This window comes from Anas acuta, chromosome 20, assembly GCF_963932015.1.
Source record: "Anas acuta chromosome 20, bAnaAcu1.1, whole genome shotgun sequence".
NCBI classification, from domain to species: domain Eukaryota; kingdom Metazoa; phylum Chordata; class Aves; order Anseriformes; family Anatidae; genus Anas; species Anas acuta.
The window spans coordinates 3,112,266-3,256,444 of NC_088998.1; the positions used below are offsets into that span (position 1 = coordinate 3,112,266).

At 41.5% G+C, this 144,179-nt stretch overlaps 1 protein-coding gene across 8 annotated transcripts; it reads right to left on the bottom strand.

Annotated features, from left to right (window-relative positions):
• Nucleotides 1-1,238: 1,238 nt before the first annotated feature.
• Nucleotides 1,239-88,804, bottom strand: TNC (tenascin C). Of its 8 annotated transcripts, none has more exons than XM_068656963.1 (27): nucleotides 88,626-88,804; nucleotides 49,113-49,705; nucleotides 46,856-48,169; nucleotides 44,853-45,116; nucleotides 43,780-43,895; nucleotides 43,521-43,677; nucleotides 42,630-42,899; nucleotides 41,296-41,481; nucleotides 40,492-40,581; nucleotides 39,528-39,791; nucleotides 29,332-29,604; nucleotides 27,041-27,313; nucleotides 25,653-25,925; nucleotides 23,042-23,317; nucleotides 20,721-20,993; nucleotides 18,944-19,216; nucleotides 13,372-13,494; nucleotides 12,107-12,250; nucleotides 10,816-10,935; nucleotides 10,203-10,346; nucleotides 9,229-9,359; nucleotides 8,150-8,282; nucleotides 6,242-6,393; nucleotides 5,192-5,288; nucleotides 4,394-4,555; nucleotides 3,007-3,170; nucleotides 1,239-2,528 (listed from the first exon to the last, which is right to left on the bottom strand). In XM_068656963.1, exons 2-27 carry the CDS (start codon nucleotides 49,573-49,575, stop codon nucleotides 2,418-2,420), a joined length of 6,246 nt encoding a protein of 2,081 aa, XP_068513064.1. In that variant the 5' UTR covers nucleotides 49,576-49,705; nucleotides 88,626-88,804; the 3' UTR covers nucleotides 1,239-2,417. The 8 variants fall into 8 exon arrangements, with proteins under 8 accessions (XP_068513064.1, XP_068513063.1, XP_068513065.1 ...); XM_068656962.1 differs by lacking the exon at nucleotides 88,626-88,804 and adding an exon at nucleotides 74,617-74,862; XM_068656964.1 differs by lacking the exons at nucleotides 23,042-23,317; nucleotides 88,626-88,804 and adding an exon at nucleotides 74,617-74,859.
• Between the last annotated feature and the right edge of the window lie 55,375 nt (nucleotides 88,805-144,179).

Consider the following 144,179-nt stretch of genomic DNA (forward strand, 5'->3'; position numbering starts at 1 on the left):
GCTCCTGCTCCTGCTCGCCCCCCAAAAAACAACAAAGAAAAAAAGAACACCTTTTCTCATGGGTTTCCTTGCAAAGTTCCTGCTGCGTGGCCACAGGGCAATGCTTTACTACATGTAATTATTTTTTCTAACAAAGACCTCGGCTGCAGAGACAACACAAGCAGCTGGGAGGCTCCGCGTAGTGCATGCCACCGTACAAGAAGGCAACAGCCAAAGATGGCAATGTCTGGACCTGGGTATCTGCAGGATTTATTTCTAAGAGCTGCCAAACAGACCGGGCACAGACCAAGACAGGCTCCGTGTGCCACCTGCCGGTGGCCAGGCCACAGCAGTACGCTTCAGGTGGATGAGGTGAGGAAGCCAGACTGACAATAAAGACACGGAATGGAAACCATGTCAACAGAAGACCTTAAAAGTTTCACTAATTAGGTCCTTTTCCTGCATCCCTAGCTAGGCATTATCCTTTCTCAGACAAAAAATCCTCTGTCCCATGCAGCATCTTAGCCTGTGGCCCTAATGTGTGCTCAGCAATGAATAGCTGTGCGCTACCGTCCCTAGGAGGTGCACTGTAAATACCTACAAACATTACACCTACACTAAACATTGCTGAAATACAGTTGCTGAGACTGATTATTAATAACACACAGCACACGTGCTTTGATGCTTCTGTCTGCAGCACCATGTGTCTCCGCACAGCAGTTCCTGCTGTCCTTTGGTTCCCTCACAGTGACCTTGGTCTCTGCACACCCGAGCACGGGAGGTCCCCACCAGGCTCTCCCCTCTGGGGTGATGCCAAAGTTAGAGTCAAGACTGTGAAGAAGATGGCCCAGGCACATAATCATTCCCAAGGGCTAACACTCAGCTAAAGCTCTGAAATGTGACAATTGAAGGACTGCAATAATATATACATATAGTAAGAAGAGACATCAGAAATTAGGAAGGAGAGACCCAATGGCGAAGGGAAGTGATTCCCTCCTTCCTTCCCTCCCTCCCTCCTGATTTTGGAGCTCTGTAGTGCTGTTTTTCATGTGCGCACACTTTTTATACCCTGTGTCAAATCAGCAATATGTGACCTTACTTTGTAGCACGTACCATTAAGTCTTATTCTCAGAGCTGATCAGATCAGGAGACTGAGAGCATCTTCCTTCGCGGCCGCCTCCCAGTGTCGGCTGAGGAAGGGGCTGAAACACTTGTTCTGTTTGAAAAGTGCAACCTTGAAGCAGGGCAGAGAGACTGGGTTAAAACAAAAGATCTTTTATTGTCTCCAACTGAAGAGCATGATACAGAGGAACTACACAGAGGTTTCATTCATACAAAAAGAGAGCCCTTTATTTACACAAGTGTTCAAAGTCACCGGTGGTACCTAACAACTCTGTACTTTCCTTGCTTTCTTTTGTTAGTTCTTCCCACCTAGATGGAGCGAGCGTTGGTCAGTAACACTGAGAAAAAACATGTAAAAGCTTTTGGGCAGGAAAAAAAAGAAGCATGTTCTAAAAGAAATCAAATCCTTAGAGGCCTTTCACTGTAACAAACCCAGCAGAATACTTACAGCCAACCACTAACAAAAGGAACAGTTTTCAGTATGGACTCAGCAGCCTGATCATTTTCAGCCTTCCTTTTACTTCCCCATGTAAGCAAATATACCCTGGACATGCACAAACTCAACATGTATGAAAAAAGGTAGAAATTTATTTAAAAGTAATTGTGCTTTTATTTTTTTTAAAAAAATTTACAATCAGACACTGTCCTGCTGTGTTTCTGAAAGCATGGTTCTCATAAAAATGACAAAAACTTAGCTTATTATTATCATTATTATTATTACTTTGTCATTATATTAATAATATTAATTTTATGCTTAAGTTTAAAAATGCACTGCTTTCCCTTCCCCACCCCTTCCTTATCTGTGGTACTTGATATATATATAAAAAAGGCTTTCCAACAACCAAAGGATTTCAATTATATCTAATAATAATAATAATGATAATTAATCGTACACATTTCTGTGTGTAAAAATATGGCTGGTTCTAAAACAAACTACCAATATACAAAGCTGTTCTCCCTCCCCTACCCTGGGCCACCCAAGAGATAGTCAGACCGTGGAAGAACTTCATCCCAGAGGCTGAGAAAAGAAAAATTAACAAAACAACATACAACCCTTGAGATCGCTGTCTTTGGCGTGAAGGACATTACTGGTGGGCAGCAGGAGCTGCTCTGCTGGAAACGCTGGGGCATGTAAGGCTTGTTGGTTGGACTGCTGCAGAAGCCTCTGTTGCGCCAAGGGTCACCAATGCTTTGGTACAACTACCAGCTCCTCACACCCCTCCACCCCAGTGATGCCAGAGGATTCCCCCACACCCCCTGTTCTCTGTCCCTCCCCCCCATTGCCCTGCCTGTAGCCCTTTCACCACCCCAAGGCTTTACGCTCGCTTTCGTCTTCCTTCCAGATTTCGGAAGCTTGAGGGTCTCAGCTTCATCTCTGCGAACTGGATGGAGTACTCGTGGCCCTTCCAGTGGAACCAGTTAACACCCTGCAAAGACAAAGATGACGCGTGAGAATCACACATCCATTTCTTACCCTGGTGTCAGCCTTTACTTCTTGCACTTCAGATCTCTCTTTCTAACTTGGGAACAGGGACACAACAAAGTAAAGGGACTTTGGGAAGTACAGGGGCCACTAGCACACATGGCCTGTACAAGCCAAGTCACAAGCTGTCCCCCAGAGCTGTCACTCTTTGCCTGGCCTTCATGGCGCGAAGAACATTTTGTTTCACATATTGTAAACTATGATTATTAGACTGAAGACTTTAGAGATGCCCATGGAAAATGATACAAAACCATCAGTATTTCCCCAGCTGACAAGAAATTCGTGTTTTGTGAGCAACTGTCTGTTGTCTGGGGTGTGGGCTTGGTTGGTGGGCTTCTGGCTAGCTGAACCACTGGACAGATCCATAATTGCAATTCCCCTTCTTCTCATGCAGTAGGGAAGCCTTCAGACACCAAACTCACCTGACTGTGGTTGTTGTCACCGTATCTGCCCATCAGATTGACTCGGTGACAGTTCTTGTACCAGAATGCACCCTTGTATGACAAAGCACAGTTGGTGATAGCAGAATCATTGTCCTTGTCAAAGGTGGAGAAGGACCTGCCGTTATGGTAGGTCATGGAGTCACCTAGGTGGGGATGACAAAAGAAAGAACCAGGTCAGTGGCTTGTGTGGTTTAGATTACATGGGAGTGATCATTCTGCACAAAATTTGGACTGTGTGTCTAAGTCATTTCAAAATTGACTTGTTTTGCTTCAGAAGGAAGTACACAGTTTTTGTTGTTGAAGGCAACTCAAACATTTTTCCAGGTGGTCTGTAACCCCCAAGTCATTCAGTGGTTATTCACACAGCTGTTCCTGCACATCTGGTTGGAAGCTGGACTGCAGCCCTGAGCAGAAGGCAGTGTGAACAGACTGATCCCAAATGGACCCCCATAAAGCATGGGCAAAAACCAAAGGAGTCACCACACTTAGCTGGTCCCTGCAATTAAGACACCCATCTTCATTAGCCTGAAACACAGAAGGAGAAATGTCTGCCTGCGGCTGACTTCCCATTCCCAAGGCCTGGGTACTGGTTTATAGATGGGTGCAGTGGGAGCAGCCTTCAGTGCATATGTGCCATAGGATCTGTGTTACTGTAACATTAACCTTAGCCCTGAACACTGAAAAATGGGAAGCAGTAGGACTGAATCCTAATCGCTGTAGCAGCTACTACTGCTCTGCATCAGTGTGTTTGCCCTAAGCAGACATTAATTCTACTGCTGCTTATCAATGTTTGTCTGCTTCCTTATTAGCTGTGCAGAAAGTTCATGTCAAGGTCACAGAGCAGAGTCCGCACGCATCTTTGTGGTCTGGTTTTTGCACCTTACAGTAGTATTTCCCTTTAAGACACTCTCTGGAGCTGGATTTCTCTCAGTCCTCTGAAGCACTGAAGAGGATACAGTAAGGGCTGCAAGCATTGCCCCAGTATGACAAAAGGCAGATAATTTGTTCAGCAAATTAGAAACCATGTTATAGCAGTACTTGGCTGCATATTCCACTGGCAAGATGAGACTTTGCCAAGTTATTATTAGCTGTACAAATGACAGTCAAGCACTGACCAAACGAGATATGTGGCTGTTTAATATACTTGTTTATATTCTGTCATAAGTATGCCATAAAAAGTGGCACCTAAATGACTGGAGGATTTAGAATGGAAATATAAAAGATATTGTTATTTTCATATTTTCAAATGCCTGACATACAAGAAAGAGGTACCTGCTGTGCTGCTCATCTGCAACATTGACACAATGGGAGCTTGAGCCAACTGGGAGGAAATTGAAGAACAGAAGCAAAAAATATTTCAGCTTACCTGCTGTGCCGCTGTACCCATCCACTCTTAGCCGGTACCGGGTCTTCGAGTCCCCAACGCTGAACTTGTCGTACACAGCGTAAGCTGTCTCGCCTCTGTCTCGCAGATCCACACGCAGCTCATACTGGCCCTGAGAAGTGATTTTGTGGAGGTTCTCAAGACCTGTGGGAATACATGAACAATACGTTTGTCTTATAAAGGGCGCTTAACTGGCCTGTGTAGATACACCAGGACATCAATACTGGTTGGGAGGGTGAGCTATTTCAGTTTTATGGTTATGTTGGTGCAAAACCAAAGAGAAACAGGCAGATTTAGAGACCTTCTGTGCCCTTCAAACCACAGCAGCATGAAGCCCTTAGGGAGGTGTAATCAAAGCTGGTGCTGTGTGATTATCTTTCATTTGTGAGCAAATAAAACGTAGTGCAATCTTTGAACATTCGCTTTTTACTTCTATTTACCCCACTTTACTTTGTCAGGTCATGTGCTCTTGTTGGGAACACCCTGGGAGTAAAGCAAGTTTGCAGTTGCTTCTCAGGTCACTTTCTGACTTCTTACAGAGTACCACTGGGCATTGGTTTGGTACATTCAGTGACCCAAGTGTGACATTCATGAACTGCAACTGAAGGGCTGGACCTGGCAATCTGTCTGCCCTGCAGCATGCTGTGCCGAGTCTCCTTTGCCTGGACTATGTTCTCCTTTACAAATACTCTTGCCAACTGAATGGAGGCTTCCAAGTGTCTCTTAGACTTTTGGGCTCTGTGTTTTATTTTTAGAATAAGATAAATTCTTGCCACTTACCTATCCAGAATTCATCGTTAGGATCGCCAAAGCCAGCCGCATAACTCTTCCAGTTCCTGTAGAAATCTTCCTTTCCATTTTGGCGCCTCAGGAATACCTACCACCACAGCATACAAACGTTATTGCCAAACTGCCTTTGATGGAAGGGACACCAGCAACGTAGCTTCTACAAATGCAGAGCTTGGCATCGCTGCTCCCCTGCCCCTATCACTCAAAGCAGCAGTCTCACTGCAATTGTTCCAAGTCAGGTTAACATTCTTTGTACTTTTTAGGTAAGTCTTCTCTACCGTGTTCCCAGGATCCCCCATGTGATGTGGTCTTTTAGTTTCTATTCTCTGCTTTTTTAATGGCCCCACACAGCTCTGTATTATTCAGCCAAGACTTTCTACATCCCCGTCTTCTACCCATGCATTTCTCCAGCTCTTCTTCCTTTCCCTGTCCTGGGTCCCTATGTCACGTTCATATTTGAGGATGCCAGCACAGACAGCTGGCATTTTTGTTGCCATTCATTTGTTGTCTGGGTGGGACACAGCCTCTGTAACAGCCTGGGTATCCTGGCCAGTCACCATGTTGTGTGGCTGCTGAACAAATGCTTTCTCTGACCTGGTTCCCCCTGTTGTAAAGAGAGCGCCTCTGCTTTAATGTCATTTACTCTCCCATCTAAATTGAGTGAGTCCACCCTTGTCTCACCTATTATCTATTTAAAAGGTATTAAAGATGGTCATTTCAGCTCCCTGTCCATCCAGTGAAGAGAGATCAGGGTTTTGGGGCAGCAATTCATGCCTTTCTAAGTGCTGAGAACACTGAGATGACCCATCCCCTGGAGACATCTGTCCCTCCTCCAGCTACAGAGAGCTAACAACCTCATTTCTAGGCACCTAGGTGTCCTATCTGTGATAAAATTTGCCAAATTTATAGACAAGTCAGCTCTATTCTGATAACAGAGCTCTGTGAGTGACACTGTAGGAACACGGATGGGATCTGCTACCCCTGCTCTTGGCACAGGCAGACGAATGCAAAGGTGACATGTGCTCCCTCCCCCTTACTCACAATCCAACCGCCCCCATCTTCGGCCATGTCACAGAAGACTTGCAGAGGCTGGGTTCTGTCCCCATTCAGATAAATTGTGTAGAGCCCAGAGGCGACTTCTCCATTCAGGAGAGCCTGGGAGCAGTCTTTAGGGTAAGGATAGAGAAGACCAGCTGCATGAAAAAGAAAAGACAAAACAGTCCTTAAGAAATCAGCAATTACAACAAACCTGCTGAACTTAAATGACTCATGAAAATCTGTGGTGGGTCAATGGCATGGCCAGGTACAGAGCTCAGGAACTGGCTTGTAATTACTAGCCCACACACAAAAAACTTTCAGTTAAACACCAGATGATGTATATTTTTCTTTTGAGTAAGCTTTTACACATCTGTCTATGCTTTTGAAGAATTGTGAAAGCCAAATAAGTACTCCCTGCTATGATGGGAGTATATCTGCCAGCTAAATATTTGAATGGCATGCCCTATGTTTATAGCACCTTTTGGGTAAAATCAAATCTACCAATCTTTGCTTATGTGACAGAGAAGGAAGGTGGAAATGGAAAAGCTGAACTACTAAAAATAAATAAATTGGGCTTGGTTTTGCTAGCAAATACAATATTAAATACTATAAGACCAACCTTTTAAAAAACAAAAGCAACAATAAAGCTTGAAACTACAAGGAAATGTCATCAAGCACTTTTTCCTGATAATTAATAGTATTGTCACAGCCAGGGCAATTTCTAACTCCAAAAAACTTCTTTTCTTTTTAAATCCACTTTGTCCATTAACTTTTGAAGCCAATGGTCTAATTAATTAAGTGATGTTCTTGGTATGTCCATCAGAGAGGTTTTAGCAGTTGCTGCTCAGAGAGTGGCTGCTCCCCGTCCAGTGCGCAGCACTTCACTGTCTGTGCCTTGGCTACCAAGAATTAGCAACAGCTTTGGGATGTGGGGAGAAGCAGCTCTCTGCAGGGAGTGTTTCCCTCCCTCCTTCAGTGTTTCCCTCTCACTTAAACTAACCATACATTTAATGTAAAGCCCAGACTCGAGCATCTGTCTGGACAAGGCTGATGCTGCATTTGCTTGGGGCAAGGAACCTCATTCAGTCCCTGTTTATGGTCAATTTGCCAAATGCCACTTAAATACATGCAGATTTAATTCTATTTTTGGTTGCAGATCCCAGCCTGTTGGTGGTATTCACCCTGTTCTACACAAGGGCTGACTGTGAGCAGACTCGGGGCAATGTGACTTTTATGAACACTTTTGTGAGTCCTTGGGCTAAAGTTTGTGTAAGGGTGGAAGGAGCAATGGAACCAGCCTAAGGGCCTGCTAGGTCTGAAAGGCTAAAAGCCGTGAAAAGAGAGACAAATGACAGGCAAGGCTTTCACAGTTAATACTGAGCAACATTTTATTTTCCTTGCCATCAAAAGATGTGTCCATGAGACCAGTGACTGACAGATATGTCAACTATGAAGTGACCTTCAGAGAACCCAATCTATTCTGGCACTCTGCTTGCTGGAGAGCTGTCCCTTTAGAGCTGGAACAGACATGCCAGCATCACCATGTGAAAACTGATCTCAGAGCGAGGAGAAAAAAACCTGTCCAGAAATTCTGCTCTGAGGACTGCTAGACTGATTTTTATGTCTGTGCATGTGTTTTGCCTCATTTCAACCTAAAATGTGGATTTGTTTTAACAGATTGCTGCGCATCAATACAGAGATAAATCAGGGTGTCTGTCTGGATTTTAAAAAGTAATGTCCCTTTTAGCATTTTACATGGGAAAAGCAGGATGTTTCATCAGAAAGAGGACTGTAGAGATGATATGGATGTAAATTTCAACCTGCCAGTTTGGGGGAAGCAGATGGCACTAAGACTTAGGGAGAACAGGGACTTTTGCACTTTCGGCTGCTTACACACTCTAACGTACTTACTTGTGGTGAAAATAGTCTGGATTGTTCTGCTCTTCAGGGATCTGTTCAGTGCCTGGAGTTTTACCGTGTACTGGGTAGATGGACTCAGCTCTGCCAGGGTGTAGGAAGTTGTCTCGGGGTCTAGGATGACTTCCTATGGGATAAATAATACAGGGAAACCTTAGTAAGAAAATTTTAAGTGGACTTGCAACATATTTTAGTTTGTCAGATTATTTGTGGTAATTATGATATTTTAACCATTTAAATTATTTAATACAAAATGTGTATTTCTCAAAGATTTTTGTCATGATAACATTATTTAGAAAAGCAGTCTGGAAATGAATGTTAAATGTCATAGTGCGTAAGTTGTGTGGTTTAAAAACAGGTCAACATAAATGTTTACATGCCTTGAATGTTCATATTGTATACAGGTCTCTGTGAAACTCATTAAAAATTAGGTAGGAACACCCTTTAGGACAAGCCTGGAAATATCAGCCTCTAGTCCTCAAAAGTTTTTTCTTTGCAACCATAAAGGACTGATTTTCAGTGTGCTCAAGTAATCTGCTTTCCTGAAAATCCCTTTCTAACATCACAGGGTGGCCATTCAAAGTCATCTGTCATTTTTGCTAGGAATTACTTCATACAAGTTTAAGCATCTAGTTTAAACTAGTCATATAGGAACTAAATAAAATTATTAGAGAGCAAGAGGCATTTCCAAAGGCTTTAGGCACCTCACGCACACAAGGCTGGGTTCTCTTGTGTTAGGAAAAGGCAATCCCATTCTATGGGGTTGTGAGTTTGCTCCATGACACAGGTTTGGAATAAGAGAAAGCAGCTGCATGTGCCTTTATCCTTATTGCTGAGAGATGACCATCAAAATTCAGGCTGCAAATAAGCTTCTGTTTCAGGATATAATTTAAGAAAGTACTTTAACACGTTTTAAATCCATTCATGTTCAAGCTATCACTGTAAAATGTACATAGTATTTTACCACGTTTCTCTTAAGGCATGTGCTTAGGTCCCAATGCTGGGCACTTTTGAGCATCTCTACTGCCTAGTACTGAGGCACAGACCTTCTGGTGTGGATGTAAGTGCTATACCTTGACTTTGCCATCAATGGACTCGTAGATCAGGAGATAACCAGTGACAGGAGCACGTGGAGGCCTCCAAGTTATCACAGCTGTTTCTGACTGAACCTCGGTAGCACTTAAATCTCTTGGAGCATCCATTCCTGAAGGAGACAGTAGACCAATTACAATCACATTGATTCAGAGCTTAGTAGAGAGTAGTAGAGAGGCTGTCTTATGAGCAGGGTATTAAAACAGGCCAGGAAAACAAAGTTTCCCTCTGCAGAAATTTGACATAAAAAAAAAAAACAACTTTAAATTTTGTGATTTAAAAATACTTTCCCCTCTGGAAGTTTTAAAATACAGATATTTACTTTATTTAAGTTAAAGAATTGGCTTGTCTCAGGTATGTTGGTTTATAAGCAGCTGCATTGAAATGTCTTTTGAAACAAAACCACGCCTTTCAGTATTTCACACAAGAAGACAGATCAGTATTTCCATATTCCCAGGAAAAAAACTTTGGTTCCTATGACACCTCTTTTGAACAGGCAAACCTTTCACAGTTGGTCTTGCTACAGACTCCCTTCTCCACCATAATTATAACTGAATTTGCTCTCGGCTTTCTAGTAAACTCCCTGGGACAAGTCAAATAACTTTCTGTGCTCAGGAGAATGACAAAGTGCACGATTTCCTTGATGTTCATGAGTCATAAGGACGAAACCAACTGGATACATTCAGCACTGGTACCACAATATTACTCCTCAAAGATGCAGCTACTGCTATTGTGAGAATCTGTAGAACTGGTGACAGAAAACCACCTCCTGGGCCAGCCACACCAGCCTTGTAGTAGGAAAAATCTCCTGAAAATGCTATCAAAATTCAGGTTTCTAGTAAAAAAAATTATCGACGTGCTGGCTGACTTTATGGTAGTAGAGAAAAGTAGGCCTGGTAGAACTGGGGGAGATACAGCCCTCCCCCTCTCCCTGCAGTGAGGTGGGAGACAGCACCTGTAGTGAACTGGGTGGAGAGGGTCTCGCTTTTTTGTGTGTCCTTCACTGCATGGATGCTCAGTGTATACTCAGTTGCAGGTCGAAGGCCATTCAGGTCATACTCCACAGTGTTTCCTGATACCATCTGAGTAACTTCTGGCTCTAAGAAAAAAAAAAAAAAAAACACAGAAGAAAACCCAGTATTATTCAGACACGTCATTATGTGCTCAACTCCACGCTCCACTCAGTGATCATTTTGTTACCAGCTGGGAACCAAGTGCAAAACAGTGAAAACTCAGAGCTTGTCTCCCTGCTCACACCTCTGCTGAATCTGAATTAACAGAAGAAACCTTTCTCTAAAAGTATTAGCACTCTCTAGTGTTCATATGAATTATAACACCATGTTTTCTTTTCAAGAATATTGGTTACCTTTGTTCATGGCTGAATTAGGAATGCATAACTAAAATTACGTTATTTGAAATGCTTCAAGCAAGGCTTCTCCATCAAGTAACAGCCCTGCTCCCCTTCCCCATTGAGCCTATCTTCCTAGAACCACATTGCTGCACCCATTTCTGAGCATCTCTTGAGAGCTGTAACACTGTCAGCTCCCTGACCCATCATTAACTCTTACCATCCTCAGAAGCATAGGAGATAACGTAGTTATCCACAGCAGCAATTGCTGGCTGCCAGGTTGCCAGAGCCTCCGAGTCTGTAATGTTCACCACCACTAGTCCTGATGGGCTGTCCAGCGCTGAAAGAAAGAGGATAGCAAGCTGAAAGGATTTGACAAATACTCTCAGCTCCGTGCAATTCTGTGTTAGAACTATATGATGTAAAACGTGCAAACATTTCTGCTTGATGCAGAAGCTTTTATGATTCCCTTTGGAACAGTGCACCTCTGAAGCAGAGACGTCAGTGCCTATTAACAGACACCAAATGTGTCTACTGGAAAGGGAGGTCAATGCATGAAAAGATTAAATGCTGGGAACAGATATAACTAACTACATTCTCAGATCAGTCTTGATATCAATCTTACTAGCTTTGACAGAGCTGACATATTTCTCTAGGCACCCTCAGGTCTGGACTGCTTTTTGGAGCAAAATCATGAGACAGAGCTTGGGAAAAATAACCATCGTGACGGCAATTGATAGCCACCGTGACCTTCCACCAGTTTGCCCTCCATGTTTAAAAATAAACCAAACAGCCAGCTAACCACCCAAATTCCCCAAACATCCTGCCTTGCTTCATCATGGGACTTTGTTTTGTACCTAGTTTTATGCTCCTGCACTGGGAGAGATGCCTGCCCTCGGTACAGCTGGAATAGGCTATAAATTGGCTATAAATTGGCTATAAATTTCACTTTATTATCCAATATGCATCATCTTGTCCTTGCCACAGTTCTCTGAACACTTGTCAGACTCCAAAAAAGAATGAATGAACAAGACTTCAAGGTGGCAACAACAGGACCATAGTGGAACCTTATTTTCCATAGGGATATTTAAAGATAGATTGAAGAAGTGAGAGTTTTTGCATTTAGGACACAGTCTGGAACTTGAGAGATATGGAGAACACACAACAGAAGCTGGGCTGAACTACTCAGCTATTCTGTTTTCCCATATCTGCAAAATAGGATTAATTAAACTTCTGTTGTTTTCTGCTGTATTAGGACTGTGAACACATGAAGTGTCCCTGTCACAAGGAAAGTTAGTTCAGCTTTAGCAGAATGGAAGCCTGATGAAACTTACAAGGTCTCCACTCATTTTTAATACAGACACAAAGGGAGAGTGGATAAGAAAAAAGTCCTACAGTTTGTGTAGATGGCAAAAGTGGGATCTCAGTGGGTCTTCAGCTCCATTTCTTGAGTCTATCCTATGGCACAGAGAATGTATTTGAAAACCTGCTATTTCTTCTTAATATATTACCTGTTTTCAGAATTCCAGAGATGGGTTCACTTTCTTCAAAGCCTTTCACAGAGATGATAATAACATTATAGTCTACACCTGGGACTAACTTCACCAACTTGGTCCTTGTCTTACTTCCATCAACTGTAACAACATTGGGAGTACCTAGGATGAACACAAGTGCAAGGGATTAATTGCAGTTCTCCAGTAAATGTTTGAAGCATGTGTTTCAAGTTTAACACATTGTGACCAACATGGATGCACTTGTATGTACAGAACGAGATGAATTTTTCACCAGCAAACTGCAATCACTGATGTCAAGGAGCAGCCTTGGGAAAACATATTGTGGCCATGACATCTGAATCTAAGACACTGGTTTCTGTTTTTAACTAGTGGAATGTCAACAGTAAGAAAAAAACAAACAGTAATTCTGTTCAGAAAAGTAACAATTTATTTTGAAAACACAGTACTGTCTACATACCAGTTCATAAACCTGTGAGGACAGGACTTGCTAGTTTAGATCTTCTTTGTTTCTTGTAGGAGATGAACAGAGACAAACTTTTTCTTTCACCCATCTCCTTTCTAATAAAGATGTATCTTATATCATTTCAAGTTGTGAAGACTTAGGACAGATGCCTATTTCAAATTCTGGGTTTATTCCAGCAAAACACTTAGGCAAGTGCCTAATTTTATGACTGTAGATTTCTCTGAAGATTTTTTTTTGTGGTATCATTATGTATTTAATGTTGCACATGTGCTTACATACTACATTATCAAGAGGCCTATATCTTTACCTGTCTTATTCAACAGCATTTCTTTATGGTCCTGATGTCTGTAGTGTTTGCTTTTTAGTTGCTTCCTTTCAGAGATGTCCCTAAGTTATGCTAAAAATTTGCTTAAGTATAGGAAGTTTTTTAAACTGAACACTAAAACAGGGATATAATAGATGGAGTGAAATAACACTGGGGAGCACTAAGAAAAATCACTACCTTTGAAAAGTATTACAACCATGGATTATGATTATCATTTCTGAGGGCCAGCTTTTGCTCATAAAGTGCCTACAAAATAACAAGGCAGTTTTGGAATATATCCTTATTTAGGAGGCAGAGTGTTTTGTGAATGTTGCCTGATTAGGGGCACAACAATTCCAGCATCTAGCTGTGAGCTCCCTTACAAGTCTTGTCCATGGGACAAGATTCCTATGCACTGAGAGCTGGATATCAGTGCAACAAAACCTTTCTTCTCTCCCCTTTGCCATGTTTCTCCCTGTCCTTTCCCACACTTACCTCCTGTGACAGGGACGTAGGAGATCCTGTAGCTGTCCACGCGGGTGCGCGGGGCTATCCAGCTGACTGTAGCAGAGTTTTCTGTGATGTCAGAGAATGAGATTCCCTTGGGAGATCCAACAACTGTCAGTGGAGAAGAGAGGACAGACACACCACATAGAAAGAAAAGGTAAATAATTTGTTTATCAGTCCTTAGTGCTGCAACAGTGATTTGTTCCTGTATCCCAAGAGCTGATGCTACCAACACTCTGCACAAAACAACATGAATCCAGGGAGTAGCAAACAGTTAATGGTTTTATCATGTAGCCTACTTGGTCTAAATTTTCCTTTTTCGGTAACAATACAGCAGTGCATAGCTTCAAAATACCCTAGACATCTATCGACAAATCACGTTCATAAAAGTAACAGAGATTTTTCAGTGTTACAGAAAATTATGGAGCAATACTTACAGGAATATTATGCTATTACCCAGAGTCATTGTACTTATCATTTTTTCTACCCCAGTTTCCACAGAGTCTCAGAGCCCTAGCTGTGACACATGGCAACAGCAACGCTTAGCAATGGGGAGATGCCTCTTCTTCAGCATCAGGTTTCTACCACAGGATGCCTAAAAGAGACCTGGACTCAGTTGTCTGAGTGCATCAAGGGTTCATCCTCTCAAGCACTGACTGCCTGTAACTTCTGTTTGCTTTACACCAGAACATTGGATTTGCTTCTTGGAATCTCTGTTTGAGACCATGATTTTTCCTAGGTACACCCATCACCAGAAAGGCACTTGTAATTCACTGCAGCTCTTTGTCATACAGCCCAGCCTCACCCAGTATAAACCTGAGCACTAGGTTTGCCTACATAAATAAGATCAGCAAGCTGGGACAGATTCATTAGGATGACCTGGTTGTTTTGCTTTGCAAACAAAGCCTAACAATTTTTGCCAAAATGGCCCAATTTTAAGATGCAAGCCAACATATCACAATCTGAAACATTCTACTTTAAGGCTTAATTAAGCTACTGAAAACACAAATTGAAAGGGCTTCTGGAAGGACATGGTCGAGACCTGCCCCTTCAAAGTTTACATTGAGCATCTCACTTCCAGTTTGCTTTTTTGACTGTAACCAAAACAACCCTGACATTTGTTAAAAGGAACAAACAGCCACACATAGTAGGGCGTTAGCAGAAAGGGGACAGATACCAAACATGAACCACATTAAGAGTGGTGGAAACAGGCTGTGGGCAGGGGAAGGGGGACAAATGGAGTCCACAAGTGACTGCGCTTGAAATAGCTTGGAAAGAACGTGTCTGCGGGAAAGAAGTCAGAGAGGGCTGTTTGTTCCATGTGTCCCCAAAGATCTAGCAGCAATGCAGTAAATCAAGTGAAAGTCAAGGAAAGAAAAACAACAGAGCTCTCAAAGCTCTCAAGAGAAATGTAAATTATTTCTCTGGAGCTCACAAGACATTTTGGGCTTAGAGGGCTTTGCTCATGTGGAAAAGCCAAAGAAATAAAGATAAAGAACTAAAGATAATGAAGAAAGCAAGGCGGGGTTAGTAAAGCTGCATGACACCCAAAGTTGCTACTGGTTTAGCTACAATGTGAAGGAAACAACCATGAATAAAGAAAACCTGTGAAAAAGAAAGAAGCTAAAATCACACTGATCATACTCTACGGTGGAGGTGCCCTTAGTTACTGGTGAAAAGAGCTAGTGATGACTCTGGAGAGCACAGCTCTCTTTGGACCTGCATTTGGGGTTTTAACACACTCACAGACTTCAGCCTTGCCCAGAAAATCAAGTACCTAATCCATCCCACCTGAACTCTGCTGTGCACACTTCTGTGGGCACAAGCTTCATGCATGTTTTCTGCACCAGGTAAACTGCCATGTAACAAAGAACAGTATACAAAGAGCCTTGGCTATGTGAGAGTCCAACATCCCCACTACTCCAACTACTTTTCTGGGAGCAAATGTGACAGACAAAGCATATGGGACCATCAGAGTAAGCATTGGTCCTGTAACGAGTCCCGGGGAGGTAACGGAGCAGTTCCTTTGAGCACAGGGAAATGAAGAAGGAGCAAATGAATCAATCTTCTTGGGCTACCTGAAAGCCAAAATTAAGCAGGCATAATAAAGCTTCTGTTTTGTCGCTCACGAAAAGCTCAGCACAGCTGTTGGACAGATACAAATGATTAGTATTATCCTCCAGCACCATCCCTCATCCCTCTATGAGAGACTGAGGACCTTCTGTGAGGTTGTTGGAAAATCCATCAAACCTGAGTTCTTGCCCTATTTTTTTTCTTCTAAAAAAGTTCTTTCCTCATTAACAGACCACTGTCTTTTTTCAAGCAACATGAAGCATCAGACTACATTTATCATGTAAATAGATCATGTGAAGTGTTTGGGGAGCCTCTCAGATGAAAAATGCCATCACAGCGTGGCAAAACATCATTAGAAGAAGGGGAAAGTAGCAGCATGAGACCCACACTTCCTACCAAGGATATTAAGTGGCACATGGCCATATCGTGGTCCCCTGCTGATGGCTGAATTGCATTTCAACAGACATTATATAGATGAATTTCCAAGAGACACAGACGTCCTCTGAGAGCAGCAGTGGGCAAACTTTCTGGTGCCAACTCGATTAGGCACTGCTGGTCTGTACAATGCTGCCTCACACTGCTCTGATTTTGTGATGAATGTTTTCTATCACACTAGAATTGATGAAAGTAAAATGACAGACAAATGCAGAGAGTGGGTACCATCATCACCCCAAACAGGATAACTTTTAACAATGTTATCAGCAGCAGCTGGGGAGGGGGGAATTACTGCTCTTCACTTGTACATACAAGTAAATGTCACCTGTTATGGAGGAAGAACTGTTGGTGTTGGCTGGAGGAAGACAGGACTTCATCGTCAGCTCCCATGCACAGCAGTTTCACACCATGCCCCTGGTGTGATGGGAGCCAGGGAGATCAGCCAGGCACTGAGCCACCAGCTGCAGAACCAACACAGCTAAATGGAGAGCCTGACAAATCCCAGTCCTGCCCGGCTCCCTCCTCACTGAAAGCCCGTGGTTGTCACTGCATCGCCCCCCTGGCTGAATTCTCAAAAGAGAAAAGGAACAAAACCCTAGAGGAGGACAAGGCACCTCACGTTGAATACTGCGAGTTTTTTCCTCCTTCTCCTGCTTGCAGCAGCTGGATGGTTTAACACACGAGGATAAGAGGTCGGACCCTCAGAAAAGATAGCTCAGTGATGCTCAAACCAGACAGCTTCAACTGCACTCATTTATACCAACTGCAGATCTGGTCTCTGGCGGCTGTGTTTGTGTATAGAAGGCGGTGTGCCCATGTAGGGAAGAAGGGAGAACTGTGAGCGATAAATACAGAGAAGGAGTTTCAATACAGATTATTTTCCTGACTTCATTTCTACGGTAATGTTTGGTTTAGGTTTGCTGGTCTGTTTGCTAGCCGTCTTTGTTCCTACTGTGATTTTACTGTTTCCTCTACTAAAGCTCAAGACTTTCTAATTTATTCCTTGCTCGCTCATATATTGTACGCAGGCTCGAATAAAGCAAGGCTGCATACGAGTCTGTCTGAGCTACCCACTCAGAGGCAGCAAATGTTTCTTTGCCAGCAAACTGGAAATGCTATAAATATACACGTGTTTGTCTAAATAACCAACTCCTAAATAAGAAACTAGTTAGATGCCTTGGTGGCCCTGGCTGCCCGATGTGGTAACATGCAGTCTGAGTTATTTAGCTGGATTTTTGTGGCTCCAACTTTACTATCAATTATCCATGGACTATTTATAGCTGAAAAACATCTTTGGGGCTATTGGTGCCACTAGGTGACATGTGCTAAATCTCCCTTAAGAACTGAATAGGAATGTAGTCGCAAGGAAAATGATAGCTGTTAGTGGTTTATCATAAATATCCTGGAAGTCAGTGAAAATGGGAACATGCTGCTAACAAGTGCAATTGAATTTAAACATCCTTCTCCATTAGGAGACAACCCACACGAGCCCGGAGAAAGGCAGCTTGTGATGGATGCATGTTCTCCCTCATGTAGAGGCCTGGGTGAGTGTGTATATGCTCATGCTGCTTTTTCAGAGGATGTGATGGCAGTCAGTGGAGCTGGTCAGAAATGTGCATTTCTAACAACTGGCACCACAGACATTGAGGTGAGTCGTGAGGCCATGCTATTTGAGGACAAGTTGTTTCCTATTGAGTTATTGTTGGTCCTTTCTGTGGGCTGTCTGCAGTACACTACTACAGCTGGGCACATGCCTCTTTTACACTTTTCTGGTGGCTTCCTCACACGCTGAACTTAGTTGTCCTCTTCTTGGCCCCCTCCTCCCTGAATTAGCTCGATCTGAAGTAATTATTTTTTCAGATCAGCAAGCCCAAAAGTTTTCAAAGAGAGGATTTGTGTCAAAGAGCATTGCCTCATTTTTTATATATATTTTTTAAGATTTATGTATGTTTCAAAATGGAATCATGATATTGATGGAAAAGAATTTGAAAAGTTTCCTTCAAAAGTGCCAAAATGAAATACTTCAAATTAAGAACCCATTTTTTGTTTAAGTTAATCTGAGGAATTCAACCTAAGCCTCAAGAATTTTTTATATGACTAGTATCTGCAAATTTTCATACAAAAACAATATAAGAAAAATATTCCAGTTAAAAATAGCAAAAAAAATTTCTTCCTCTCCCTGACACTGAGAAAACAAGGCTGTGTTCTGGTAGAGATTTTTCATAAACAGAAGTCTAGGCTAGCTTCAGGATACTAGACATTTACAGTTATATTTACAATGCTTCTTCATCATTGTGAGACTATGAAAGGCAAGAACTCTGACTTTGTGGAATTGGCATACTGCAATTGAAAATCAGGGCCTTGGAATTTTTAAACAAAATAGCATGAATTGGCAGTCATCCCTGCAGCTTTTCCTCATGATGATTTTATCTAGGCTAATTTACACCAGGATTTTTGACACACAAGAATGACAACATATAGCAGCTTCTGCTGGGGGAGTTCAAAGTTTTGATTTTGCAAGAATGTCTAGTTTATTTTGAATTATTGAACACATGTTGCTCCTGTTAAAACCAGTCTAAGTTAATGGTGCTTAGTCTTTTGCTGATAAAGCCATAAATAAACTTCTCAATACCTCTGTTAAATTCATTTTGTCATCTCTCTTTTATAGGGAGGTAAATTATCGAGGAGATACACGATTAATCTGATGAAATCACTGAAAAAGGCTGATAGTCATTATTTCCCAGCTCTTAAAGCCAGCACTTTGAATGCTAGACTCTGCTGTCTAATTCCAGATCATGGAAGTAATTAAGTGAACCATATTAAATAGACACTGATGAAGCTAAGGAATCTGAGATGATTCACTATAAATAACTACATCAATACACTACATGACTCACTATAAATAACTACATCATGAAAAAAGAAACTCATAAATGACATGCAGGAGACGGTTCGAAGACCTCAGTAACAGCTCAAATTGGCTAGGAAAAGGAGAAATGTTAAAACAAACAGGCACAAACAGATTATACTTTTCCTACTGCAAAGACAATACCTGTAGTTGCTACTGAATTTATGGGTTGGGAACGCCGTCCACTGCTAACTCCATAGAGCTCAATTTCATACTCAGTACCCTCTTTCAGCCCTGTTATATCGTGGGTGCGCTCATGGCCTGGTACTATTAGTTCCAGTGGATCAGATTTCCTTTTGGTATCCCTGATTCTTAGAACAAAACTGTCGAAAACCCCATCATCCGCAGTCCAGGACAGACGGAAGCCGTCTGGAGTAGCATCTGAAACCAGAAGGTTGTCGACCTCGGGTTCTGCTTCTAAAAAAGGAGAAGATAGCAGTAGGGGAAAAGAAAGTGATTGTTTTAATCAGTTCATTAGTGACCTGCATGAGGTCTGGATATAGCATACTGCAAGAATCCAACCACAGTTCAAAGAAAGGGAAACAATCTGCTGGCTAGTGAAAAAAAAAAAAAAAAAAGAAAAGAACATTAGCATTTTACAAATACTGAAGATGTATGTGAGTGTGTTTGGGCGCATTCAAACAGTTCAGTCTTCAACAGCAAATCCACTACATGGAAATACACCATTTGCCTCTGCCATGCAAAATTACACATGCTAATAGTAAGTTCAAAGTGCATTTGTCCCTTGCTTTTCATTGCATTACCCATCATATGTGAAAACTTCATGTAGGATAAAATCAGGCTTTTGTTATAGATCTACAGGCATGCCTGTAATACTGTCAGGTCTCTGTCTGTTAGGAGGACAACACAAAAGCTGCTTGAAAGAGTCTTTTCCTTCATGCAAAACCCTTATTCCATGCATTTCTGGCCTCTGTGATACCTCTGAACAGATGAATCCTTCACTTTGATAATAAAAACAGGCTGAAGCAGCAATGGGGAATCATGAAAATTCGTATTCCTTAGCACACTTAAATCCCAAGTGCAAGACCTACTGTCTTTAGCAAACAAACCCACTCAAGAGGATCCCACGAGCTGTAAGACATTAAATAACTACAGCGCATCTTCAGCTCAGTATGGTCAAGCATCACCACCTACAGAAATGCTGCCGGAGTGGTTACTGTCTTACAGCATCTCTAATGCAATTCTATCTTCCACAAGAAGATGTTCCTATTTATTTTTTTGTGAAGCTCCAATCAGGTAATCCCCAGCTTTACTGCTGCATAATCAGTAACATGCAGATGAGACTTGATGGTTATAGGGCTAGAGAATCGGTCTGCAATGCCTTTTCAAGAAAATTCAAATGCTGCTGGAAAACAGCAGCTATGATGAGGCTGAGAACATGAGCTAAGGTTTTGTGGAGAACAAAATGCCATCTTTACAGTTGGCAGTGATCACACTCGATGGTCTGTGTGTGAAACCCACAGACAGAGTGAAAGAAATGAGGCCATAGGCAGGAAAACCAGTATGACTTTCCTCCTGAAGATCCTGACAGTTGGCAAGTTGGGGAATGCTGACGTGCCCAGCAGCTGTTAACAAGATGAGCTCCCACATGCAGCTAGCTGTCTCAAAAGACTCCGGTTAGAAGTACCTGCATGAACATAGCAGAAATTTTCACCCCTCAACCCACGTCATGCGTCTCTACAGGATCCCTCACAAAGACAAAAAGGAAACGTCAAGTTAAAAGGAATGGAATTTCATTGGTGACCCTATCAATCACAAGGAGTTATGTGTAACCACGATGCAAAAAAGGATGCAAAAGCCAAGGTTTGTTTTGCAAATGGACCGCATAAAACATCTTCCATGTGAGAAGAAAAGCAAGAAAGATAGGGTGGGAGAGAACAATTCATTCGCATAAAAATACCTGTAATGGCCACAGTGCTTAGGGGCTTTGTTTGGTGCCCCTTGGCAAAACCATAAAGCATAACCTCATAGCCAATGCCAGTAATAAGGCCTTTAAGCTTCAGTTGCCGCTGGGCTCCCGTAAGGAGGAACTCCTGTGGGTCCAGCAGCTTGCCAGAATCCACCACGACTACAAGAAAGCTGTCAAAGGCATTCTCCGATGCCATCCACGACACTGTGAACCCGTAAGGGTTAATATCAGAGACAGTTAGGTTTCCCAGTGGGGGCATGGCCTCTAAAAGAAGGGAAGGTGCAAAAAACACACACACACAAAAAAAAAAGAAGCAAAAAAACATTGCAAATTAGAACGTATCACAGATTCCAACACACATAAATCACATTTTTTTTTCCCCCAAATATGGATTTAATTGAAGTGTATAGTCCGGACCACAGGACTAGGATTTTCAATGGAGCCTCTAAAAGTTAGATGCTCAATTGTTCATTTTCCTCAAGGGTGTCTTAACACCTCATCTCACAAGCTCCTTTGAAATTCCTTCAAAGCTCAATGTGCAAGCACATTTCTTTTGTTACACATGCACTAGAAAGCAGTTATAACAAAAACTGTTTGAGAAATTCTACACATAAGGCTTTCATTTCCTTTCACTTGTCTCCACCAGGGGTGCTTTAGGGACAATTTTCAACCTTGACATTCACAGTTCCTATATTTTGCATTCTTTCCTCTCTAATTCACACGAATATCTCCAGCTTTTTTTTTTTTTTTTTTTTTTTTAAACAGTGGAGGGGTCAGCAGTGCCAGAAGGACTGCCAGAAGCAGGGCGTGAATCAGCCAGGGTCATAGCTCTTGCAAGTACTAAATACTTGCAAGATGGCTTTTTGGGGGGGATAGGAGAGAAGCAAGAGTTTGCACTGGCAGAGGGCAGGGGCTAAATGACTGCAAAACAGAGCAATAGCCTGACCAAAGAGCTTCACAGGCAGCTGCTAGGGTGGCATGTTGACAACTTAAAGAAATTCCAGTGAGGGGGCTTTCTTTTTCACATCAGCATGACACTTGCCAATGTTTAGAGCACGCAGACCAACTTCTCAAAACTTTCCCACCATGTCTCTGAAAAAAAGGCCAAATTTTCACAAGATTGTTTCTCAAGAGTTTTTTGCTTGCTCAAAATCTGACAAGTCAAATAGGAAGATCAACTGGCTCTGTTAAGCCCTGGCCTTCATCCAGGTTCCCGGGCATTGCTAAAATTCTTCTAAATTATTTGACAAACCTTGTTTTGTTGGCCCAGGAGCTAACTCATCAGATCTTCCATCACTCAAATTCCACTCACTTAAGAAAGTACCAGTTCCCAAAGATCCCCATTTCAGTTTGGTAAGCAAATAATGAGCCCCAAATGCTGAAATTATTTTCTTGGGATAGGTGTTGAGTGACACCAACATGCTAAACCCAGAAGGTTTATGAGAACTGTTGGCACATCCTAGTGCTCTGTAGAGTGCCACATATTTCTCTAGCTGTGGGAAATTTCCTCTGAAAATACCAATGTCTATGGTTTGTTTTCAAGAAGGAAGCATTTGTGCTCTGGTGTAGCAAAAGATCAGGAATTTTGAAAGCAAACACTTGCTCACTTCTAACTACATGTCATCAGGTGGCAGGTCAATGTTGGTGCAAAATGCAACCATTTTCCCTCAGGGAATTGATCATGGTCATTGCCTTTCACAGAAAGTGCTGGCCCAGATGCTGAGGGATGCTGCTACTGTGACTAGTTCTCCCACTGTCCATTAATGAAGTGAGGGGGGAAAAAGAAAAGGATTCAATTTCTGCTTAATCCTATTTAGGCTGTCATATGTCTATGTGACAATCCCTAGCAGTGCATACTGGCCACATAGTACATAGAATGTGAACTCCGTGGTATTTATTTGATGAGTTAGGCATGTGATGTTCAATTAATCCAAGTTAAAATCTAGTCAAATTATTCAGATGTAAGGGATATGTAGAGGGAACATCACAGAACAAGAGGTGTTTTAATATCCAGTCCTCTCCCTCAGATGGAGCTACTGACAAATTTCTCCCTTAAACTTCAGGATTCAAAGATTATTACACATGGGAGAAAGACTCTAGAGGGCTCTTGACTCACTTTAAACTATTACTCCTCCTGGACAATTTTTTAAGGCCAACATGCCTGCTGTGACCCATTCCTGCACGAAGCTTGCAAATGAAAGCATTGTTGCTGGACCAGATATTCAGTGCTGCAGAGAGTCTGCTCTTTTATCCATGCTGGAATATATATTTTTATAAACTGATAAATATACCCCAAACCTTTAAGCAGGTACCTGTCATGACAAAAGCAGTGAGGGGCTCTGTGTGAACACCTGCATCAGTAGTGCCCTTAATGTTAATGTCATAGCCAGTGTAATCTAGCAGGCCTGAGATGTGAGCGCTGCGAGCACCTCCTGACACCGTAAGCTCCTGGGGTTCATGTGCTGCATAGGAATCTCTAATGTGTATAACAAACTTGGCAAAAGGCCCATCTCTTGTGGTCCAGGAGAGGTTGAAGCTGTCGGGGGTAACATTTGTGAGTGTGAGCGTGCCCAGCTGTGGCTCAGCCTCTGAGGGAGAAAGGAACACAGGTGAAGAGAGAGCATTACTTAATAGGGTGGGGGAATTAGCCACGGGGGGTTATCGATTCTTGAAGCCAAAGCTGAAGCTTTTAGCCTTGTTTAGCAGTGGTTAAAGTAAAGAGGAGCACCATAACAGCTATTTTGTAAGGTTTTGGAAAGAAGCCAATGAAATTAGTGCTGACTTTTTTTGTTGTTGTTGTTTTCATTCAGTATTCTTAAATACACTCAATTTTCCTGTTGAAATGTGGCCTGATTTACAGAAATGCCAACAGCATACAGCCCCATGGTAAAACCATGGCAACTGCAGTAACTCAGCACTAAAGATGTAATGGAGATATCCAGACCCAAAGCAATTCCAAAATAGATGAAATAGGATTTGGGCAGGAGTTAGGTGGGTCCAAACCAGTCGTCCTTGAAATCCCATTTCAGCTTCTTCTTAGTGTTCCTGTTGCCTGGCAATGTAGATACAGAACCCTGAAGTTCACCAGGGTTTTCATCCTGGTAGTGATCATCTCAGCACTAATCTCAGGCCAAAACCTCCCTGGATTCCACAGCTAAGGTGTCCCTCATCCCCTGATTAGGCATAATCAGGGAATACTTAATGGACTGGACAAAACAAACAAGCAAATGAACAAAAAACACAAAGCCAAGAAAACACTGCTGTAGCTCTGCCTCTTTCCAACCATTCAATGGTAAGGGCTTTTCTTGAGAAAGCAGACTTTCCTTTTCTGCAAAAGGAAATTTAAAATCACCTTGCTCCCCTGCTAAGGGAGAATCTTGGCTTTTAGGCTATAGAAGGGGGAGAGCTTCCCACCATTCCTGTTTTAAGCTGTTCCATTTAGCATAAAATCATCTAGGATTCACGAGAGCACAGAAAGACCACAAATGTGACCCTGCAGTCAGGTGGTCAAAGAATCCTGTGTCTGCTCTCAGGGCTGAATTTCTATTTTTTTCTCTTGCCAATTGAGTATAAACCAAGAACACCTTGGGAAATGCAGCCTGTGAGATACAGGAGAATAACTGTGTAAGTGATAAATGTTGAGAGAAAAGCAAGAAGGACTTGTCACACTGACCAAGAGAACAGTGCAAGAACGAATTCCTTTTTTAAACTAAAGCATGAACTGCTGCAAGATGTTCCAACTTTTAGCTGCCGTCCCCAGTGGCAAGACTTTTAGATAACTGTCCACCTCCTTCTCTGGAAAAATCTTGGAAGAGGTGAATCCAAGTGGCCCCGATTAAGGACACATGCTGCTGTCATGCTGCCAGCCAATGGCCATCAACGCCCTCATGGCTAACAGTGATGAATTCACCATGTAAGCAGAACACTTCCGAAGACAGGGGAGGAGATGAGAAAATATCCACAGTGCAAACAGGCTTGGGAGGAGAACCCAGTGAAACCGAGCATGGAGCCATCAGCCCTGCATGCAGCTCAGAGCTGACAAACCAATCCTTTCCAGTCTGATTCTGAAATGGCCACATTCCTTTGCATGCCATTTGCATCCAGTCAGGCAGGCTCACATCACCACAACCAAACTCCAAAGAACACTACATGCAAAACGAGTGGAAATTTTCTTTTTCAGTGAGTCCTGCCATCACCAAAGGAAAAGCTCTGATATCCAGTGAAACCAGACAAGTTTTAAAGACTCAGAGATAGCAAGGCAAGTGAGAGTGGTGGGCTGACCATCAAGAAAGGGTGTGCTTCTTGTTTGAGCCCAGCTCTCCGCTGGGAACACGTAAAAATGCCCAGCAGAGGAGGAACACCAGAACCAGCACAAGGTGACCAGACCACTCCATGCAATCTTGGCTGGTCATTTAGCATGCTGTATGAAACTCACATAAGAGATGCAAATGTCTTGGAAGACATTTGGTTTTAAGATGAAAAAATCAAAACAACATGCAGGTGCCTCTCTGGTCTGACAAAGATATGAAGGCCTCCCACCCACAACAAAGCAAGTGAGGATGGGACAAATGGAAACGTTCAGATCAAGTGCAAAGATATTCTGTGAAAAACATCAGCCATCTGGAGCATGTCAGTTATATATACACAGTACTTGCAGATAAGTGTATATATAATGAAACCAATCATGGTTTACTACTGGCTCCCTTAATGCTGGGGGCACTTTTTCAGCCTTTTCCATTGTCTCAGATATCTCTTTTTCCAAGTGCTCACAAGCTCGTTTTACTTCAGCCTCCCCTCATGGTGATTTTCCTATAATTTATCAAAGGAACGATGATGAGTTGGAGCCACGTTTTAGAGCAGTTCGGTGGACACAAAAAGAAAGAAGAGAAAAAAGCAAACCTAGAAGGTGAAACAAAGAAATACCTGTGGTTGCCAGTGCTGTCAAGGTCTGACCACCTTGCCCATCAATTACACCATGGAGTTGGACAGTGTAATTAGTGGCAGCTTTGAGGCTGGTGACTACATAGTGCCGTGAAGCCCCTGGCACTGTTTGCACCAGGGAGTCCAAAGGGAAGTCAGAATTTCTGACTTCTAGAATAAAATGGTCAAAGGCATTGTCCTGCGCCTCCCACGTGAGCAACATGGTGTCTGAGGTAGCATTTGATACAGTGAGTTTGCTAAGGAGAGGTTCCTCTACTATAGGAAGAAAAACAAATGGAAATACGTTGCAATTATTAAAACCCAAAGCAACAAAATAAAATTAAATAAAAGTTTGAATTCACCCACAGGTCACAAAGACCAACTAGGCCTATATTTCTTGACGTTTTCCACACCACAGCCCCTGTGGACACCCTGTCCACACTACCTATGACTCAGTGAGGATATTTACAATCTGCTGATGCTAGAAAATGCAGTTCTATATTATCCTGATCACTCATGTTTGATATTAAGCTCAACATCACCAACTACCTTAATCTATTGCTATGACAAATTGCTGCGACTTTTCCTAAGATCATGTCAGCAGAAAAAAAAATAGTAATATTAAATGTTCAAAACATGAGCTATTATCTGCCTGCTATCAGAATACACCTTCTGCTTTTGTAACCTAGTCCTCTCCTTCCACTTTCACACTGTAACTGTCTACAGCACATTTGACACTTAACTTCCCTTTCTTTGAGTGTTTTCTGGAAAAACTGTCAACCGTAAAACCTCAGGATGTGCAATATGCCAACAGCTAAATGCCTACCTATTTAATTTACCAACATCAAGTAAATGCTCTCTTTCACTCTCTCATCTAACATAAACTGAATTAATAAATGTATCAGCCTTGTAGGAGTCTGCTGACACAGACTGAAATGTGCCTGAAACCCATTTAGAGAATCAGGATAAAAACTGTATCTAGAAATCGGTTTATCTGAGAGAAGGAGTGTGTCCTCTATGCTGTCTGATAAACGCATACTGCAAAAATAACATAATGAATCATCTCCTACTTGTTTCCTGGGAAATTTATTTTGATTCTCATCAACAGCAGAAGTTGTCCCTACCCTAACGTTTGAACAAGAGCAAACATATTATTATGTGAATGAAATCACACCATACTGTGATTGACTGCCTTTGCTGGATGGGATAGTGGAATAACATTCACAGTTCAAAATGTCTGCAGCAGGTCGTCCTTAGAAGGTGTCAGACAGTGAGGTAGAGAATTTGGCAGTGGGTAGATTGGTAGGGTAGCTGAGGGCAAGGAAATGGGCACAACCTGCAACAAAGAGTTAGAAGAAAGCAAAATTAGCATTGAGGTAGGTTTTATGTACCTGTTGTAGCTGCAGAGCTTATTGCCTGTGTGCGGAAACCATTAGAGATCCCATAGAGGTAGACAATAAAATCAGTGCTGGGGGAAAGCCCTGAGATATGAGCTGTTCTTGAATTGCCTGAGATGTTGAACTCCATGGGCTCCAGCAACCTGTTAGAATCAATAATTTCAATAGTAAAGACGTCGAAGTCCCCATTGGTGGTTGTCCAAGAAAGGTTGAAGCTTTCAGGAGTAATGTCGGAAACGGTTAGCTCACCAACTTCTGGGTGCACTCCTGAGGAGGGAAACAACATTGGTCAGAAGGGAACAGCCCAGTGTCTTCTACTAGAAATGCTGTGCTTCGCTCTGCACATGCTGACAGCACTCCATGCTGCCCTTGGAGAAAAGGGTTTAAATAGAAGCTTGCTACAGGCAAACAGGTTTTAAGGGGAAGAAATCAAATGAAAGCATCTCAAAATGCTAAAAAAGAAAAAAAAAAAAGGAAAGAAAGGTTTAAAGCTATGGCTACTTCCCTTTGCAGCCATGTGTCTTTGAGGTCTGAGCATGAAAGCAGTTGCAAAAGAACATTTCCAAAAGCCCCAGGGCATTTGGACAAGTCAGCTTCCAGTTTTAGGAGAAGCTAAAACTAGAGCCATTACTGTATCCAGAGGAAAAGATTGTGTTTTGTTTTAGTTCTTCTACTTTCCCTTTCAGCTTATGCCTATGAAAGCTGGCATGTAATTTGGGAGCTGGAGCCAAAATGCAAAGCAGTGATAGCTGCCTTGGGGTTTCTTCCTCTCCGTAGGCATCCCTGACATGCTACAGGAAGGCTCAGAAAATTCTGACAATTGCAAGTCCCCAGAAAGGAAAATTTTGAAAAGCCGGATGCTGAGTATGACCCAGAAAGGGAAGGGAAAACCTCAGCAGGGCATCTTCTGGTGTTTTCATTAAATTAATAAAAGGAGAGAACATTGCATATTTAGGCAGGACACCCATGATGTCTGTTTTCTTGTTTGTGCTTCTACTGCTTCCCTTGTCTAGCCACATTTGTCTATTTTCAATGGGCAATCTGCTACCAGCTCATACTCAAGACTCTCAAAGCAAAGGACTTCCAGACTGCAGCAGGACACAGCCCAAGGCAAGTGCCTTGTGCCACACACATTTCTACTTAAGCCAAGCTGCTTAAAGCACTATTGAAACAAGCAAGCTTTACTGTGTATAATGTTTTCGTTTTGTTTAGTTCTTACATGTACTTTTATCTCCTTCCGTGCTGAGTAATATGTGCTTGGGAAAAGTAAATAGAGCAGCAAACTTTTGGCTGTCCCACAATTTCGGGAGGTTGGGAGGTTGCAAAGGTCTGTAAGGAAGCCCAGAGGCAACAGATATTGTCTACAAGAAATAGTTCCATCACTGGTGCCCCTCTATTGTCAATTCATACCCTGTTTGTTATAATGATCATAACACTTGGAAGAGTCGGTGAGCCATGCAGAACAGACATATGTTTAAATTTGCTTCTCACAGTAGAAACTTGTGATGAGCAATCCCTTATCCAAAATGCAGTGTTTCACAAGATCAGCCAGAAAATTATTTCTGTAGCTCTTGCTTAGTTTCATGCAAGCTTTTGATAATGTGGGGCTTACCCTCCTTCTTTCAGGTCAGTTTTATCCAGAGTACTTTGGTTGAATTTGGTCTTGCGTTGTAATTTTTTCAGAACAGTCCAACTGTTTAACAACCTTATGTGGCTCAATATATGATACCATGCTTGGAGGAAACTCACTTGTGTTCTTTTCTATATGAGAACATACAGAAGGTGTCTGTCCTTGGGTCAGACACACACGCTATACACTTGAGACTGGATTTATTAGGAAGCTGGCGCAGAATTTCGGAAATAGCTTCTGAAGGGTAAAACACAAACATGCTCCTGGGCTTTGATTATCTGGGTTACAAAGAGCAGATTTTATAATTTTTACAAGGCAACCTGGGCTTTCCTGAGCATGTACAACAGCCAGTTGGGTTTTGCAGTTAGTGTCAACCAGCAGAGAAGCAAATAAAAGGAACAAAACAAGCCATTCTGAGGGGGGTAAAAAGAGCATTCCTGAAAGCGAATGGCTCCATGGGGGCGCTGAGACTCATATTGGAAAGTCTGATCATGAGACATTTCCATGCCAGAGATGTTCAGCCAAGCTTTAATGAGTTCAGCGCGCCCCATGCAAAGCAGACCGAGTGAGCAAGCTTTGTCGAGCAGTTGCAGTTGCTCTGGCTCATGTCCCTGTCTGCAAAGGAAGGGAGCCATGAGACTGGACGAAAAGATACCTGTTGCAGTTTCAACAGAAAGGGGTTTGGTTCTGTAGCCGTTAATCACACCGTAAAGTGTGATGTTATAAGGTGTGTTGGCCTTGAGGCCTGTAACATTCATAAAGCGCAGTCTGCCTGGGACCGTGATATTCCGGGTTTCTTCTGGGTTGTCAGCCTCCTGCACCTGAATGACAAAGTTCTCATAGGCCCCGTCAGCTGCTGTCCAGGTGAGCTGGAAACCATCCCAGCCAGTCTCTGATACTGATAATTTTCCAAGCTCAGGTTCTTCCTCTGAATAAGGACAGAGAGTCAGTCAGTTACTCAGATTACAGACTGGTGGTGGTGAGGTCTTACTTAATGACTTTCAGAGCTAATGAACTTCATTTGTAAGCAAGTGACATGGAAATGCACCCCCACACACATTGACATTCTCAGCTGCCCCGGATAACTCTTAAAGTCTCTTCAGAGACTTGGCAAGACAGAACAGAAAGAAAAGAACCATAATAATAAATAATATTCACAGTAATGCTAAAAGACTGCTTACAGAAAGTGGTTTAAAGACTGTCTTACAGCTGCAAGTGTTTTGCCAATATTAATTACAACTCCCTATGAGACAAGTAAGTATTACTATAACCACTTTACTCCAGCTATTAATGACTTGGTGTTTGTCATTTTAAAGTGACTGTGAATACTGCAGTAAGCCTATTGTAAGGCTAGAAGGATGCTGAGCATCTACTACTCGGGATTCTGATGTTTATGCTTTTAATTGAAGGATGATATTTATTCTTCCAAACTATTTCTAATCAAAAACAGTTAAGAATTGTTTAATGGAGTTATCTTCATTACATTACATTATCCTGCCCCGAAAACCTTTCTGGAGGCAGAGAAGCTTGGATTTTCAGAGTTATTGATATTAATCTAAAATTGAAATCTACATTCACAGAAATCAACATTTTTGTATGCCATCACAAGGGTGGCCTAGAAAGTCAGGAACCATCAGAACTAACTCTCTGATGCTGTTTTATCTGAAAGTTTAGGTTGTTTTCTCAGCAGGAATAGAAAATCCTCCAGTACTGAGGATTTTCTTAAAAGTTAGCAGTCACATGAGAAAATGACACAGTAATACCTTATTTTCTCTACATGGAAAATCCTGCTACATGATCTATCATTGGCCAGTGGGCTGGGATAAGTTTCTAGCACTTTTCTCACTTCCTTGCATTGTTAACACATCGGCATTACAGTAAGAATGAGTCTAGCTAAATCATCCCAATCTGCCTGCCTGAGCATTTGTAAGAGATATGACACATAAAGGGAAATGGATCTGATTTTTTCAGTTCTAAACTTCAACTTCAGACTCTATGTAAATTTTGACTCAGTAAGGCTCTGAAATAAATGAGAACTAGGCTTAGCAACATTATTCATATAAATTTTCTTCCTGTAAAAAACAGAAAATCTCTTGTGTGACTGCTGCATAGCAGCATTGTATAGGTAGGTAGGGCTGCATTTTGAGAGGTAACACTCATGGGTAACAGTCAATTACCATCAGTGAGATTCACTAATGTATAGCAAATACTACTATCCAGGAACATCAAAGTCTTGACAAGCTTTTCCTATCCTGCTAGAAAGGAAGAGATTGTTTATGAAATAACACCATGTTCAACAAAAAAATGCATGAATCCTAGAGCTGTTTAGCTTCCTCAGTAACAGAAATGAAATACTCAGAGGCAAAATATAAATCATGTCAAGATAGCACCATTTAGCTGAAAAAGAAAGCAGAACAAAAAAGGAATGGGTTGAATCAGAAATAATGACCTTTTGGTGGCAACAGAAATAAATAAAACAAACACATTGCTAAAAATGAAAATGAAACTAAACCAAAAGTTAAAGCAAGGCAAAATATTTCACATAAAAGCATGATTATAATAAGTAATGCAGTAACCATCACAACTTAGAAGCAACTCAAATTTCTCCAAAGAGTACTCAGTTTCATTCACCTCTGGGATGCAGAGTCCCTTTTTCTCCCATTTATTTCTCATGCATGCCTGAAACGGAAGCGCACTCAACCCCATCATGCTCTCTAGGGACCAAGAGATTCTCATATAAAATCATGCACCAGGTTGGACAGCTGGAGATCTCTGAAAGCCTCATCCACAAAGCATTCAACATATGTGACAAAACAATGATAATGTCATGGCAAATGCTATCAAGGGATGATGTTTCTTAGCTTAAAAAAAAAAAAAAGAGAGAACAAACCATTGAGAGATAAGACTGCTCTAGCCATGTACTAGGTTCACAATGATCTTTGTGGTTCTATGTGAATATCTTATTGCACATCATGAATTTAATTCTTGGCTGATGGTCTGCTATAGTCATTAGTCTCTGGCTATGTTCTTCAGGAATTAACTTTGACATTGTTACTTACAACATTATTGATCTGAACTCTGTGGCTACAAGCCTGTTTCCTCATGAAATTCATTTAAGAGGGACAAGAGGTAGAAGTTTTCAGACAGGTATACTCCCAATGGGTTACAATCTTTTTTTTCCTCTAACATCACCACTTCCATGCCAATGCTGCAAACTGCAACCTCCTTGTGATTTTTCTTGGGTGCTCTGGACCACAATCCCTGTAATATCTTGCTATTTTCATGTCCCTTGTAAATAGCAGATGCATCAATGCTCCTCTTTGCATGCAATTTGAAAAGAGAGAATTGATGCTACATCACTTTAAAAGCTGTATGGGGCATTGTCCATGCTACATAACCCAAAGTTCTCATTCCATAGCAATAAGAGTTTTATTCCGTGCAAAAAGAAGTAAAAAAAATAAGAAAAAAGGAATCACTCACAAAGCCTAGCATTTCTGCAGTGGAACAGCAGTATGAAAATGGAGTTCTGTATTTCAAAGCAGAAAAGGAACACGTGGCTAATGAATCCATAGAAAATACCTGTAGCAGCTAGAGCTTCCAGGGACCAAGAGAGCTGACCTTGACTGCTTCCTTGGAGGTTAATCTGGTATTGTGTGCCAGCTGTGAGATTGGTAATTTCTGTTTCTCGTTGGTTTCCCAGCAAAAAGATTTCCTGCGTTCTGTTTGAGCTGGACAGGTCTTTCAGAGTGATAAGGAACTGATCAAATACCTCATCCTGTGCTGCCCAAGACAAGGTGAAACTACTGGAAGTCCTGTGTGTTATATTTAGGTCACGAAGAGCATCAGTGACTTCTGAGATGGGAAGGTCAGTGGGCACCACAGGCAGAGCATGAGAACCAGGACTCGGGTTTGTTAAATAACTTAGCTCTGTAGGTGCAGGACTGGTAGGATTAAATGATGTTTCACTGTTTGATTCTCCAGGTGATGTGACTAGATGTGCTAAACAAAGGTAAATTACAAGTTAAAATTTCCTGAAAATAACCTCCCAAATATACCCAGTGACAGCTAACACCTGCTACAAAACAGTTTCTGTGTTTCCATTAACAAGCTCTAAGAACAGAGAAAAAAAAGGTAGGTACTTCTATTTTGGAGACTGAATCCAAGCCACAAGCAGAAGTAGCATCACCAAGCACAACCTGGTTCTTGCACAGAGCCACAATAACCAGGAGACCCAGAGCAACAACCTTTAAACACAGATCAACTGACATGCTTTCAGTGGAGAAATGGATAGGTACATTCTCACTTGATGTGAATCAGGACAATTCAGCTCCAAAGAACTTCACTGATTTACATCAGTGAGGATTTGAACCCTCAGTCTCTCAAACATGCCTTTTATCTTTACTACAGCACGTTGTTGCTACTGATACAAACCAGAAGTGGAATGCATGCCAAACATCACAACTATATCCAAATCCAAACCAAGAAACAAGACACAGAGAAACATGCTAAATCTCTTCCTACCCAAATAAAGACATGCTTGGAGGAGTTATCCACTCTGATACATGCAGAAATTTAAGAAATGGGAAGGGACCCTTAACTAAAAACCAAGACAGAATGAACCTGTGGGATTTTTCTTTAAAGAGATCCAGAGGGATGGAAGGGAAAAAGGCTTGGCCTTCAACATGCTGAAGATCTGTGACAGTATCTTGTAGCACAGTCAGGTTCTGAAAATCTGAGAGCTGTGGAAATCACAACAAATGGTTTCTGATCACTGCTGCAAGGCAACAGGCAAGTGATTTTTCTGACACTTCAATTAGCCATGCAGAATTATCTCCTCATTAGTGGAAAACCACATCATTTCACACCTCGATGACTGCCTTGCTTTCATGCTCCATGGCATTCAATTAAGAGAGAGTGAGTCATCTACCACCATCAGTCAGTTCAGCACAAATACGTACTCAGGATTCAGTATCTGTCTCCAAATTCACACATGTATCAGAAAAAAAAAAAAAAAAAAAAAAAAAAAAACGGTTTTAGATGAGAAAGATCAACTTAAACTGTTTTCAAATAAATGCAGAAATTTTATCTTGAAAATATACTCTCAGGAGAAGTATAGATGTAGAAACGTTGCTTTCTGCTCACCTCTAGAAAAGAGCAAAGCCTGTGAGGCAGTGACTTATATTTACATATATTATATATTACATATAACATATCAGTGACAGTTGACTTAGGTAAGGGTCCTCCTAAATTACACCAGCATGTGATCTGAACCAGGCCCTACATATCGTGCAACCTGAAGACAGCAAAGTTGTCATCACACCAGCATATGTGCAATGGTAACTGCTAGCGTAGTTCATTCTTTCTTGGAAAATGTGCTGTCAGAACTATTCCCTGACCACACAAGGGTGACTGAACTTCTGTAACATCCCTAGGGAACAAAGCAGGAGGACATGCAGCACTGAACCAGTAGCTTGCCCTGACTCTCAGCTGCTTTTGCACAATCATAGTGCTGGGAACAGGCAAAAACCTATGGCATCAAGCAAGTGCACTGGTACTTGTTCAGACTTAAAGAGGCTTAAAAATACTTAACATGCATAGTGGCAGCTGGGCTTTACTGTGGATTATTTCTGCAGGAGACATGCATAAATAGAGGGAGTGAACAGACCAGCACGGAGGAAGAGAGCAGTACATTACACAGGTAAGCTCCATGCCATGGAAGGTCCCACTGGGGAACTGCCACGCACCTTGAATTCGAAAACCAGGACTAAGTGTACAAAAATAGAAGGGAAAATGAAAACATGAGGCTGTCCTTAAGCTGGCATACTAAGAATCCTTCAGAAACCCCAAGAAGTATTAGTCAAAATTGGCTTCTTGTTTCCCCTCATTTTCCTTGAGCATCCCTATTGATACTTATCCCAAATTCCCACCAATTATAGTATAAACACACAAATGGGAAACACAGCAACAGTTCAACTGCATTATCTAAAAAAGGAGGGACCTATTCCTGTAACTGGCATTTTAATTCAGCCTTTTGCTGTCACAAGTGGGTTAATTTTTTTGTGACATCTTTGACAACTACATGGGTGGTTACCATGGACAGGCTGTCCTACAAAGCACGTACAATTTATGTAGTTACATTATCTCTGAAACTTTTTTCAAACCTAATTCTGAGTATTATCTTGTGTTTAATGGTGGACTCCACAAATGAATTTGTGGTCGAGAAAGGGTGGTCTACTGTCTACACGCACATATAAATGCACAGGCACACACCTATTAGTACATTGTGTAATAGAGGAATATGTGGCTTTGTGTACAAACATGCAATGGATAGAAAAATGCAAGTGATATGAACATGCAGAAAACACTTGGATACCATAGATAATATCAGCATTCAATGTTTAGCATACAGAATATTAGCTATAGAGTGGATAACAGAAAATTTGGAAAACAAACTGTAGGATATCAAGACCAATGGAGATCAAACACTTGACAAAGCAAGCAGGGGAATATATGGGAAGAAAACAGAGCTCTAGGAGCTCTAGGTGGGTGGATGACAGCCAGACAGGCTGATGCATGATGGTGAGATGAATAAATAGTAAATGCCAAAGAGCTGAAAGTAAAGAGGAAGGGAACTGGATGGACAATAAACACGCTCTTTCTCAGACTGGAATATTTCTTAATATCATTCTCTTAGTAGAATCTCCAGGCTGAATATGGCCTAAGTATGTCCACACTGCTGCTGCTGGCCTTTTGAGGAATTCCACTGTAATGCTTCACTGGAGTTTTTACTAAGAAGAATGTTAATGTCCTGCCAGGACATTTCCCTGGTTACTCAGGATGGAGCAAAGAGTATTCTGTATTATTTCTTGCTTCCGTCTCTTGGATTTTACATTGTTTTCCAAGAAGGGCTATCAGCCAGTTTCACTGCAGAAGTTCTCATCAGATCGACCTCACTGTAGGATATGGCTGCAGTTCTCTGAAAGAGGGTTGCAGAACCACAGCCTACCAAGATATTTGTGTTCTTTTAAAAACCCTTTGGCTAAATGGCTTTCCCCTCTCTCAACCAGCTGATTAAGTGGTCTTACAGTGCCTTTGCACCCTTGAGTTCCAATAATAAAGCATTGCAATAATATCACAGGCCAGAAATAATACAGAAACTAGAGCTAAAAATCCTCATATTGAAGTCTGAGATCCCAGGTACTCTCAGCAGAGGAATCAGCTGAAGAAACGGACAACCTTTACTGGTAAATCCATTTTCCCAGCAGTCGGCACTGCAGTTTCCCATTGAACTAGGTCACCTAATCACTCCTCCTAATGTTCCTTTGAGTTTGTATAAAGAAGGGTGGTGCAATCTGAGACTGGTAGAAGCCAGGAGAGGAAGAGCAACTGATGCATGACACAGACAAGGGTCTTTGGTAAAAAACATAAATTTTCTTAAAAACATTCAACAGAATGGAAAACTTGCTTCTACAAGCCATGCTCCTATGTGCAACTCATTTCCAGAGGCAAGACAGTATCTTATCCATGATTCATCAGCAGTTGCTGCACAATCTGGGTCCTTCAGCAGAGGAATGTGAGGTTGGCACTTGGTTTCTCTTATGTTCACTCATTTATTTCCACAGCCTTCTCATGCCTGATGTATTGCCATCCCTCCTCCTCCAGGACCCACATTGTGCTACGCAGGCAGGGCTCCAGAACCAGAACAAGAAGGAACAAAGCTGCAGTCTGAGTGCTCAGCTTTCTCAGAGCTGGGTTACGTGCTCGCTCTGCAGATTAGTTGTCAATCTCGCACAACATTCTCCAGACATGCTGCCAGGAAGGTCCCTCCAAGTAGTAAAATGGCTCATTTTCTGTGACTTCTGAAGCAGTTCTAAACCAAAACCTGAGCACAATGCTGGGAAGGACCTTTAACAAGAGAGACCCTGCTTTGTGGTACCTTAGTTAGTAACAGAAAGGAGGTACCTGTTGTAGCCACAGCTTCCAGAGGAGGGGAGCGCTGTTCTCCAGCCAATCCATACACCTTGATTTTATAGGAAGTGTTAGCTTGGAGGCCTTCAATCACAGCACCTAGGGAATCTCTAGGAAGGAAGGTTTCTGCAGGGGACCCAGCTGCCAATGACACTTCCTTGTACTCCACCACAAAACTAGTGTAGGCTCCTGTGTTCGCATACCACGAGACACTAAGGCTGTGGTCTGTAACCCCTGAGACTACAAGGTCTCTCAGTGCATTGTTCTCCATCCCTGAGATCTCTGGGGCAACAAAGCTCCCAGAGCCAGAAAGCTCCTCTGGGTCAGGAGTCATTGCCTGCATTAGGGTTAGACTACGTGAAGCTACAAAGAAACAAACAAGCAAATGACAGTGTGAAATATTCAGTCTTTCCATTTCAGTAGAATAAAATAACATTTAGCTAACTGGTCACTTTATAATTTTTAGCATCCCTTGAATGCAGAATCATGGACATCAGTATAAAAAAGCTTTGTATTGAGCAGCACTTCATCCATATATAGAAACAGAAGCAACATAAAGCTGCCATCCTGTGGTGTGAAAGATTTCATGATGTGCTTTGCTAAAGGTCTGTGAGCTCTCAAGGTTTTGGCCACCTGTGTGCGCTAAACTGTGGAAAGATAACCAGGAGAATGTGAGAGAGGAGAGAAAGCACCAACAGAACATCTTCAGTTCTGGGGCTGAAATAAACCTTACTCTCAGTGACAGATGACTCACTGTGCAAAGAAACAAAAATAATCTGTGGGAAACAAAAGCACTGAAGCTTCTGGATACCTGCAGGCAGAGAAACCTAACCAAACCATCAAGAGACTGGGGAGACTATAAGATGAAAAACTGGAAATCTGAAGAAGCAAAGGGAACTGAAAGAAAATGTTCTCAAGCCTCCCACAGTCCCTGACTTCCATGCTCAGTGAGGACAGCACATGCCCCTCTGAACAGCAGGACTGTCTCCTCCACCCACCAAGAAGAGCTAGTCCAGGCTTAGCTGTGCTACTGGCACTTTCCACATCAATCATTGCTCTCTCTGCATGGTTTCTCCAAAGCACTCTCCTCAGCAGTGCAATGGACCTGAGGTCCCCCAGAGCTCTGCAAGAGAGGGCAAAATAACAAGTTTGTTTTGCTTAGCCTGAGGACTAGAGGACCCCCCAAGTACTGGGAACATGGAAGAGGAGGCCTGGCTAGAGGCTGGAGGAAAAAGTAAACTGAAGAAGTGATCTCTTGTCTTATAACCCCCAGCCTTACAGAGCACTTCTGCCTCCCCATGCTCATGTGTTTGGATTTGCTCATTCCTATACAGCAGGAAGGTCACTCAGACAGGTTATGTCAACTATTGCTGTTGCTTCTACGCAGCACACTGCAGAGAACTCTTTGTTTACTGGCTGCTCTGAGTAAAGACTTAAAACAAATGCACTGGTCAGACAAACTTGTTACAAGAAAAATAATAATCCAAAGAAAAAAGAAGGCATCTTTTGGGACTTTGGAAGCTGGTGCTGGAAAGACCAACCTGTGAAATTCCACAGCATGTTGTTTCTGCCTTTTCACCCTCTACACGTACTTCTTTTGAGACTGTTCAGTCTTCAGACTGATGGGGAAACAGATAACTTTGGAAAAATTGAAGCCTGCTCACTCAAGACACATAAACCTTCAGCTTCTTTTTGCATGGATGTGCTTCAAGACTTCCTAATTTTTCCCTACATGGGACACAAACCAGACTTATGCATCAAATGAGTAATTCAGGACTGAATGTTTTCTGTAGTTTACACCATATCTTATAACTCTCTCCTGTACTGGATTACTGACTCTGTAAATTCATAGGTGCTGCTGGCATGAACACTGCTAGGGAATATGACACTGTTTTTTTTTTTGTTTTGTTTTGTTTTGTTTGTTTGTTTGTTTTCCTCAGGTCAGTTGTATACAGTTATTAGTTTGTAAAATCCACAACTTCTGGCACATGGTTACCTCATAGGTGGTCTTTTGTGGGGAAAAGGCTAAAAGCCTATCTGCTAAGGAAACTAATTCTAGCCCAACTGATTCTGATTTTACTGCCTCTGCTGCCTTATAGCAATTGAGGCTATGCCTCACAAGATTTAGGCTGAAGGCACTTAAAGATTCAGGACTCATTTATATTCTATACTAAGATATGATCTGTATGCAACCAACTTTGGGTCAAAAAGTTTCAAAAACAATAAAACCTTATTCAAGAAGTGGTGCGTTGATTCTAGTTAAATAGAGTTGTTTGTACAAATGGAGATGGCAGAAATGGACCTTTTCTTTGTAGACAAGTAAAACAGTCATGGTATCCAATGAAAACAGTGACTGTGACCAGATTTGTGACAATAGCATGTTTCTGCTTTTGGATGAGAAAAGTGAAAAAGGGCAACAACAGAGCCCTGCTGACCCTGCTGAAGCATGATGGGTGGAGGCATGCTGTGAAGAGAATTCATTAGGCAAGAACAAGCAATGTTAAACACATTCTGGTTGCTCTTCCTCTTGGTTTTTGGCTGTAGAAAATAAAACAAGTTATAAGACATAATGTACAAAAGCACAGCCTCGTTTAAAACAAAGGACAAGGTCTGTATTTTCTCCAGGACAAATAGCTTTGTTCTTTGTGAGTCTTCTCAAAAGGAAAGCAAGAAATGCTTGAGAATATGGAGCTAAACACAGTAGTAAGGCAAATACACAGCTATCCCTCAGTGAACCTGTCATGCTAGAAAGAGCTAAGTCTGCTCTGCAGGCAGTGGATGTTTTCATGCAGTTCCCCAGACATGGCTTACAAAATCAGGTGAAGTTTTACTTGGGCTAGTCAATGACCTGGCACACGGCACTCATCAAAAGCTTTTACTCACCAGTTGATCCCTTGACAGTTGTGGGTTTGCTTTTGTGTCTGCCCTTCTCTGCCACCAGACTGATGGTGCATTCTGTTCCTGCCTCTAACCCTCGAAGGATAAAAGAGGTGCTATCCACAGGGATCTCCACTTCATTCTTCTTTCCAGAAGGACTGACGTAAGTGAGGCGGTAACGATCAAACTTGGCCACTGGTCTTCTCCAGCGAAGTGACAGGGTGGTTTCCGTGCGGTCACCAACTTCCAAGTCCTTGGGGTTATCAAGATCTATGGGTCAAAAAAGCAAAGTTAAGCTGCCTTGGTACTGCCCTGGGACAGTTTTTCAGGCATCTGTAGACACAGCAGCAACTGTACTGGGTGCCTGGTGACAGCTCAGAGTCAGATCTGCCATCTGAGCTTTTGAAGTGGAGGTGCTTGAGGTGGAGGAAGATGAGGTTCTGTTTTACAGACACACCACACTAAATCTAAATTTCCACCACTTAAATTCACTTCAGCAATCACTACATGAAGGAGAGAAAGAATTTAATCCCTTACAGCATTCACCCAGGGAGAAAAAAAAAGGGAGTGTTGTAAGAAAAGTGCTGTATTTGAAGGATAGTCAGGACTGTTGAAACCTCTGAGGCTATACTCTTTGTCCAGATGACGTTTTAGCCATAACCACCATTCCTGCCAGAAACCCTCACAGCTAGAGAGCAATTATTATAGAGCAATCAATTATTACTACGGTGAATAACCCAGACTGTTAAGAGATCCTGGTTCAGGAAAAGAAAGCCAGAGTCAAAGATCAAGATCTCTGGGAAAATACTTTTTCTTTTATTTGTGGGGAAATGTCCCATTTGTACCAAAAAGAAATCAAGAATTTTCTAAAATATTTCTTACAGCATTACTTAAAAAGGGAAGAAGCACCAGAGTGGCTCCAGCTATCTGCTGCTTCCTGCAGAGTACAAGAGAGGATCAAGCTACTCACCAGTGCCAGCATTAATGGTAGCAGGAGCACTTTCCCTGTCCTGTTTCACTGCTGTCACTCCAATGCCATATTCAGTTCCAGGCCTCAAACCTAAGAGATAAGGGATAGAAGCATGAGTCCCTGTCCATGAAATTTGCTTATTGGCATCTATTTAAATAAACGAGTCTGAATGTATGCAAGATTAGATATATGCTTTTGTGCATATGCAAAGAATTGAGGTTTCAGTTGCCCTCCAGATGACCTGAAGTGAATAAATCATTTTCCACAGACTTGCCAGAGGATACGGACTATGGCTGGCTGAGATTACATGCTGAACATTGTGCAAATGCATAGTCAGAAATAACTTCTACTTTCAAGAGATTGCAGTGTAGATACTCCTGAGAAAAAGATCCACTTTAAATGAAGAAATCTACCATTGTAGGCAGGTGTGGCAACTTGCACACACCCAGAAAACCTGCAGGCTGGCATCAGTAAATACCATTCCTAGCACATACAAAAGCCTCTAGAACTTAAAGATGTCAAGCCATCTCTGCAAAGACATGTAGCAACCTAGAACCCAGGCGAGTGACTAGTGGGGTTCAGAGACGCACATGGAAGCAAAATGGCTACACGTCTGCTGTTGGCTAGTTATCCATCTGAAGTACATAAATACATATCACATGGACTTTAATTTAATCATTTCTACTCAAAATGTGTAACCTCTGCTTGTAGCTCTTATGTATAGTGACCAAAAGGTTTTTTGGTCCTGTGCTCAAGGGTGATGGCAGCAGCATGACATTAATAACAATCTCCCAATTCCCTTACCTGTGAGTGTAGCTCTGGTTGTTGCTTGGCTGCCCTTTGGCACTGTGATCTCAGCATGGTCTCCACCAGAAATGGGAGCAAACTTAATTCGGTAATTATCAATGTTTGCATGGCTATTCTTCCACTCCAAAGTAATGCTATTGTCTGTCTGTGAAACTCGCTTCAGGTTTCGTGGAGCATCCAAGTCTGTAATAAATACATAAATAAATAAACACATAAATAAATGGAGTAATGCTCTTATGACAACACACTCTTATGACAGCCATTTTTAGAAACTCAATATGATTCATGAAGCTGACAGATTTCCTCTTATATGATGCCACTATATTCTCAACTACATTAATTAGATGTCTTTTAGCATGAAGTGTAGAGTTCACTAGCTTTGGGAAAAAAGTCAGAGGAAGAAATTCACCATTTATCTCCTGAAACAAACAAAAGAAAACCATTTCAACTTCAGTAATTAATTTTAATTACAAAATACATAGTTGTGGGAAAACATATTTGGATGAAAATAATATTTTCCTTTACAAATACCTTAGCTTTCCAAATTGAAAAAAAGTTGCTAAGAAAAAGTAAAAGACCAACTCTAGAATGTCTGTTCAGTTAATATCTTGGGCACATGGCTGAAGGGAACTTTAAATCTCAAAATGCAAGGTGAATATTTTGTAGAAATGCAATAGGCTTTCCCTGTTTATACCTATGGTAGGCTCAAATCGTGCTCTGAATAAACTGCCGCATTTTGGGATGAAATGGGAGGTAATTCTCCATGTACCATCTACTCAGGTCCCTTAATATATCCAAACGTTGACAATATGCTGAAGGACCCACATTTTCATAAAGCATTCACAGGATAACAAAGGAGCAAAGAAAACTTGAAAAAATACATGAGAGAAAACATTTGCAGACCTTAAGAAGGAAAAAGAGCAATGTTCTCTGCTAATCTACTATGGGTTTAGACAAACAGAAATAAGGTCTTTGATGGAATAAGAACCATGGAAGATATTTAGCTCAGCAATCAGAGAAGTAATCCAGAGGAATTTGTTTTATGGAGTAAAGATTTATGGTATGATAAGCAAAAGCTTCTAAGTGACTTAATAATATAATTCCCATTTTCAAAACACATTTAGAGACTGGAGGGACCTAAATATTTTGATGAGCCAGTAAAGTATACAAGACACAGAAAAGCCTCCATCTTCATGTACTTCTATAATACCATTGGTTCTGTGTTGATCTAGTAACTATTAACTCAAGCAAGACAATGCAAACAGCACAGGAAGATTGATGGTGATTACATTAAACTCCCAGAAATCTGGGTTGGTACCCAAGCTTCCTACCTGTGACAAAGACTTCTTTCACGGGGTCACTTTCCATGTCCCCTCGCCGAGAAATAAGCGTCACTTCATATTCTGTGTGTGGTCTCAGGTTTCCAATAGAATATTGGTTTTCATCCTCAGAAAGGTCAATGGTAGTTCTGTCCCCTGGAACATCCTTGGGGCCATAGGTGAGCTCTATGCCTTCAATTTCAGCCAAGGGTTTGGACCATGTGATCAGAGCTGTGGTGTCTGTGACATCTTTTGCCTCAATTTGGCTAGGGGCATCAAGCTCTGTAACAAAAGAAGAAAATGTCTTTTTTTTTTTTTTTTTCTTTTCAATAAAGCTTACTAGAAAACTATAGCACTTAGGCTTTTAATTGCTTCAGAACAAAATTAAAATGAATGGCTCCTACAAACTGAAGCTTATCTTCATATTTTTCATCCTTTACTTTTTACAGCTGTAGAAGAAAGTGCCAGATGGAGCCAATTTGTAAGAAACAAGTTCATAAAAATTCATTAACATCTGAAGTTGCCAAAACAAAGACAAACAGAAACCCTAAGAGTCCTGCATAATGGAAGCTCTCCCCTAAGTAATTTCTTTACACCAATACCACCAGGAAGAAAGAAGTTCTAGTTACTATTGATGCACCTTTTAAAAAAGGATAAAAATAGATACTGCTAGCTACCTTCTAAATAAAATTAAATTTACTTTCCTCTTCAAAAAGGTAATTTGGGAAGGAATTAATTTATCTTCATGTCTTCCTTAACAGCTCCAATGCTTCCCCCCCCCCCCTTTTTTTTCCTTTTCCCTATATAAAGCTTAGCTTTCCAAAAAAAATTTAACACTACCAAGACTACATCAAAAAGCAACTGTTTCATTGGTTGCACTATACCAATACAGGTTATGCTTACTTGTGGTTATCACTTTGGATAGTCCTGGTCCCCTGGTATTGTTTTTCACTATATGAAGGGATACATTATACTGCTGCCCTGGTGCCAAGCCTGGCTGCATATATGATGTCTCTGGCCTTTTCAAGCTGCTGGTTATATCTCCATTATCGTCCTTTTTCTGTAATACATGAAACAAGCATTTATTATAAACACAAAAAATTCAGGATCTTTCACTTGGACAAGAACCAAGGCTTCTGTACAAAGAACATTGCTTCCTTACCATATTACGGAAGACCAGCTCCCAGCCATCAAATGAAATGCTCAGAGGATCCCACTCTACCTGGACAGATGTTTCTCTAACAGATTTGAATTTCAGACCTTCTGGAGCAGGCAGATCTGTGACAGAAATAAATAAATAAATAAATAAATAAAGGGGAAAATTACATGTGCAACGAGTAATAAATGAGGGCACTGGGGTGTGACAGCTACATCTATCCACAGCTATAACTTTCCACAGCTTTCCATAGCTTTTCACAGCTATAACTATCTGCCATGTAGGGAGCTGTATCTGAGATGTTTTAACTCACTTCACAGCTAGGTATTCTGCCTTTGGACAGACATTCCTCTGACCTGTTCTAGATTTCACCTTAGAATAAAATAATTGCCCTAAAAATGCCTGTTTTTGCCCTCTTGAAAGAACCTCATGTGGCCATTTGAAGTTAGGTGAGGTAAATCCTGCCCCAAGTCTCTCAGAATGAGAACAATGACAGAAGTCAAAGAGCATCTTTTGAGACTGGCATGTTGAGATATGATTGTGCTGTGCACAACACAAAAAGGGAAACAGACAACAAATTATCAGATAAGCAGATAGAAAGCAAGTTGTGGTAAAACACACGAAAGATGTAAAACAAATATAATCTCCATTTTAGTCAAAAGATTTTGAATCCAAGTGATTTCACATTACTCTTATTGTACTTTCTGTATTTATATATATATATATATGCATATATATATGTGTGTATATATATATATATATATTTTTTTTTTTCCAGGAAGCATTACCAGAATTTAAAAATGCACCTTTTTATGAAGAAACTGAGGGTTTTAATTTACAAAGACCCCACAATATTCATTGTCATGAGACCACTGCAGAGACATTGGTATTGAAAAAGAAAAGGAAATGAACAGTCATTGGTATTGAAAAAGAATAGAAAATGAAAGTATGAAGGCTGTCCTTGACCAGAACAGAAAGTGAGCAGGAAATGGAAAATACAAAAGGAAGAAAACCCTAACAAAAATAAATGCTTGCTACAGAACAGACAAATGAGTGAATAAAGAGAATATTAAACTCACATGTTGCTACTCTGGCACTGACTGGAATACTCTTCTTGTTTTTAAGGATTGCAAAGACACGGATAAAATATTCCACACCCGGCTCCAGTTCATGAATGGTGGCAGATGTCTCGTTTCCTGGTACAGTGAACTGCAGATCTAAGCCACCACTGCTGGTAGGGACATAGGTGACAAGGTACTGATTGACGAGATTCTCATGCTTCCATTCCAGATTTACAGTTTTATCTGTTACATTTGTTACAGTCAGCTCTGTTGGAGGAGACACTAGGGAGGGGAAAAGCAAAACAAAAGTTTTCAAGGCTCAGAAAATAATGACCTACCCAGTTTCACATTTTCCCAGAAGCAGTTTATAAGAATCATCTAACAAATAGGGAATGGGGAAGCCATGCCACACAAATTAGCCACTTGTAGAAAGGAATGTTCAGTTGATGAAGACTACAGATGTTTCCAAAAGTCACGGGCCAATTTCTACTTTCATACTTGCGTATAACCTATGGCTGACTGTGTTCCAGATCCTCCTCTCATGGCTACTACACAAGACTACTATAGCTGGGTCGTTAGGGATTCAGACGATTAACTCAACTGCCAGCAACACATGATTTTATAGTTGGAAGTGCTGGGGTTTGGATATACAGAATTGCACAGATTTTCCACAGTAAAATAAAACATGATTATTTTTGTAAATACTTTCAATAGATTACTCCCCATTTGCATGCACAAGGACACAGAATGTGGCTTGGGAGCCTTCCAGGAGGAAGAGATGAAAAATGGGAATTTCTTTCAAATCGTATTCATTGTCTTTTACAATGTTCCCAACCCCAAAGTACTCTTTGATTACTCTACAAAGATCTTAGTTCTAAAATACCTCCCTTGGGATCTCTTAAAAAAAACCTGCCTCCTTTATAGTGTAACACCTGTCATTATCTAGCTGCCAACATTTTCTATCGATTTCCATAGAGTCAGTGGTAATGGGAAACTAACCTGGTTTTATAGCTAAGTTTCCACTCCAGTTGATTCCATTATTTTACTCTAAGCTTTGTCAAATCTAACAGTATATATGTTCCATGTATATATATAATACACACACACACATATATATTTTATTTTAGTTAGAAAAATCAATTTGGTCACTTGAGTGAGAACCAAGGCCCCTGCAATAATCCTGAAAGCTTGCATGACAGTATTTGTGACATCTGGCAATTCCATCATGATGGGTGTCTCATACTCAGATAGGACAATCTTATTTTCTGCTCATGCCTTGCCTCCACCAGGGATCCAGCTCAAAGGTCCATCTTCAAAGCAAGGTCCTTGGGGTCTGAGCCCTTAGGGTCTGACAGCATACACTGTCAGTGCTATGCATTTTGGTTTCAGCTCCCACAATAGTGATAGCATTGCAAATGCAAGTTCCCTTTGTACTGGTCCAGTGTGGGACTGTGAACTAGAAACTGCAAGAAGTACTTGATATCTAAGCTCTTTATTTCCTGAAGTTCTTACCCACACCGCCTCATTCCTGACAGCATTATATTTTAGGCAAAATTCTGTCCATATTCTCTCGACTAATTCTGCTTAGTATCTAAGTAAGAAGTTTCTGAATTCACCTCCCTCTTTCTCCACAGCTAGTACAGTTTCTTTTAGATGCATCTTTTTAGCATCATGAGAAACCAAAAGGTAATAGTGACAAACGCCCATTCAGTGATAGCTACAGCTCCAATGGCATTGTATCAGGAGCAAATTTGGAGACAATAAATCGACTATCACCATTATCAGCCTTTTAGATTGCTGACCACCACATTTCAACAGAAACCACTACACTATATAGCCCTGAAAAAGTAAGGGAGGTGAAGTGCTTTCTCTCAGTGCTGCAACTCCATCAATTCAACTGTTCAGACTATGATGAAGATGAGCCCAGCTACATGGAAGACATTCATGGCCCCTCCAAGGCTGATAGATGGACACAGAGGATTACCCAGGGGAAGCAGATTGAAAGGGTCATTGCAACCTACCATCAGAGCAGTCGATTCCCATGTAACCATCCTCGCAGACACACCGTCCATCAATGCAGCGGCCCACATTGTTGCAGTCATTGGGGCAGGACCGTTCACGGCAGTCTTCCCCAGTGAAGCCCTCGTGGCACACACAGCGCCCGTTGACACAGCGCCCGCGCTGGTGGCAGTCGTTGGGGCAGGACAGCTCACCACAGTCCTCCCCTGTGAAGCCATTGTCACACACGCAGTGTCCCTCCACGCAGCGCCCACGGTTGTGGCAGTCGTTGGGGCACCTCAGCTCACCACAGTCCTCTCCCGTGTACCCCTCGTCACACACACACTGCCCATTGATGCAGCGCCCGTGGTTGTTGCAGTCGTTGGGGCACCGCAGCTCACCACAGTCCTCCCCCGTGAATCCTTCGTGGCACTCGCACTGCCCGTTGATGCAGCGCCCGCGGTTGTGGCAGTCATTGGGGCACCGCAGCTCCCCACAGTCCTCCCCGATGAATCCCTCGTCACACACGCACTGCCCGTTGACGCAGCGCCCGCGGTTGTGACAGTCGTTGGGGCACCGCAGCTCCCCGCAGTCCTCACCCAGGTACCCCTCATGGCACACGCAGCGCCCATCCACACAGCGCCCACGGTTGTGGCAGTCCTTCGGGCACCTCTTCTCACTGCAGTCATCCCCAACGAAGCCCTCATGGCAGACACACAGCCCGTTCTCACAGCGCCCGTTGCCATTGCAGTTGTTGGGGCAGGTCAGATCCCCACAGTCCTCTCCGGTGTAGCCCTCCTCACAGAAGCAGGTCCCGTTGACGCAGCGCCCGCGGTCGAAGCAGTCGTTGGGGCAGATGAGCTCGCTGCAGTCCTCACCGGTGTAGCCCTCATCGCAGACACACTCGTTGTCCACACAGCGCCCGCGGTTGTGGCAGTTGTTGGGGCACAGGGGCTCGCTGCAGTCCTCGCCAGTGAAGCCCTCGTGACACACGCACCGCCCACCCACGCACCTCCCGTGCACGCTGCACCCATAGGGGCAGAGCTCCTCGCTGCAGTCTGTGCCTGTGTACCCCTCAAAGCACACGCAAACCCCATCCACGCACTTGCCTTGGTCGTTACAGTCGGAAGGGCAGGAGGCCTGGCTGCAGTCCTCGCCGGTGAAGCCCTCGTCACAGATGCATTTGCCCTGTGAACACACTCCGCGGTTGAAGCAGTGATGCGGGCAGGCGGGTTCAGAGCAGTTGGGGCCTTTCCAGCCAGGCTCGCAGACACAGCCGCAGATCTCGGTGCTGTAGTTGCCATGTCCACTGCAATAGGGTGTCGTGTCCAGGCGGCCTGTATCAAGAGTCGGGAAACCCGTTACCCCCTTACTTCTGGGATGTGTTAGGCCAATGTGACACACAACCTAAAAGGGTCTGATTTTCCCTGTTCCCTACAGGTCTGATTTACAGAATCACCAAAGGTTTTGAAAGACACGCTCCCATTCTCTCATAAGATTTAGTTTACCAGGAATGCTTTAATTCACACTGCTGCCAGGGAAAAGCTGCTGCCAACTAATAGCTAAATGAGCATCTTAGATTCCTCTGCTCTTCTCAAAATCTCTCTTCCATCGACTGAGCAGCTTCCCTGACTGCCTCATTATGGCACACACCCGTATTTACCAGAATGTGTTCTATGTTCACCAGAACATAGAAAGCCAGGCAGCACACTGTGTCATCCACAGTGAGACCAGATCTGAGTTCAGAGGGACAGATTACAGCTGTACCTATGTTTTCTCTATCTCATGACCAGCGTCTTACCTCAGTTTAAAAAACAGCAGGAAGGATACTTTCTTTTTACTTCTCAAATCATTTGTGCTCACTAGTACTCATCTATTGCTTATATCCTGCTGTATTTTTATTGGTCTCTGTTAAGGAAAACTTGGACATGAAAACAGTTACATTGGCAGCCTGCTCAAGGGGACAAAACATGGAGCCAAAAGCTTAGACTGTGTGAGTTTTAATCTCAACTCGACACTGACTGTTACCTTGTCCAAGTGCCATACATGCTCAATGCCACCACTACAAGGCAGCCCAGACAGACTCCTGACCCCCAGATCCACAAAACTGCAAAACTGTGAATGAACCAAGCTGGCAAATGCATTCCCACTTTTGATTACATTTCAAAATTAACAGGTTGACTTTTGCTCATTCTTGAAACAGATTTGAGTATCTACTCTAAACAAGATCTGCTGCCAGCGTGAGAGTTTCCCTGAGAGTGGCTCCCCAGTCTGCCTTACCTTCTGCTGTCTGGGAATTAGGACAGCATCCAGCCCCGCTGGCACACTGCTCCCGGAGGGAGGATACCAGCCCCTCCAGCTCCTCTAGTCTGCTCAGCAGATCCTTAATATCTGGGGCAGCTGCACAGCCACAAGCCCGGCGGGGGATGTTGATACGGTGAGTGAAGACAATCTGGTTCTCATCTTTCACCGTGTGCTCCTCGTAATTCTTGACAGGCTCAATTTCTGCCTTCAGGTCTGCATCACCACTTGCTGTATCCAGGTCCACAGAGCAAAGGGAGCCAACAGGCAACTTAATGTTGTAGACATGGTTAAAAACGAGAGGCTGGCTGTCCTCTGGTAAGGTCACATTTAGCCCAGTTTCCCGCTTCTGCCTGATAATTCGCTTGATGAGTCCACCACTGACATGCTGGTACAGCAAACCTAAGATTGCACAGGCCAAAACCTGTGTGGGGAGTCCCATTGTGGCGTTCAGTTCCTTTTCAAAGCTGATGGATTCCTATGTTTCTTTGGCCTTTGTAGTCTGGAGGGAAAATCGGACAGCCAGTTCAAGCCAAGTTGGATTTCCTCTCCTTTCCTGTCACACTTGTTCCCTAAAACAAGAAGAAGCAGTGTAAGAGATGATCTGCAGCTATTCCACCCAACAAAAGGCCAGTGGCACTGAGTGTGTGCTGGTGTCCCTTAAAGAACGTGGCTGTGGTGCCGCTCAGTGTACGATCTCACTTGACCAAAATTGCTGAACTTGCTCTTAAATAACAGTGCAGATAGAGGTATGTACAATAAATCCATGTTCTGCTACTGTTCAACTCATGGCAGAAGTCTGCATTTCCTTCACCCGCTAGGCCACTGCTTGAAGGATACTGGAGGCTGGACCATGTGAAAAACTTGAGACACTGTCAAAAGGCCTATCAACACTAATAAGCCCATAGCAGCCCTCTTCCATATGCTTTAATTTGTTTCAATTTCTAGGGAATCTGAACTCTAGGGCTCGAAGCTCAATAATAGGTTTTACTGCACTGACAATCTGCCCACAGCATGAAGATAAACAGAGCTCTCTGAAGAGCTCTCTTAACTGCAGGTTAAGGGTGCTAGTGTCAGTGTTCATATCATCATTCTAGCAATATTTTAGCATAAAAGTAATGAGATGCAAGAGATTATCCCAGATGAGGCTCCAACAAGGGAGACACCGTGTAAGAAATATCAGCAGAAATATAGGAAATCTATCAAACCATTGAGTACAATAGAAAACTTCAAAGGACAGGAGAGCAAGCAGGTGGGCAGGAGGGAAAACCAGGGTAAAAGAAAATGCACACAGATACACCAAACTGGGGCTGGAGGGGAGGGAAGAGAAGGAAAAGAAATCCTTTGATCATCTCAGTTCTCCCAAAGAAACAGAAAGCTTTTTATGAGTAGAGGTGTAAAAAGTCTTTTTAGCAACCAATAAGCCTTTTCATTACACAACATTTCTCAGTGTCTTATCTTTCACCAGCAAGTATTTCACACAATACCTTGCAGAGGGTTGCAAGCACCTGGCTGGGATTTACTAGCTCTTCCTGAAACTCACTCTTTTCAAATAGCTTCAATATTACCTCTTCCTCCTCAGTCTGAACCCATTCCTTTCAAATTATATGAGTCAGGGGAGCTGAAAGACATCTGTTGACTTCCATGCAGAATCAGCCCTTTAGCATGCACAGTGAGAACTAAAAGCAGCTAATGGACAGACTAAACAAGTGTACCTCTTAAATGTCATCTTAACATTTGTTTTTCTTTCTGCTCGTTTAAATAGTTAGGTCAGTGACTGGGCTTTCACTAATTGTAAGCTTCTTCCACTCTTCTGCTTCCCACAAAGTATATAGGATCATTTTTCTCATACTATTCCAGCTGCTTTTGTGAAAAATAACAATCATACATCACACACTTTACTGAAGTAACTTTGTGTAGACAATGTTGAGCTCACAAGGAGTGAACTTCACCCCTTTTTATTGGCAAATAAATCAGAAGTAAACACGCAGTGGTGGAGGCTTTTGTCTTGTGGAAAAGCATTCAGCTTGAAGCCATTTCTAACACTTACCCTGTTTGTTCAAATATGTCTGCAAGCCCTATCTGCACCAGAGGAGATCACAATTAGATTAGATTAGGTAGCTAATAAAGAGTAACAGAGACAGACATGGTCCAGGCCTCATTTGTGACTCAAGCGAATCCCTAAATAGGGCTGCAGTTCATGAAACATATTCAGGACAATATCTGAAGTGGGATTTAACTTTCAAGTACCCCCATATGTTTGCAAACTGCTTTCCATGCAGTGGAATCCCATGTGCTAAATATGTTTTGCCCTGAGACAAGGTTATAGAGCTGAAATTGATGCTTAGTCCTCAAGTAGTTGTTTAAGGTACACACTGCTTGAAAGAACAGAACAAACTGGAGGTAGCTATGCACCTAATTCTCACTGAATTTCAGTTTGAGTCTCAGTTTATTTATGGCTTCTGTAATTCCCAGCCTACAAGAATATTGGCCTTGTCCAGACCTAGAAAGCTGATGGAAGTCTTTCTGCTAACAGCTGTGAGCTTCCATACCATTTTATGGGGATACAAACTGCGATTTTTGTATATGCCTGGAAAATAAAAGCCCTGCTTCTGAGAAAAGCTATTCACTGTTGCCTTCACTACAGATGAAAGCCACACTAATACTATTAGTTTTACTGGATATTCATCACATTAGAGTCAGCCAAACCTCTCAGCCTACAGACAATACTCAAGACATAATGTATCTTGGCTGACATCCTTTTGAAGTTTATGAAGGGTGGTCTGGAAGAAGCATTCCAGTGTCTGATCTGTGACCTCTGTGTTTTGAAAGTGAATGTGATGTCTGAGCTAATTTGGATCAGGTGTTTCTCCTCTGATCTGCCAAGGGCCCAGCATGATAAGCTGAGCTCCACTGCTAGATCTGAGATCTACAGAACAAGACACCTTCATACAATTATTTGTACATTAGCCTTATTTTTGGCTGGAAGAAAAAAGATTATGTCCTCCCATCTAATATCCTTCAAACATATCTACATAACAGCTCAGGCCATGATGGACCACCCAGGAAGGCACTTCTAGAGAAAAATGGAAGACAGCAATTGCCAGGCTCAGCTGTTCCTTCATTTATTTTCCAATCTTCTTCCTTTCAGAATGGCCCAAGTAGATTGTGCTTAAAAGTTGCAGACACACTACCTCTTGGAGACAAACTTTTCTTTGCAAACATCAGCTGCTGGATTATTTACAGGGACCTAGAAGTCTGGCAGCAAGAGTCTGCAAATGAAGGTAACTTTTCTCATCATGAGCTTGGACGTGCTGCAATGCATATAAAAGGTGTTGGGTGATGTTTGTGGCATGTTTGTCAGATATGCTGAGTGACTTGTCTGCCCCGAAATGTGTCCTATTTTACAAGCAATTAGTCTAATAAGAAATCCTACTTGTTTCTTATAAACTGTGCCCCCTAATGTCTTCCTACCATCCTGACTACAACACGACTGCTTCAAAAATCTTGGCAATGATTGTGTGGTTCTGCAAAATCTTCTGCTTGTCATGAAGAACACTACATTCTAACAGCTCCTCTCGTCCCACCTAATTACTGGCATCTTTCTGTGGCCATCACCCTCACTGGGGCAAATCTTATCTTTTAGTTCTCTCCTTGTAGATCATCCCATGCCAGAGAGCCTGCAACCACAAAATAAATAATAACAAAAGGCACTGTGGCCTCTTACACCTGTCCTAATTTTCCTGGATGAGATGTGACTTCCTGCAGGCCTGAATTTCGCAGTCATGTCATTTAAAGTTGTGGCTAAAAATTAAGAAGCTAATCATGGCATCTATGCAGTACTAGCTTACCCAGAAAGTATTAGGAAAAGGAAATGTCCTGTATGAATAGTAATTGTAAATATTAGATGTTATCCAAGGAGAAAAAAAAAGACCATTCCTAGAAAAACACTCCTTAAAAACATGATCACTACATGGTAATGCACCTAATAATATGTGGTGGAAGTGAGATGGACTGTCAATAGCACAAAGAAAAGAAACAATTTTCATTTCCACCACACACCCTTTCATCTGAGGATCTCAAAGCGCAACATCTGTTCGTCTGATTGTCAAAAATGAGAAAATATTAAGGCTATTTTTTGTTTTAGATGACTCCTCTCCCCTCATTGACATCATAACTTTTTCAGCACATTTAAATTTAATTAAAATTTGTTTCTTAATAGGAAATGGTCAATCCATCTTGGAAAAAGCTGAGGAACTCCTGAGTCCTAAGAAACACTCAGCAAAGGTAACATATGAATATTTTCCTTCCCCACAGATGTATTTGCTGGAAACCAGCAGGTGTGAGAAATTAAATTAATATGTTTGCGTAGTTTACAGTTCTAGTTTACCACTTTGGTCTCTCTTGCAAATTCAGGAGTGGCAGAGCTGAGATTATTTGCCGGCACATGGAGCGATAAATATGCAAATGAGATCCCTGTGTGAGTTTAATCAAAACAGATTGCAGCAATGAAGAAATGGAGGTGTTAAAAAAATATCTCAGCTGTCCTTCTTAAAGGAGGCAGAAGGTTGATTAGATTTGCTCAGGCACCCTCTACATGTCACGACTTGGAAATTAGACTTAAAGAAGGCAGGATGAAAAAAGAGAGAGAAAAAAGACTACAAATCCTCTCCAAACAGATACTTCCAACATCACAGCAGGAAGGGATCAAATAATGTCAGCATATATTGTATTCCAGCACACCTTGTTAAACATGGATGGAAGTATCAATGGGAGGGATTCTGACAGAGGGGAAGACTCAGTTGGAGGAGAGCCACAGCCCTCTGCAGAAAGCAGAATGGAGCATTGGTAATTGCTCATGTCAAAATAGCTTTCTGCGATTTTTTAACAGAAGAAATTGCATATTTCAATAATTTCCAGCAAGGTGTGATCTAGCTGTCTGTTCCCTCAAGACTGGGGTATCCAGCAGTGCCTGTGTGTACACACTGGCCTCATGATATCACAGTGCTCTTCTCCTTATCTATTGCCATACAGACAAGAGTCTTGCTGGGAATTTGATGGGACCTGGGAGACTCCCTCATTGCAGACACAGGGAATTTGTGCATTTTCTACAAGGAATAAAAGCAGTGCTGTTACAGAGGATTAATAAATTGAAGCAGTCTGCCAGTGTGCATTTTTACAAGGAAGATTTTCAAAAGATGCAACCTTTTGAAGAAAAATTGCTAACAATATAGCTTTGCCAAGAGCATGTGACTCTTGAGGCTCCAGGCATCTTCTCAAACAGATGGATTAAGTCTGAAGTAAATTGAAATGTTCACAAAGAAAGAGACTGAGGGAGACTGCAAGTTTTGACACAGCAGGCCAAAACATGAACAGTTCTGATTTCATCATCTTTCACCGCTGTTTCCATAAATTTATAACTACAGAAAATCATTTTCTTTCCATTCCCAATTGCAACTGGGCAACGGAATCAGCAGGGAGTCTCAGTGTAGGTCAAACTATACTATGTCACAGTTTAGAGCTGAAATTCATAATAGTTCTGAAAGATCAGTGATGAATCTTTCCAGCAGACACAACCAAAGCCAAATTGTTGCTGTGCTTTTCTCCTTTATTTACATTGTAATCATTTTAAGGAGAAGATTTTTAAGGCAGCCAAATCTGACTCAGAAAACTGAAAATATAACTCAGAAAATCCACTGTTTTCTCTGTACGTGCAAAGAGAATTTGCAGTTGTTTCAAGAACAATTGGAGACCACAGATACAAACAAGACTTTAGGAGGTGAAACTCTAAGGGGCAATATTCATAATTCAGAAATTTTCTTTGAAGTCTTAAGTCAACTGTAGAAGCAGAGGAAAACCTGTTTTCATAAGTATCAGGGAAGAAAGAAAGAAGCCAACTCCCTTATTCTCAAAAGTTCTATCAGATGAAATGCAGTGTGATAAACTGTAATCCATCCAGGTTCCCAGTTGCACAGTGAGGATTTACCTCTAATTCATGTCCAAACAACTTCACGCCTATCTCTGGCCAGTTCATGAAGAAATTCAGTCCTGTGTGTGTTCTAGGGATTCCTATGACATCCCTACATTTCTGTAGGGAGCTGGGTTTTGTTTGTTTATTTATTTTTTAATTGAAAAGAAATCCCAAACCTGGTAAGCCCCCAAGCAAACAACGGATCCAGACCCAGTGATCCCGCCTGTTTATAAATGACAACATGCAAAGGCATGGATTTCAATGCCTTTCTCCTACCTAGCTCCAGATTTGCAGACTGAACCTATTCCTGAAAGTCAAAAGGAGAGAAAGGATTAGCCAAAAAGACCTTTCTGCCAGTGGATGCCCAACAGCACCAAGAGGAAGAAAGCACTCCATGGAACAATGGTACAGAGACAGGCAGAAAGGAAACAACTGGAAAGGAAGTTTTTAAATACGCTCAACTAGAGAAGCACAAAATCTAAAGACATGGGGTGATATAGGTAATAAAATCTTCTTTCTGTAACAGAAATGATTTAGCAATATCCGTAAGTCCAGAATGAGGGTCCCTTGGCATCCACATGTGTTTTGGGGGGAAAGAGAGGGGGGGAAGGGGGAAAGGAGGCAGAAAACCTTTTTTCTAAAGTTTTGCAGTTAGAGTGGAGAGACAAAGCCTCAATCCTACATTTTAAATATGGGAAACTGAGGCACAAAGAGACACTGAGACACCTGAGCTCCTAGAAGCCTCTTCATTAGGACTAGGCAAGCCTCAAAGCTGAAAAAGGGTCCAGTTTCGCTAAGTCTCATCACAGCAGTTCAAGCACAGGCACCTCACAGCACCAGACCCTAGTACCACACTTTCTTTTTCCTTATTCTGCCTTTATGACTTCAATTCTTACTATTTAAGAACAAACTGGCATTTTCTCTTTGATGTGGTTAAGCTCCCACAGCTCAGAGCTCTGGATACATCCTGAAGCCATCTGCGTTTCATCCAGTGCTGGCACTGGATGTTTGCAAGAAACCTTGGTTCCTGGGGCAGAGAACACTCACACAGACCGGCACTTTGCACGCAGAGATGGGAACTGATTTTCGCAATTAATTCTTGATCGATTTCTGAGCTCTCCTAGATTAGAGTTGTCATGCGCAGAATGCATGCATTATATGTTCTGCGGGCCTCATCATGCCAATGTACTTACTCCTATAAATGAAACAGATTTTAGACTACCATAAATGAGCCCTGCAGTAGGTCCTGGTGATCATTTGAATTACAGTCAGACTTGTACCTCAGACTGGTTCAAAGAGCAGCAATAAAAAAGATTCACACACACTTTTTGCCCCATCCAGCCCCTGAGGTCCTACATTAAACACCACTCAGCTAAGCCTGAACTCCTCACTCCAGTTAATTTTTCATCTTTGGCTTCAGCTCTTAGGTAACATTTCTGCTTTTGGGAAGCTGTGTAGTTTCTGGTTCACAGATCCTACTGTACGTCATCTTTAAATAAAACCATTTGGATTCCTTTTAGCCTCCGCCCATTCTACCTTGGCTGAAAAGCAGCATATAGACAGGACTTTGCCAAGGCTCTTTGAGAAGGAATTTTAATTAATTGCTTTGTGTACAATTTAGAATTTAGCAAAGGCTCATATTTCAAAGGCATCAGCATGACAGTGCCACAAAGAGGGAGGAAAAATAACCCACTGAAGCCAACATCCATAAAAATGTGAAAGAGCTATGGTAAATTCTGAATGATAAGCATAAAAGCAGCCCCTTGAGAGACTAAACCTTCTGTCGTACAGTGACTATTTTGAGTTAAATTAGCATGATTATTCCATTATAAACTACTTTGTTTCAAGAGTTTTGTATTCTTAGCCATGGAAAATCTCCCTAGGTCTATCCTTGTTCAGGATCTCAGAGAAAAAACAGACATTTCTAAACTAAACAATGAGCTTGGCTGTTTTTCAAAGCAGAGCAGAAGTTCAGAGATCAGAGGTGGTCTTCTTCCAGTATCAGTAACATCTTTGATCAGTTAAGTGTTAGTGAGCAAATCTCATGAATTAAATGAAAAATGAAGTCAACTGGCAGAGCTGCAGCTGGGAGAAAAGGACTGCTGAAAACATGCAATAATTAAACAGAAGTGAAAATCACATTATATGATGAGGTGCCTGCAATAACAGGATATTGAACTCTACGACCAAGAGGTGCCTTCCAGTTTCACAGTCCTAAAGACTTTTTTGATTTATGTTTCTTACAAATTACCTGGCTGATGATGAGAAAAGCAAAGAAACTCAGCCTGAATATACTGCTGCTGATGCTATATCATTGAGAGCAAAGGAGCAGGAATTCAGAGGAGAGCCAGGTGTACAGAAATGGCACTGTGTTGGGACTTGTGAGATCTGAGGATGTTCCTAATTTCTGGAATGAGTTTAGCCAAGTCAATTAACATCTTGATTTCTAATAAGTCTACAGGAGATTTGCATCCTAAACAAGTTATAAATAACTGAAACTAAATGACTTAATTCATTTGATACTTCCAATTTCTTGGAGAGATTCTTCAGTCTGCTCTGTAGAAAACTTTCCCTCCTCTCAGTTTTTCTGCCTAAATTCTATGATCTTTATCTAAATGAAGTAAGAGAACCTCTGGTACAGAGTATCTACCTATATTAGAGCAAGCCAAACATGTTAAGGAATAGCAGCCAAGTGGCTACAGTTCTTAACAGGAGGTTTGATCACAGTCACCTTCTGAACGGACCACGGATGGACAGTAGATAGGATTAGCGGTGAAAAGGGCGAGTGAGATGTCTTTGGATATTTTACATTCTGGCTGGAGCAGAGCTGCTCTGAAACAACTACCATGTTGTTTAGGGCTGTTGGATATAAAATACTCTTGTTAAGGCCATGCCTACGTAATTATTTATAGAATAAACTCAATGCTTCCTTTGGAGCCATTCCAGAGGCCAGCCACCATTGGAGGAAATTAAATAACAAACCTGTGTTTAACATTATTAAAAGAAGATTAGCCTCATAGCAATGCTCTGTGTTACTGAAGAGGATTTACATTTCAAGTGCATTCTACACATCCCAGGACAATACTGAGAAGAATAAATCCCCTCCACCTCCCACAAGGAACAGGAGCCGAAGAGTGGTGCTTCCCCTTGCAGCAGCTTTGCCTGGGCAGATCTGTGCGGCATGAGCCCCCAGGGACTGCTACAGATCTCACCTCCAGCAGAACACCCCCAGCATCCATCCCCTGGCTGCTCACAGCCAGCTGCTGGAAAATGGCTTTGGCAGGATGAGGACAGCCACCTACCCGGGGTGGGTTGAGGCGTGCTTTCAGCACCTGGAGTAGGGTTCAAACCACTTTATGGCAGGATATCAGACTAACAACAACCTGGTTTGATCTTTCTGGGGCCTTGTTTGGGGCAAACCAAACTTGTGTGCGAGGAGAAACAGCTCCTAGGCATAGTCATGAGCCAAATATTAGAAGTAACCTGCAGATGTGCTCCTTCTCCAGGTAGCTGAAGGGGTGGGTGGTTGCAGCAATAGCCCCAGACCTTGTTTGCACAGCCAGCACTGCAGAGCAGAAAAAGATGCAGCAGAACCTGCACTACCCTGAGTGTCACCTCCTGCAGATAACTTCAAAGACATAAATCCATCCTGCCACACTTAAAAAAAAAAAAAGCCTGCTGTCCCTTAAAGAAATGTAAAGGCATGGCTTGTATTGTAACATGACACACTCATACTATCTTGAGCATATCGTCTTAATCAAAATGATAGCAAATATCAACTGGGAAATCTCAAGAACAAGGGTTTGCAACATCTGTTGTCCTACCAACAGGTATCACAAGTGTTATGCAGAACTCACATTTTCATGATCAGACCCTAAGGGAACGACATCTGCTGAATCCTATAATATCCCAGCTTCTCTTGGCTTGTGTTTGAGCCTTATGACTTTTTAAACACAGTTGTTTTATATCCAATGTTTACATAAGGAGACTCCAACGTGGCATTATGTAATAGTTATATATAGCCAACCAGACTCAGGAAGAGACCCATACTAAACACAGAAATCAATAGCTCATAATAACTCACTTTTGGTGTCACTGGAATTGGTAAATTTATCCGAGTTCAAACTGAATGAGGATAATTGCTGACTTAGATGTGTAATGTAGAAGTATTCAGTCTGTGCCCATAATTTGGTGATCAATTTCTCATGTACTGTATTGGTAATTGTACAGAATTAGAACTAAATAAATGGCACGTCTTAATCAATGTTGAGTATGTCTTGCCTTAAAGCACGCTCCTGGGCTCCTGACTATGGATAACGTGACTTGTACCAAACATACCTCCAGCTCGTGACTTGGCAGGATGTTGTCATGTCAGTTAATTTTACTTCATCAATGGCAGAGACTTTTCCTGCCTTTTCTTGGAGACCGTAAGGTCTCTGCTGCTATACCTTATATCCAGCACAAGTGTGTCTGGGTGGAAGGCTGCATGGCTCTACACGTCCTCCTCTGCATTCACAGGGGAAATACAAACCATGTCTTTGCTCTGACATTTCAAAGCACCTGGCTAGAAAATATCCACGTACTTCCTGAGAGTGGCTGTAAAAAGGATATTCTAAGAATATTGATGCTGTCAGATGGTAGTGCTAGAAACCCTGAGAGCACCGAGACAATACAATAGTGGCACTTCTTATACATTAGGGAGGGATGTGTGCCGCCTTCTGGCAAAGGGTTAGTTTTGGGAGTGCTGCATCTGATGCCAGAAACATTCCCAGAGCCAGCCCTTGGCTGTCGAACCTCCAAGCACCCAACAAAACCAAGACAGACAATGGGAGCTGTGAGTGAAAACCAGACTTGCTCCGCGACTGCAAACCTGTGCCAGAGCTCCCTGGTTCCAGGAGGGCAATGGCCCAAAGGCTTGGTCCAGCCAGCAGCTTTTGAGTGCACAGCAGGTTATTTGTGACCAGGAAAATCTGCCTCTTGTGCTGAATTTCCATACACTTTTAATCCCAGTGACTGAGGAAGACGTTGGCAAAGCTTATGCCCTGCTGAAGGCAGGCGAATAAAGCACCTCGCTGCAAACGGAGCCTAACATTTATTTTGGGTGTGCGATGGAGTCTGAATTCATGTGATAGAGTAATCCTGTCGATGAGGTCATGTGTTCCTCTGAAGGGGCTTCTTTGTACCCTGGGTTAGTTAGCAACGCTTTACTGTTATCAAGCATCTGATTAAACTCACAAAGGAAGGGTCTTTAAAAAACAGTCTCGAGAAGTGAATAAATAAATTGTTGTGGTTTTTTCTTCCTTTTTTTTTTTTTTTCTTCCATTTTATCCAACAGGAAAAACAGAGAGGAGTAAGATGGGGAAGGGGCACCAGAGAGGGAGTCGTTGTTCTCAAATGACAGAACAAAGCTCTTAATCTATTTTTAAATTTTCTACAGCACCCAACTCTGTGGCAGGTAATAGTTATATGCATCCATATGGCACGTTTCACCTTGAAGGATCACAGTGCACCATTCTAATAGGGAAAGCCTTCCAGAAGCCATCCTATACCACTCACTGCTGGAGTGACACAGAGCCTACTTTCTGCAGTAGTGAAATCCTTACCAAAACACTGGAGGTAAATTAAAACATACCTCACATTGTTATTTGACCTGGAGAAAGACTCAGCCCTTTGTATGAGAATGTTTTGCCCTGCAGCTCAGACACCTTTTCTAGTGTTTTGTAGTACCCCTACACCATGTGCCAGGAATAGCAGCTCAACTCTGACAGCAGGGAAAGAATGAATTTAGCTAAATCATCATTAATTTCCCTTACAGGACACAAATCCAAGATCACCTTAGATTGTGAAGTCTAAGAACAGCAAAGCTCAAGATGTTAGTAAGCTGTAAGATACCTGTTTTTAAATACCTGTGCTTATTAGAATTGTATTAATTCACATTAGTTATTTGGTTACCTCAGGGGACCACTATATTAGAAAACAAACAAAAAAACCTCAGCTCCTCTCCTTGTGGATTGTTTCATTTAGTACTTCCCTGCCCTCTCCATTGGTTCTCTTGGCAAACAAACAGCTGTATAAACGTTGGTCTATTAAAAAAAGAGCAGTAGAAAACAGCTGTGACCGACTGATGACAAAGTAACAGATACAGCTGGTTGAAAAATTTTTCACAACCCTTACTTTGCCATTGAAAGACACCATTTTTCATTCAATTCTGAACACTCAGCAAGAAGAAAACTAAAGTATCAGCAGCATTTCAGGAGTTTCCTTTCTCAACAAGAAATTCTACCCTACACCTGAGAAACCATTCTGAGGAAGTCATCTTTGAAACCAGTAATTTCTGTTCTGTGGGTTTGCTTTGAACAAAATGGCATTTTTTAAAGAATAACTGCCTCAATCATGTCTTCAGCCTTCTTCTTCCAATAAAACACAACATATTGCCTTCAGTTACTAAATGAAAAGTAATACCAAAGTGAAACTACAGTGCTCATGTGCTCCTCCATCCCAGGACAGGAGAAAGAAAGTGAATTTGCATTCATTTACACCTCTAAAAGTAAAGGGCATCCACAGGGAAGTGAAGGCATGTCAGTGCATTGCAAAACAATGCTGACAAACTTTTTACTGTTGGTTACTGATTGTGTTATTACTTTCCTATTTCTGATCGTCTTGGGGGCACAGATTCTTACATTTGCAAGGCAAGGCCTGCTAATTCTACAAAACCCACCACAACGATCTTAGCTGCTGGTAAATAATATGCCCTCCCACACCCGTAGCACGCTTGGCAGGAACCAGGCTTGGCTGAAGATGTGAAACAAACAGCTTGAAAGCCTGTGAAAGGAGAAGAAAGAATTGTTGAGGAGGGGTAGGTGGGGAAGCAGAGGGGGCAAATACTCAGATGTCTGTTTTCTAATGGGATTGTGCTGTCCTGGTGTACCAGCCAACCCCACTGTCTCTTTCCCTACAAAGCATGTTAGACCAGCTGGTGAATATGACCTGTGGCACTCCAGTGACTCTCAACAGCTAAAACTATGTCTCGGCGTTACTTTTTGTAAAAAATGCAGGGTTTTTTTTGAGGCAAAATGAGGATAAGATCATGTAAAAATAATGCCTCTCAATGAATTCATGTGAATAATGCAAACTGCAGTAGGTTGACTGAAGCAACGTCTCGCATGGCTCCTTTCTACCTCAGGGCTGCAAAGCCCAGGAAATGAAAATGTTCCATCTACAAAATATATATATATATTATTATTTTTTTTAAACAGGTTAAGTGTATTCTCTTTACGATGTAGAGAGAAGAAACTGTGAATGTTGAGTTGAAAAAGCCAAGCTAATGTTCATTCAGATCAAAATTCTTTTTTTTTTTTTTTTTTTTTTTTAATTATATTCTAGCCATTTGCAACAGTGGTTTATATGTTGGTTTATATGTTGGTCCTGCCATGCAGGCAACACAAAAAAAGGAGTAAATATCCTCTGGATTTGTCCTGCTGGGACATGTGGGAGGTGACTGAAGGCAAAGGAGCGCACAACTCCCTGCTGCTCTACCACAAAGCTGTGGTTTGTGGTGCTGTGAGGATGGACATCTTGGAGACTCTCCTTTATGAAACTGGGGAAGACAAACTGCCAGATGGACCTACTGGGGAGTCAACTGCTGACTGATGGGAAAATTAAGATGGAAAAAAAATAATTGAGATGAACTGATGTCTGGGGCAGCCAAAGAAAACATCCATATGGGTGTGACAGTTCAACGGCACGGCGAGGCGTACGCTGCAGCCTGGTAGTGTCATTGCAAAGTGAAAAATGAACAGGTCTCCCACTGAATGGATTCCCCAGGCCTGGAAAAACTACCTCTCAACAGGAGTTGAGACAAAAGCTTCCCAACCAAGGGTCTGCAGTCTAAGTCTTTGGAACCATAAGAGGAGAAATGAAGCTAAATAGAGCCAACTTGTTAGGGCTGGATGTGTGGGGTTTCCACAGAACCGTGCACCCCCGGCAGAGACTCCCGAAAGTGCTCACAACCTCAGGATTAACAGTGGTGTGGTCTTGTGGTTAGAACCCAGGACTGAAACTCAAGTTTCCTGAAATGAAATTATTTTACAAATTGTCTGGTATGTCTCAGTTTATCCATTGGTAAAACCTCACACGGGGAGCATACTGCTTGGTGAATAAAGGATTCCAAGGACCTCACGGGAAGGTACTGTCAAATTCTTATTTCAATACTTAGACACTTTCCTGAAGTCTTCTATAAAATTGCCAGAAAATATATACAGAACAAAGAACTGGAGAGTTACCCACTACAATATAAGGATGAAAAAGAATCTCAGAGAAATATCTCTGGCACTGGAGAAGAAAGTCTGACCAGAGATGTGCAGCAAATATGCAGATAACTACATGACTGCTGGAAATTCTAGGGTAACAATAAGAAACTGAATACTTAATCTGAAGCCAAACCATAGGATGTGCCAAGCCAATTACCAGAATAAAAAGATGAACCCATGGAAATAAATGATAAGGTTAACAAAACCCACAGAGAAACACACCAGAATTTGAGAAAAATCTGTAACTGAGACAAAATAGAAGGGCCCAACCAACTAAGCTATATCTACAGAATGTCCTTTCATCTATAACAGTCTCCAGACGTTTTATGAAATCAGCAGAGGAGACATTCATGCACACACGTACACCCAACCTTCCTCCACAATGAGATGTGTCCACCGTTGTGTAGCAACGCCTGCTGCTGTTACACAACTGCCGTGATTCATGATTTCGGGCAGGAAGCAAAGAAGAATTCTACATCCAGCTCAAACCACACAAGGAATTTTATCCAAGCCACAAGAAACTAGCCAGTTATTTTAAGGGGTAGAATACTCAAATGTGTCATATATAAACTGAAAGAGAGAAACTCAGAAGAGGTAACTATAGGAGAACCAGCACCAACTCCATCCAGCCTAGCTCTCAATGACTGAGACAAGACACGAGTTAACAGGAAACCCAGTGTGCACATGGGGCTTGTTTTTTTGTTAAGAGCTCAGATACCTGAGCATCAATTTTTGGAAATGGGAACTCAGAAAAGAGAAACAAAACAAGCAGGTCAGTGGGGTGCTTTTGAGCTGCATTCAGACTCATGGCAGGGTGCACAGCAATCAGCCCAGTACAACAATTTGCTACAAACTTTTGAGATAGAAAAGAAAAGAAAAGAAAAGAAAAGAAAAGAAAAGAAAAGAAAAGAAAAGAAAAGAAAAGAAAAGAAAAGAAAAGAAAAGAAAAGAAAAGAAAAGAAAAGAAAAGAAAAGAAAAGAAAAGAAAAGAAAAGAAAAGAAAAGAAAAGAAAAGAAAAGAAAAGAAAAGAAAGAACTGTGCATCTGTTAAACACTTTTTTTTATTTTTCTTCCATCTGCAAAGCAGTCTCTGTTCTTTCTGTAGCTTTCAGAGCTGGAAGAAAAGAGCCTCTGACTGACACAGCCTAGACAAAAACAGTATTTCCTTTTCCAATATTTAAAAACAACAACAACAAAAAAATACCACTTTTCATAACAAAAGCAATTTTTGTACACAGTCTCAAGCAGAAATCACTCTTGCCCCTGAATACATACTGTACCTTTTAATGAAGCCTTTCTAATAGCAAAAGCATTTGCTTTCTCTCTTGGCTTTTTCCTCCCCATAGCAAAGACGTATGTAGAACTGGAAAAGATCTACAGTTTTCTAAACTTGTCTTTGGAAAGTTTCTTTGCCAAGTTACACTTTGTCAGGAGCTCATTATTTTCTGGGTAGACACTAGAGACTTCACTTTGAATTATTTTGAGGGCTGTGCTGATGCCGTTTCAAACTCCGAGATTTGTATGCTTTTTTGCATGAATCACAGCAACTTATGTTCATTCCACACACAAAGATCTGTTTAATTTCCAGACCCTTCTCCATAGTGTTTCTCCCAAAACCATCCCTAGGTTTTCCACAGCCCATTTCACACAGTGGTTTTGTGATAAGATAGAAAGGGGAGAACTTCAAGACTTCTGATTTTTTTTCTCTACTCCTTTCGCTCCCTGGCTATATGATGCTGGTCCTTTCTCCATTCCACATTTGAATCAAGACCAAGGTTTGATTGAATGAATTCATACAATTCTGTCTTCATTTGCACTTTAGAGGAGCTATCCTGGATTGACAGTGAGACTGCGTGTGGCCCAGCAAGCTGGACTGTGTAGGACTGATGCTATCTCCACCAGCAGAAAAAACGGAGATGGACTTTACAAGGCTGACCCCAGAAAACTTAAGACCTCCTAAGTTCCATAATGAAAACTAGAGAGAGAAAGTAAAAAATAATGTTCACTATGGAGTACAAAGGTCTCAGAATGCTAGTTCAACGTCGGGCTAAGCAACAGTTTCTGAGAGCAAAGCAGAAACCAATTCTGGGGATAGAAATGTGGACAGTTTCATTTGTCCCTTGAATTTGAATTCACAAGTGAGGTGTGAAGCATCTTTTTTTTTTTTTTTCTCTACTGATAACAACAGAGAGGAAATGAATCACCAATACTACTGCCAAGTACAATATGAATATGTTAATAAATAGGTGAAGAGGTGCAGCTATAAGCAGGTGCCAAATTCCTCATCTTACCAAAGATGCTAGTGAAAACTATGCTGTAGAAATCTTCACTTTCATACCATGAGCTAATGACACATTAAACAAATACACACATAGTATGCAGGTGAATAGCTTAAGCACACTGAGACAACATTGCTTTTTCAGTGTCTCTGATGAAGCTGCTTTTTAAATTGCTTGTGCTTCTAAAAGAAGAGGTAAGCCAAAAATCCACTCCATATACCCAACATCACATTTTTTCCATATTTTGAGTGAGTTGAGCTGAAGGAATGTCACGTATATAGGCAAGTGAAGTGGAATTCTGTTTTAATGGCTTTGCTCTAACCAAGTGCACAAATAATTTACATGTGCATTGGTCTGAAATAACAAGAAGTGTTTAGGAAATATGAGTTGCTAGAGATGATGCTGGTCAGCAGGCAGCAGGATACGTTCAGAATTCATTGTGGATATTCACATGCAGTTTGTAATTTTACTTCAGTTTGACCATATGCTTATTCTAGCGCTGCAAATGACACCTCTGAACTGTCTCAGAAGTCAGCCACAAAAGCCTGCGTTATTTCTGGCGATCAGAATTATTATTACTTGCCTCCTGTCATTAAGCAGACTTTGGTCTTCTTAACAGAAGCTGGGGAAGCATATAGGTAACCCGTCCCCAGAAAAGTCTTTGTTTTTCAAGCAATTATTAGTTTGTCTGGGCGGCTTTTCCTCCCCACCAGAGCTCCTCTGTCCTTGGTACTAGCATCTGAAATGTGCAGGAATGTGCGCTTTTTTTCTAACTCACAAAACCACAGAAGGAGTTCCTTGAAATCTGACTTCCAGTAACAGCCCCCAGGCTAGCTGGCTGCTTGGCCTAGTTCTGTCAGCTGCCGTAGCATCAAGAATCTCCATGTTTGGCAAACCAGGGTACGGTAGCAAATTTTAGCAGAACAAAATATATAACAAAGAGTGACGATGAAGTGAAATCAACCATAGCGTGGCAACACAAAATAAAATACAAATTTAGATTCACAAAATACGAAGCAAATCGTGTGTGAGGCACTTGAAAACAGAGAAGGGGCCATTCCTAAACAGTCCAGTTGGAGGATTTTTCTCAGTGCTCTGATTTAAAGCAGAAGCACTTATATAATGTAATGGAAAATACAGCCATATACACAGCTCTGAGCAAGTGATTAGTTGCAACGGTGACTGAACTCGGACAAAACTCTGCCCTGCTGTTTCAAATGTCAACAAATTGGGCACTGTTACACTAATGGGAGACTTGAGAGACCTCCACCACCAGCGCTCTGACCTCCTTTTCTTAACCCGCAGTGACTTGAAACCTGTCTGTGTTAATGTCTTAGCTGACAGCAATTTGAGCCATGGAATAAAAGAAGGGATGTGGAGCTCAATTATCCAGCAACAGATCTCCAGTGAAATCAATGCAATTGTGTCACATGAGAATTTGGCTGGCAGCCTCGGAGGTCTGCAAAAGAGAAAACCATCCCTCAGAAATGCATGCTGAAATGAAGCAGACAAGGAATAATGCAATGAAGTGCTGCTTTATGCATGAAAAATGCTTGGTGGGTTCTAATTTCCTCTCCATTAGACTGGTCCTTCCCCATGTAACTCCAGAAGCAGTACTCCTGACCTAAATGAGCACGGACCAAATCAGATCAAGGCAAGGCATCTTCTCCAAAGAGAAATTTCTCCACTGTATGATTAAGACAATGACAAGCAGGTATACTGTAAGTATATTCAGCACCCTGTAAAACTGCTCATCTCAGCAAAACAAGCTCTCTCTCCAGGTGAAACAGCTAAAGTTAGATACAGTAGACTTTACATGTACTTTTATTTGCATTAAGGCCCCCTTTTTATCAGTCTGGTAGGGCATAGTTACAGGATATTAGGATATAGGATTATGGCATATGTAGGGCTTATTTATATTTATCATAATGGCACATTTCTTACTTCAAGTGTGATGTAAATATAAATCTGGAGAGAGATACAAACAAACACAGTTTAAAGACTCCCATATCTGTTCTGAATAACATAACTTGCAGAAACGAGAATCAAGCCACAACCTAGAAAGCAGAGCGTTAATGCCAGATCATTTCCCTTTTCTTACAGATGAGCCTTCACCCACATGAATAGTGCCTGTGAAACCATTAGTAACATGGAAATGTTTTCACAGCCAAATCTGGAGGGATTCTACCCAAATCAAAGCATATAAACTCATTCAAAATGACCTTCCTCAGCACTGACATGGCACTACCACGTCATTGGTAAGCACGGGGCTTCTACTGAACACAGATGGGACAGTGACACTGAGATCCTGCAGACACAAGAGGTTAAGCACCATGTCCACTGATGGGGAAAGCATGGGCAGGCACACAGGCTTGGCTGGCAGAAGACATATTTCCCTCTTTCTGCCAGTGACCCTCTCAAATCCCAGTGTACTGTTACATATAATTAACAGTATATGAAATAATAGCCTGAGAATTACAAGAAAAGTGTAAATAGCATCTAAAGCATCTGAGCAGGGCTCTACCTCTCCAGGTCCTTCATTCTTTCCATCAAATCTGTAACCACAGGACTTTTGGTGCTGGATCACTGTGATTGACTTGCTAACCTGTAAAGTGTGTAAGTCTACATCTTAATTAACACTTGGCAGTGGAAATAAAAATTCCCTGGCTTGCAGATGGTATATCCTCCTATAAACACTTCACTTGGACACCTATCTGGAAAAATAGATAGGACATTCATAAGGAGTGCTCACTATGGGAAATGCCAGCATTTTTTCCTGGAAGCTATTTACACTGCCAAGATACTTCAATAAGAAAAATGATCTGAGACCTTTCCCTTAATATGCATCCTGTTCTCATTTGACTTGTAGTCTACAGTGTGCAGCATTCATTCTAAGTCAGACTTGAATTACTGCAGTACAAGCAATGCAGAAGGGAAGTACAAGCCACAAGTAAAGGAAAAATATGCGTTACACTGTGTTGCACTAAGAGGAATGGATTGCCTATACATCACAAGCTACCTTTATATCTTTCTTGGCATAGACCTTTGTCACACAGCACAGAGAAACTATTTAGGAGGATTCAGCATATCCAGAAGAGGCTGGTTTTCCAAAAGAACCAGTAGAAACAAAGAACCAGTGCAAAGTGGACACTGAGCTCCCTTTGAAAGCCTGACAAACTGACTTCTGACAAAATGGGATCATGCCAGGCCAAGAAGGAAGACAGCCACTAAGGTCTTGTACTGTGCTGTACAACACATACTGCAAGTAAAGCTGCTAGCCTGTCCAAATAAAGGCTTTTCATCAGACCAAAGAGACTGAACCCCACAGTCACAAGCGCTCAGCTCGCAGTTGGCTGTCCCACCTGCTATCCCCACACCCTGCCTTTAAGGCAAGTCCAAAACCGATTGACAAAATCTGTCTGTTCACAGATCTTACAATTTCTTGGGAACAAGAAGCAAACTTTTTTCCTGGAATTAAACCTTTTTTTTTTTTTTTTAATCCCTTTTCAGCAGGCAATCCTTAATGGTGGAAATAACAACTTAGCCAGTTCTGATGAACACAGAGGGAAACGATCTCACAGTTTAATTTCTGTTTGTAGTCAGAAGATGTTTAGATCCCGTTTTAGTTTTGTGCTGCCAGAATGATGTAAAAGAACGTTAGTTTAAAGAAGAATCAAGACAGTTTGGGTTGATATTTTGGTTAATATCCTAATCCCATAAAAAGTTATTATTTGGAACTTTAGGTTTACAAGGTTATGATGTTCCAGTGCATCTTGGGAAAAAGCACAAATGCTCAAGTACTTTGTTAAAACAAACCCATTACAGTGGAATTTCTCTGGGCACTGAATTTCAGACCCTTTGAATATCTTGGCCAATATCTATACACATATAGTCAATGGTACAGCCTGGCATGGATAAGAGGCAGACTGCTACAATACACCTTTGTCATGCCTATGATTCAACCAACTGGTTTTGAAATTTGTTTAAAAAAGATTTCTGTTCCACCACCCTGTTCTTTCTACTCAATTACTAAAAGGAATATGTTTTCTAAGCATGAAACAATATCATTTTTGTCAAGGGTCTGGAAATTGAGCACTTATATGAATTGAAGAAAGCTTCCTTTCTCTTCCCTGTGCAGTTCTGGTTACAGGGAAAGAGCTTTCTGTGTGAGTAATCTTTCTAAGTAGGAAGCAGAGCTCCCCTATTGCTAGGGAAGAATGGACCTCCAGTAGGCTAATATGTGATGGATGACTGAATGCAAACTTGGCAACGTTGTTCTCCGCTCCCCAAAGAATACAAAATGCCACAGGCTATTCGTACACAGGGACTCGCTGGTTGGAAGTTCTGAAAACTTGGCAACGTCCCACCTTAGTTTAATTGAAACTACAGTGGCAAGACAATTAAGGATGTGAATTTGGAGAAATTGCTTCCAACAGGATGAATTTATCTTTGGAGACTGACTCATGCATAAGTGAAACAAAAACATACATGGAAGGTTATTCTTGTTGACTCCACAGCCTGAGCAGCAAAATCTCACATTAGCTTTTGATGAGTGCTTCATGGGATATGTCAGGCCTTGTGTATTAACTGGTATTCTTTAAAGACACTCTAACTACATACACATAGACTAACTGAAGCTGTAGAGGTTATTTTGTTATGTCAGTAGCAGGATATGCAGTATATAGAAGAGAGAGAAATGATGCATACAGAAATCCAGTAAAATATTACATTAAGGCCATGTCTAGTTATAATTGCACATATATCATCCCAGCAAACTGTAAAGAGCTTTCTCCTAATAGTGAATGTTAAAAGAGATAATTGAAACTTTGTACTTTCAGCAGAAGGATGCCTATTATATTCCTTCTTTTAATGCCCAACTACTTTCTGCAGGACTGAGAGACATCTCTTGTCAGGCAGAATCCCTTTCTGCCTCCCCCTCCTCAGCCTGCCCACTCCACACAGTGCAGTTACATCATACGTTGAAAGATTTCACTAGCTGGAAAAATGCCCAGTTTTTAACTTTTCCCACATGTGGAAGGCATTTAACTTCAGTTCAGATTGGACAGAGGATCGAACGCACGAATGGACAGTGAGCGCTGAGCTAGGGGGAGTTTCACACTCGTATAAAACCCAGAGCTCAGTGGAAACTGAGACAGCTCAGCATTGTCCGTCAGGGCTGTTCATTTGATCTGCCTTCCAGTACTCCAATTCCTTCTTCTTTTCTCTTCACAACACAAACAATTTTCTGGAATGCTAATGATAGCAATTGTAAGTTCTTTATGGCAAACAGCATCACTTACCGTGTCTGTTCACTCTTTGTAATACAATGAGATGCTAAAATGCTGTAGCAATAGTAATAACATCATCAGCATCTAATAAACTCCCACACAAAACCAGCAAGCCACAGACAGCAAATCCACTTCGATACCAAGCAGTTTAGTCAATTAAATCACATCTTATAAACTCAAAAATAAGGAGTGTGTGCAGATCAATTCTATCTCCTGAGTTCGAGTTTTGATATTTTCTGTCCAGAGCTAAAAGTTACACATCCTACACTTCCTTGTGCCAGCTTTGCAAACTTCCAAGCTTGGATGATGATAAAATATTTACCCATTAATTTTATAAGCTGTGACAGTTATTTTCCTTAGTTTCCTAATTTATTTGCTACCACTGATTATTCTGAAATAATAAATCAGCCACTTCCTTAAAACTACTAGGGGTAGCTACTACACTTAACAGTATTTCCACACATTTACAGTTTGTAGCCACTGGTTTTGATGGCAATGATCAGTCCTTAAGAAGGGTGCACTAAGTTCACACCAGAAATTAAGTCAGAGAAAGTACATGTTGGTAAATCAGGGCACAATTTGAAAGCCCAGTATCTCAACCTGCCACAGTTCAACACAAACACCTTTTTATTATTGAGAAGCTGGGATTTCTAACTTTCTAATGATACAAATCATACATTTCTAAACCTGGAACTTCATGAGACACCAGACCTTTAAAACGTCCCTTTCCCTTCAGCTCAGCAGTACTGTGATGCTATGTTTCCAAAGTCGAACATAGCAAGTCACAGACTTCAAATTAGAGTAACTTTTGCTACTCTGAATTTCTCATGTTTCACTGTGTGCCATATATGTAGGACAGGTAAATGTATAGCTGATAATGATGCAACAAGCACTCTGCATTTAAACTTCCTTCCAAATGTAATGTCCAACTTAGACAGATAGCAGGGTTCAGTAATGGAAACAGCCACTGAATGAAAACTTTCTCCCTTACAGATTTGCCAGTGTGGGACATCCATTTACACCCGACTACTATTTTATACAAGCCAGTATACTTCATTACTGCTTAGCACCACTCAAACCTCTTGGAGCACACCCTACAAAGCTATAGGAACAGATGAACTGTCATAGGAAAAAGGCAGACAGCAGCACAAACAGGTCTATTATTTTGAATGGTTTTGCCAGAGGGATGACAGGGTTAAAGCTCTGGCTCCAAAGCAACATCACTGTTTCACACATGCACTTGCTCCTTAGTTCTGCTTTGCTTTTGGGAAGGAAAGGATGAAAAAGTCCCGAGAAGCACAGACCTTCCCACCTAATCTCATCATCTTATCAAAAGTGAAACAATACTCAAGTAAAAACTTTGACAGTCTCTTTACAGCAAGTCAGAACATCTTCACATGCAAATAGTCTTCAGCTTTTTTTAGACACTTTATAAAAAGCAGTAATGTTAAAAATAAGCTACTCCTGGCTGAAGTTTGAACACCTATAGAAATGCTATTCTAGCAACAGGATAGTTAAATTTAAGTGAGTACAGGGGAGACATGGTCCACCCTTAGAGAAGAGGTGGGATCAAAGAAGGAATAGATTTGCATTAACAAAGACCTCCAGCTAACAAATTACCTGTAGCTTTGCAGAGCACTTTTTAGCCTGAGTATAGGAATATTTCATTTAAGCTTTAGCATAATTAAGCACTTATAATTCAATGGGAGGATTGGATTTGGCTTGTTCTCTTATCATATGTCTATTTCCACAGTATACCTGGATGAGACTTCTGCTACGGAATATCAGATTCCCTCCAAATGAGACATGACACACTAATCTGCAGTCTGTACGCTTTTCAGCAGATCCTTTGGCTCTCCTGTGGCTTTGAAAACACTGATAATGTAACGGTAGTTAAAGGATTAAGGACTGGAACTTGCAAAGAATTTTCTCTGGGCTGAAAGGAACCAGAAGATAAAATTAATGAGCAAAAGACTGTGGCAAACAAATAGCAATTTGCTGAGGATAGCGATGGTGATAGAGTCAGTGACACTCGGGGTAAGCAGTGTCCTGTACGGCATCCCTCTTCCCTCTGCCTCTTCTCAGCTGCTAATCCCCCTGCTCAATTCAGATGCACATCCTTCCCTGGGTGATGGTGCAGAGGTAGCAGCTGCAAAGAGGCTCACCCTGAACTCCCTGATAACTCTTCAAGTGCTTTCAAAATTCACTGCCAGGGAAGGTCAACTGCAGACAGATTGTGTCTCTTACTTTGGCTAAATGCTTTCATTTGCTCCTGAGTTTCTATTAACAGTAAGAAAAGAAAAAGAAAAAAAAAAAAAAGACACCACAACCCTTTTCTGCAAGTCCTCCTGGAATTCAAAGCACAGTTGCTACCCCCCGCTGTCCAGCTCATTCACTGACTTAGAGCAACCGTAAGGTTTCACAGATCTAAAAAGGCAAACACAGAACCTCACCATAATAAAAAGGAAAGAAAAAAAAAAAAGTATAACATTAATGATAAAGTGTGTAAAATGAATTTTTACTATTTTTTTTTTAATGGTGAAAAAAACACCTCATTGATTTCTATTCTTTTTCATAAGGAAAACCTGATAAATACCTTGCTATGCTTTTTAATTCCATGTCTCCACTATGCAAGGGGACATGCCCCGGTCCTGTCAATCTGATCGTATCTCCTCCAGCATGACACAACACAGACTTTTCAGAAGTTTAGAGCAATTACCAAACACTCAACCTCCCAGTAGCCAGAGTGAATTAGGTAGGGAAAACACTGCAAAGGTGATGTAACACAGAGTTTTGAGTAAGAAGGCTTAAGTCTTAAATGAAGCTAGGTGCAATGGCTTTCTCCCAGTCAGTTCTCTGTTTTAAGTCAATTTGAGGCTAACTGGGGAGTGCAGAGGCAGTGACGCAGAAACCTCAGTGCAGCCGGCAGCAAGCAGTTAAAGCAAGTGCCGGGTTTTTCCATGATGCTGGAGGATTTCACTCTCCCGCTGTCCAGAACCCACCCATTTACTTGGCAATAAGATACCAGTTGAATCTTCCTTTGTCTTTTGCTCCCCACAGCAGGCTCAGATGTTACAGGACTTCTAAAAGAAACTAGAGCCAGAGGGGGCAGGGAGGAAGGTGACAAAGGTTCAGAGCAAAGCAGGGTGCAGACGGCAAAGGAAAAGGGCCCGATTCTTTCCCAAGTCACACACAATAGCAAACGAAGAGGAGTTACCTGGGAGGTTTAAGAACTGCAAGTGGATTGCACCTGGTACACGGTGTGAGGATCTGGACACATTTATATTACCTGGCTAGTCAAGAGGGAATCCCAAATCTGATTTTCTACCCAGCCTGTCAGTCAGGTTTCTGCCCATATTCCTGTAGATGTCCAGCTTTAACTTATCCATCCTTCATTCATTCATTGGATCAGATTAACATCATTGAGAAGTTTCTTACATTATCATTGCATCGGATCACACAGACAAACTAAAGGCAGGCATGCTCCAGTTCAAAAATCTTCCCTCCTAAGCTCCCTGACTACTCAGACTGAATAACGCCTTAGCCGTGAGGGTCACAACAGAAGGCTGTGTTATTGCAAACTTGGGTGGGAGAAGAGCTCCTGGGTTTTTTAATTCAGGAAGGAAGCAGACTTACCTTACAGACTCTGACAGAGATTAGATCCTGCTGCGAGCAGCCTCCATGAAATAAAGATGTTAAAGTCAGCTATCAGCTTCTGACTTTGTTGCCGTCCTGTCAAAACTCAGAGAAGTTGTGATGCCTAATTCTGAGTGTGTGTGTGTGTGTGTGTGTGTGTGTGTGAAAGAAACGTTTGACAGTAAGGCAAACTGGTCAGATCAGCCAGATTCTGCTGGGTTTATATAGCTGAGCTGCAAATCCTGATCCTTGGCTCATTCTGTTGTAATAGGATGCCTGAAGGCATTTTTTTCAGTTTTGCTTTAAAGGAACAGCCTCTCTCTTTGGCTTAGGTTCTGAAGAAACACACACGCACTCACATACACACACTGTCATACACAGACACACACACAAAAAAAGAATTTGCATGCAATTTATGGCTAAAGAAGGAAACCCCTGAACCATTAAAAAAAAAAAAGTCAGCTCAGGGCAAATGACTCAGAAAGCAGAATATTTTCCTTACAGCATCAGCAGAGTACATTATCAGGAGTTTTAAACCCCTCATCCCCATTATTTCAACGTTGCGAAAGAGTAGCAAACTCAAATAAAACCAGGGGAATCACAAGCAGGCTTTCAGTTCCAGAAACTCCTACAGAACATGCTAGGACTAACGAGCAGTTAGTGCAAATCAACCCCACTTCACTGGAATCAACTGAAAAATTCAGATTTACACAAGCTGACAATCTGGCACACACCAGCATTTTTATGCTTGTGATGTTTGCATCTCAGTGTACTGCCTCTGCTCTCTCAACAGCTGGAGGGAGAAAAGGGCAGAAATCAAGAGAAAAGTCTCACAAGCAGAGTCCTAGAAAGATTCTTTGTTAAAAAAAAAATAAAATAAAATAAAAAGAAAAGAAAAAAAGAGAGAGAGAAAGGGAGATAGAGATAAAAGCCCAGGGAAGAACATGGGAGGGCTTCCCTTTCTTCTCAGATCTGATAAAAAGACATTAAGTGGTTGTGTGTGTGTAAAGATAATGCAACCACTTGTTCGAGGCTCATGCTTTTCTGGTCACTGCATTCTCTCCGTGTCCCATCCCGGAGCTATCAGGAGCACACATGGTGCTCACCTGGGACCGCTGCAGGGGCCTTGCTGTCTCTGATTACCCCTGAACTTCACTCAGGCTCGTGGCAGAGTTAAGATCACAGTTAAAGGATTCTCATTAGCACTGACCTGCCTCTTACCTGCCATCACACCCAGCTCACTGCTGCTGTAATGCTGTTTGGTTTGGTGTTGGTTTGCTTCTTTTGAAGGTTGGAGGTGGTGGAGAGGGAAAGATTGAGTTTCATCCTTAACTTCCAGGTCTATCTTCTAGGATAAAGTATGAAATTCATATAATGACTCAGGTTGGAAGGGACTTTAAAGATCATCTAACTCCAACCCCCCTGGGTTCCTCTGCTGCTTCATGATTTCAGAAGCAAGATTTATCCAAATACTTCTGAAGACAACTTTACATAGCGATTTCAAGAGACTAGGGGCTTTCCAGTAAGAAACTACTCAGGAACAAGGATGCTCACAAGAATTAAAATGACTTGCCCAGGCCCTTCTGATCATTTTCCTTTTCTGAGTGCACCTTCTCCCAGCTGCCCTTTCTCTGGCTCCATGGACTCACATCATTTTTAGGATTTTTTCCTCTGCTGTTTCACAGGCACAGCACTACTAGTTTCAATTTCTGCTTTAATTTTTTGACATGCTGTGTTTGAGAGCAGTCATGCCCTAAGAGCAGAGAGGAGAGCCTATCAGACAGACTCAGAACCATTGACAACTCCCCAGTAAAGGCATTGGATCCTCTCTGCTGATTCTTAAAGGTAAAACTTGTTCTGGTCATCTTCCTCAATCCCAAAGGCAATGGGGTTACTGTACACCCCGATAAATCTTCACTTTTTGTATGCAGTTCTCTGAATATTGTCCAAATGATCCTGGTGTGGGCCTACATTAGCTCTCCCCCCATTACACAGTTCTATGAAATTCAGTTAAAACTTGCACTCAAGGACAAAATCTGGAGATATAACACAGATTTTCCAATAAAATCTGATGGAGACTGAGAAAAAGATGGTTCCCCATACAATAAGCCACTTGCTGTCTGTTACTTCAGTAGTCCTTTCACATAGATGTGAAAAAAACATATTATTCCTCTGTCCACATCCACAAGTTGAAACAAGACAGGAAGCTTGTGAGTAAACTACGGGAAGCAATATGCAGGGTTTGTTTTTGCAGTGTTTGCTAATAACAGCTTTTCTGCCAAGAGCTATTGAATCAAAATTTAAACTATTTTTTTCTCCTATCGTTCCCCACCCAGTTACCTGACTTCAAACAATATGCCTTATGAGTTTCAGGTAAGAGTTCAGGCCTGTTCTTGGTTTATCTTTTCCGGCTCACCCATCCTAAACCACACTCTGTGGCAAATACTGAGCGATACACTGAGTCAGGAGCAAATGGTAGCATGAAAGAGGGAAACATATTTTAATCAGAAAGACAGCTTTAGGTTGTGATCTTTAATGCATGGGACTAAAGCGGAATGATGTGCCCTGTGGTATCCTCTTTCATTAGATAACTGTCGATAGCAATTGATTTTTATTTTTTTTTAATGAATTGAGAAGGGAGTAAGTAATTGAACGTTAATATTTGTACAAAGAGCTGGGTTTGTTGCTGTGTTGTTACACACAATTTCATGCTGCAGATGAAATTCAAACACATAAGGACAATCAGAACAGACAAATCTAGGAATAGCTAGATGACAGCATGAAATCTAGGACAGCATGGAAGTATGAGAGAAAAACAGTGAATTTCACACTATATACTCTTCCTCACCTTGGGACAAAATTGTTGCAACCCAAGTAATTAGACTTGGTTCAACTTTAATACCTGGATTGGTTTACTCCATCCCAGGAGTAATTTACTTTGTAGCAGCATATCTGACAGTGTGAAAGCTGCCCTGAAGGCAAAGAAGTGAGCACAGCAGGAATTAACATCCTGTTAGCACAGCCTGAGATGTGTATTGCCACGCACATGGTGCAGCAGAGTTCAATAGCATGCAGATGGGAATGCACTGAGCCACTGGAATAAAACTTATGAAATAAAAGGCCAGATCATCGTGCCTTGGGGCAGGGAAATAGGTTCTTGGTTCAAGCAATTTTAGGAGCCAGGAGAAGTGTTCAGTGCCTGTGGCTGGAAGGAAGTACATTTCTCACAGCAACCTGATGTTGGAGTAGGACAGAGCTCAAAAGCAGCATCCAAGAGCTCAGTGGAGATGGCCAGGGCTGATTCAGAACTGGCAGCCTGAGAAACAGAAACCAATCGGGTCACGGTGCAGCAAATCCCACTCAACACAGTTTATTGTACTTAATGCTAAGATAGAAAAAATAAAAAAAGTTTTAAAAAAGTTTTAGAGACAGATTATAATATTACAGGATCTATACTTAAGGTGATATCACCTTAAAAAAATAAAAAAAAAAACACTTTCTAGGCTCCTTTCTATGCACCAATTCTTATAGTACAAGTAATTTCCAGAGACATTTTGATCCTTTTTCACTGAATAGCCTTCCCTTGTATTTTCTGTCCCTCAAGCCAATATTCACTAGGTTTCACTGGTACAGAATAAAGTCCACACTGCTTTTGTCTCAACATCAGCACTGCCATGATTCCTTTGTGACCGTAGCCAAATACAGGTCATTCTAGTTCACACTGAGTGGCATTCTGGCAACCTCACTGTACCTTTGGCTCCTGGGCTACCATCTTACCTGCTGCTTTTCAGTTGATTTCCCATTAATTTGCAACAAACCATGATCCCAGTCCATTCACTGCTTCTATTTGACAATCATTTGCAAACAGACTTTGATTTCTACAAGTGCACTTACTGTTTAGAATCACTGTGCTAATATATGAGACAGTTTAAAGGAATCTAGATATCTAAAACACTGCTTTAAATATCTGCTATTTGCAGCAATTCATGTTGCCCACATACTAATATTTTCCCATTCATGCAATTACTCCCAAATAGATTATGGGCTTTCAAAAGCATTACAAACTTCTGGCTATTTGTCCAGTGCTTATATTTAGGTGAGAACACAATTTCATATAGTCATTTACAGTCCATCCTTTCCCAATGTTATGAACACTGGCGTGACCACGTTCAACCATGTTGAAGATGACATTGCTCTGAGGCTAGATTGATTCTGATCATTGCAACCCATGTTGAAAACTGGAAAAAGGCGGCCACTGTTTTATTGTGAGAAAGTGCAGCAGCTTATTCCTAACCCAGGGAACATCTGACAGAAGCAGATGAACACAAATCTGAAGGTGCAAGTTTGCAACTAATGCTTAGATCAGCAGTACTGAGAGTTTCAGTGGAATCAACTGGATGTTTAAATACAGAATACAGTAACGTTTGGCCCCATAATGTCCAATAAAACCAATAAAATAGTAAATATTATGTCAGTCACTAAATTAAAAATAAAAAAAATATACATGAAAATTTTGGATTTTTTGAGAGATGATTTCCAAAGAAGATAATGAAATTTCCTCTATTATTTGGATTTAATATTATTATTGTCAGGATGTTTCCCAAGGGTGGCATTCATTCCCTAAGTGAAGAAATAGGATGCAGCTGTCTGAGAGCAGACCCACTGGGTTTGTGCACTGCTTGTATACAGGAAGCCAGTTGCAACTGATATCCATTTAGCCTTTCTTTAAACATTTTTTTTAAAGAGCTGATTATGTCTTGGCAGTATTTGTATGACCTGGAAAGAACACAAGCTGAATCGCAAATAAAAGGTAATTGAGAAAATGTTGGCGTTTAATAAAATTATTTCAAACTCTCTTATCACATCAGTGAAAAGAAACTGTGCCTGTTAAAGGATACACAAGAGTGGAGCCAGAAGACTAATACAAGGTCTGCTGTGCTCTGAAAGATGATCTAATCATGTCTGTCATCCCTTTCCCTAATATATAAAATATATGTTCTTTGCAAGGTAGGCGGGAATACACTGATAATATATGCTAAACAACAGTTTGTTGTTAGTGGTATCCAAAACATTTACAAATAAAATCTAGATAGCGCTATGCAAAATTCACTCAAAAAAAAAAAAAAAGTCAAAGCTTCACTGCAAGAAATAACAAGTAAATTGAGAACAACCAGTGCATAGGTATTTTCCATCCCAATTGATGATGTCAGCCTCGGTGACACAGAGTAGATTCTAATCTTCACAAATATCTTTGTCATTTATTGTATTTACAGTAGACTTTATTAGGAGTTTATAAAACAAAATATGTTTTTCGCTATGTATCAAGGTAGGAAGAGAGACAGGAGGGAATATGCCAAAATTGTAGAGGACTGAGGGAGAAAATGAAGGTTATATGGGATGGCATAAAGCTTTTATCAACATGTTAACATGTAAGTGGTTACGCCACAGATGACAGAGGGAAAGTACTTGATCTGCTTGCCAGTAAAGGTTTTATATCATGCCATGCCAAATTGTATATTATAAGTGCTTGTGTTCATAAAAACATTTAAGCACATGCTTCTATCCATCACTAAAAAATTAAGTACACTTTACTATAATCATGTATTCGAGCTTATTGATGTCAAAATTACAGCTAATGAAGTTAAACACACCCTTAAGTGACTTGCAGGAACAGTTCCTCCCACACTTACGTAGCAACAACAGCAAAATAAAGTCTGTAGTGCTTACTCATTCCATATGAAGGATGTTCAAATGTAATGACAGCTGCTATCAGTCCTAAAGCGATCAGAATCCTAATAATAATAACGCCTGAAAAATTGACACATACACAGCACAAACAGATGTGAGAACACTTAAGTACCCTTTTGTTAGAAAATGGGATACAATTTCAGCCAACAGTCATCACAAGGACTTGGCCTGGGAGGAAGGTAGCTCACATTACCCCCAGGAATGGTCCCAGAGACTGTGAGCACTTAGGTAGAGATGAGGATACTGAATGAGTGTGGTAGCTGAAAAATGTAGCTCTCCATAGAGAGTGGAAGCAATGTTCCTTTGGTCTGTATCTTGGTGTATCTAGTAGGGTTTGTTTAACAAGAACCTGTCTTGATTTCGAGTAGGACCTTGATGGGGCTCATCAGAACTGCCTTCGTTATGCCACAATTACACCCGACCACACCACCTCCACACCACTGCAAAAAAAAGTCAATGTTCTGGAGCCTGTGATGCTCTCCTGGACTAAGTGGTGGCCCTGAAGGGCTCTGCAGTAAGTGGTGCCTGAGAGAAACACTTCCCTGAGTGAGATGGGATTCACAGGGAACATATTCAGTCACTAAGAAACACACCAACTAGAAATGCTCACCTAGTACAAGCAAGAGGCAACTCCTTGCAGGAATGTATACCTGTCCCACAGACATCTCAGTTTGCTGCTAGTAAATGTAATAATCTACTACTTTTTTTTTTTTGTTTAAAAAAAAAAAAAAGGAAAATAAAGGTTTAACAAAAAGTGACTTTAGTAGCTAAATGCATCATTAGTTTCATGACTTCAAGACAAATATCCAATCCCAACTGCACGTTTCATCAAAAAATGTCAAAGCATTTGCACATTAAAAAATGAGATAGGAATTTAAAGGTCATATAGATTTTCCCTAGGGCACAGTGAGCTATACATAATCCAATACAGTTTAGTAAAACAAGTTTGGCAATGAGCGTAGCACTTTCTGAGGGAGAAGCTATACTAAAATTGAACATCACCAACATGAGAACAAGATCAAAGACTAGAAGTGGGACACTCCAATACCCAGCCAGAAGCCTGTGTGGCAAATTTAATGTTTTCAGCTATTCATACTGAAAAAGATAAAAATATAAAACAAACAAACAAACAAAAAATCAGCCCTGTCATAATTGTTGTTGTAGGAGGAAGGCCTCTTTTCTGAGGAAAACAGGAGCAAAAAAGTCTTTCCTAACTGAAAAAGGAAAATTACAACTCATTCTAGTCACTCATGCTTCAGGGAATGCTGTCAGTTAGTCTCAGAGCTGTACCTGGCCTGGTTAACTATTTAACAGGTAAACCACATCAATGTAAGCAAAAATAAATAAATAAATAATGAAAGAGAAAGAAACTTTGTAAGGACTTGGATCCAACCTTTAAAGTAGAAAGCTGGTCATCACAGCTGATTCAATGCTTTAAGGGAAAGGGAATCTTTAATTCCCTTAATCCTTTAAGGGAAAGTGAAAGGAATCCTTAATTCCCTTATTCCGGGAAAGGGAAAAGAGAAAGAGAAAACTGTGGCTGGAACAGGAAATGTCCCAAGCCATCCCTCTTTGTGCTAGTCCTAGGCATTTATGCCTCTAGGCTTCAAAAGATACCCTAAAATTGTTTGAAAATAATAAATCATGGTCACAAATTAGCAAACAAGAATATTTAGATCCTCTGTCCCACTTTTGGGGATGAGCAGCAGATAAAGTCATTACAGAAAGTCAAGAATACGACCGATGGAGAACCAATCATTTGCTTTGTAACTTGGCCTCTGCAGGCAGCTGAAGAGGTGAAAGGTTCACTGAAATAGTCGAGACTGAGCCAGACAACAGAGCTATTTGACCTGCACGGCTTTTGTACAGAGCAGCCAAGTCTTTTAGTGTGCAGGTTGGAACTGCTGGGCTCGCTTTCAAGGAAGAATCAACTCTGGATGTCAAACTACAGGTTCAAGGGCAATATCCTAGGGCAGAGGGAAAGCAGTCTGGTAGGTAAGAGACACATACCCTTGAAATATAATTCAGTCTTCCTCAAGTACTAAAAAAGTAGTTTTTGCAGCTATGTTTGCCTAATTATTGCCTCGCTTTTTGATAACGTAACAAAAAACAGGGTCAAGGAAAGGCAGACTTGGGAGAATCTGCATTTGCATCCCTTGCTCCCATCTTGCCAATTTTAGTGAAAAGTGCTAACTAATTAGCATCTCCCTTTCCTCTGCTGTTTGTTCTCAGAATAGCCCCTGGCCAGCTGGGATATCATACCCAAGCTGTCAAAGACCAGCAAGGACCAGCTGCACAAATAAGCCCAAGTCACTCGTAGGAGCCCTCAGGAATGTCCTGCCTGATCTAGATGTTCTTCTCCAGCTTGCACCCAGCCACGAAGAGGCAGGAGCATGGTCCTACCACCCTGGCACTGCCCGTTTTCCCTGACATGGGACACATTTCCCTTTCCATGGACACAGTGAAGAGATGGGAAAAGGGAACGATGCCAGATCCCAACTGTGTAGTGTTGAGGGAGAAGACAAGCTCCTTCTGCTCTCCCTTCAGGTATTGCTCACTGCTGTGCAGTGAGTCATTACGTGAGGTTGTTAGCAGTGAGGTCACATCATAAAAGCAGACCAAAGGAGCAGAGGGAGGCCTTTTTTCCTTGCCTTTCTCCCAGCATTTCCGGAAGGAGCCCATACACCTCTCCTCATATCCTGCACTGAGCTTCTTCTGGGACCAAAGGGAAACCTCAAAGCAGATGGGATTTAGCTTACTTACGTTTTCTATAGCTAACTCAGGTTTCATTAAAGACAGCTGTAATCCCAGACTTCTTCAAATGCGTTAGCTCAGCTCTTACGTAGCTTCTATATCTTTAGAAATCCAGGCTCAGAAATAATTTGAACCAAAAATAAAAGAGTGAATTTGTCAGAAACATTGACATCCTGAATTGAACAACAAAAATTGCAAGTCTGTAATTGAGCCCTGAACATCAGTCCTGTCTTGTTTCCCAGGTTTTCACATCTTTAACAGGGCAGCGAGGTCTCCCATAGGCTGAGACTGGAGCCCTTCACAAAACACAGCAATAAGCAGAATATATATGCTAGAGTAAGAAAGGTCATAACTTACTGCTCCTTATATCAAGTGCCTTTCCTTCATGCTTGAAAAGTCTGGGGCACCCTGTTCTCTCTCAGCTTGAGGCTCTATTAATGTCAATAGAAAAACAAATTCAATTTAAACTTTCTCCCTTCCTCATTATGGCCTTTCTTAGCTCAGATTTAAGATTATCACCCTTTCAGAGCTAACAAACCAGGCAAACCTTCTACAACAGAATAATTCACATCGTTCCATGTTGAAATAAAGTTGCTTGTGACCCATTTATATGACAGCACAACAATAGGAATCATGTGTGCTGCTTTTATTCTGTATACAGTTCTTTCATCCCCATGCTTTTGGAGTGAAAGTTGTATGACAGTATTGTGCAAATATTCCTCCAAAACTTCATTTACCAAATTGAAGTTAATTGAATACATAAGTTTAATTCACAAAAGAATGGATGTTTCTTTTACTGCGCTAACAATATCAATAATTTAATAATACCTATGTTTCAAAACAATCAAGACTGAACAGTAAAGTCTTGTTGCTGTGTGCAGGGTAAATTCAGTTCTTTGGTTACACCTTACAATTGGCAGATGCTGTCTATAACAAGGAATGCACAGATGCACACAACTAAGATGAATATCTAACCAAGAAGAGTTCCTGCTGTAGATCTTTTTTTTTATCTGTTGTCTCCAGAACAGGTCTGATTTTGCTAGAGTGCAGTTAGTCTTCTCTCATCTAAAATATGTTTAAGGGCAAACATTTGTATTATGAGAGCTTTTTCCTACTGTTACTGGTTTAAATCGCATTTATTCTGGCAAAGGCAGTGCCTCCCACAAGGCTGATTTCTAAAATTGATGCCTGGAGAACAGGGAGAGAATGCAGAACCTATGCAGCTATCAAATTCCAAATATTTTATTTCCCTTTAAAAGCTTTTTACAGACACCATTATGCAATGAGGATTACAAGTACTCATGTAACAGCCAGTGCTTTGGTATCCCAAAACGATCATGTCCAAGATTGCTCATTACAGTTAGGAAGTGATTCCATTTGGTAAAGCCAACAAGATACTCCATATGTCATGAATTCCAATCCATTATAGCTGAATTCTGCCCACGTCCTCCTGCTGTAGTTTTCCTACACCTCAACACGTTAACTGCCACACAGAAAAGTTTTGTGTTTTTAACCTGTTGTTAAATGATTAAAAAAAAAAAAAGTATTGTGGGAAACTTAGAATCCAATACATCAAGCGTCTTGGATTTCAACTTGGCATTTGGCCAGAGTGCAGAAGCACTTACGGACTTTACACATATTTCTCCGATAGTATCATGACTCCCCTTTTTCTTTTTTTCTTCCTTCTGTCTACGTTACCAGCGTCTGTTCCCAATTTGCTGTGTAATGAAGTGACACAGGGTTTAGGAACGTCCCTGGAACAAACTACCAACCCCCACCGTCTACTGCAATGGGGAGACTCGTGGCTCTGACTTCATGGCACCCGGGACTAACAAGCACAGAGCTACTGCAGCAGCCCTGGCAAGAATAAAAAAAGCAACCAGACTCCATATGTCCGCCCAGCACTGAGGGGGAAGTGAGTGAGGACAGATTTTCCATTCTATAGCCAGAGGCCCATCTTACGGGAAATTTCGGTCAGTAAAAGCAAAATGTTACTGGAATGTTGCCTTTCTTGAGCTTGCATGGATTTTTGTATTATTAAATTTGGAGAAACAGGTGTGAAAAATTCATCCCTTTCCCCATGGGACTTGTTCAGATGTTGCAGATTGCGTGGACTCTGCAAGACACGAAAGGGCTTCTGTCTGGCAGCGTTACCTGCAGACGAATACCTGTTTCTAATTAGCCACGGGTGATCCCCCCCCGCCCATCCCAAGGCAAGCCAGAAGGAAAGCATCTGGCAATAACAACAATCTTGTCTGCTGAAACAAGTCGCCAAATAACTTCCTTTGCATTCAGTATCCCATGAAGTAGCTGAAAAAAAAATAAAATATGAGCTGGGATATCTCAGCGCTTTGTGAGCAGCCACAAGAAAAACAAACTGCCCTCTGCAGGCAGAGGATGCTCAGCCCCACTGAGAGACTGCCATGAAATGACAGAGGCCCTGCTAAAACAGACTGTTCTGCCTTTAGGAAAGGCTTCAAAGAGCCAGAAAGCATCTTCCGTGTTTGTGCCACCCCTCCATCCATGCTCCCAAATCTCAGGCACTCGAGACAGGGCTGCAAGGCAGCAGTGGTCTTGCTGCATTGGCTCTCCTGTGCTACCAATGGGAATGCAACATGACTCATTTCAATACTCACATCTTGGTGGCTTGATAGGCATTTCATAGAATCATAAAGGTTGGAAAAGACCTTCAAGATCATCTGGTTCAACCAGCCCCCTACTACCAATGTCACCCACTAAACCATGTCCCTAAGCACCACATCCTAACTTTATTTGTAACCTGTCAAGAGCATCGGCTGCTATAAGTAAGCTTACATTCAATTCAGTGGAGGTGTCACAGTCCTACAGTACTCAGAAAAGTTAATTAAGAAGCTCATGAGAACTACTGGGGTATATCAAGTCATCAGGCAACCAGACAACAACAGCAAGAACAGTAGGGAGAAATGCCCTCCCTTTGTGTTCTGTGGGGCCTCTGTTACAAACTGCATATATTTAAAGATCCATTGCAATTCAGGAAGGAGAGTACAACAGATTTTACCCCTTTCAGTGACTGCTTCAGACATCAGAGAAAGTTTCAGAGATTCAGGAGGTCCTGGATTCAGGGGGAAAAAAAGGCCAAAGAAAACAAAAAGCAATTTACATCTCTAGACTAATTGACACTTGAGGAAGTTTTTAAGACAATCTTGGAAGTGACCCCTGGCACCAGTGCCTGTTCCAATACTGTGGTAAAGATGAATAAATTAACCCTCAGCAAAATAGGAAAATACATTTTTTTTTTTTTTTTTACCTCTACTGGCAGACAAAGCAAGCAGCCCAGTAACAAGGGCAAAGAACATACAAAATGTTCTTAGTTTTCTCACTTAGCCCGTGTTCTTTCCAGAAGCTGATGGCAAAGGATACAGTTCTTGTAAGAGCTACACTGAAGGGAACAACAGACCACAGACACTTTTCAGGTTTTCTTTTCTAAAAGTGGATTAGGGATTTAAGATTTTTCTTTTGCATTTAAAAAAAAATCAGCCTTGTGCATGAAAGACTCAGATGGTTATACGATTTGTTTGTGAAGTCCTGAGAGGCCCTGTGCACAGCATTTCCTAGGGCCAAATCCAGCCCCCCAGGCTGTGCCCACTTCAGAGCCTGGTATGCAGCAGGAGCTGCACCGCACTGTGCTCTCTCCCCCCATCACCAGCACAGACCTGCCCTGGCCTGTGGCACAGCATGGTGGTGGTTCAGACCAGATATTTATTTTGCACAAAGACGTGCTCTTCCCTTTCCCTTTTTGTTTCTAGCCCTTATACATACATTCTGCTTAAGTGTAATGCATGCACTTAAGAGAGAAGGTATGAGATGTGCTCTGAAGAGGATATTTGTCTTCTAAAAGCAGTGTTTCAAAAACAACTAGACATTAATACGATGTTCTTTCAAGTATGAATGGATTCTGGACTATCTGAGAGTTGGCACTTCTTTCAGAAGAGCACTGTAAGTGCAGTGTTCGTTCCATAATTAGCCGTTTCAGAGAGAAGTTACCAGACTGCCTGGACTGCAGTTTCAACCTGATAGTTCTCATTTTCCTACGAAGTTTGATGGAGTTGTTCACGTAGCTTACCTTTTTTTTTTTTCTTCTTCTTCTTTTTTTTTTTCTTTTTTTCTTATCACATTGCCTGATGAAAGGCAAATCTACTTCAGAGAGAGCTGACATATTCACCACAATAGCACGGGCATGCCTGACCTACTGTTACAATGCCTACTGTGGATTTAATATGGGATACGAATGTGAGAGCCTACAAAAACCTCAGGGTGTTTTAACTTAAGGAAGGAAGAGAGTGAGAGGAAGGAGAGCACTCAAGAGCAAGTTCTGATCCTAAAGAGCTGTAAATCCAAAATAGCTTCCTAGAAAAAAATGACATTACTCTAAATCTTGGTTGGTATAAGTGAACTTGCCTCCTAAATGACAGGTCAAGAGTTCGGTGTTCTAGGATGGAGGAGAGGAAGCAGTTAATGTTTCACCGCACTGTAAAAAGCCAACTGTGTCAATAGATTATATTCCACTGCAGGAAGACAGCTTCTAAATGTGGTTGAATTTGACATCATCAGAATTGCATAGGTGCAGCCTCCTATATAGTATCAGGAAACACAAGCTGAGACATACTATGCCAATGGAATATTTTTTTTCCTGAGAACATGAATAATGCGATCACTGAAAGTGTGGCTCAGGGAGCCTCACAACTCAGGGACTGCAAATCTCAAATTTCTTCACAGATTAATAGGTCTACTTGGAGAAAACGTCAGCAGTCCGGACACTTCTACAAAGCTCTCTCCAAATGCCCTCACAAAAATTCAGCTTGGAAACCAGGCAGAGCACAGCGTGACACCAAGCCTTCCGCAGAACTCTGGGACTCACTGGGCATAATCTGAATGGTTTCTTCTCCTTGCTAAATGTAAGCAGCACAGGGGAGCTTATAAAAATTATTATAATGTATTTAATATTCCAAAAAGTTAATCAATGAAAGTTTCTGATCACAGACGCAACCTAAGGTCAATTACAGAGCATTGGGAAAAGATAAGTTTCCATTCTCCAGGAAACTGGTTAAAAAGAACACAAAATGATACCACATATGCCATGCAAGTCTGCGATCACAGACACTGACTACTAAGTTAAAAACACACTTGACTCTTTGTGTGACTTTCCAGGCCTGGATAATCAGGTGTCACACTATGCCATAACCAGCCATCTCTCTGAGCAGACTGTGATGGGCAGTGGCCGGAACATCAGTTACAGACACTCTCTTTGCTACGAGCAAAGGCCTGTACTCAAAATAATAATAATAAATAAATAAAATAAAAGAAGGATGAAAGAGGGAAGGTCGCCCTGGAAATCAACCCAAATCATGGTTCTCTCATCCTCAGGATACATGGTACACTGAGAACCAATATGTTGAGAACAGGCCTTACCAGCATGTGCAGCAGACACTAGACTGCTGCCAAAATCTTTCCACAGAGAAACATCCTACCTTGGTCAGTTTACGCTGCTTGATGTTTAAAATCCTTTCATTCCTCACACCATCAGTGGAAATGACAGGTAGAGGAGCAGGCCCTTGGTACCTTCTGTTCTGCCAGCTGGGCACCATGAAGCCACATGTCGCCGTATTCAGCCTGAATTTGGGAAGCCTCAAACAGCTTGGAAAGATGTTTCGTCCTGCTTCATAAACTATCCTTGTATCACATACAGCTCTTACAGACAGCTGCAACCTCTTGAGTATCTCCTTTAAAAAGCATGCAACAGCTTATTTCATGCATATTTTCAACACAGATGAACTGTGGTTTGTTGCAAAGGGGGTTGGGTTTTTTCCCTCCCCTCCCCCACACTGTTCCAAGAGCAATTTCCAGTGTTTCCTTGGTAATTATGCTTTACCCTCAGTCACTGCATCTGCACTCTAAAGGCAGCTCTGCATATGCCCTCACATGAGATTCCTCTTATCTCCAAATATCAATTGTTTGCTTCCTGAACCAAGTGCTCACAGCAAAAAAAAAAAAGAAAAAAAAAAATCAGTCCACTGAGTATGAGTTCAGAGTCATAGAAACTGAACCCTCTCATCTTCAAAGATTATTTTAAATGACTTTAAGGGGGAAATAATAATAATAATAATAATAATAATAATAATAATAATAATAATAATAATAATAATAATAATAATAATATGCAGGATAGAAATAAACAATGAAAATTTTATAAATGTATATATGTTTCTATTAACTATAGTTTAAAAATTACGACAGCAGCTTATATAGATTTATGCCAACTAATTCCAAACTATGGAGCAAATGAAGCAATATTCACCCCTTCATACCATTTATGTCATGCCCAGGTCCCACACTATCCATTCTTATTAGCCACTAGCCTTCAGTTAATGTATAGATACCATTCCTCTCATCTATGAACCACTACTGTGAAATGTCTATAAAATATTAACTAAGTTCATAGAATCATAAAATCAGCATGTGTTCATGAAAGACAAGTCCTGCCTGACCAACCTCATCTCCTTCTATGACCAGGTGACCCACCTGGTGGATAAGGGAAAGCCTGTTGACGTAGTCTACCTAGCTTTCGGCAAGGCCTTTGACACAGTCTCCCCAAGTATTCTCCTGGAGAAGCTGGCAGCCCATGGCTTGGACAAGTACACTCTTTGCTGGGTTAAAATCTGGCTGGATGGCCGGGCCCAGAGAGTGCTGGTGAACCGAGTGAAATTCAGCTGGTGACCGGTCACCAGCAGTGTTCCCCAGGGGTCAGTGCTGGGGCCCATCCTCTTTAATATCTTTATTGATGACTTGGATGAGGGAATTGAGTATATCTTCAGTAAGGTTGCAGGTGACACCAAGTTGGGGGGAAGTGTTGATCTGCCAGAGGGTAGGGAGGCCCTGCAGAGGGACCTGGACAGGATGGGTCAATGGGCAGAGGCCAATGGGATGAAGTTGAACGTGGCTAAGTGCTGGATTCTGCACTTTGGCCACAATAACCCCATGCAGCACTACAGGTTTGGGGCAGAGTGGCTGGAAAGCTGTGCAGAGGGAAAAGGACCTGGGGGTGCTGATTGATGCTCTCCTGAACACCAGCCAGCAGTGTACCCAGGTGGGCAAGAAGGCCGACAACATCCTGGCTTGTATCAGGAATAGCATAGCCAGCAGGAGCAGGGAGGTGATCACCCCCCTGTACTATGCTCTAGTGAGGCCACACCTCGAGTGCTGGGTTCAGTTCTGGGCCCCTCACTACAAGGACACTGAGGCCCTAGTGTGTGTCCAGAGCAGGGCTATGAAGCTGGTGAAGGGCCTGGGACACAGGTCCTGTGAGGAGCGGCTGAGGGAACTGGGGATGTTTGGTCTGGAGAAGAGGAGGCTCAGAGCAGATGTTATTGCTCCCTTCAACTACCTGAAAGGAAGGGGTGGGTAGCTGGGAGTTGGCCTCGTCTCACAGGTAACCAGTGATAGGACTAGAGGGATTGGCCTCAAGTTGTGCCATGGCAGGTTTAGGTTGAAAACTGGGAGACATTTCTTTTCAGGAAGAGAAGTCAGACATTGGGATGGGTTGCCCAGGGAAGTGGTGGAGTCACCATCCCTGGGGGTGTACAAGGACCTGGTGCTTAGGGGCATGAATCAGTGGGTGACATTGGTGGTAGGGTGATGGCTGGACCAGATGATCTTGAAGGTCTTTTCCAACCTTAATGATTCTATGATTCAATGAAAGTGTAGGAAATAAAGTTTCTGTCCAAACTGTTTGGTAACAGGTTCCCTCTCAACACAGCCCTCTTTGAGCCCCACTGCAGTCCTACTGCCAGAAAGAGGGTGTTCATATGCACATAGAGTTGAGCCTAGATTAAACTACCACCATACCTCTGACCTGCAGTACACATACTCCACATAGGCGGTTGGCTCTTTCAAATACGAAGAGAAAATAAAAGATAAAGACAATCGCAGAATACCAGAAACTCCTAGAAAATGAAGTATTTTCTGGAGTGACTTTTGGCCTGTTATTTCCCCTTGTGCCAGGGATTTGAGTCGGATATTACAGTGCTGTGTGGCTTCCTTCCTCGTGCATGCAGAACCGCTCTGCACTGACTTTGCAACTTCGTCTGCATTTCTGTAGCAAGACAGAGAGGGAGTTTCTAATTTCCATGATCATTTTTGACTGGCTGTAGTGCTCTCCCTCAAATTACTAAGCACTTTCAAGTACACAAAAGAAAGGAATGTGATGGCTGAATTGTGGACTGCTAATACATATAAATATGTATTTTTAAAAGCTGTGCACAAATTTGAAAAACTCATACCCCTATATCAGTTAAGAGAATAATCTAATTAACAGAGTAACATTGATTTACAAAGAACCTTTTCATTTTTTTCTAGAGCAAATACTAGAAAAAAACATTTTGACAGTTGCAGAATTCTTCTGAGATCTTTAACATCAGCTTCTTTATAAAGACTTCCAGGTTAGCCCTTGAACAACTGTGATCTTTGACCTTGAAGCTATACGATCTCTCTGGAAAGGCAACTGTTCATGCAAACTGATGTACTCTTGGGCTGCAACTGCACAGCAAAACACAGGTGTGACCTGCTGAGCAGCACAGACAATGGCTGCGGTAAGGAGGAGTTGAGGTTACCTCTAAGAGCCTACTGGAAACTGTAGTTACACAATGTGGCATCTCAGCAGCACTAAAATTTGTCGAGTATTTTAACAGTACTCAGCGCTCATGCAACCCAGTTTGAAGCTTACTTGAAAGTTATGCCCATTTAGAGAATATTTAGGTTTCACTTTGCTACATAGGCATATACAGGCAATGTATGAGAATGGAAAGGACAGGTGGGGTCTGAACAAGTTCAATGCAGGCTCCTTTCACAGCAGCTGGAAGAGACACAAAGCCATAGCATAAATGAAATCCATAAGCTCTCTAGCTACAGAGTCTTCACAAACTTGTAACACAGGACAACAGAAACAGCACAATCATTTTAAGCACCTAACACTATCCCTTTAACGACATAACTCACTGAAGTTGAAAATGTACTCAATAAACATGGCTTTGGCTCCAGTTCACACTGTCTGCCAACATGTACTACAAACAACTTTCCAGTAGACAATCTTGAATAATCTTCAATTCAGGCTTCCCTTGTAGCATCAAGAGGGGATGTAAGAACCCTTTTAATTGTTCTTACACCTTGTGAACTCCAAAGTAGGAAAAATCCCAGAGGCTTATTGCTCAATGTTGTCGAGTTAAGCTGGAGCAACCAAAATGATGTCATCAAAGGCACCAACTCTGTTTCTTGGAGATATTTGGATGAAAAGGCTGTGTGGGGGACTGATTTCATTTAGTAAGAATCCCAGCTATAAACAGATTAGCAAATTATTGTGACAGACAGTAAGCCTTTCGTGAGAATGTTTACCACTGAATTCCACAGGCCAGGATCCGTCCAACTCCATCATCTTAAAACATAACCAAGGAGTACAGACTTCCAGGAATCACATGCTGCTAAGGAAGGTGCTGCAAGGCAGACTGGAAGCTAGAAGGAGACTGGGGAAAAGGTGGCTGGGGGAGTCATTCTTTCCCAAATGTCACTCCAGGGATCAAGGCTGGAAGTCAGAGGACAGCAAGCCAAAGAGCTAAACACATCTGGTTGTGTGGAGGTGTTAGCCAGAAGAGTCTGACAGATGTATCTGTGCCTATGAAACAGGTCCCTAAGGCATCAGGCTAGTACTGCGAGTGAAGAAAGATGTTTGGTTTGAGCTTTATCTACTTCTGATTACTGTAGCACTTCTTTCTTCAGTAAGATAATTAGTGTATTACAGAATCCATTCTGGAAAAAGATAGGGCTAAGTTTGAAAGTTGAACCTGAAAAAAATGAATGGTGCTTTAGTGCAGTTCTTCCCCTTTCCAAAAAGTTTTCTACATGCAACTCATACTGCATTTTGTATAGTTACAGAAAATGAAACAAAGGCCAAATAATACAGATAATCTCACATACAGAGTCTGTGACATAGCCATAAGCCAGATCTCACTGCACCCAAGAGGATGCTTCAGACAAACTGAATCCTTCATCACTTCGCCACTCTGCAAAAAGAATGAGTGGTTTCTGGGCAAGGCAGAGCTAGAAGGTTTTTCTTTGGAATGGACATATCTGGGAAAAAATGTTTTAGCTTTCTAAACGGGAAATAAACCAGCAAATAATAATAACAATGACAACAAATGTTGCCTGTCCCAACAGTTAAGTTAAAGGATTCTTTTCCTAATGGTTCACAGTAACTGTCAGACCCTGACCTTGCAGACAAACAATCAGCTGGCTACTACCCTCTGGGCAGCCACATCATGAAATCTAGCTCATTAGTGTCATGCTTACTCACCAGGACCCCAAGTACAAGGAATAATGAAGCTTAGGGGTTAGAAGAGCCATCAGGCAACAAAAAACATCCCTGATTCCAAGCTTCTGCCTTCAACAAACCAAAGAACTTCTTCTAAACATTAAGGTTAATATCAATACAGGAATAATTCTTATCTCGAAACAGGCATCGCTAACTCTGCGCAGCTATTTACCTACCTGTCTGGAGCTTCAGAAGGATATCCAAGATCTGGGGAGGAACAGATCCTTATATAAATTTCATGGGCTCCAGGTCTGGCCTCATGAGCCTTAGCCATGTTTGCCCTTTACATTGTGTAATATTAATGCTGAGTAACAACACATTCCCTACCAATGATGGCTATGTTCATAAATATTTACAGCAACTGACTGAATGAAACTGTACTTTGTTCCATCCACACTTCAGTGTGTCAGGGCGCCTAAACTGTTACACTGCCAAATAGAGAGATCTTCATGAAATTTAAAGCAAGAGAGTTCAACTTTGCACAGAGTTCAGCCAATTTCCTTCAGCTGCAGATCTGGTTTTGTATATAGTTTACTTTTAGGCCCTCATAATGCCAACTGTTTCCTCACTATAGCATTAGATATCCAGACTACCTGTTTTGTCAGCTCTGGTGGTTATGGTTCCCCATGTTTGCACTGAGAAGTCCCTCCTGAGCTCTGAAAGCTTCACACACACACAGCTTTATGCACCCTCCCACTGCTCCTCCAAGACCTTAACTTCACTGAACTGCCAGTGTCTTATCAAGGACTGATATCGATTCTCCAGTCTCATACACAGGGACGGGGTAGGCTATTTGGTCCATCCTTTCCTGATCTAGCACACATACAATTCTCCCCCAGTTAGGAATAGTTATGAGTTTCATCTGTCTGACAGCTCTTTTCCCATTATGCTTGTGTGAATTGAGTAGATCAGTGCTTTCTCTAAACACATAGTTCAGGTACAGAGCACCCCAAGCACTGGATTTGGCTTTTTGGCTGAAGGCTCTTTTTTGCCCCCTGAGTTTATTCACAGACTGAAATAAACATTGGGGTGAGATGAAGGCTCTAACTCCACTCTAATTTCATCTGTCATAGCAAAAACACTCCTTAGGGCCACTGCAGCAGCAGCATGTGGCTTTCCCCTTCTTGATTTTGTCCCACATTTCTAATTACTGGTAAGAATGTACTGTGTCTTTTTTTGTTTGTTTTTTTGTTTGTTTGTTTTTTAATACAACTAGTAGGTATGAATAGAGTTCTGTCATTTCAACAGCTCTAGAGTCCATTCATTATTTCTAGCTGCTGTTTCTTTGCTTTCCTGCATATTGGACACTGTTAAATGCCCAGAGGAGCTGTGGGTGCCCCATCCCTGGCAGTGTCCAAGGCCAGGCTGGATGTGATTTGGGCAGCCTGGACTGGAGGGTTGTCCCTGACCATGTCAGGGGCTGGAACAAGGCTTTAAGGTCCCCTCCATTTCTAAGAAATTGTCTTTTAATGAAGGTATTGGCTTGCTGCACTTAACTTCATCGATCCTAAATATAAATAAAATTTCAGCTCATTGGATTCCAGTTTGAAATGTGAATCTTAGATCTGGAAAAGACCAAGAAGAGACCAGTGCTGGAATTCACTGAACCAAGTGTCATTTGCTGCTTGTTTGCAGAGATGAAAGCCTCACTCCAATATCTGGCATTCATTTTTTTTGAATATATGTACTCCCAGCCTTCCTTCCTGTGTTAGTATGTCATTCAGATAACAGTAACTCCTTGTTATTCCCTGTAGTGATAATACAGTTGCCTAGGAGTTAGATGAAAGGTCCTTCAGAGGAAAGTATGCTGTATATTCAGTATACAATAGGTTCTATACCTTTTGGTTCTGCTTTTGGTTTCTTTGTTGCTTTTCCTTGTTAACTCAAAAGGAAAATCATTTAAAAGGTACTAACCATGATCAGAGCTCAGAAGCATGAAGATAGTCTGGCAGTAAATGCCCTGATTAACCCCAAGATACAGATAAATCATTTAATGTTCTTTGTGCCTGAGCTTCCTCATCAGAAATCCAGTGATACTTTTAAGCCCTTTATTTCCTTTTCAGGGCAGGAACTGCCTTAATTTCTGGGCCCTCTGCACATAAAATAACAGCTTAAAGTAGGGCCTCTAGTAAGATAAAATCAGAATAAAAGCAACACAACCGAAGACAAAATTTGACCAAGAACATTCATCACACTATCCCCTTCTTGGTTATTATGTTTAAAGGCTCAAATCAGAATGAAATTCAGTGCAAAGCATCAACTACATAAAAGCAAAGTTCCACAAGCCTGGAGTTTAGAGAGATATTCACCTATGATATTAAAGGCAGGATACCACTAACTGAACACACAGCTCAAGTATATCCCAGCAAATGGTATTTATGAATAGCTCCTCAATGTCCAGCTGCTGTGAGAAGTATTTATGAAGCATGCTGAGGTGGATTAAAAAGGAGAGGAGGATGGAGCTAACTGAATGGCCTATCACAGTATTTCCATCGCTTTCCTATCCCTATTTGGAGGGAATGGGAGCTTTCCACATCTCTGCACGCTGAAAAGGCTGTAGGTCTGAAATTTACGTCAGCAATTTGCACTCTCGCTCACTGCACTGCCAGATACAAGCTCTGCCTGGTGGGATCCAAATTGTTGTAGGACCTGCTGAGTTTGTTATTTGCACTGCAGTGTTTAAAACCGCTGCAAAGAAACCCAGGGGATACTAAGCAGAGCGACTCCTTTCCTGTCAAAACGTGTAAACATGCACAAATACGGGGTCTGTATGGAGAATATCAAAGTCAGGTAACACTCAGCCCAGCGCAACACCCCGTGGCTGTGGGGGGACCGGAGTGTGAAAGAGTTCTTGTTTTACATAGCTGCTGTGAAACGTCACGCAGCCTGGGGTTAGAGCATGTGCTGGCTGCGTTTCCATACCCTGAACCTAAGTCCTCCTCCTGGCTGTCTGGAGCCGGATCATTTCAACCTTTTGTTTGCTTTAGAGTGCCCTTCTGTCTTGCTTTTCTTGAAACAACACGCACACTGCATGCCAGATGCCGCTAATCTAGTGCTGCTGACTTTATGCATATTCTGGCTTTATGCAGAATGAGAGAATCACTAATGCCACAGTTTGATATAGGGCACAGCAGAGACAAATGATGCGGACGTGCAATTCTCTCACACTGTGTGAGTATCTGCACAGAAATGTCTACTGCTGTCTGGGACACACTCTCCAGCCTCCAAACACACCAGCAGACTTGCTCTTTTCAGGTCTTACAGCCCTACTGTGATTTGCACGGAGATGTAGAAATTGTGGCACAAATCTTAATCTTCAAGAGAATAAGATTGACATCTTAATTCTTTATAAAGTGCTTATATGATGAAGGCCTACAAGACAACACTGGTCTTGGATTTATACACTGAAAGGATATGACTTCCTATAGCCTGAGTATGTTGGGCTAGTGTTATATAGTCTGAGTATGCTTGTGTTCCAGGCCAGATCTCTATCTGATACAGCACAGATGATTTGGAAGAAGTCGTGCTGAGTAACAAGCTGGCCTTCCCTCATTAGTTTGTCATTTTCATTTGCCTTTGCTATTTCAGGAGACCTGCCTGGAGTTTCCCATGCCAGATACAATCTCCAGGCTGTCCTTTCTCTGTGATGACACAATAATCTTTAATTGCAAGCCCTTGAGAAAAATTTGTAAGGATTTCATGCACCATTCTTCAGCAGCTTTCCCCTTCTCCAGCTCAAGTTGAAAACAGTTGGCTCAGAGATGCAGCTGCAAAAATCTGCTAGCACAGTATGCAGTTTTGTTGTTAGAACAAAAAACCTGAAGCCACACACCACATCTTTCCTCCAGATGGGGAACTGCTTCTCTACAAAGCCATAAAAGTGTTGATTAGCAGCTACTTTCTAAGAGAAAGGAGAAACTGCTTTCCTTTAATCTTCTCTAGAACCAAGCTACTTGCTATTTTTTTTTTCCCCTTTCCACAGTGATGCAGGGATGCTGCATCCAGCAGGTATATCTGGCAATCTGTACAGTTATTAATCCTCTGCATACGTCCAGCCTGTTCTGACAGAAGGCTCAGGCTCCCTGTAAGTCCCAGGGGTCCTCTGTGGTCAGAGTAATCATTTGGACAACTTTTTTGCAACGCCTCTTTAGAAGTGGATCTCCTCCCATTTCATCCCAGCAACAGTAATTAAATAAACATGTATTTCCTTTACCACTTACCTTTCCAAGAGTGAAGACAGCTTTCATCAGGGCATGGAATCGAAGGCCCTTCTTGCACCTATTGTGCATCTTATACTGGAGAACCTAGACAAAGAAAACGAACTCACTGAGCTACAACTAATGATCTGTAATTGTGCATGTACAAAGCCTGCCTAACTTTAGCACTTTCTTCTACAGTCATCATCAATTGCCCCCCTTCCAAGGATGTGAATTGTCACTCAACCAGTGCCACAAAGTCACCACTGAAATGAACAGGATCCACATGTGAAAACAACTTTCTAAACAAAAGACACGTAGGGGGAAAGCTTAAATATTCAGTAGGGCTCTCACTCTCAGGAATAGAGCTGCAAAACAAATTCGGTAGTGTTTCAGGGTAAGCTGTTTATCCTTTTATTTCACTTCATTACCTTTGGCCAAGGCTTTAGGGTTAGATCCAATAAAGGAATTTGATGCTCAAAAGCTAAGCAGAGGCCCTGTTTCAGGTGTCTGCTTCTCCCCACCCCTCAAAGGCCATTAAATCTCATTTTACTACTGGAAATAACAAAGAAGGTGAAATCACTTTGGAAAATTAATTCCAGAGGATTTGCTTCTCTAATTGAAACAGTTTTCTGTGTGGGGACCATTGGGAAAGCAACATTTAGGGCAGGAATGGGCAGGGACTTCACAGATATTCTTCAGATAGAAGACACCAAATTAAAGTGTTTTATAGCAGACAAAAACCACAGAGGCCTGATAGACAGAGTACAGTGTGTGTGAGAAAACAGAGGAAAAAAAAAACATCCGTAAGGTGCTCTGACTCTTCAGACAGACATTTTGCTTGACAATGTACCTGCACCTTTACCAGGGGTTTGCCAGAGAGCTCAGATATAAACCCTGATAAACTGGAACCACATAAGGTGCCTATGTTATAAGACTACATAATCATGTAGTTTTAGGAGGAGTACAGATGAAAGCATAATCCTGATTGCAAACCATTTAAATTATTGGCAACAAAGATAAATGTGCCAAAAATGCATTAATAAAAGGTTTTCATAAAATCCAATGATGAAGGTCATCTCCACTGGATGATAGTAGTTCTCTTACTGTCATCTAGCGCCTGTGAATTCCTTAACATCCTAAAAAGATAAACATTTGGTTCTTCTCATCCTATTTTTACATACTAAGAAAAACTGAAATTATACAAACAAATTTCCTTCCTTGCACAGGAAGGGAATAAAACATTGCTGTATAAACTGAAGAGTCTCAATTGCACTAATGCACACATTGAATTACCTGTCCTGGAGGGAGAGAAAATGAAATTTATAACTTTATTAAGGTCTCCTAATGCTACCAGTTTGGTATGAATAAGCTCTATTTCAAACAAGAACCAGGACTTCAGTCTTGAGCCTCTCTTGTACCTTATTCTTCCAGATATGTAAACCCAGTTCACAACTGCACTGTTTACAAAACAAGATGTTCCAGAAGCAGTGGAACAGACTGAATTCCTATTGATTTGTGTCCTTTGCCTCTGAGATTTCCCCTCTGCCCTCCTCTGCCACAACATTTCTATCAAGTGTGAGACATCATGTTCTGTTCCTATTTAAGGCCTGCAGAGCCTGACTGCCCAGCCGGCAAACGTGTATTTACTGGGTAGCTGACCATGACAGACCGTGTGTGTATCAACTGAATTTCCATGTCTGTAATGGCTGAATTTCCTGCATTTTCATTAGTGGGCATACAAATTTGGTTATTTTGCTCTGCATAGCTGCTAGGTTCGTGAATACCTTGCAGGTTTACTAACATCAGGACTTTTAGTCCTCAAACATCTGATCAGAACCTGATGATATGTCGACTTTAAAGGCATGTGTGGAGTGCCCGGAGAGGAGACATGCCAGGCAGGCTGGACAGACAAACTGACAAATATGTAAGTTGTTTAAGCCTTGTTTCCTTATGAAAACATTTTTTTTTTAACTTTTTATTTTTTTAAGAAAAAAGGAGGAGTTTTGGAATGCTCTATCTTTTTCTCATTTAAACAGCTGATCTGTTTCAGAGTTAAATCAAGCCTTACTATTTTTATTCTTTGCCTAATAAAGAGATCTAACTTTGTGTGAAAACAGACATTGCCTAGAACTTCCATGGAAAGGTGAATAGCTAAGCAGTGTTGTACAACTACAGAAAAATACCATTACTCTCCTGAACAGTACCTGAGTCTTCAGATAAACCTACAAATCAAACAAAGCTGCTCAGCTAAATCTACACCCCAAAAGGTAACTGCATGAAAGATCACGTTTATCATCACAATGACACACTGACACACATGTGCAAGGATAGAGCGGGTTTCTCATTTACTTCTCTTTCTAAAAGGCTGTACACAGAGGGTAAAAGGGAGGTTTGCTGCAGAGAATTTGGAAGTAAGATGCGAAAGGAAGTAAGAATTTCAAAATGGAATTCTTCCATTTTGAGCAAAGGAAGAATTAGGGCCACTAACCTTGAGGAGGAAAGAGTCCACCAAAGCTATTGTACACTAGCTAATTTGCTTTTACCTTCTCATGGAAATGCTTGTTCTGTACTAACAGTTTGTGTGCTAGGGCACATGTAATCGAACAGCATATCTCCTCCACTTGCAACATATGTAGGCAGGTAGCAAGCCAACAAATCCCTATCTGTGACAGCCCAGTGCTAAACCCAAGCTGATACATCCTTCTCAACACCACCTGGGATGTTAATGCCATTTTAACACAGAGCTGGTGCCCACCTGACCAGCTCAGAGCTCATGCTGTACAAGTACAGGATTGCTCACTCCTGTCTGTGTAGCCACAACAAGGCTTACCTTTGGAAGCAGATGAGCTGAAACAACATGAACACACTCAGAAGAATGTTCTTAGGAGGATTTACTGAACAAAAAAGTAAGAGAATGAATGTGGCAGTAGTTAATGCCTGCAGACAAGTCTTGCGCTAGTTTGTTCTCCATTCTGCCCCAGCAAGGCAGCAACAATTCCCTTTTCCCTCTGGTGGCCTGCTGCTGTAGAATAGGCCACACTGCAAAACTACTTTCAGCAAATCCTGATGAAGGCATCAAGCCCTAGCTACACTAAACTTTGTTTTTTTTTTGCTTTACACAGCAAATTCCACCCCCCCTACAGATCCATGACCTAATTCAGTCTCAAAAAATCCAGTAGAAGCACACAGAGAAAAACCAATGAACAATCTGGAATTATGGCACTCTCTCACACAAGACTTAAGCCATTTCATCCTTGATATGTTATTGTTGCTCCCGACAGCTCTCTGCATGTGATTTGGGGCACGCGGCAACGACACAGGGCATGATTGTTGTAAATGTTGTAGCAACAACTTAACAAATTCCTGTTAAGAGAGATCAAGGCAACATGTCATTTGCAGAGAGCAGGATTAGGTTGCTTTTGTGTGATGCTCCAGAAGGCTTAGGAACTCTTGACAATTGTTTGGAAAAGAGTGACTTTTTTCTCCCTAGGAATAGATTTTTAAAGAAGAAAGTGTGTTATCTGCTTGTACAAAGACCGGTCAGGCAAAAACATCATTGACATTACAGAATTCACAATGAAGAGAACAGTAATGGGAAGCAGATGCAAACATCTTATGGTTCGGGAGGCCAATCCAGACCAACAAAATGGGTATATATAGCTGGGAAGGAAGTGGCAACATCTTCCAAAAATATTCTGCTGGCTTGACTTCTTGCTTGTTGAACTCATGAAATCTCCAGTAATTAGATAGCTGTAGCAATGTCTGGGCATTCAGATTTCATGGAAATAACTATGCTTGATGGTGGGACACAGACTGAATCTCTGCACCCTCTTCTATTAAAAAAGTAGAATCTAATTCAAAAACTTTTTCAGCTTGTTGTGTAGCACATTCTATTTCTCTGTCTGGAAGACAGAAGTCTTTGGATAAAAACCTGCTGTTAATATATTTTATGAATCACTACCTGCACTACCTACTTGCCTAGGAGCTTTTGAGAGTGTGCAGACTCAAGTCTCCTTGTGCAAGAAGGCAATTTATTGCCTTCACTAAAGATATGAAACAGAAAAATGGCCTTGATATTTTTAAAGATAATGAAAGTGGGATGTTGTCACGACTCGGGCGTCTCAGTTTAAATAGTTTAAATACAGTTTATTAACATTTTTTACATTTTTTTAAACAGTTTAAATACCACCTCCACTTTTGACATTTTTCACAGCAAAACTCCCTTGATACCTAAAGCCCTATTTCTTCACGTGCCCAGAATTATAACCATTTTGATAGGACTGAACAACTTTTCTCCCTAAAACCCCCATGCTATACACTGCTTCCCTGTCCTTCCCTGGGTCTCAAACTGGCATCTTCAGGATCACAGAAAGTTCTCTTCCCTCCTCAAGCTGAGTTCTGCACAAACGATGCTGGAGAATAGTTCAGAGTTTGCAGAGAGGGAAGATAGCTATCCCTTTGTCTCCAAAAAAGAAGTTCTCTTAGCATGTGCACAGAGAATTGGACACTTTACACTACACTGTGGCACAATCCACATAAAGCCAGTTCATAAAAAAGAACTGAGCAGCTGCTGAATAAAGAGAGCAAAGGCAGCAACTCTGTAGCCCAGTAATAAAGGCCTTTTACAAGAAAAAGCATAGGTGTGCATAATTAATGCTCTTTATATTAAACAGTAATTGAAGGAAATTTAAATATTTAAAAACAAAAATTCTGTTAAATGAAATAAAATTGAATCTACTGAGGGAGTTACCCACTCATGAGGTCATCAGTATAAATAATCCCTCTTTATTACCAGCAAAATGTAACAATTCAAGCTGCTGAAAGAAAATGAGTAAAATTGTGCCAGATTAAACTCCAGTGAAAGACACAGAACTCTGCATCTTCCACCTAGGGTAAGTATTCCTGATTTGCCTGATAATGCTGCTCAGGCTGTAACTATCAACCGGAATAGCATCTCACAGCCTCAACCTCAGAAGTCACGGCCTGATGTCCCCATCACTGCACATAAGGAAAAGGTTGTAGAGGAAAAAATTTACCTTTCAGGTAACAGTCAGTTATTATACTAACAACCTGTGAAGAAAGAAGCAGTGAGAAACAACATTAGGCTGATAGAAAATAGGTCTGACTCAGCTTTGGCCAGCATGTCCTGCATTTTCCACATCCTTCCTCTTTTTTTTCCGTCTGAATGCCTACTTAAAACCAGAAAGCTCTTCCAAGAGTTTAGTGGAAATAACGCATACTTTATATAAAGATTAACATATTCCTGCAGTAATAATATAATAACAAAAAATAATAATAATAAAAGACTGCCAACATAATCAGCTCCCTCATAGATTTGGAGTACACAACTGAAACGTGTCAGTCTTCAGAGCCAAAATAGATATTAAGGCAGAGAGAAGCACCGCAATTCTTAGACTAGCTAAAAGTTTCAGCAGAATTATCTCATTCAAGGATTTTAATGATTTCTAAATCCACAAGTTCTTTCTGATCTATGCTTTCTCTACTAAAACTGTTGTATAAAACACTGGCACAAAACAAATGAATTTCCTCTTTCCAAATGACATAGGGTACCAACAAAATAACTATAGCCTTCCAGAACTGATCTACTTTTAAAAGTTTAGCTACATATTTAATACAGCTCTCTAAATACCATGAAACTGCTTGCGAACCCTACAGAAAAGTTCTTTCTGTTGAACTGGTTTTCCCTCTGCAAAGCAAGAACCTTGTGAGAAAGCACGTCCAAGAAGGCTGTGCCAGACCACCTACCGACCTGTTCAACGCATGCCAAGAGCTGTAGGATGCCAAGTGGGCCAGTGGGTTTCTCGGCCCAGATGAACTGTTTGTGTCCCAGAAAGGGCAACAAGTTCAGCCACGAGACAAAGGAGCATTTCTTTCCTGTTCCACTTTTGTGTCTGCCTGCGAGTTTGTTGTTAAAAGCGAATGATTAATTGGACGCTGGGGAGCTGTTGGTATTATTTTTTTTATTAAACCAATGGACTTTTCTCAACTCAGATACTGAACATTTAAAATATTGTTGTTGTTGTTTTTTTTTTCCCCTTGAAATGTTACATTACTGATGCATTTTTAATGACACTTGACCAGAATTTGTACTTGACAAAGCAGACAAAAACAGTGAGCCCCTGCAATGTGTTAATAAGGCTACCGCCAAGTCCTGCTCCCTAACACCAGTATAAATCTGAAATAAAATCTCACTTCTGTAGAGAAGTGACAAAACCGTGTGTCCCTAAAATAAATCAGAGTAATGCTAGTGCTGCTGCAGTGTATGCTGGGCAGCTCACACCACCAAGAGGCTGTTATAGCACTGAAAGAGCCATCAAAGTCCGGGATATTTGGACACAGTCTCGCCTTGTAGGATGGGAGGGCACAAGCCTCATCACATGAAGACCCCTCATTACCAAACTTCTGTGTGCTGCTAAAAGCTAACCAATACCTAAGTGAGCCACATTTCTCTTTTTTTCCCTTCTCTAAGGCCTGGCTTAAGAAAGCTCCGAACAGACTCAACGTCTATGCATGTGTTGTGGTGAATAAATTTTTACTGAGGTCTCCTGTGAATCTGCCTTACTTCATAAGCTACAAGCTCTTCAGGACAGAAACAGATGCTTCTGGTACACATGGGCTGTATCTAGAAATGCCACTGGAATTCATCATCACCATTGGTAACAGAGTCTTTTCAAATGTCACTTTAACCCGAAGTCAGGGACAGTAAAGTACAACCAAAAGCACAGAAGTGAAGTTCTCTTCCTACAGAAATCAATGAGAATTTTGTCCTTGACTTCAGTGGAGCCAGGCTTTTATGCAGTGTATTTGTACTTCAGGTTTCCCGTGGTGAATAAATAGAAATGAAAAGCCAAAGTCCTGGCACCAGTCTTATGAGTCAGACAATCAAGTATGTGCAGTATGCATTTCTTCAGAGGAATCAAACTTTTAGGACATTAGTGTCTAGATATACAGCCATGTGAAACTGTACAGCTAGTCAACACGACTTCTTTAGCAGGAGCAACAACCTCCTGCATGTTTTCTTTAACCGACAGGAAGCCAGCAGGGTTATCAGTCTCAAACAAGTTTTGCAGTTACAGAGCTGTTGCTGCCAAGCACACAGGCTTGTTTGGTATGCTGGGTGAAGAGCGAGTACGAAAAGAATACTGTCAACGCTGGGACAGCCCTAGTCAAAGGCTATGATGTAAACAAAATGGTCCTTGAAATGACATTTTGCCATTTTATAACCCCAGACAGAATTTAGTCCCAGTGAGGATTTTTCCCTGTAGTGTAACAAAAGATTCTGTCCTTTGTAGGTACTTACAACACCACTATGCTGAAAAGGGTAAAGAGCATTTCCACCTCAGTTTCTGCAACTGTTAATAATTATAATGCTTTACAAACACATGTTTGTCACATCAGAATTACGGTTCACATTCATTAACTCTGAGTCTTTTGATACTACATTGTAATTTTCCATTAGGAACATCTGACACAAAAAAAAAAAAAAAAAGCAACAAAGAAAGTGAGGTTAGTATTAGAAAATACCTCTTATTAAAATCTTTTTACGGTGTTCCTTATGTTGTTGGGTCTGTCCTTTATTTGTTAACATATTGGAGAACTTAAAGCATTCCCGTTATGTACAAACATCTGCATTTTCTTACTTTGAACACCCTCACAGCATGCCTTCTGTCTATATACCTGCACATATGTACCAACCACCCCACCTTTGGGCAAAGTCAGTGGTCATTCTGGAAAAAGCCTGGAATAATTGAAAAATGGTAAGCATTGTGCAGAGAAGGCATGTTTCTGGTTTTTCAAATCTTAGAAACATACTTTTACTATTGTCTTTTACAGCTTGTATCTTCTCATGTGCAAAGTAACACCCACCTGCTTTGTCAGGATGAAGGAGACACCATTACAGAGCAGGTCATACTGGCATCTAGCAGTTCCAGTGGCATTTTTTGTTTACCATAGAATGGATTGGGTTGGAAGGGACCTTAAAGCTCATCTCGTTCCAACCCCTGCCACGGGCAGGGACACCTCCCCCCAGCCCCATCCAGCTTGGCCCTGAACACTTCAAGGGATGGGGCATCCATGGGTTCTCTGGGCAGCCTGTTCCAGTGCCTCACTACAGTGTGAGTAAAGAATTTCTTCCCTATATCTAACAAAGCTACCCTCTTTAGTTTAAAACCATTATTCCTTGTCTTATCACTACCTGCCTAACAAAGAGTCCCTCCCTGTCTTTCCTGTTAATCCCATTTAAATACTGGAAGTTTGGTTTGCCTGTTTTTATTTTTTCTCCCCACACACTGGAGGCCTGATTTTTGAAAAATTGTCCATCTGTGGCATACAAACCTTTTTCCATGCATCACTGGAGCTTACCAGTCATCTGGGAGCCACTTCTTTATTCAATGCCCCTCCTGCACTGGGTGCAGAGCACACAAGTGCACCACACTCACCACAGCTCACAAATACCAGGGGGTGGGCTGGAGGAGACAGAGCTGCCCCAGCCCATGATAGGTGTTATCAAGAAATCCCATGTTCTCCATAAGAAGCAATATAACGTGCTACTTTTAGATCTCTTGAGGGAGATGAGTCAGAAATCCCGGAGCTTTTCTGTTCTGGGTCATCCCCACCTCTCCCTCCTTTTATATCCCCCTCCTCTGCAGAGAAGCTGGGTCTGTGGTGCACAGGCTTTCCATGTCTGCAATTGCTCCTATTCCCTTGTTGTGGTTTCTTAGCAGCATTCCTGAACCATGAACTCGTTGATTCTTCCAGATTAGAGCAGTGAAACCAATCTAAGTGTCTAGTATTCCCCCCCTCAACGTGGACAGACAGAGTTCAGCTGGTTTCTGTATGGAGCCTAAATTCCAGAGAATGGCTGAAGCTAGATGCTGTTGCTGATGCTATCACAGCAGGATCCTAACTGCACATTTGCACGTAAAGACATCAGTTAAGAGCTCCCTGCTAACAATCCCAACAGCTGCTGTTCTAGCTTTGTTGATGCAGATATCCCAGAGTGAGATATATGGGTGCCTGTACCCTTTTCCTTCCCTCAGATTGCTTTTAATATCCATTTAATCATGTTTACTGTTTTTGTCTTTAATCCAAATGATTTCACGCAGCTCAGTCAGCTGCAGCATGACTTTTCCAATGAAAGATACATATATGAACAGTTAGGAGATGTTCCTTGACCAGCCTCAGGGCTGAACAGCCACTGAAGAACATGGACACCCGGACAGCTTAGGTACAGAAGATCTGCGGACAGGCAATAAGCTTCAGTTCTTAATTCACTTTGGGTATGTCAGCATGCTATCCTGCAGACAGTTTATTCTGCCTATATTCAGGTCCTGACAGACACAAGCCCCCTTTGAACCTAGTATGGCATAGCTTTTGCTAGAACAGATTTTTGCCCAAGTTAAGGAGCTCTGCGGAGATGCCTATGTACTAGTACAGGCTGCGTCCTACAGTCGTGTGGCTTTTGGTCAGTTCAGTGCATGTGGTAATCAAGCTCATCATTACCTGCAATAATCCATGTATGCATAATCCTAAACACTTTCCAAAACTCCAATCCAGGTCTTTTATTTCCCTTAGGTTTCTCTGATAATTTTAAGGTTGCTATTGTTTGTTTTGCAATTGCTATGGTGATTACCTAGGCAGGTGTCTGATTCAGATGATTTATTTTAAAAAGATTAGCCCAAGGTAATGTTAGATTCCTGTCCAAAATTAGTAAGTGTTCTTAAATTGTGCTTACTAAGCTTCCAGCTGTGTGGTACCTCCCGTGTTTCTCACAGACCTCCTGGGCTCTGGGGGAGGCACAGCAGCTGCCAAGGCTGTGGGCAATGCTGGCCATTCTGATGGAGCTGCCGATGCTGTGGGCATTGCTTCTTTCTCAGCAGGTTTATTAAAACGGTAGGAAACTAAGAAAAGAAAAAAGTGCATCTTGATAGAATCACTAATGAGGATCAGTAAAAGACAGCAGATTAACCCTAAATGAACATGTCCAGGTGTGAAAGATGGGGATCTTGCACTAGATCAGGATCATACAGGCCATGGCACCATGTACCATTTAATTTGATACACAATCCTACTCAAGCCTTTCATCCTGTTCAATAAAACATACAAGCATATGCATTCAGCAACAGATTTCAGTGAGTTTTGGACTTCTCCAGTGTGGGTCCTTCACAGTTCCTGCCAGGAAACATCTCCCTTCTCCAGCACGGGGTACTCCATGAGATGCAGGGAAATACCTGTCCTCCAGCCTTCCTCACTGACCTGAGTGTTCTCATGGCTGTTTCTAAAACTTTTTCTCCCCTCATGATCCCTGCCTGTGTGGCATTTTGGCATTTCTTTAATGTATTTGCATAGAAGCCCCACCAGCTTCTGTGATAGGGCCAGTGGGGAGCTGCTGGGACTGGGCTGTGCCCAGCACAGGCAGCCCCAGCCTCTCCTCACAGAGGCCCTGGTCCCCCTGCTACCAAACCTTACCACCTATACCCAATACACACTTTTACAAATCTAATTCAAAATTGAGGTGTTTTTGCCATCCTCCCCCTCCCTCCCCCCCTTTACCAGATGATTTGTAAGACCTGAAACATGTCTGTTATCTATTAACAGGAATGCCAACAAAGCTCCCCAGTTAAAATAGTAAAAGGCCACCCAGACTGCAGATCAGAGATGAGCAGCACATTCAGAGTCTGATCTGGATTTGAGGTGAATTTGGCTTTGCAGAAGCCTATAGCCTGCAGCCTCCATTCCACAGGAACATGGACTCCCTGCTCTGACGCAAAGGAAATTAGGAGACGGAGGTCCCTGCATGTCTGCAGACACCTTACAACATCGCATCCCAAACGGGGATGAGTAACGCGGCATTTGTCTTCCACGCTGAGCAAGCCGCGGCACTGCCAGATCCCAGCCCAGCAGCGGTGAGTCAGCAGCCAGGGATGTCCCCAGCTGCAGCGCAGGCAGTGCAGGCTAACACGAGTTAGACTACTATTTAAGGTCATTCCTAGCTTCTGCATGGCCCTCGGCCAAGTCAGGCTCACGGGGCTCTCGCCAACTCCTCCTCGGCGAAATTACCCCCTCCAACCCTGCATGCAGTCACTTCCTCCACATGTCCCTGGTGCTCCAGCCCAGGGTTGCTTCCCCCTCCTCCGCCACCTCCGTGCGGCGTGCTGGTGGCAGCCTGGGACACCTTGCTCCCAGAAGTGCAGCTGGAGCAGAGCCCTCTGGGCTGCAAAGTCAGGGAAATCGCTCACAAATGCAGCTGGGGCTCCAATCAGACCATAAATGGGGAGCTTTGGGCCTTCTTACGAGATTTCGTCTAGCGTTTGAACAATTGTTTTCATGTGACTGTGCATCCGGTAATCAGTTTATGGCACATTGTTTTCGGAATAGCGCAATCTCTGGTGACTCCATAAATCATGCAGGCTTTATGAGTAATCTGGCCTGGGCAAATATGCTAGCTCTGACCCAAATGCACATGACCTAGGTCCTCCATCAAGGTCAGATAAGAACACCTCACTTCATTGTAACGAAACACATCTGAAGACCTAGGGAAAACCTTCCCCACCCTTTTACGAGTGTAGAAGTGGATGGAATCTAAATGTCAGCTTCCATTACATCTTTCTTGTTGAGCACACTTTGCCATCAGTTGAGTGATATCCCAACTGATAATGATAGTATAGCGCAAAAAAATCTATGAAATACTTAAAGGAGAAGACTACGCAAACAGTGGAAAATGTGAGTTGAGAATGATCAAGAGCATAAGATGTAGCTTTGCTTAGCCTTCATTTATTGCTCTTCCCCCTTACATAGAGGCTTCACTCCTGAAATAACGAATAGTTCAGAGATTAAAGTACTGAAGATGCATATTCAACATTCCACCACCACCAGAAATCCTTTGCCATTTCACCTGATGCACTCCATGCCACCCTTTCTCATCTGGAAAACTGCTGTAGCAACCCTACCTTACAGGGGTGTCACAAAGTAAAATGTTTTCAGCATTAGGTGATACTGCTTTGAGAGCATAAGACATAATGAGATCTACACTTTGATTTCAGAAAAAAAAAAAAAAGAAAAAAAAAGCAGACAAACTTCTCAGCTAGCTGAAAAATATCACTTTAAATTCAATTTCCACCCCATTTATACTTTTTCAGCTTCATTTATATCAACACTTCATTTACCCCCTAATCTGTTCATGTCTTTAGATACAACTGAAGTGAGAACATTCACATTAAGCATAAAGGTCTTCAAAGTACAAGGTAAATAAGGACAGGTTCTCGATCCTATGCCCAGTCCATTTGGGATTATTGAGAAATGTAAACACTTCATTAATTATCACAGTCACAAAACCTTATGAGGTGTCTCACAAGAGAGGCCTCACAAGGCTTTGCAGGAAGAAGCCTGTATGCAGAAGAGAAGATCATGAGTCAGATATTAAAACTGACGAGGAGAGAGACGGAGCCTGAAGACAATCCAGTGTTTAACTCTGAACTGGAAGGAGATGCTCATCTCCAGAATGGTCTCCTAGACAGGCACTAACACAGGTGAATCCCATCTCACGCAAAACCCAGAAGACAACAGGTAGTGTGATGCTTTTCAACCCAAAGTTGTCAGCCAAAGGAAACGTATGGACAACACGCATCTTTGTCAGTATGGAGCAAGGATGGAAACCCTTGAGTCAGAGCTCCCACAGAAGTCACTAATTACTTGCTGGCTATCTCTCAGCTTCTCATTACGAACTTGCTCTGCTTTGTGTCACTAGCTAAATATTTCTTGGAGCAAGGACAGGAAGCTGTTCCCATATTTGTACCAGATTCCATGTCAAGTGGAGCATTCAGAATAGAAGAGCAATTCACACCAGAGCTGCTAGAGAAGCACATGAGCCAGGCAGAAGGGGAATTTGCTATAGAGCTACTGGGTAAAAGAGGAACACTTTCACCTGAAGTTTATTGCCCAGCAGACTGAAGCAGGCTCCAAGTTCAGCTGCTGAATTCGGACCAGGAGCTAGGGAAGGGAACATCTACAACGTGAAGTTACTGCAGCTTCACCATGAAAGAGCTGCCAACTTCAGAGTGTTGTCAGGGATGAACAAGATATCAGCAGTTTAGCCACTGGTAATTTGAGTAGCAAATTTCAGTTTCAGAGGTTCGGGGTGAATCAGGGCAAGTCAGCAGTTGGGTGGGTGGGAGCAAGAGGGATAACTGCAGTGCCTGTGAAGCAGATGAACTAGCTTGGAGGGACAGCAGAACACTCGAGGCCCCTAGCTGTACCCAAGACTCATCTCCCTCCCCTTCCCTATACCTGGAAATGTAAGATCAACTTATCTTGGATGTACAAAGTCAGCTTTCTCAGGGCTGCACAATAAGGTGTGTTGTAAGAGTAGAGGAATAACCCTACTTTTAACAATATCAAAATTCTACGAAACATCTGTCCATTAGGAATATTTAATTCTTATTTCACACGAGAATGTAAGCATGAAAAGTGTGTCCTTGATATCATTCAGAGAAGGTAAAACAGGATCAGAAAAGTTCTCCTATCAAAAAGCATCTTCTTGTATGTTGCTTCTCAAATTGCAAAAGAATAATGAATTTCTTTTAAGCTTTTAGTCTGGGTGCCTCCTCAGGAATAGGGAAGGGAACAATAAAACCTGGCCTATCAATATGCAAGCTGGATTTTTCTATGAGGTTTATTTCTGAGTATGTCAATTAATTTGTAAATAAATAACACTGTTCTGCAGTTTCCTTTTACAAGCCATACAAACATCAAATGCAGAAAATTAAATACCTTGCTTATCAGGAAAAAGGAATCTTTTTTAATTTAGAAGCAAATTGTTTGATGGATTTTGTCTTCCTTTTGTTTTGCCCTAGCATACAAGAAGTATGCTAAGAACACACAAAAAAATTGCCCATAGAAAAAAAAAAGATGTAGTTGTCCTAAATTCAAAGAATGATTCTTGGTTTTGAAGTGATTATGTTACCCAAACCAGCCCTACGTTCACCAACCACAAATCCTATTTAATTTTTTTTTTTTTTTTTTTTTTTTTTTTAATGCACAGATTATGCTTGCTTTCATTTAGAAGAAAAAAATTGAGTCACAACTAGATTGCGCACTTTCACTTGTGCCCCCACCAATCTTTGTTGCTCAATGAAAGCAGCGTTACGTTTCATGTAGCAATTCTGCCTTACTCAGAGCCTGCTATGGTTCCTACTGCAGCAGTGCTGGCCCTGCTGCCAGTCGGGCACACATAGCTGCAAGATTGCTCAAAGATGCAAGCAAGATTTATTGTAAACGTTTAACTGAGGCATATAATACTGCCTTCAGCACTATACCAAGTAATTTGTAGTGTAAATAAGAAGAATGTGCAAATTGTATAACAGAACTCAACCACACTTCTTGAGGGATGGGGAAAGCTAATTAAGTTTCCTGCAAACTTTGATAACAGTTGATGTAAAAAGCTGAAAGAAAGAAAAGTGTATTCTGGAGCAAAAATAGCTCTGGGGAAAAAAAAAAAAAAAAAAAAAAGAACAAATTGCAAAACAGGCCTTATGGAAAGCTTAGTGACGCTTAGAGGGAACTTCTGGTTGGAAAAATGGATAGCGCAGCTCTTTGCAGCACGTACCACCTGCTGATACTGCGACACCCGGTGTAATTAGGCAGAACAGACCACTGCAGGAAACGGAGTGAAGCCGTGTAGGAAAACATGCGTTTCAGGAAACAGAACGGCAAAGTGATCCTTATCACTCATGAATTAATCTCTGAGCCCAAGTGGTTCAGCAGTACACACATTAAGCCAGATTGCTGTTCTCACAAAAATTAAAAATAAAAACCAACAGAAAAAAAATGACTTCCAGTAAAGTTTTACTTTATAAGGGCTAATTATCAAAGTCACTTTTGTGAGTACTAAGCAAAAGCTGCTAGCTGCTTCTACCCCGACTTGCAGTCTAGCCTCTCAAGTGCCTGATGTCTGCCTGGTGTCAGTTCATGCCTGTACAATGGCTCCATTTAAAGTCAGAAAAGCAGAACTCATCTTTTTCTTATTCAGTGCTGTTACAGTTCAAGAGTCCATGGTCCATTTACATTTATGGTGACTAAATAATGAGCTAGTTTCAGTGGGAAAGGAACAATTCTGAAACTTTCCTTTTTTTTTTTGTTTTAATTTAATCATTGCTATTTCTTTCCTCATGTTGTCCCATGTGGTTACTAATCCTTCTCCAAATTTGCTTTAACAGAAAAATGAAAGTGCAGGGATGCTCTGGCTTGCCTATGCACTGTGCCCTATTCTCCTAAACAAAATGTTCTTTGTTACAAAAGCAAAAAAGTTCACCCTCACTTCTACTGTTTGTCAGCTAGGTACACACAACTTTGTTGCTGTAAGATAAGCACATCCCATCTCAATTTTAACAGGATCCAAGTTCTACTAAGCTCAAAATAAGGCATATTTCTCCCCAGGTTGTGTTTCAGACCTGATGTTTTTGGACTTTTAGAAGAATTCTACTCCTTCTGGACTTTTGACTCCTTACAGCCCTTTTCTTCCTCGATCACTTGCTTTTTGTTTTTTACACTTCTATTCTCAAAGTAAAATTCCGAGAAAATTCTGAGCAGAAAATACAAACAGCTCTGAGAGACTTGCTGTAAGAAATACATCTATTTCCTATCAATTCTCTCATTTTTGAATTCCTTTCTGTGACATACTTAAATTTTTCTTATTTCTTAATAATGGTCATAAAAATACTGTTGCAACATTCAAGAACATCCTGCAAAATACATAAAAAATCACAAATCAGTCCAACGTTATTCTCTGAAACATTCTGCTCATTTCTAGCAATGAGGAGCATGGCTTTGGCCCACTTTTCCATATCAGGCATACTTTTTGTATGATTTGCAGTGGCAAAATACGTCACGGCAAATTTCTCAGACAGAGTTCTACTGAAACCTAAAGGCAGGCCAACATGAAGATGCTTAACACATGACAGCATCAGGGCTAAAACAAGCCAGTGCTGCATCTACATAGGAGAGATGCTTATTGCAGTTAGGACACAAATCTCTCTGACAATTAAACCTCCCGAATAACCATTGCAGTGAGGGTAACTTGAGTGCCATCAACTTTCAGGCTAATACAGATGAAAATGAAGTATAAGATCTTGAATTCCAGCAGGTAACATGAGTAACTGGATTAAAAAAAAAATAAATCAATTTATAAAAAAAAAAAAAAAAAAAAAAGAAACATTTCAAGGGGAGGGTTCTCATGCAACGGCAGGATAAAATCAAAATATTTTTATTCTATTCAAAAAATGAAATATAGAATCCAAGAAACATCTAAGGAACAAGTGCCCAGTGTACTCTCAGGAACTGTATGAAACTAGGTTCAAGTCACTGCTGAGTGTCACATCTCAGGAAAACATCTTAATCAGCACGGTGAAAAAGCCTTTCTTATCAGAACTGCACCACTTTTAGATAAGTAATTGAATACAGATCTTGATGACCGGCTTACCCTCCTAAATTAGATTGTATGACTTGCTACAAAGCTTCTTGCAATAAGAAAATGATTTGAATTCAGCTTCACCCCCTGTTAGCAGCTGGCCAGCCTGAGACAGTTCCCTTTCCCTGACTTGAACCAGTGATTCCAGTTAGGGAGACAGAACTCTTCCAGATAAATTTAATCAAAACCAGTCCACTTCCTGGAACAGCTTTGGAAGTTTACTGGCACCAATATTTTCAAAAATTCCCAATCATCTACTCAGCCACTTTCTGTTAGTAAAATGAGTGTCTGCATGAAGCTGTGCACACAGCTCATTAGTGGAGAACTCCTCACAGCTTGGCTGAGAAACCAAGCACTGACACTTCCTACAAACACCATCAGTAGTGACTGAAGAGGAATTTTTGAAGACGTTGCTGCCTGTAGGAAGGGACTGTCAAGCAAGGCAAACCACTCGGAAAATCCAGTTTCAGGAGGATGAAGAACAACCGTGGCCATTTTCACATAGGAAGACTAATAAAAGCATTGTTGTTCTTATGATTTCAGTGTTATTTGCTCTGTTTTGAAAAGAGCTTTATAAGAATAAAGAACCAGATACTGGAATCTGGAGATTTCTGGAGTAATCCAGCCTCATGCTTGACTGGTTTTCAAGTTATACTAAAACACCTTTGTGAACTTGCTCCTTGGTCCACAGTGTCAATCCACTTACTTCTCTCAGATACATGGTCACCAATAGCACACCCCAAATCTCCTCCTATTCCTTACTATTTCAATATCGCCAGCTCTTGCCAATACCTTTTACCTGCTCCTCTAGCTGCACAATAAACTGCACGAGCTCTGCCTAACCTGAAGCCATTCGTTTGGTCAGCTGGCTGGCCAGGAGCTGCACATACCCTGAGAAATGACCCAGCCACTGCTTCTCTGGTGCAGCAATGATGCTCTGGAGCTGCAGGCAGGAGTGTGAAATCAAGTTTTACTAGGACTTGAACCAGCACAGAACTTGCTAGAGTTGGAAGGGGAAATTGGCACGTGCAGCATACAGTTGCATAATACATACTTCAGTAGGAAAACAGGTAGAAATAATAAAGGGACAAGCACTTGGTCATGGCCGTGTGAGTTCTCAGTTTCCATGCATGTACTTATGAGCCCAGGTTTTGAGAAGTCCTCACCTTTAGCATCAACTACATGAGCACTGAGTACATCATACAGAAAGTCAAAATCTACAAACTGCAAGTTACACATGGGAAATTTCAATAACCAAATGGAGCAACATTGCTGCAAAATATTTAAACCAAATCAATCTCATTTATGTTCAAAGCTATACTCATTTCGCATACCTCCTGTTGCCAGGTAACACACTGTGCATTTTCCCCGTCCTTTACTTAGAGCACCCAGAGGAGCTGGGCTAATTACAGCTCCCAGGTCTTCACTCCATGTCTGCATAAAGGGCAGAGGTCACACCAACACTGCAGATCAGACTGCACAGCCTGCACAGGAGGCCAATGATTAATTGTTGTAAGCTTCACATTTGAAGACTGTCAAACTTTTTATTATAATTTCAGTTTTATTTTCGTTTATTATCTTTAAAAGAGCCAAGATTTATTTGTCAGGGAGTAAGCATATAAAATGGATTACAGTATTTTTGAAATAGATTTTATTACACCCCCTCCAAATGAAAGAGTTAACAACAAACAAAAGACGTTTCTACAGTGTCTTGCCCTGAGGATCTAGTACTCTTAATGCCCAATTTCATGCTAATCATCACCTTTCTTCAATAGGAGGTAAGAAAAGATGTCTAGTAAGAGCCTCATCGTGCACTCAACTGCAAAATCAATCTAAATGTCTAAAAGAACTACAAGCTCTGACACAGGATACAATCAGATTTGTTTCATTTTCTTATCTCCATTATCAAAACGACTTGAAAGCACAATATTTTTTCACTCCCTCGGCTTAGAGTGTCTCCCCAGGAAAGTCCACTACCCAAACATTTATTTATACACAAACAAATTTAGACCGTACTTGCTTGCACTTCAGTAGGAGAAACGGATGCTTCATTGCAGAATCATCAGCTGCAAAACAAACTACTTAAAACATAAACAGATCCCTATTTACCCTTTGGGCTTCACCAGATAAACAGCAAGCATGGAGAATTCAGCAAAGCAAAGCTCTCTACCATTAATACTTCTGGCAGCAAACACTTGTAGGCACAGCTGCTACTGTGTTGTAGGTTTTGATCCTTATCACAACAGTAACTGCTAAGCACTACCTAGCTGCCTCTAACAGATGACTTATCTAGAAGATTCACCGCTGTAGCATACCAAGTTGCAAAATAACCTGACAGATGGTAGAACATTATCTCTTCCCACATCTCACTCATTGCTAATGCTGCTGTTTTTCTTCTACTTCTTTTAAATAAAAGCCTGCAGTGACAATCAAAAGCACTTCTTTTTTTTGTCCAGCTGTGCAGCATGCTCACAGAGCCTTACCTGGGAGAGCCACAAACTTAGCATCTTTCTAGAGGCTCTGCTACCTTTCTCAAAAGGCCATGACAGGTACTTCTTGAAGACTAGGAAGGAGAAGATGGAAACACAATCACCACATAGTGCTCATCTTATTATTCCTCAGCTATTTCCCCACTGCACTGTTAACTCAGGGGGAGAAGCCCTGCATTGGGCAATGTGGCACGGACCAATTGGTTTCAGCAGAACGGGCTGCAGCTCTGGGTTTGGGTGTGGATGAACTTGGAGAGCAGGGAAGACAGTAACTTGTGTGATCTTTGGCACTGTCATCTCTTTAGCTGATCACTTGCAATCAGAAAACAGTCACCAACCTCAGTGTGCAAGGGCAGCCATCAAGGGAAGCAGCCCTTGACTGTACCTTACTTGCTCTCTGAGCAGACAGGCAAGAAGCCACATATTTCCTGATAACCCCCTAAATCCTTCGGTGTTGCTTAGCTGGAAGTTTTCTGTTTGTTTTTCCTAGAAAGCTCAGGGGATAATTAACTGTAGAGGTACCACTTCCTCACGACCATTAGTGAAACTGTTTAGTTGTCTGGTCTCCAGTTTGGTTCACAACTATGTTTGGTGAAAAAGTTAAGACCAAGAAGCAGCTCCCGATTTGCCTTTTCCTGCCTGCTGTGCTTAGGTTAAAATAACCTAAGAAGAGCTACCAAGTGCAGTCAGAGAGACAAACATTTCATTACTACCTGCTTTCCAGAGTAGTTGCTTCAGGAACCAGAGGGCTTTTCTTTAGCCTTGCCTTGCCATGCTGGCTTTTTGCTACAATGGCATTCCCTGCAAATACGTTCAGGTTTTCCTACCCTTTGCCACATCTGGATGTTGGGCAACCTCCCCCTCCCAATAATCAATTCATACACAATGCACAACTTCAAGTCTCAAGTTGCTTTTCCAAGAAACACACTACGAGGTGTTTGCTTTAACAACACTAATCCCTGCAAAAGCTATCAACTATCTGCAGCAGTCCTGCCCCCTCCCGAAACAGTTTCCTGTTAAAGACATTACTGCCTCATAGGAATTCATTACCTTCCATGCATACACTACCTGCCTCATACTTTTTGGTCACATTGCTATCAAAAGTGAAACTCAGGGTTATGCCTAAGCTTGGAAGCTCATTACCTATTTGTGTAGGCAAGGCACCCTATTCAGGGACCGACCACACAGAGACACCCCTTCGACATAGGCTGGAAAATGCAGACAGCCTAGAACTGCCTTGTTTCTTTTAAAAATAGCACTGAATAAAGGGCTCCTTCATTTCAGGCAACCATCCAGGAAATTGGAGCATTTTGTGATCCATTCCCTTGGATTACCTGCTAACATCTCCATTTCATTCGGAAAGCCGCCTTGGTTTTGTGCAGCAGGGAATTAAATCTCCCCCTTCCCAGGAGGAAAAGAAAGTTTGTGGTATCCAAGGATTAACCAAACTAAGCCACAAAGGAAGCGTGTGAGCACATATGGAAGCCCACATGGGGATGCAGCAACATGTTTCACTTACTCCCTTGCAGCCAGTCTTTACTAACACTGTCTGTTTTACTTTGTCTCCTTACCTAAGTTGATTTTTGGCAAGAGAGTGTTTTTTTGGAGCAAGGTGCAGCTCTGTGTCATTAATAGTATCTGTCTATAACCAAATCATTTGTGTTCCTTACACAGGACAAGGTAGGAGATATTCTAAAAACCAGTCCAAATTTGTGAGATTGATCCAAAACCTTCCTTTGAATATTCATTGGTATGTGTAAAACATAATGGATTTTATCATTAATGTCAGCATATGTCAACTTTACCATTTCTGTAATAAATAAGATGGCAGACCACTTTTTTTTTTTTCCCCTTTCATGTATTTGACCAGAATTTCGTGGATATACCACAAAAATAGGAAATGCAAGTTCATTACCAACCTTACATTACACATGTAGCAAACCCTGCTTGAAAATCTTGCCTTATATTTGAACTAGATCATATCCAAATGGGTTGAGGCAGTTCCCTTACTCATAGTCTGAGCAGGCCAGACATTCATGAGCTGTTTTAACAGGACATAGAGCACATGTTACCATGCCCTGCCTCTCTGCTGATGAGGATCTGAGGAGCCAGACTTTCCTGAAGCACAAGGGCAAGTGAGGTCTGCCTGGACTATCCTTGTAAACGTGTCATTGATGCCTCACTCCAAGCTGCTTGTGGAAAATCAGATGCTTTACTCTTAGCTTGCCACAGCCTAAATAACAATTACTCCTATGTAAAGGAAAAGCCCTCAGGTGTAAGGAAAGCAATACAGAGGAAGGAGGTGAACTAAGGGAAGACACAAAGGAGATATGAACATTATTAGGAAATAAAATACACAAGCAGACCAAGATCTGGGGCTGATGTAAGATCCCATAACAGGATATATGGTCTGAAAATGTAACTGGACAGCTGTTTCTGACTGGTCTGTACTTGCATATATCCGAAATTCCATCTCCCTTCATAGATAGGCCCAGATTCTAGATGGTGGCATCTTAATGGACATGCTGTCATCTTGTGGGGACATCGGGCAAAGGTCACGTACTCAAGGAAACACAGAGGGTTTCTGGAGAGTCTCCTGAGGAAGAGGAGACATTCTGGACCATACAGGGAAAGAGGAGAAATACGCATGTCAGAGCTGAGGCAAGGCATTATGAGTAGACAGTAAGAGGGTGTAACAGAGCCTGAGGGGCAGTCAGCATTGCCCACTGACAGAGAAGTAAAATGATCCAAGAGGCACAAAGATAGCATGAAAGCCAACAGCAAATCATAGAATCATAGAATATCCCAAGTTGGAAGGGACCCATAAGGATTAAATCTGTTCTTTGTAACCTGCACATAGAAAAAGATTTAAAAAACAGTGCAATATAAAGTGTGAGGATGCATCAGCCTTCCAGCATTTCCATTTGTGCTTATCTTCCTTTCTCCTGGCATGATGGTAGTGCTGGGCTTCAGAAGAGCTGACCCGCTTCTTTCTACCATGTTGTAACTCCCTGTCAGCAACTCCAACTGCACCATACATCTGGCAAGCAAATAAAACCTTCTGTGGATAAATCATTTTGACACCAACACCAGTAACCGACTTGTAATTTAAAACACTTCTTCCAATCTGATGTAACTTGAGCCAGTCTGCAAGGTTATGCCAGCCCCTGAAGGTAAACAGTTCAAAGTGGTCGAAAGGAAGATAAAGAAGGACAAGATAAACCAGAATCTGTAAAACAAACAAAAATCCACAACAGAGAAACAACACTGCAAACACCTGTCCCACCTTTATTAAGTACTAAAACAAAGACTTTTTTTTCTGTCATCTGTAAATCTTTTTCATAAGAAATCCTTTCCCAAAGCAACGTTGGCCTCAGCTGAAATGCATTTACTTATTTTTTCCTAGCAGTACAGAATTTGAGCAAGCCAGAGAAGCAGCATCTCACTTTTCAGCTCAAGAAGTAAGGACAATTCTCCTTTTCAATCTCCTCTGTCAAGAAAAATCAATCTCCACTAAATAGAAAAACAGTAACACTCATAAATCCCTTCTCGCACAGTTTCTAGAAAACGGAGAACAGGAATTGGAAAGGAAGAAGTTATTTATAAGAATCACAAGTCAACAACATTAATTATTGTATTGCAACATCAATGGCTCATTGATTAAAAGAAACATTTGTTCTCATGCAGAACACTTTTAATATCCTTTACATCTATCATTGCAAAAATAGGAAAAAAAAAAACACCCTAACAGTCAAACTCATTACCACCCTCTTTTTAGTACTCCCTCCCCTCTCCCATTTTCATGCGTCATTTGTGCCTTCTTTCCATCTCCCGTCTTTGCACCTCAGGGCAGTCATCTAACCTCTCTCAGTTTTGTAGCTATAAGTTGGAAATTTTGGATTCTCAAAGGAACACTGAGAACCACATCCAACAATGGCTGAGAGAGGCTGTTCAATAATGAAACAGTCAAAATACAGCCCTTCTTGTGAGACAGATAGTGTAATTTGTCTCATTTTGAGGAAGTAGGGGCACACGAAGGTTAAACATCTCACCCAGGGCTGCCCAGTGAGTCATTCTAAAGCCAGAGGTTTCAGAGGGAGCCCTGAGCTCTTCCTCCGTTGCTCTGATCAATTCACCATTTTGCCTCTTCAAGATTTATTCCTTTCATGACTGATGACTCAGCTGCTCTTTAAGAAGGGTGTATAGACCGTTTCATGAGAGGCTAATTTCTCCTGCACACATGCTCTTGGGTATAACGTGACCCAATGTTACTGAGATAATCAGTCCATTGTCTCATTGTGTTAATTAAAACAAACGGTGTAATGACGCATGGTTAGGTGTCTCCTCCAATGTTTCCTCCTTTTCTGCTCCTGAGATTAATGCCCTCATTCCCAAGAAGTGACTGCAGATGTTCTTCCTCTCTGAGTACAACTTCTGGAATACTGTGTGTGCTTGTGCCATCTAACTTGCAAAATATTCTGCTGATGCGGGTTTGCTATTTTCATAGTCTTTGGAGAATTCTTTTTCTATGATAAATGTTTTTGAGGTTAAAAGCCAATAGAAGGTGAAAAGAAAAAAAAACAGTTCCCCCTCTTCACAATAGATTCTAAAATGTGTACCCATCATTTATCGGCTTTGTCATTAGGGATTATGGCTAAATGATTTTATCAGACATGACTGAATTCAGCATTTGCACATTTTCCCTCAGCTTGCAGCCAGTGGTTAGATGGGAACAACTGATCCTTTGAAGTCAAAATATTGTTTAGTGTCAACGGCAGAAGCTAAACAAAATATAAAAGCAAAACAATTTTAACACAGTGAAAGACCTCAAAAGAATGCTTCCTATTCAGTGGAAATTAAAATTTCTAAGAGATCCACTGTGAATTAAGCCAAAGTATGCACAGAAAAAAACAAAAAAGCTCAACAGAGCCCTACTGTAACCATCCATGGTCATACTCCTCACCAACACATTACTGCACAGTGGGCACAGCCACAGGGGAGTTCAGCAGAGGTTGTCTAAAGGTTTAACAAAAGGGTACAAGTCACTGTGTAGATAAAGCCCAAAGCAGAGCTGGCAAAGTCAACTCAGTCAAACTTAATTCTATTGGAAGTAGCACAAGTGGTGAAAAAATGTGTGTTTTTTTTTTTTTTTGACAACTTCTAAAAAAAATAATTAATAAATGCTAGGCTAGGCTTTGACAGATCATGTGTAACACACGCATCTCTGCCAACCCACCCATTGAAGGGTTTTCCGTGGGGGCACCTCAAATGCTGCAGGATGCCATCAGCCACACAGAGGCAGCCGGCGCGACGGCCTCCTACAGCTGGTGGCCTCCTACAGCCGCTGGGCCCTGCGGAGGCCGCTGAGGCACAGCTGCCGTAGCTTTGGAAGAGGCAAAACCTGGCTCTGTGCTTCGCACCCTCAGTCAAGCCAGGTTAGAGGAAGGCAGCACTGTTAGGGGAAGCAGAGCATTCACTTGTACACCTGGATATAAACACCGGTTAAGGATGAGGCAGTGGGCTCTGCGTTAACGATTTTTGCACCACTTTTTTCATTGGAATTGTATGGAGGTGTTAAAAGCTAGATCGAGTTACAAATATTGGCCCCAAAACAGAGCCTTAAAACTTGTAGCAAGGTTGCTCCTCCCCATACTAGGCCGAACATGCCTGATCAGGGTATAGATAGAAGTTGCCACGTGGGTGTTTGTTAGCTGGCCCCAAAAACATCGCTTCAGTTACACCCTTCATAATTGATTAAGCAACAAACATTTAAATTTTTGTTTCCAGCCTGGAAATAACACATACACACAATATAAGTATGTTCAAAACACGTTCTGATGATGAAGGTTGCTTCCTGACAAGTGGTTAAGTCCCATTACCTTGTTTGACTGCCGTTATAACAAAAGGTGTTTCTCCTCTATGGGGGCCTAGCTAAAACTGTACAATTGTTTTAAATGTTCTTTCTAAATGTTTAAATAAGGGCATGTGAAAGATTTCAGTCTGAAACACTTTTTTTCACCCCCTCACACTTTCTGTAATTTCCATCTGACTGTTCAAAAGGCTTGTCCTCTCTCAGGGTCACCCAAACATTATGTAGATATTTTACTTGCAAGAATATTATTCAACCAATGGTTTTGTATAGCACATGAGACTAAACCAGGCTGTTTGCTGCAAGTCCTTCCAACAACCAAATTCCATTTCACAACACACTTTCAATTTCGACCTTGTATCTACGCATCTTTGGCTGTACTAAGCTGAAAAAAAAAATGAGTTACAACAGCACACCAACCTCGAGCCTTATTTCAGCTAGGAAAGTGCAAACATTAGAATAATCATACTATATACTAAAAGGTAACACCTACTAATCTGAAATCTGGAGTTTTATTAGTGGGGATCCGGAAAAAGCTGGGTAGCCTAGTACCCCACTTCTTCCTTTAACCTTTTTGTTATGCTCCATGGGCTGCGGTATACACAGCAAGCAGAGCTTTGCTACAGCATTTTCAAAAATAACATGCAACCCCCTGACCAGAATAAGTGACAAAATAACATTCTTATGTCAGTGGTGGTCTCTTAACTGCTGCCCACCCTCTCTCTGCCTGCTCCTCTGCCCATCACACACCCCTCCTGTTACGACCTCTACAGTCCCCAGTCTGGTTGCTGGCCTTGGGTGTACTGCAAAACCTCGGCAATGAGCTGTTAACACCCTGATGGAGACCTACAGCTACCAGAGAGAGATTTTGCTTTCGTGGAATCCCATCAGATCCCCTCCTCGGCCTCCTTTTTTCTTTGTCTGTTTTCAATACAAAAGCAATTTTCAAAAACGAAGGGTCCAGTGAATGATTCAATAAGTTCTGGATTAAGTACAAGCCAAACTGTGCCTTACACTTAATTCAAACAGATGGAAGACATGTATGTATCTTTTAAACAGGCTCTCAGAGGATAGAGAGGAAGGAGGAAAGAATAAAAAGGTGTTTCAGAGGCAGCCAAACCCTGATGCAGATTTTCAGAGAATCTAAGGGGGAATTGTATTGCCCAGAAGAAGACGAATGAATGAGGACTGCACAAATTCATTTTCTGGCGTGTGGTATGAGAGGTGGAAGAGAAGGTGTCGGATAATGGCAACAGAAGGAAATGCTAGAAACAGAGAAAGGAAAAAAGAGTGCCACTGAAGAAGAGATGGCCCCTGCTAGGAGCTGACCTTGGCAGGGCTCTGCAGAGCAGCTGCAGCAGTTCCTGCCCTGCGGGCACTGCGCTGTGCTCTGTGATGGGGCGTTGGAGGGGGTTGCACAGAGCGCCCTTTGTAGTGGTTGCTTTGCCAGCCTCCCCTAACGGGTCTTCCCAGGGCTGCCCCGAGCAGCCTGGGAGGCGGAGGACAGGGGAAGATGGGAGAAGCATTTAGGGGGCAGCGAGACAGAGGGAGTAACAACGCGACAGATTTCCCTAGGCTGCTGTGGCAAAAGCGTATAGCAGGGGGTTGATATAGGGTCTGTTCTAAGGGCTTGGAAAGATGAAAAAATGGAGGAGTCAAATTCCAGGCAAGATAACATTTTCTTTCAGGGGCTGACTGTTTATGTTGTGGTTGTAGCTGTGAAGGGGCCTGGATAACCTGCTGCCCCAGCTGCCCCACCATCTCAGGCTGGCAGGGAGGAAGCTAACTGCTCGTCTGCTTTCTGACCTGCGGCCAGCTCTGTCCTGATGAGGGCTGCATGCAAGGAAATCACTCTGTCAACCTCCTCAAAGATAAAACACGTTATCTTTCCTAGCATTCAAGAGCTTAGTTCCCCCAAACAGAGTTCTATTTCTACCCTGGTTCAATTCCTTATTTTTCAGATCCTATTTTAGTGAAATTGAAAAATAACAGAGGCCTAAGGGCTCTATAAGATGTTTTCACCAAGTAGAATTTAAAAGAAATGAATAAAATCCTGCTACAGCGTGCTGGGAATTTGTTCAAGAAACTACACACACCTTTCTGTGCTTAGGCTTTGCAACTGTTCAGATCCTATTGTTTTCATCCCTGATAAATTCTGTAAGATATTTTGATAGTAACAACTGAACTTTACTCTGATTTCCTTGCTCCCTGTAGGACATTTAAAGCATATACCTCCACAAACACAGCAGTGCTTTGCTCCCTTTTACACTGTATGCAGCATGCTTGGAAGAAAACAAACACACAAGGTAAGGGATGAGGATTTAACACCCTTCTCCCCAGGTTTCAAACACGTACCTCCCTGTGGTTAAGGTGGTCACTGTAACCAGCCAGGAATCCCTCTACACTCGCATGCACAACAGACCTGCCACTTGGAAGTCTTCCACTTTCTAGCATGAAGAAACTGTGCTCTTCCCCTTAAATAAGCTAAGGACAGATAACAGGAGCACCCTCTCAGATGCAGGTCAGCCCTATAGGCTAGGGCATCCAGCCAATTAAATAGAAAAAGCAGTAACACCATCTTTACAACTTTCTGCTTTTCTTAGACCCCAAACGCCAAGCACACAAAATATTCCATTTGCAGTAACTTGAGTTTATTAAGGAATGTTTTAATTGCAGAAAGAAATGAGAAATACTGAAATAAAGTCTGTTTCAACTAGGTATCTAAGAATGGGCCAAGAATAAACAGGCAAACACTTGGTCAGACAACCCATCCATTTAATCCATGCTGCTCCCCATTAAAGTGCTTCCTTCTTTTCTTCTACTTCCAACCCAGTTTCTTTCTCCATACCCTTCTCAGAGCTCCCTCCTGGTTTCTTCCCATTCTTTCAGCTCCCCCCAGGGAGATGGGGCCAGGCCACCAGGGCTGGCAGCCGTGGGCTGCACCCACCCCTGCCTTTGATGCAGCTCTGTCCTGTTAACAGCTCGGGACCCTCATGGTTCTCCTGGACTCATGCAAAACCTCACCCTGCTGCTTCCCTGAAGCAATGCAGAATTTAAGCAGCAGACACCTCCCCTTTCACTACACATCATTGTATTTTTACAGGAATTGATGTCAGCTTGAACATGTGGCAATTGGAAAGAAGACATTTGTACTCTGGGAACAGCAAAAACTGTTTCCTTTGCTTTGTAATTAGATCTCCAAGTTGGCCTAATATATGAGCTGCATAAAATGCCTTTGTTCTTCTTAGCCTCAGTCACTCCAATTTGAAAAAGAGACTGTCAAATTCCACTAAAAGGTACTCTGAAGCCCATTTTGTGGCGTAAACCCCAAGCTTACCAACAAATCAATCACATGCAATTTAAAGAGTCCAGCAGGGTTAAACACTGGCTGTTGATATAATGAGAATGCATATACTTTCTGCAGCTCTGGAATGAGCATGTTATGAGACATTTTCAGTATGAAAGCAGGAATCACCTGCAACTTCACTCATGGCTGTGGTCACAGTTAGTCTTGAGAAGTCAGATGTTCTAATCCTTATCATTATGCTTTGCATTGCCATCTAGGAGTGGAAGCTCATTCTACCCCACAAGTCCCAGCTTTTTGCCAACCTGGTAAGAAAAAATGGACAAATCACAGAGCTTTTGGGTGTTTCAGTGCCTTCTATGCAAAGTGTGAACAATGATGTTGACCTCTTTTGAAAGCTACAATGAAGAGTGTCACATGAGTACACAATTATTTCTAACTGGAGATGAGGAGTTTCTCAAGTTTTGTCCCATATTTTAGAAGAAAATATGTCTGTAAGCTTTGGCCTGAAAAAGCATTCTAGCTCCAAATTTGCTGTGAAATACAGGGAAAAAAAATCACACATGCTTGTTCTCCCATTCTGTAGAATTAAATCTTAGTATGAGATCCACATGGATTACATTTTCTCCTGGGCCCTTCTTCCCCAGTGGGAACTAATACAGATTTCTAAAATTCTCCCAGCAGGAAACATGCTGTGATGTCTCTGCTCCGCTGCAGTGCCACTTCACCAGAAACCATACAGTCCTTATGTATAATTTTGTTCTAACAAAAAGTTTACTCATGGGCCATCTTATTTTCATCTGTAGAAGGAAGTCCTTGAGAACAGCTCTGCATTCAATTTCTTTACTAAGGAATTCAGTTTGAAATTCCCCACTTCCCACCTCAAAGCGTTTCTAAGTTTAGCCAGGTGACAGTGCATGGAGCCAAGAACTATTTTTTTCATGAGCTTTCCTATTAGAGATATTTTACTGGGGAATCATTAATTTCAAATTAACCTAAACTTCTGAGTCAGCATGAGAGGTTATGCACAGATTATGTCCTGGGATGTGAATGCAAAAATTAAGTACTTCTCATTAGGAAGGCACATTAATAAGAATTCAAATACTTATTCTTTGACTGTTTAGCAGAAATCATTTGAGAACTACAACCTCAGGGTACAAAATATTCACAATTTTCCATAAACACGAGGTGCCTGCTTTCCTCGGAATACTAGAAACTTTAAGCAGAAAGCTGAAAAAAAATAAAAAAAATCAGTTGAAAATTAAGTTCTGCAGATTTGTTAGCAGTCCACACCAAGCAGTTTTTACATGCCTTATTTCTTATTACCTCGTGATGGACTTCAGACAATGCCCAGTTTGACTTCAGACAATGCCCAGTTTTACCTGTACCACTGAAATGCAATCAAGTCAAGATGTAAAGTGCCAAGTGAAATAGAACACCCAACCCTGCTATCCTGTATCACAGTAAATTGATATGCATAGTACAGCAATGACTAAAAAACAGGTTTTAGATCAAAGGCCAGAAACCTTGCTCCAGAGCAACAAGCAAAACATAACTAATCAAACAGCATAATTCATTTTTTTTAAACCTTCATGCAATTATTTAGTTTGCTTCAGAACTATGGAAACCAGCGGACAGCGAGCAGAACACAGAAGCTAAGCACTGATTTCAATTCCCTTCCAGCAGCTGAGGGCTTAGTGAAGGACATTCCCTCGCCCCCAGCTTGTCCTAGGGTACGAATCCCATTAGCTCAATATCATGAGGTAACAGTGAAACAGAGCACAGCTTCAGAAACTAGCCTGAAGCGCTCTAAGAACCAGAGCAAATTAGTGCAAACGATGGGAGGACGGTTGCCAAAGCAATCTTTGCAGTTGTTCTCCTCTGACTTTGGGTGGCAAGAGGACGGGGGTGTTGTGCCACAGTGTGCAGCTTCACACGATGTCAAGGGAAAAGATTAGCTCATCTTTCAGTGACGGACAGGAGCTTGGCCTGCATTTTTTCACAAACATCACCTTTCCCAAGGGAGAGAGAATTTAAACCCTTGTCTGTCTCAAGCAATAAGTGTCACTTATCAAATGCGAGCCCGCCGCCTTCCAGTCAGCACTTCTCCAGAATGACAAGCAGCTGGAGGGAAACAGCACAATGACCCATTGAGCCCAAGAAAGAGAAAGCTCATTGCCACAGGGCAGCTCACAGGTCTTTCTGAAGCTTAGGAAAGGTAATTAGAGGCCTTGTATAATCTGTTCCCGTCACGTCTGGGCTGTAATGGAAAAATGGACCTCCGCAGCTCTTCTGAGAAGTTTAACATACTGCCTGCGACTCTCTTTACTTTAAACATATGGCATTTTCAGTGCAATCCCCAATCACAAATACTGTGTGAAATACTTACAGTATTGGATAACCTTTTCAGTACAATGGCTCTGCAGATTTTGTACTTCAAATGCACAAATGTACTCAATTTAATGCCTTTTTCCATTAAAAAGCTGAATAGCTTTCAGATGAGTCAAACAGATTAGAAGACATAAGGAACATTTGCCTGCACTCATGATGGGGAAGTAAGGATTGCTAAGACAATCATGACTATTTTGGTAAAGGTACTTGAAAAAAAAATAAAAATAAATAAGGTTCAGAATATTGGCCTGAATGTTTTGGATGCTTACTCAATAGTTACTCAAAAGTGTTGCTGACTGATGTGAAAAACAAAAATGCGTGTATCACCTCAAAAAACTTGCCATAATTGGAGTTTGTAAAAAATATGATAAAATTTGTCCCCTAAAAAATAAATCAATGACATCTGGGAAGACAGTTGTTTTCCTAGAATGAAAACACCGAGGAAAAAAAAAAAAAAAAGGAAAGGTGCCAACTGATGAATGCATCAAAGTTGAGGAAAACCAGTTTGGAGAAGTGGCTTATGGCATGGTGAAAGTGCTTGATAGCTGTCAGGGACAACAGGTAGGAAAACACAACAAACAAAAAGTAGCATTTTTTTAAAAATGCAAAGCAGAAGAGAGACAGAAAATATGGAAATAGTGGTATTTACTGTTTCCTACAGAAGCAGTAGCTGGGACTGATTAAATGACAGCTCCCCCTCAAGAGCCCGTAAACATTTTGGTAGTGACCACATCTTCCCAGGAGCTCAAAGCCTAAGCAGACAAGGTAGGCAAAGAAGAATAACTGGAAAGGAGAATAACTATCCAGAATTTATAGACAAGGAACAAAGGGACCAAGTTACTTGTCACACAATACCTTATGTTTCAAATTCCTAATCACATAGTCTAAGCAATAAGGACCACCCTTTCTATTGACAGTATATTTTTAATTGTGCACAATTAAAAGGAAAGGAAGGCTCTCTCACAGAGAAGTATTAATCCTCCTAATTAAGTGGAGCAGTTGGAAAGCAGTTAAGAAAACAAGTGAAAGACTGAAAGGAAACTAGCTGAATAACAGCAGAAATAAACACTAGACTTCTTGCTAAATATGACACTTCCATCACTCAGAGGCCCCAGGGGAGTGCAGTGCTGGAGACAAACTGGTATTTCTTGAAGGAACATGAAAAGCCTGTGAAGAATTTTAAGCAGCACAGTATATAATAGTACCACACAGCCCTAACGGCGTGGGGTGCAGGAAGCAGGAGGTCTGAATTGTATTCCTTCAGCTCCCACTGCCTGAAGTAGTTTCAGGCTAATTACTTGGCTTAGAATCTTCAAAAGAAACAACCAGATTTGTGAACTCATCTTAAAATAGGTATCTAAACCAAAAATACCCAGAATCAACAACTATCTTGCAAGTGCTTTGCCCTTTTCTTCTGCATCCCAGTCTGCAAACAAAGAGAATGGAAAGCACCAGTCACACATCTGATGCTGCAAGGAGTGGTGGGATGCTCTCTAGCACTTAGGATACTTTTATCACTCTTATTTGTGTGTCTGCAGATCACCAACTGTATTGGCAAGTCACAGGCATGTCATAAATCAGCACTAAGGAGATTTCCCCAGCTTGATTGGGAATCAGTATTTTAACAAGCATGCTCTATTGGTAGTCTTTGCGAATCTTCCTCTGCAGCTACAAAGCACTTTGACTTTCTTCCAAGTAACAAGCACCTATGATGCCTATGAGCAACTGTTTAGGACTACTCATCACAGTTAATTCTTGGTTTGTATTTCAGGTCATGTACATAGTCTTCATTGCATCTTTGCTGCATAGTTATCACATTTTATTCTCTTAATTTGTCTTTTTTTGTCTTCTTCTTCTTTCCTTCAAGCTTGCTTGAAGGATTTTTTTGTTTGTTTTTAAACATTTTTCCTTTTTCTCACATGCTATATGATCTCTAGAGCAGATTTTTCCCACTCCTCAAGGACTCTGTAGTTAATACAGAAGTCATCTAAGATGGCTCTACCACTACTTACATTCTGGATTTTAAAATTTATTTTAAAAGTTCCCATTCTCCCTTCCCTTCCTTCATTAAGGAGTTTATAGCGAATAGGGTTACATCAGGCTCAAAGGGTTATAGTAAATGTGGCTACAACAGGCTTACAACCAGTCACTAGTGGGGTTCTCCATGGCTTCACTTTGAGGCCAGTTCTCTTCAATGTTTTTATAAACGATCTGGACTCAGATGCATACTAAGTTTGCAGGTGATAGTTAATAAGGGAGTCGACAGCTCCTCCTAAAGGGTGTAGAGGCCTTGTAGAGAGATCTTGACAGACCAGAGGGGAGCTAAGGGCTCTGGAAGATGGCAAGTTGAGCCTGAGGCAGCAGCAGGTGCCAGCAGCCAACAGGGCCAGCCATGGGGTGCCTCAGGCATAGTGCTGCTGGGCAGCCGAGGGAAGGGATTGTCCCACTCTGCTTGGCCTGCTGTGGTGTCACCTTGAGCACTGTGTGCAGCTTTGGTTGCCATAATATAAAACAGACATAAAACTCTTAGAGAGTATCCAAAGGAGGGCTACAAAGATAGTGAACGGTCTGGAGGGGAAGACTTAAGAGAAGCAGCTGAGGCCCCTTGGTTTGTTCAGCCCAGAGCAGAGTAGGCTGAGGGGAGGCCTCATGGCGGCCTGCAGCTCCCTCACAGGGAGCGGAGGGGCAGACGCTGAGCTCTGCTCTCTGGGGACAGCAACAGGACCCGAGGGACCGGCGTGGAGCTGGGACACGTGAGGGTCAGGCTGGGGGTTAGGGAAAGGTTCTGCACCCAGAGATGGTCGGGCACTGGAGCAGGTCATAGCACTGAGCCTGCTGGAGCTCAAGGAGCTCCAAGACATAGTGTCCGAATTTATGTGTGCCTGTATGGAGCCAGGGGTTGGACTCGATGATCCTTGTAGGTCCCTTCTAACTCTGGGTATTCTATGATTCACGATGATTTGGATGTCTGAAAGTTTTAACATTCTGACCATAAATAAAGTCCTAGCCTCCACTATGGTTGAGCCCTCAGTCACATAAATTCATTCACCACTCCCCTTAGTGTGCCTGTATTTGTGGTGGTGTTGGTTTCTTATACAAGATGCAAAAGCCTGACCTGTTTTTTATCACTGATATCACTCAAGTCATAGACTCAGATTGGTTGGAAGCTTTTCTGCAGAGGGAAGAAAAGCCTTTAAGTCCTCCATTCCCAAATTCAAACAATGGAATAAGAAAAGCCCTGTTGCTTCAACACTGTATAGGCAGCAATTCATGAAATTACAAAAGTGTATGAAGGTCAGTAATGCAGCCAGTCCTCCTCAGCTGGAATTCCCGACACACAGAAGCTATTGTCCATCTGAAATGAGTAAAGGAGGGTTACTGAGGATTTCTTCCTCTTTCTGAGTAAGCATGGCCTGACAACATCCAAGAAAATCCCTAAAGTCAGCAAAACAAAAAGCAATTTTGTTCTTCCAGACCAAACAGAGCCATAAGGAAAAGAGAAAAAAGTCTTTTCACCATGTGAAAAGAGTTGTCAGAGACAACTTCTATTGCGATGCTATTTCAGCACAAATGTATCCCCTGTGTTTCTAGAAAAAAAAAAAGAAAAAAAAAATCAGATCTTTGGCAATTCTGTGCTGAAGCTGAACAAACCAAATACCAAGCAACTTCCTGAGAAATGGACTTTAGTAAACTTTTGATTTGATACTCTGAACTGTTCAGAGGGAGAAAAAGCAGGAAGAGAACGAAGAAACCTCAACTAAAGCTTTTTGGAGGATAAACTTTTTAGTCCAGTGGTCAAAATGAACAGATCAAGTTAAATCAAAATACCTTATTTTTCTCAAAGACTTAATTCTATTATCTTGTAAGTTTTTTCTTTCAGAATCTGTAGTTTTATAGTTTTAAAATACATTTTCAATAAAGTGTCAAAACATCGTTTTGAAAGTAACAAGCATTTTCTAAAAGAGGAGATAGGCACAAATATGTTGTGCCTATCTACTCAGGTGAGGAGAGCCAATTTACCATGCAGGGGAAGAAGGCCCTGTGGTCATTACAAGAGCTCTGCACCAAAGTGAGGAAACAATGGTCAGAAAACATGGTTTGTGTAGTGAAAAGAAATAGCTAAAAAGCTTTTGGAGTTTGCAGATACTTTTTTTTTTCTTTTTATTTTTTTTTAGTAGTGACTATACATTTCAAACAATACTATTTAGTTAGGACTTTAAAAAAAATGCCATTACACAAACTTGATCTTTGGGAAATGTAGAACTTGAACTTTTATTTTTCTTCCAGAAAAGTCAATTTAATCAGTGCAGGATAAGAAGATTGCTTTGTAGCACACTGTTAGAAAAAAATTAAATAGTGTCTTTCTGGTAGAATGCCATTTCAGAAAGTGGCACTGCATTCCTCCCAGAGAAGCTGACATTTAAATATTTATAGGATCAGATGCTAATGACAGAAAATTTGCTTGACCTTCCATCCCTGCCAATAGAGAATACAGCTCGATAATATCTCTTCTAGTATCTTGACTGTGTATACTTGCTTCAAGGCCAGCAGAAGAGGCTCATCAGCCTCATTAGATCATGGACAGGGGCCTCATCTATACCCTCAGTGCACATTCCAATCTAAAAACTGGATGAAGTGCTATGAGAAGAATTAATAAAAGCAACAGGTTTTTAGTAGTTTGTTATACCAGCTCTCCAACTGCTCACATTAGATCATATTCTTAATGAAAACATAAGACAGACTCACATCTCAGCTAATCTTACAGCATCATGCCATTTAAGCTGATTTGCCACTGATTTAACGCAACTGGATCTGAACATACTGGGAGAGTAGGGATTGTTCAAGCATCAAATGTGGCTGTAGATATACCAACTACTAAATAAACCCTTCAAATGTAAAACACTGGGATCATGATTTAAACCAAGTATTTTATTTTAAAATTGTGACTGAAGCATTACACGTTCAATTGGCAAGACAGAAGATGCTGAGCTAGCAATCCTCTACTGGAAAAGCTTTAGTTATCACTGAGAACAGATGAAAGGTCAGCACATAGGGAATTGTTGCTGTTACTTAAAATTATTACTTCTAACTGGAACTGGCAGATTTGATGCCTTATAGCATGTTGGATAAATAGCACCTTAGACAATGAAACTTTGTTGACAAGTATCAGTTAAAGTGATCATAAAAACCCTGTGTATCAGTGTGTTACCCTTTCTCTCACAACAGGAGAGGTAGAGAAGCAGTCAGCTTCCTGCTGATACTAATGAAATATTGATTTACATCATCTGAGCTTTTTCTTCAAAACACTGATTTCACTATATTTATTTATTTATTTTTTTACATTCCTCTGTGGGAAGAAGTAATCTTCTACTGTTACATTTCTCTGACTTAGCTATGCTAAGTATGGTAAAAAGGACATCAAGTATCTGCAAGAAGAACCACAGGTGACAACAGAACAGGTTTGAGCAAACAGCTAAGAAGCTTTACATGACTGTTCCCCCTCTCGTGACAGCTTTTGTCTGATCCTTGTTACTTTCTTCATTGAGGTCCCCATCTGCATGAGCTGCTAGACATTCTTCCAAAGCAGCAACAGCCAGAGCTTACAGAGTTTTTAAGCACCATTTTTCTCTATTTAAAGCAGAAAGTTAATCTCCAAAACATCTTCAGGTCCCTGAACCTGCATTCAGAGAGGCACTCAGCAACACCTTATTCAACTGAGATCAGTGTTCCCTCTACATTAACAGCTGCTTTTACAGATAAAATCACAGCTATATATAGAAAATATTGCTAATTTATTGCTCTCAAATAGCATAGTCTTATGAGGTTCCTAAGTATGTTTCTCATCAGAAGTGACATTTGAATACCAGGAGGTGGTGGATTATGTTTTGTTTCCTTTTTTATTTTTATAAACATTTCCAATTAACTGTTTGTTAAATTGATTTTAGCATTTGAAGTATTCTGTATTTAAGCAGGACAGTATGTGTTGTAGCTTAGATGTCATTTCAGATAACACCTTCTGAAATAAATTGACATTTCCCCTTATCCACTGTTAATTCTAAACACAAGCAGAATATATTAATCAGTCCCAGAGGCAAATGATCCCAACAGAACCTAACTAGCTGCATTATGGAATAAGTGATAGCTCCATAACACTCTACACATATAAGATGAGCTCTTTCTCCTGGCACTCTGTATAAGTGGACTTGTATCATGACAGACAGAACATCAGGAGGTTTTGACTGATTAAAGGCAAGAACAAATCACAACTCCTTCTCCCTCCCTCAAAAAGATTTACATAAAGCACCTTGGGATTTGTCTACATTAAAAGCTTCATGTAAAATAATTGTTGTAAAAATACTTGCCAGCATTTCTCAAATGCTGTCCTTTGAATAGCTGACATCTCTATTAAAACCTCTCTCAATTTGCATTCCATTCAGCATTAGTAAATGGTAAGTGTCAAACAGTCACAATAGAGCCCCAGCTGATGCAACTAAAAAAGAATCTAATGCAAATTCCAGTAGGCTTCAGATGTAGTTTTAAACCTCTTTTCTCAGACCTAACTTTTTATTTGCTGACACATCCTTTTGTAGACCTGCAAACTTTTTAAGCCAGCAAAAAGTAATCACACGAGCAGGGATTGCATCAGCAGAATGAGCACAGCAACAATTAATAAGACTATTTCTAAATGAAACTTGAGCAGATTTGCCAACGTCAACAGGTACCGCACCATTGTTTCTTGAAGGTTCATCTGCTTGTGTAAGCTGTCCCAGTTTTCTCTGGCTAAGAGGAAAAGCTGCTTTCAGATTTCACTTACATCAGCATCAGTGAGGAATAACACCACAAAGCCAGAGTTAGTTCCAGTTTATATCAAGATTACTGAGGTTGAAGCCCTTGAAATTTCAATTTTCCAGTCAGTGAAATGAAGACAGTAAATAATACTTGCCTGCCAAAAGATGGAACTGGACTAATACATTAACATTTGCTCAGTGTTCAAGTAGTTCTAGCTCAAACAATGACAACTCCCATATTGTAAATTTGCCTGAAGTTCATCTTGTGCTTAATGCCAATGATTTTAGAGATTTACACCAGAAGATGTTTGTTCAGCCTTTTCTTTGTCTCAAGTACACTATTTTCTGCTGCTGCCAAATGCAACACGTAGCTTCCTCAGCATACAACCCAACAGACACAAGTTTTCTTACCTGGCACCAAATCCCCACGCCAGTGTCCTGGACATAACTCCACGCATGAAAACCAAGAATTCTAAAACCACATGGAACTGAAAATAAATTGAATTTCCCTTTCCACTTGCCAGCCTGCAGGAGCAAAGAACTTTTGCTCCAGGCCTTTTAATTAAAGCTTCCCCCCTACAGCTGGACTATGTTAGCACTGGAGCCATTATTTGGCTTGCAACACACCTGCAGAGCCAAGAGCCATAGACAAGAAACACAGGAATATGTCAAATGCAAGATGGTTGCTGGTGAGAGCTGGGTCAGGCAGGCCCTCACAGCCAGGCTGTATTCTCTGTTGTCAGTGCATAGAAGCACTATCAATACATGTGCAGAAAGGAGAAGTAGCCCTGCAATTTGGATTCAGAAGTTTGAGAAAAAAATCTCTCTGTGGCTGAGTCACACAGGCATATTCAAAAACGTAGTTTCCTTTAAAAAGGTAGTCTAGAATACCACTACTGGCAGGTGCAAGAGTCACCCAGCAATGCTTTAGTTTACCACTTCAAAATTCCACCAGTGCTTTAGTTTTACCTCTGCTTCAATACAACACACTTCAGTCTCAGCACTGAGTTTCTCACTCTATGCTCTGTGCTTAAATAAAATACCATAAATACCAGTTCTGGAAAACCTTACCATTTGACCAAGTAGGGGATCTCCAGGCCTCTATATACAACAGAAGTCTCTGCAAAGAATACTACCATAAGTATCCAATAAAAGATAAGCAGAGAAAGAGGTAACAATCTCTTCCATTTATAGCTTCCTAACATTTAGGAGGCCAAATGGAAACATCTCAGAGAGAAAAAAAAAAAAAAAAAAAAAGGAAAACCATCACACGGTTATAGGCTATTGCTATGCAGTTTAGGAGGTGCACTTCATGAGCCTATCCATAAAATTAAGAGTTGTGCAGTTTACAGATGCTGCAGTAACAGGGAACAGTCATTGGACATATAGCATCTGTCGTCAGTAGGATGCTAGTTATAACTAGCAGTCATTTTCAGTTTCTTTCCCCATCAAATGAAGAAAACAACCCTATTATGATGTTTTATTATACTTTTTTATGAAGGAAGTGACATGTGTTGGAGATTAACATTAATGAAAAAGAACCAAAACCTCAGTTTGGAAAAGCATGTCCTGGAATGCAAGGGAAAGTTTAGACTTAAATCAAGATTCATTTTCTCAGCAAGTATTTCCCTTTTTCTGCTAAAGAGAACAAAGAGAAAATAGCACATTTAATGAAAAATAAGCCAAAACCCACAATCTCCGTACGAAATAGGGACATGGATAATACCTAAAATTAAATAACAACTTAACCAAAGGGTTCTAATACAGAAGAGGCCACACACATAAAGCCAGCACACAGAAGTTGGAGCTGCAGTGCTGCAGAAAGTGGATGGATTAAAAGGGTGATACATGGAAGAGCAGGAATTTTTCAAAGTCAAAACTGAGCACCAGAACTGCATCTGACGAACCCCAACATGTAACAATACACAGCCTTATCTGTAGTACCAGGCTCTTAAATTTACAAAGAACATGAAAAAAGTTGATGCATAATTACCATAATTAACAACAGAATTGAGACAAATTCTAGCTGACTGTTGAGACGTACCTTGTTTAATCGGAAACGTTGCTTCCTCCAGCCTCAGACATGGCCGTTCCTATGCCACTGGTCACACTTTACCCAATGCCACCAAGCAGTGGGAAGCTGCAAAGATTTATCTTAAGATCAAGCCACCTCCAATGAAAATGCTTTTATATATCCCAGTTCTCTTCTGTAGAGATCCTTTATTTTTTCCTATTTGAAGCAAGACTTTCAAAGAAAGAGATTAACTCACAGATGCAAAGAATATTCATAGTATTAATGAGGATGCAAAGAATATCCGTAGCGTTAATCACAGAACGGCTTAGGGTGGAAGGGACCTTAAAGATCATCTAACTCCAGCCCCTCTGCCATATATAAGGATGTGACCCACTAGATCAGGTTTGCCAAAGCCCCATCCAGCCTTGAACACCTCCATAGTCGGGGCATCCACAGCTTCTCTTGGCAACCTGCTCCAGTGCCTCCCTACCCTTACAGTGAAAATCCTAACGTCTAATCTAAATCTATTTGCTATTGTTTTAAGAACATTCCCCCTTGTCCTATCATTGTCCACATGAGTAAAGAGTCCTTCTCCATCCTTTCTATAGTACCCCTTTAAGAATTGAAAGGCTTCAATGAGGTCCCCCCAGAGCCTAATGAAGGGTTTTGCCAAAGGGCCAGTATCTTTTTCAATGAGGTACATAAAACTTCCCATGGGCCAATTTGAAATACGTGAGTGAATATTGAGTTAGGATCAGCCTCAAATAACTCCACAACTCTAAATCACAGAATCCCAGAATGGCTGAGGTCGGAAAGGACCTCTGAAAATCACCTAGTCCAACCCCTCTGCCAAGCAGGATCACCTAGAGCACATTGCACAGGATGGCATCCCGACTGGTTTTGAATATCTCCCGAGAAGGAGACTCCACAACCTCTCTGGACAGCTTGTTCCAGTGCTCTGCCACCCTCACAGTGAAGCCTGCATCAGCTGTTTCAAAGAACTGTGGGTAGCTGACTTTGGTTCAATAGAAACCAAGCTCTGCATGCCATCGTGCAAAAATATAATACTTTACATATGTAATACTTTATAATATATAATGCTATAATACTACTATACTTTATAAGTCATCTCTGCAGGTTAAATTCCTCTGAAGAAAGCATCATACCCAAAAGAACGCCCTTCTTCCCACCTGTCCCCCTTTCTCACAAATTGCACAAGACTGCAAAATCATCGAGCCCGATGTTAAGGCGCCTGCTCCCGGTGTGAAGCAGCGACAGCTCAGCAGGGGAGGAGCTGGGGCCGGGCCGGGCCGGGCCCAATACCCCCGGGTACCCCCTGGGGTCCCCCCCCGGCACCCCCCGGCACCGCCGCGCACCCCCGGGGCAGCCGAGAGCCGCCGGAGCTGTTCGGCAGCGCGGTGCTGAACCTGCGGCTTCCAAGCAGCGCTGCCGCTCCTCGACTGCTTTTAAACTGCTCTAAGGCAAAGGATGTTCGAGTCCGGAAAGGTGGCTCCTGAAGCGAGGAGGGAAGCTGTTTTTGTTGTCGTGGTTAGAAGAGGCTTGCTGTGATCTGCACCAAGAGACAAGGTCTGCACATCAGAAGCTTCACCTCTGTGTTTGAATCCACTGCCTCTGAAAAGCCCATTTTATCCCAGTCCTACTCACGGTTTGAATGCAGAGAATCAGTCACTACATGAGCATGTACTTTCATTACAACAGTTACCCATGCCAGTTTAACAGGTAGCACTTGAGATGAAACTTTAATGGTCATACAAGCATCATTAAAGGAATGAAAGATGCTCTTTGTTGGGACATAGAATCATACAACATCCAACTTGGAATCTTCATTTGTATCATGAAAAAAGAAGAAACTGCACCGAGTCAGTCCATCTTTCAGGTTACACTTCATACTACAACACTAGTAGAAGTTGCGGATATGCAGCCCAATTTAAGAAGGTCATAATGAATCTTATCACAAGCAACTAGAGTTTACTGAAAACAAGCATTTTTATTCATCAGTCTTAAACTTTAATTTGTTTTCATTCCAGATTGGGATAAATATTTAAAACAGAGCAGCAGCTGTTCCAACAGTAGATAAAGGCATGAGGAAAACTCAAAAATAAAGGATGAAAAAACAAACAAACAAACAATCAGAAAAGAATGATGTAAATCAGATGAAGCAGACATTAATATAAGGCAGTTTTAAGATGTACTTATATTTACTGCAGTGAAAACATCAAAAGGTTGACCAAGTACAAATGCTAACATTGCAGCAAATTAGCTTAAAAAAAAAAAAAAAAAAAAAGGATTCACTGAAAGTGTTCATGGAAAATTCACATCTGTTAGCAGTGATAAAAATAGAATGGCAGAGCAGCTTTTTCTTATTTCTTTTACCATTTGCCAGCTAAACTCATTGTAGTTCAAATAATTTCTCCGAACTCTGTTTTCAGCCTGGGTTGCATCTTTTCTTCCCCCCTGCCCTCCCTCCTCCCTTTCCAAAGGAAGATGGACCTTGAGCTCCTGCTGGGGTAACTACAATGCCACAGACTGTGATGTTGACATCCGTAACCTGACAAACTACATTTGCAGCTACTTTTATTAAGTTCTCTCTCCAGCGTGTTTGTCTTCTCATAGCTGTAGTACCTGAACACTTACCACCTCAGAACAAATCCCTGCAGTGCCACAGTAAGAGGGCAATAGCTATTTCCCACTATCATACAGCCCTTGCCAGAAGTGTTTCAAGGAAATAAATTCCTTATGAAATGAGAAAAAGTCCTCTCCTTCTCCAAGAATATGGCATTTTGAAAAGTAAAGGCTTCTCAGGTCTTCATTTCTGGCCAGATCAAGACATACGCAGATCAGGACAGGCAAAGGACAAGTGATTAGGGCGCATCTGATATATTAGTGCTGTGGCCTGTTTTTAAACCAATGGGGGTAACTGTTTGCACCTTAGGACTAGGACCAAGGTTCCATAAAGAAAGTTCAATACTAATCAAATTCACTTCACCCTAGACAATCTCACATGCTTTGAAGGGCAGAAAATTCTCACAGCAAAGCATGGAGAGCTGTAAGTAGTGTTAGACCGTGCTGCCTGTTCAGACTAGGAGGTCACAACTGCGGATGCTGTGAAAAAGTAAGTCCCTTTGAAGCTGGCGCTGTACATAAAGTCAATAGGATTATTTTTAACCCAATGTGCCACTGACTTGACCAATATTTTACAGCAAGTCATTTCATTTGTGCTCTAGTCTCCTATTTGTAATACATGGGAAACATTTTTTTTTAAGGATATAATTTTAAAACAACAGCAAAATCTGCAGGCCCTAAGTTAGTGCCCAGCTGGACTTCATTTTCAGTCATTTGAGCATGCATAAAAGCAAGACACCATAACAGATTGTGAAAATGAACAGCCTGCTTTCAGGATCATTAACAGAGTTACTTTAAATCATCTTCAGCAGAACTTCTGATGTTGCCCCTAAACATTTGCTTCAGAGAAGAAAAACAGCTTAAGAACTTACTCATGTCCAAACCATCACTTTACCCCCTCTCAAAAGCTCACTAGAGTCACTTGATACTACCAGCTGAGCTTAGTTTTCTGCATTGTAAGGGATGGGATTTCCAAAGCAAGCCTTATGAAGCTCTTCCACAAAGAAACCCTGTGCTTTCAATTCTTCCTTGGTGTGCTTTAACTTTCATTCATAACACTAGTAGTATCTACTTCCCTGTGCCTCACCCTAAATTGCTTCTGTACCTTGTTTTTAATTAAGCTTTTCAAATACATCTCAGTTGTTATCTCGTCCCTAAATACAGATATTTGTCTCATTTCTCTAAATGAGCAATCCCTTCATGCTGTGGTTGGTTCATTTTTCCAGAACACTGATTACCCAGCCATCTGGCAAAAATATTTCCTAGACAGTACCCAGGGTGTGCTACTCCATAGCAAAAGAGAAGCTAGAAAGCCAACAATAATAATAATTTTACCACAGGAAAGATATCAACTGGAAACAAAGCCAGTTACTTCTGATAAGTATCAGTAGCTTCTGACCTAGAAGTGAGGACTTCCATGGAACTTCATCCACACTACTGCAAATCACTCAATTTACTTTATTCCAAGCAAATAATTAGCTTTCATTAAGAAAATGTATCTCTTAAAGATAACATTTGTGGTCATAACCACATACTTGCTAGGACCTCACACAAAGTTCTTGTAGCTTTATTTTAAAGAAGTGTCCTCAGTGCAACTCAGGCAGTATTTTACAAAAGCTGCATTTCCCAAAAGGGCTATAACATAGCCCAGTGACACTGCCTGTTAAAAACAGTGATCAGCTTTGTATTGTAGGCTTTTTTTTTTTTTTTTTTTTTAAACAGGCTTTCAGAGCTTTAGGAGACCTCAAGGGATGGCGCTGTATATAACTTAGTGCAGGAGAAAGCTACTTACAGTTATTGCTACTTCTTCACCCCTTCTGACAAAAAGACCTTCAGGGTCCAGGGCAAGACCCCATGGGATCTAATACCAACCTAAAAATTTCCAACATCATGACCGTAGTTGGAAAGAGCAATCTGTATTTATTATACAGCAGCAGTTTCTGACTAAACTACACAGGACTTCAAAAAGCTCAGCTCTCCCTGCTGTAAGAAACCTGGGTTTTTATGACCTCTTTCCCCCATCCCAAACTTCCACCTTTATCTCTGCGCCTCAAGTTGCAATACGACATTTCGGTATGGTCAATGCTTGGGGCTCATTTTTATGCTAAGCCTTATGACTTCTTGGAAGCCAGATACAGACCACAGCTTCCAGAACCAGTTAATGATGACTTCCATCCCAGTTTTTGGGAAATATCTCACCAAAAGACTGCCTGAAGGTTCGTTATGGTGACCAAGCTTGATGCCCTTGATACACATGTTGACTAAAGCCACAAAAGAAATGAGTAAGTAACAGGGGGAGGTAGAGAAGCTTTTACGGCTAGTAAATCATCCCTTAGAAGTTCCATGCAGGGCTTTCAGCTGGATCATAAGTTCTGCAAGGCAAGAACCCCCCTGTGATACCGTATACGTCTGGCACAATGGCAAGTTATTCTGATAAAGCAGCTGTACGAGGAACAATGCCCAATTGGCTTACACGAGAGCAGAAGAATTCCATCAAGTATCTGCCCCAGGCAGCAAATATTAAAGCATTACAAAATATTTAGCTGTTGCTAATTGTGTCAATGCTTAGAGGCCCTGGAGGACTTGTTTTCCAGTTTGTCAGGGAAGTGAAACCACACAGTTTGAAGTTAGAGAAGTCAAGATTTGAAACTAATGATGATGTTACTGTGATAAAATATATATAAATGCAGTCTATCATTATGGAGTCACAGATTCGCTAACATTAGAACTGTTCAAGTTCAGATAGGCCATATTAGAATTAGAATTCAAAATAATCCTTGTGGGTTTTTTTGTGTGTTTTTGTTTGTTTTTTTTGTTTATTTTTTTTAATCCCCAGTAGCTGAGTGACTCTGATTATTTGTTTCAAGCCAGTGAAATGACTGAACTTATTTTCATGGCTGTAAATAGCAAAGAACACCACACTCAAATATAATCTGCATTCAGTCCTGAAGCAAATTTTTTCCTATAAGAAGAACATGAACAAAATTAGAAAACCATTTACCTTCTATTATTCTGTATTATTAATCACAGACTATTTTATTATTATTATTATTTTAAACCAACTGTAAATGAAATCCAATAATATTTTACACTGTTTGACAGCCTTTGAAGTTGCAAACATTTGAAGTTCTTTCTAATTTCCAGTAACACCCATCCTAAGTATACAGCTTTAATATTTGGAACCAGACATATCTGGGAACCAGAAAGAGGAATGTAAACAGAGAAGATTTAGTTCATGCTGATTCTTACAACTGCGCGCACTGATGGGGAGAATCAAGAACAGCTCAGTAATCCTGGTCTCCAGACTGATGTTCAGTGATGCTGAGCTCCCATGACTGAGGTTTAACTTCCTGGAGCTTTATATCTGCCTTTTATACCTCCATGAATCCCTGTGACAGAACACCACATCTGCCCTTCCTTTTCTACAGTAGCAGATCTATTTTCCACATTTTTTTTTGATGAAAAGCAGGCTCCAAACCGCTTCTGTAAAGCAGGAAGGAGCACAGATATATCAAACTCCTAAACATCTAACATCTTAAGCCTAGATAGCATATCTCTAGTGACTCACTAGCTTGAGGAGGCCATATCTATATGATAATACCCCATCAGGGCCACCACGTGGTCCATCAAATCTAGTACTGTAACTACTGAGACAAAGTTAGAGGGATTGAAGAAATTTGTTTATGTTCAAGGTGAAATTCTAGCCCAAAGTCACAAGAAAGGATTCAGTCAAATCTTCACACAGTTCAGGAGAATTTCATCCTTTTAATTGCAGCATCCTACAGAACATGAGAGAGTTTTTATATCAATTCAACATAATTCAAGGCCACTCACTCTACAAAGAAGAGAATTCCTTGGAGCATTAGCAGGTTATTAAAGCTAGCGTACACTGCTCTTTCACTCATGACTGTATGAAAATGTATAAAAAAGTTTCCACTGCAAAGCTTGGCTAACTTTAAAAAAGAACAACAAAGAAATCAGACATCAACCACTGGGTCCTACACACATCATCTTTTCAGCAGTGTTTAGTAGAGAACAGTAGTTTTCTAAAGTGTTTTTTCCCCTAAAGTGTTTTAGCATGGAAAAGAGAGCCAGTAAGCTGGCTGAATAAGCTTCCATATGTTAAGATCATCCTCCAACAAAATACAAAGCCTCCAAATGACCTTGTAATTTATGCAGAGAGAAGAGGAGAGAATGCAAACCAATACAAGGAGGCTCTCTCCTAGAAGATGGGGCTCATCCAAGGCCTACTTAAATCAGTGGGAGTCTTTCCATCAACTTCTAGAGGCTTTGGGCCAGATCCCATGTGAAAACTCCTACAGACCAAGATACAGAGACTACAGGGAAAACTATTAAAACCAACAAAATCATTGCTTAAAAACAAGAGGTATGGCTCCTCCCCAGGCACCACTGAAATATCTCATGCAGTTTGCTGCATTCAAAAAGTCACTCAAATCTCTCCTGTGAGCCAAAAACTAAGATATA

Coding starts and splice junctions, on each gene's coding strand:
- TNC (XM_068656963.1), bottom strand. CDS start 49,575: ATGGGACTCCCCACACAGGTTTTGGCCTGTGCAATCTTAGGTTTGCTG. Junction 25,926..27,040: donor AAGCTCTGCAGCTACAACAG/GTACATAAAACC, acceptor TTCTTCCTATAG/TAGAGGAACCTCTCCTTAGC. Junction 2,529..3,006: donor GTGACAACAACCACAGTCAG/GTGAGTTTGGTG, acceptor TTGTCTTTGCAG/GGTGTTAACTGGTTCCACTG.